This window comes from Lontra canadensis, unplaced genomic scaffold (assembly GCF_010015895.1).
Source record: "Lontra canadensis isolate GAN:19392208 unplaced genomic scaffold, GSC_riverotter_1.0 scaffold17, whole genome shotgun sequence".
Classification (NCBI taxonomy): Eukaryota; Metazoa; Chordata; class Mammalia; order Carnivora; family Mustelidae; genus Lontra; species Lontra canadensis.
This window is the reverse complement of record NW_022631011.1, coordinates 14,450,805-14,594,983: the sequence shown is the minus strand read 5'-3', so window position 1 is coordinate 14,594,983 and position 144,179 is coordinate 14,450,805. Positions and strand designations below refer to the sequence as shown.

Here is a 144,179-nt window from a genome sequence, read left to right as displayed (position 1 = left end):
GGTTGCACCAGCTTGCATTCCCACCAACAGTGTAGGAGGGTTCCCTTTTCTCCACATCCTCACCAGCATCTGTCATTTCCTGACTTGTTAATTTTAGCCATTCTGACTGGTGTGAGGTGATATCTCATTGTGGTTTTGATTTGTATTTCCCTGATGCCGAGTGATGTGGAGCACTTTTTCATGTTTCTGTTGGCCATCTGGATGTCATCTTTGCAGAAATGTCTGTTCATGCAGGAGCTCCTTTTTACCAAATTCCCTCAGTTGATATTCTAAGAGAAATCCCTGAGTAAGAGCATGCATACAGGTCCATTGAATACTATATGCCCCACTCAAACTTGCAGAGCATCGATGAGGCCCTTCCACTCCAAACAATGAACATCTGCTGTAGACTGGGTGTGTCCCCTCACAATTCACATCTTGAAAGCTAACCTTCAATGTGATAATGTTGGGAGGTGGGGGCCTTCGGGCGGTGATTAGGATAGGTGGGTGAAGCAGTGGCCCAAATGGACAAAGACAACGCATACACACACACTGATGAGAGAGAGGGATGCTTGGCCCAAGAATAGTCATCTATAGGGTGCCCAGAAGCCCGAGGGTTAGACAAGTTCAAAGATCTGCCCACAACAGAATGATGGTGAATACCTGGTCCAGTTCATTCCTTTCTCTGAGAATTGAAAGGTAAACACTAGAAAGGGGCTTTTAGTTAGAGGTGAATGCAGAAGAGAAAAGACATAAAAACAAAGCATTCTTCAGATTTCTTTGAGAGCTGCTAAATCAGAGATAGATGGGGATTCTTGCTTTTCCAAGGGATGAGCTTGTCCATGCAGGAGCTTCCTTTGCAAATGAAGAGAAATAAAATTCCTTTGCAAATGAAGAGAAATAAAATCCCCACACAACATGGACCATTCTCAGAAAAGGTAGTGTTATCCACTGTGTTGTTACTAGTACAGGATTTAGTCTTAAAAATTAGGAAGATGGTTTAGCGATCTATCTACCCAGTTCACAGTCAAAAGTAAGGAGGAAACAAAAATGAAGATAGGTAATGATTAAAAAGAATATTCTCTCTCTCTCTTTCTCCAATATTTGGCTATAAGTAAAAATTAGAAAGTTAAAATTAGTGTTCTGAACATAGAGGCAAACAAATTCTCCAGATCTTTCTCCCTACTCTCACATGGGCCTGGTAATGGGAGATGAAGAACATTTACTACCAGATGCATCCAATGATCATTCTAACAACCCATCAAAAGGTCATCAGATTCTGCAGCTCAGCTTCTAGATTTTACTTTAAAAGATAACCTTACAATATGATACGATGGATGTGTAAGGATGTTCATCACAGTGTTGTTTATCGGGTAAAAACTGTAAACAGTAGGTTACTGGCAGAGTTAATAAAAAATCAATTCTATGTAATTTTTTTAAAAAAAGATTCAAATAACTAAATAAATAAAGGGCAATTCTGTGCCGTGCCACATGTGGATTAAGGAGGCACTTAAAAGTGACAGCACAGAGATGCTCCTAAATTACTTTCAGTAATTCCAAGGAACTTGGGACAGGTCTTGACCACTACAAAGCCCTTCCTAACCACATGTATCAGCTACAGGAGGCTCAATGGCCCACTTTTGAGACAAGTCACGGAGGTGAGGCTCACAGAGGTGCAGCTCCCGGGCACACACGGCAAGGTAAAGCTTTCGGATAGGCAAGGCCTTTCATTCAGTGGTTCTCGCTCCAGCCAAAATTGCAACTCTAAGAGCAGAAAATAAATGTGCATTTCACTTTGGAATAATACTACTCTGGAGCCACACAGAGACACAGATATATGATAACATTGGTGGTAATAAGAATAGTTCGTGTTATGTACTGGCACTTTCAATCTGCAGGCATGAGGCTAACTGAACATTTCTCCTACTGTTGTCTGATTTTCTCCTCACAGCAATCTTAGAGAAACATCCTATTATTTTCTCCCATTTTATGGAGGAGTAGGCTGAGGTGAGAACAGGGATATAATAGGTCCCGCTGGGTGATCCCGTGCCTTCTCCGTCATCAGAAGTGTAGCCAAAGAAATGGTAACAAGCAGGAGAAAAACCAAGAGTGAGGGGTGCTCAGGAAGGCAGAATACCATTTATTGCTTCTTCCGGTCTTTGAGTCTATTGAGACAGAGAGGGGCTCTTTAAAAACGATTCAAAAGCCAAAGACTTAGAAGAGGGTTTTTTTTCCCCTCAAATACCCTAAACTATTTTTCATCACTGCAAACAAAAGCCCAGGGCAGAAATTTCCATTCACCTATGATCTATGATCGCTAATCTTCTTTAGCTATCACTTAGCAACGGGCAACAAATGGAGGTTGGCAAAGCCGAGCTGATTAGCATTCTTCTTTAGTCAAAAGATCAGAGTTTTTACAAGGTACAGCCAACTGCCCTCAGGCTTACAGGGGTTTTAAAGGTCAGGCAAAGTTGTTGTTGCTTTGGTTTGGTATTTTCCTTCAGTGCAAAACAAGTTATCTTTGTTTGGTTTCTAAAACTCATGTAGGTCTTTGAAAGAGACCAGATTCTGGACTGTTGGCAGGGTGGGTGGGTGGGTGGGGGGTCCCTACCTTGCTCAGTCTCTGAACCCCTGCAGACATCCACACCAGCCCATGATCATGAAGATCAGCTGTGAAATGCTCTGGAGACTACAAAAATATTGGCCAGACTAGCTTTCACCAGTGGAGAAAACAGCAATGGTTTGCAGCAAGTGAGAAAAACCACTAAAAAAGGAGCAGTCTCAAAGAGAGATGAATCAAGCTTAGAAGGTCAGCTAGTTCTACCCTCCCCTTCAGGGGCACCTACTGACCAATGAAAGGAGGGCGGCCACTATCGTTCTTTGTTACTAGCTCCCATTCACAGCTTCTGTGTCAGAAAATTCTACCTTGGGCGCCTGGGTGGCTCAGTGGGTTAAAGCCTCTGCCTTCGGCTCAGGTCATGATCCTGGGGTCCGCTCTCTGCTCAGCGGGGGAGCCTGTCTTCCCCGTCTCACTCTCTGCCTGCCTCTCTGCCTACTTGTGATCTCTGTCAAATAAATTAAAAAAAAAAAAAAAAGAAAGTTCTTCCTTGAGTCTCACTAGAATACCTCATGCTACCGTTCCAAGCTAATCTCTTCTTATACTCTTCATAACAGAAGCATCTACCCTTCTTCGGATTTTTCTTAATCTTTCATTAACTTGACATGCATCAGGAATTCATGTGGACCTTTCTCTTCTCCAGGTTCAACTTTTAAATCACTGACTAGGATGGTATTTACTGAGCCTGACGCTAGACAGACCAAGTCCTTGGCGCGCAAAGATCTTTATGACACATTCCTTGCTTGCAGGGAACTTACAGTCTCATGGGGTGAAGCAGATATTTAAAGAAACGATGGCAGCACAGTGTGACGTGTGAGGTTCAGGACTTCTCTATTTTTAAAACTTGGTGTTTTGAAGATTATCCATTCAAAACTACCGAAATTTTTCCATTTCAAAGTGTTAGCTATATTTTTTCATTAAGTGGCAGGGGGTAAGGGTAGCAATAGGAGAATGGACCCACCATCTAATGACAAAATGAGGTAAAACACAAAAAAACAAACTTGTATCTTGTATCCTTTGTACCTACATGGAATGGAAGCAAATAATATATTTCCTCAATTCAAGGTACTATAAATTATAAGATGCACCATTGTTTTGATAAAGGAACAAAAAGGCCAAAATGTAAGGTATATTATATCTTATATTTATATAGATATATTATATATCCTCTGGATTCTAGAACTCAACGGGAAGTGCAGGCATCTTGAGGAAATACAGTGATGTGTTTTTAACTATTTCACTTTCTAGCAACTGAGAGCTAATGACGAGTAAGAATGTGCCTAGTGCAGATTTACTGCACCAAGCACCAGCTGTATGCTGAGTATTTCACAAGCGTCCTGCAGAAGGGCTATCACTGTCCCCATTTAGCACCTGAGGAAAGCAAGGATTGAAGAAACAATCGACCTTTGACCCTAGATATCCAGGTTTAAACTCAGGAGGCTGGCTAACAAAATCCACGATTATTTTATTCTCCTAGGCCTCCTTCTGCTTTTCCCCAAACCCTAGGGCTTCCATGCTGCTCTCCTTGAACCCTTGCCAAAGCACACTCAACAAGATCAGATTGCACGAAGGAAGGTGACTTTCCTGGCACTTCATTTCTGGCCTGTCATGCTCCTGCTCCAGGGGAACACCCCTGAGCCTGGCAGCTCCTGGAACTGCTCCACCTCAGAAACCTTGACCTCCATGCTCTGCTTTCCCAGGGCACATCTCCGTCCCCATGACATCTTCCCTTCAACCTTCTGGAGACTTCTAGGAACCTTTTCCTTCCTGCTTGTGGATTCCCCCTTTCCATGTATAAACCTCCAGATTGGTTCTGGCATGGCACCCTGCTTTCCACACAGCCTTGTGACAGAATTCAGGAATGCAGGAGGCCCCAATGGAGGCATGTGGAGATGCTGGGAGGCCCAGTGAGCTGATGGAGATGTGGAGTCAGGAGATGAGGCCAGAGCAGGTGACCACCTGCTCAGTGAAGGCAAATGTCAGGGGCCTTGGAGTTCAGCACGTGGAAGTCGCCACATGTCAGGGGAGAGCCGAGCAGGGCATCTGGCTATCACCTTGCCACACCACAGCAGAGCTTAGTGAGCCAGGAGCACGTGGCCCCACTAGAAGGATGGGTGCCTTTCCCCTCACAGCCAGGAACATGGCCCCTAGAAAGAAGAGGAGGGAGGGAATTGCCAAACGGTGTGAATTAACCCAGAAATGATGACTTTGAACAGTAAGAGAGAATTTCCTTACTTTGGCAAGTGTAAATCATATCCTACCGCATCTTATCATTGGTAGAAATAGGGGTTTTAAACGTGGGTTAGAGAAAATAACTGAAGGCTAGCTTTACGTATGTTTGAGGGGCCGTATCTCTCAGTCAGGTTGGAAAGGAGAGCTGCTGTGAGTACTGTGGGATGAGATTTAGTGTGGGGTTAGACCTGACACAATGGTGGGAGGAGTCTGGGAAGGAAAAATCTGGAAGGGGAAGTGAGAGAATCAGAAAACTCATAGTCTAGTCCTCCTCCTGAAGCACTGGCCATGCGAACCAGTCAGAGCTGGCTGGGAAACAGGAAAGCCGGGTGCTGTTCCATCACTGAGGCCAGTAACAATGGGGTGGCTTTTTGGTGGCAGGGGAGGGGAGGGAACAGGGTGTTAGCCACTGCAGATCCACAACCATGTAGCTGGTGGAGGACTGTCCCTTACCTAGGGCAACAATCCGAAAGAAGAGCTGGACAGGGGCACCTGGGTGGCTTAGTATGTTAAGTGGCCACTCTTGATTTCAGCTCAGGTCATGATCTCAGGGTCCTGAGATCAGGTCCAGTGTCAGACTCTGGGCTCAGCAGGGAGTCTGCTTGAGATTCTCTCTCTCTCTCTTGCTTCCCTCTGCCCACCATCCCCCATCATGCTTTCTCTCCCATGAAGGAAGGAAAGAAGGAAGGAAGGAGGGAAGGGCAGGCCAGAGCTGGACAGTGGAGGAGCAGCAAGGAGAGTCTGGAACCTGCCAGGCGCCACCCATCTTGCTACCACCAATTCAGCCTGCAAAGAGCTTCAGAGAAAAATGGCTACTCCTTTCCTCTGCCTCTCAAACCTCACGCCGGTGTCTGTGTTGGCCACCTCTAAATCCGAACCACAGAGGGATCGGGGATGCTGGAACACACAATTCTTCAAGTAACTAAGCCAGATATAGAACAATCCAGCCCCTTGCATATAAACTGTGATCCTGCTACAGGATTATTATTAGACACGTGCCCACAAAGCAGTGCCAAATAAAGTCAGCTGAATTCAGAGAAAGCCATGGGAAAAGTCGACTCTGAGAGTGGGACCAGATCTTAAAATTCATTTCATAGCTTGTATATTTGTCATATGCTAGCTTGTGTGTGACAGATTCTTTGAGGAGCGACACGGTTTATGACCTACACATTCCATTCCTGATACCAGCATTTCCCCCAAACCTTCTTTCTTCCTCAGCACAAGAGTTCTCGATCACAACCTGCCATCTCCAGTTACGTCACCAACAGCGACAGGATATGGGCAACAACAGGCTAGGAAACACCAGCTTCCTGTTGTCTCACATTTAGGGTTTTCAGGAATAGTTGTGGGTCATCCGTGACTGTTCTTTCCACCGGGACCAGGAACAATCCAAAATGGGGGCTGAGATGTGAAACAGCAAAAAAGTTGAAGTTTATATTTTCTGAACAAGACCTTAAAGACCCCAGGGCATGAAAACATGAAAAATATCAGACCCTGGCTTTATAGTTCCCTCCCTTACATCCAGGACCTGGGTTTGTGGCCCAGTCCTGGCTAACAGGCTCACATGGGAAAAGGTTGAGCAAAGATTTTTCTCCCTGAGAAGCAGAGATGCCCTTGGACCTCAGGCTGCTCCTGTAGAAAGACACGATGGGGACAGCTGTTTGGGCTGTCGTGAAAGCCTATGGGGAAAGCCAAGAGAATCACAGAGAAGCTGGACTTATAGCTGTGACACCCACTAAGCACCTGTTACTCAAGCCACTCTTGCCTCGGTTCTGTATTACACGCAGACTTACTCTCAAGCTCGGTACAGTGCTCATATTCCAGTTTTGCAAGGAATTCACGGACTCGTCACAGCTCCCTAACTGAGCCAGCTCACCCAGCGGCCACACACAGGAACCCGGATGGTCTGCTCGGGACCTCCCTGATTTCCTCAGAATCCCCTCTCGCTCTCCCTGTCTGCCCGCTCCTGGCTGGCTGCTTGACCTTGCCGGAGAGTTGGCTTGGGCTAGCCACCGAGCCTTTTATTTTACGTGGATCATCAAACCTTGGATGTATTGACATCACTTTGACCTTTGTTCTCCTTCAGAATGACTTCCGTTTCCGGTTCCGCTCAGCCTACCGCTAAATAAGCTCATGTTCCACTCTTGATGCCGCCAGGCCGGGCCCATCCCATACAGTCAAAACCTGGCCCACTCACACTTCCTCTGGGCAGAAAGAAAGGATAAAATGGATACACATGGGGTTTTGTCCAGATTATATATAGTAAAGTCTCATGGGAAATTTTCTTACTTAAATATACTTTCCCCTATGTGATTCCTTAGAGTTGAACGAATATACACCATAAAAGGGGAAACTTTGAAAATCAGATATTCTAAGAAGAAATCAATGCCCAGAGAAGTAATAATACCAAATTCTTCAGAGTCCTACACATTCTTCTAGCAATTCTAGTTACATATGTGTTTGTGTGGAGGTGTTTTGCAATAATTATTACAGCAATACTCAGTATAGCAATACTTACTGTGGGCTGCACCCCACGCACTTACACACAGACACACACACGCACACACCGTAGCCTCACGTTCTTTGTTTGCTCCCCGTTGTGCTCTGGAGAGCCACAGCTGTTGAGAAATCGTTCTTTCCCGGGCCAACTTTAGGAGAAGGAGCAATGGGATTGAAAATTACTAAGAATCCTGCCCGTGCCCAAAGCACCCTGAATGGCCAGCAGTGTGTCAGAATCTTCCATGTGAGATTTTTCTGTAGGCTAAGACTCCACAGTTGCTGACTGTTTCTGAGTCTAAGTTCCCCTAAATCTAATCAAGCCTGAGGGTCCAAGAGGATGTTGTGAACTTCAACCCTGAGAGGTTCCCAAGCCCCAGAGTTCTGCCAGTTCTATGATACAGGTTGTTCCTCTTTCAATAAAGGAGCATGAGCTAGGAGAAATGAGGAATCCTTGTGTGTGACGAGGGAAGCAAACCCGATTGGAATAAATAAATGTAATTGGAGAAGTTGGGATTATTCTTAAAGCTAGGCCTGTCATTCCAGTGGCCAAATCGAAGACCATTTCTATTACAGAAAAATCTGCAACAACTCAGAAGCAACCAAGGTGTCCTTCAGTAGGTGAATGGATAAACACATCCAGGCAATGGAATATCATTTAGCCATAAAGGGAAATGAGCAATCAAGTCACAAAAAGACCCGGAGGAACTTTAAATGCCTATTGCTAAGGGAAAGAAGGCGATCCAAAAAGGCTAATACAGTGTCATTCTGACTGTATGCCATTCTAGAAAAGACAAAACTATGGAGAGAGTAAGAGATCACTGTTGCTATGGATTAGGGGGAGAGATGGGTGAATAGGAGGAAAGCGGAGGATTTCAGGGCAGTGAATTCATTCTGTGTGACACTACAATGACGGATACATGTCACTACACCTCTGTCAAAACCACAGAATGTACAACACGAAGAACAAACCCTAATGTAAACTGTGGGTTTTAGTTAATAATAACATATCCGTGTTGGCTCATGAATTATAATAAATGTACCCACTCATGAGTTGTGGGGTGGGGCAATTGAAGGGGTGCATGGAAATTCTCTATACTCTCCACTCATTTTTCTATCAACCTGAAACTGCTCTAAAAAAAATAAAGTCTATTTTTTTTTTTTTTGACAGAGATCACAAGTAGGCAGAGAGGCAGGCAGAGAGAGAAGGGGAAGCAGGCTTCCTGCTGAGCAGAGAGCCCAACTTGGGGCTCGATCCCAGGACCCTGAGATCATGACTTGAGCTGAAGGCAGAAGCTTAACCCACTGAGCCACCCAGGCAACCCAAGTCTAGTCATTTAAAAAAAATTTTTTTTTAATTTCTAGATTTTTCTCTGTGGATGATCCTCTCATAGATTTCATTAAGGACTTTTTCTGACCTCACAGAACACATAAAAACCTTGATGTAGATAGACCATCCCATTCAGATGTTGGAAAGGCACTCTTGAGTAGAAGAAGGTGGAACCCAGACCTATTTGAGTCACAGCTCTGGTTTCCTTGCTGAAGGTTTGTGTGGCCTTGACTTGGTAGAGTGCAGGTTAATTGCCCAAGTCTTTCTCCATTTGTCATCTGTAAAATGTAGATTAAAGAAAGCATCTCACAAGACTATTGTAAGGATAAAAGGTACAATGCCTAGCACATAGCAAGCCCTCCACTGATGCCTGCTGGGTACTACCCTATGCCAGCGGCTGCACTCTCTGGACCTCAGTTTTTGAATCTGTAAAGTGGGAAGTTGTACTGGGGATTACTGAGGTTTCTTTAATGGAGCAGCTAAAGAACAAGTCCCGGCTGAATGAAAACAACACACTGAAAATAGGTATTATGAGCAACCACTCAAGTGGAAAAAAAGGGAGGTGGGGAGGGATAGACATTTACACCAAGAGCTGGTTCTTTGTTAAACCAGTACTTTCCACAACTTGTCCCTCCAATCCTTACCAATCCCCTTGATGTAAGCACTATTAACTCTTTCACTGAAGAGGAACTGGAAACGTCTCCACTCACACAGCAGGTAGTAAGGGCAGGGTTTGAACACAGGGCTGTCTGACCCAAAGCTCATGTTCTTTCCTCTACACCATGCTACCCTTATCTACTTCTGGGAGACCCCAGCTTGGCTTCCACTTGGGGCAGGAGGAGGCATAGAGATACTGGGAACAACTTCCCAATAACCTGTGACTGCCTACCGAGATGCTCTCTGTAAGAATGGAGCCTAATGAATCCTGTTCACAAATAAGAGAAATCCCTAAGGTAATAGAGATACAAATATCCGAAGCCACAATGATGCCCCAGTAATAGAGCACGGAATGAGTGTCTGCTCTGTTTTTCCTGAGGAGTGTTTTCCCAGCACCTCTCTCTCCCCATTCCCTGCTGATCCAGCAGCTCCAGCCCTAGAGTCAGGAGGAAGCTGGGATGAGAAGCTCAATTTTCCTGAATTCGAATGGCGAGACATGCCTACTTTTGTGCATACACCATTTTCCTTGCAGCCCCCAGCTTTCACTCACCTAGCTGGCCCCCTGAGGACTTGAAATTGCAAACCTTACACATTCATGTCCAGATTATCCTTCTCAAAGGAAATCAACCATCGTCAAAATCCCCAGATAAACCTTATTTTTTAATACCGCTTTCCCAGAAACTTCAAGCTGTAAATTAAAAGAGCATGCAAAGTAAAGTTGGTGGCTTTGAATATCAAATCTCAGCCAAGAATCCCACCAAATGTGGTACGAGGGCTCCAAGGATGTCCTCTGTTCCCCAGTTCCCAGCTGCTCCCAACTGCCAAGCCCATTCCTCTTCAGAAAGTCACGGGAGTGTGCAGACAAGCTCCAGAAGAAGCAAGGAGGCCACTCTGGGGCAAGAACAGTCCCCTCCCCTGAGCCCAGGTCGGAGCAGACTGGCCACCTCAGAGGTTTGGGTCTTAATCTCAGATGTGGCTTAAAAGGTGCATGGGGGGAAGCATCTAGCATGACTGCAGGGCAAAACCAGGAAGTAAGCAGCAAGAGGAAGCCAGAGTGGGTTCAGAGCCACTGTGCCTGCAGGTCCTAAATCCTGCGCAGTGAGCCTGGGGACTTTGGATCCTGGTTGCTCCACAAGACCCTTCTTCCCAGGATGCCATCTTAATCAGCCTCCCAGCTAAGGATAGGGCATCCTGGGGCTGACTCAGTATACCCTTTTGGGAAAGAGTGACCCTTCTCATTCTCTGCCAGATGTACTAGCAAGCCACAAAACAGAGACACCAAACTTGCAGGATGGACAAAATGGGGGCGTAAGGGAAGAGGGGAGAGCTAAGAAGGGAACGTTGAGAAGGTGAAGGTGTGGTCCAGAGAGGCAAGGATTCGTGGAAATTCCCCTCTCAATCCTCTGTCTCTTCTGGATTTTCAGATCTTCTCTTTTATTCCAGCACTCCCCGCCCCAAAGCTTCCCTTCACGGAGTCTCCTTCAACCCCTCAACCTAGCATCGGCACCTCTCCTTTTCCCAAGCATGTTGGGCATTTTTAGTGTGAACTTCCTGCCGAGTTCTTTATACCTACTTCGGGTTTCCAGTGTGTGGACCTGATTCCTAACACTCTGCCGGCAAGAGGTTTTAGATGCTTGAGAGCAAGGTGACACTTGAAACTTCGTCTGCAGCTTTGCCATAAGTAAGATCTGCATCATTCACTGAACTCCCTCAGCCCTCAGGCTGTCTTAGACGGGTGGGGTGGGGGCGTTAGCAGAAGAAACCTCCAGAATCCCCCCTTTAGGACCACCCACTGTGGGCCTTGTAGATCAGGCAAAGGACCTGTCAATCCTTGGCACAAACTACTAAACGTGATTGAAATGGTTATGTTGTCCAGAAATGGGTTACCATTGTCAAAAAAACACATGCACATTTGATTTATAAAATATAAAGTCCTTCTGAGGCAATGCTGCATTTTTAAAATTATTACCATACAATGTATTATTTGTTTCAGGGGTACAGGTCTGTGAGTCATCAGTCTTACACAATTCACAGCACTCACCATAGCACATACCCTCCCCAATGTCCATCACCCCGTCACCCATCCCTCCCATTTCCCTCCCCTCCAGCAACCCTGTTTGTTTCTTGAAATTAAGAGTTTCTTCTGGTTTGTCTCCCTCTCTGGTTTCATCCTGTTTCATTTTTCCCACCCTTCCCCTAAGATCCTCTGTCTTGTTTCTCAAGTTCCTCAAATCAGTGAGATCATATGATAATTGGCCACCTTTTAATTAACCTTTGTCATAGACTTTTTTTTTTTTTCTAAATAGAGGTTCAGGTGCAAGAAATTTTTTTATGTGAAAAGAAAAAAAGAATTTCTATGTCCTACTAGAAAAGGTTCTAATGACTGAACCACACGCCAAATGCTGCATTCCTCCCCAGTCGGGCAACATTCAGCTAACCGGAGCCCAGGGTCCAGATTCTCCATTTCTGAGCTCAGCCTGCTGCAGAGTCAGTTCCTTTGAATTGATATTTTTTGAGCCTGCCAAACAGAAGCTTCTGAAATCACAGAAACTCAAAGCCTAGGACAAAGTTTAAATGCTACTGATGCAACTGTCACCCTTGACCTATTTGCTGGGAGCCGCGATCTTAAGCAATATGATTTAACAGTTCTATTTTAGCTGACAATAAACACTGTCCCTCCACAATACTAATTATTCAGAGTCCCATTCTTGCATGGCTGGGAGGAGGAGACACCATCAAGCTTCATCATGTTTCCGGCATCAACAGAAACAATAAAGCTCCTCTCCTTCCTTGCTTCACTCTCTTTATTTCCACAGACTATCTGGAGCGATAACCATGTAGCACAGTGAGCCCCACTAAAATGATCAGACACCACTTGAATGCCCTCATAACTACTTAACATTTCTACACATGTCGGAACCCAAGAGGCAACCACCAAGTTAACTAATATTCCAAGTTCTGACAGGACTTCCACACTTGATGATAACAGGGATGGCACTCGGGGCAAACATGAAATGTTTCTGAGTTGCGATACCATGATACCTACCCAAAAAGCTGGGATCTGGAAACAGACAGCCATGGGCTTCCAACATCTCTGTAGAGTATCCACAAAAAACAGAGCCAAAGATTAAATTGCTTAAATAGAAGATAAGGCAAACATGCTGGTCTCCCCATCGACCTCTACCAACTAGACCAACATTGTGAATTACCGTGTGCCCATAACTGTGCTGTGCCTCTTACCCACCAGTGCCTTCAATGCACCCTACTGGACAGCGGCCAGTCACATCACTTCTCAACAGGGAAGGATATTAAGCCTCTCGGGTTGTGTCAACAAACCCGGATAAAAGGTGTAGCAAAGTTGATGCAAACCAAGATTCCCTGACCCCAAGGCCCATGAATTTTTCACTCTACCCTGCTGCCTCTCAAGAGAAATACTTCTTTGCCCAGCAGCCCTCACAGCCATGGTGGGTGTGGACAGATCTGAGAAGGGCCCTAGTGCAGGAGAGTGGGGAGATACCTGGAAGGCTTTAAAAAAGTGGTGGCACCAAAAATTCAAACTGCCTCCTTCACATGAGAGTCATCAGTATTTCCTCAGCTGGCATGACCACCAAAGAGATTTCAAAAATGAACTATGAGTAGGCATGTCCCATTTACTCATATTTGTAACCATCTCTAGAAATGAGTGATGAGTCGACAGACGCCATGTCGACAGGTCCTGAGGTCTCCAAGTGGAAGCTACGTGAGTGAGGGACTCTGGGGTATGGGTGTGGTGCCAGATGGGGCAGCGTACCTATCTCAGGAGCCGGCTTCGGCCCCACAGCACCCTCAGGAATGGGGACAAGAGATTGCAAATGCCGGGGGGCGGCTGCAACTGTCCTGTTGGGAAAACTGCTACTACAACTCCAGCAGCTACAGCCGACGTATCTTCACTGGGACTCTGGAGCAGGTCTCAGGGCTAAATAGTGGGAAGAAGGCCAACTGGGGTTATATGTGACTCCAATAAAGCTAGGGATATATTCATTTTGTTTCTTTATGCAGACATTTGTCCCAACTGAAGAATTATAGTGTTGGCATGAATATGCATTAAAAGAATAGAAGCTGAGTTGTGTTCCAAGGGAATTGTATTGACTATAGAGGCGGCTAATGACATGGTTTACTTCTCTAGAAGAATCAGCACTCATTCTCAGAGTGACCTTGTAGTTTAAACTCTTTAAATTGAGAACACATTGAACAAGCTCCTCTGCTGAATTCATAAGTAACTAAAACACAGCAGCAAGCAGCCCTAAACCACTATCTGGGTAATTCCTTTGCCTGTTGATCATTGTTCATGCAGCTGTCTCCCTAAGCAACTGATATCTGCAAATAGTTCCTTCTATACTGGTGTAGGAGACCCTGGCTCAATAGAACCCATATGTCATAGATTATTTGCTTAACCTCTCTCAACATAGAACTTTGGCAAAGAGGTTCTTATTTGCCTCATGGACACCTGGCCAAATGGATTTGTTTCTGAACAAGGTTGGAGGTCAAAGACAGCAGGCACCTGGTCACTGGCCAGCCTATCCCTTTTAATGTAACTAGCCAGCCCTGAAGCTCTACCCTGTTAACTGACACCATGAGAATTTGTGTTGTTGTCTTTGTGGTGTTCAAACATTCATAGAGCACTATGACTCCAATCTGTGATCAACTGACTCAAAAATTTTATCTTATAAAGAAAAACAAAACCTGAGGTCTGGAAAGGTTAAGGAACTTGGCCAAGGTTACCCACCTAGGGGATGGCTGAGCTGTTAAAGAAACCAGACTCTGGACTCCAAGGCCCAACCTCACTCCTGAACATGAGTTGTACCAAACTTCAGAGCACATCCTAACCACCTGGAGATCTTGTTAAAACAGATGGTTGGGCCCCACTCCCAGAGTTCCCAATTCACTATGCTGGGGGTGACTCTCTAAAATTTACATTTTAACAAGCTCCCGGGGAATGCTGACACACTTGGTCTGAGACCAAACACTTTAGGAAACACTGATCCAGGATGTATGGTAGGGATTCTTCCTCCCCTGACCCCAAAAACACAAAAGATTTCTTTAACAACTCAGAATAAAGCAGTTTGCTCCCATTTCCCAACCTGTGAGCTAAGTAAAAAGTGAGGTGAAATTGTTTTCTAGAGTGCGTGTTCTAGAAGCAATCCAACGTCAGGGGAGCTGCCTGTTGTGCTGAACCATAGTAAAGACGTTTTGCATTTGAGTCCATCAACAAAGATGAAGAAATGAATCCTCAGGCAAGTACAGAAGCTGGTTAGAGGCCCATGGAAAATCCCCTGGGTGAAGATGGGCCCAGGCGACCAGGCAGGGAAACAAAGGTAGGGGTCAGGGGGTGCAACCAGGAGCGCGAGAGCTCAGACTCAGCCTGGCTCCATCTGGTCAGAGCAGCCCAGAACATAGGCAAACGGCAGTTACACTGTTCAACCAAGATCACAAATGGCAAAAATCAGTCAGAGAAGACAATGCAAGTGTTGACTCACTGAGAGAAAAAGCAAAACCAAGCTGCAGCTGGAATTGGCCTCGTCTGTTTATGGAATCATTCGAGAAGCATTTATTAGACATTTCCTGTGTGACATGTCCCACACGAAGGACTGCGGATGCAGAGTAAAAAGGTATTGCCTCTTCTTTCAAGGCACTGTCGTTTCTAGACAGGGCAACAGAATACCAACAAGTCTGATGAGTGTCATAAATGTTCAAAAGAGGTAGAAAGCACTTCCCAGGACAGAAGTAACTGGGAAAAACCTGTTTCAGGCTTTTCTTGCTTTTATCACCAACTAACTGTTTGACTCCAGAGTTCCGTTCTCAAACATCCATTGTTAATGGCTGTCAGTGACCTCCAAATGCTGGAATCCAACCTGAACACTCATGACTCTGAGTCTCCAGCATCAACCTGAGTCCCACCCTCATCTCCCAGACTCTTCCCAACCACAATCTGGACATGGATGCCTGGTTCCCAACCCCTGAAACTCAACATGCCCCAAACTAGATTCACTTTCTTTCGTATTTTTAGCTGTAATTGTAAATAATTTGATCACCTAAATAACTTCTCAAGCTAAAGTACTCCAGTCATCCTTGACTCTTCCTTCTCGTTCACTTTCCATTCTTAATGGCACCAAATCTCTTAATTCTACCTTCATAAGCTTTCATCTGGTTTTTCATCTGTTTTTTTTTCTCTCCGTGACCATGGCCTTCACCAGCACTTTGCTAGGTTCCCAAAACTCCCTCTTCTCTGAAAACTCCTGTATCAAGCCCCATCCTCCATACAGGGTGGACTTTTGCACACTAAAAAGCCTCTGGGAGCTTTGTTTGCCCCCTCAGGCAATTAGCAGTCTGCAGGAAAATGGACAAGGTGGGGGTAGAAGGGCACAGGGTGGCAGGTCCCAGGTGGCAGGACTAGTGATCAGCTGGTGTTTGAGGAACCACAGCAATAAATGACGATGGAGAAGAGCTAAGTCTTGCCCATCTCGGAATGCCACACAAAGGACATTGGACTTTATTTAGCTGACCATGGAGAGTGAGAGAAAGCTTTTGAAGAGACATGTGATGTAATCAGAGGTATGCATTAAGAAAATTAGTTTGGCAGGAGCTTATAGAAAAGATTCCATGGAAAATGGATGAGCAGTGATGTTGCTACAGAGCCATAGGAGTAGGGTTAAACTTGAACTGTCTCTTTGCCCTCTGCCTTTAAATATGCAAATGCTCTCCTTCCATAAATAAGATCTTAGGTTTACTACACTGTTATTTTTATTCACTGCCTTATGTCTTTTCTGTCAGAGAGACACTCTCTAATCTTCTGAAATTTTAAAATGGAAAATCATTTTTACCCCTCCATCTTCCTCAACACCCTATCCCTCTGGTAGCCTCCTGCTTAACTCTGTCTGTTGAACAGTGTCCCTTCCTTCTAAACCAGTGACACCACACCAGCCTGATTACTACTGTAACATTGTAGGATGTCAGTTTTCCACGTGAAGCCCAGCAGGCCTTCTCCCTCAGGGGTATTACCTGGGTGAATTTGCCAATTCACGTGGGCCAATCAACATCCAAAATCAACTGTGGAAGCTTGGAACCACTGTTTCATCTAAAATCTCAGAGACTGGACTTTTGGTGACCAAGCTCACAAATGCTGAGGTGTAAACAAACATTTCAGTGTAGTGATTTCCACAACAAACCCAATGGTCACACAGGTTAGGATGAATAACATGTCTTCTATCTCCATGGGGAGTCTCCAGAGCACTCTTCTTTACCCCAGGGGAAATCCTGTCCATAAAATTACAAATCTTCCTTCTAAACAGCCAACATTACAATTTCCATCCACGACTAACCAGTCCCAGGATGACCGCCAATCTCTTTCTCCATGTATGCCAGTGGACTCCATTAGATTACAGCCACACGGTGCTGGACTGGGACTCATTCTGTCTCTTTGCCTGGGTTCTTAACCTCATTGTGCATAAAATTAAATATAGAGGATTACAAAGGAAGTCGATGACATTGAATGGATACTTGTGACTAATGGCCAGTGAGCTTTCCCATGGACCTCTTAGTGGCAATGAACTCACTGACCTCATGAGGCAGAGTGTCCCAGGCTCATTATAATCAAACGTCTGAAGGTGAGCCAAGAGGTCCCAACATAGTGGGACCTTCAAGTTGCTTATAATTTAGTTATTAAGAAAATATATTTGCCCATTTGATGGGAAACAACATCATTATAAAGATTTTCAAAAATTATCGGGAGAGTTTATGTTCTTGCGTCTAAGTAAAACTCAGACTTCTCAGGAAAGCACTGAAGAGATTGCACAATCGAACTCTGAACTGTGTTTCTGGCTCATCTGCTTAGGCTTACACAGTCCATCATCCGTACAGTAGACATGACTCTACTCTTCGTCCTCAGGCTGTACCTGATATTTTTCCACTTCTGCTCTTGGGCTCACTCTGGTTTCCATGGCCCTCTGTCCCACCAACTCAGTGCTCAGACCAGCTCCCTTATCCTTCACAAAGCAGGCTCGAAGGGCCCAGTAAAATCTGTACTAGCAACAACAAATATAACCAAACACCTATAACTAGGTCTCAATATGTCATGACTGAAATTTCCGATCCATGCATAACAAACTCAGTGTACACGTTGTACAGGGATGGTCCCCTCTCCCTTGGGGTCTGGGATCACTAGGCTCATAACCTCCAAATGGAACAGACTTTTGCACTTCCCCTAAGTACTGTTACAGATCTTATCATTCTTACAGGAGTGGAAAATTTGGAGAAGCACAAGCATCCAGAATCTTCTTCAGTCAGGACTCCATCAGACTTCAGGCTCTGGACTTCTTCCTACCTCTCCTGACCTGCTTGCTCTGTTTTCTCCGTCACTGTTCCATTGTCTCATTCCTGGTCTTAACCTGTCTAGCCCTTTAAAACAGATGCTTCCATCAGATGCTCAGTTCCTAATCCTGGATTTCAAATTTTCCTCTATTCCTTGTACCCTAGTATGCATGCCATTAACTTCTCCTTCTGCCCTGTCCAGCATCTGCCCCTCAAAGGCTTCCTTACTTATATGGGATAGAAATCTCACACACTGCTCCTTTTTTCCTACTGAGCTTATATTTATCTTTGATGATAAGCTTAAATCTCACTTCTTACAGAAGCATTCCATGAGCCTAAAAGTGACTTCCTCCTTCTCTGAATAATTACCTACCTCTTCAACTGTTTCCCATTGAATGGCAAATGTATTTTCTTAATAATTAAATTATAAGCAACTTGGAGGGAGCGCCTGGGGTGGTTCAGCAGTTAAGCATCCAACTTCAGCTCAGGTCGCGATCTCAGGATCCTGGGATCCAGCCCCATATACGTCCAGTTCCTCATTCAGCAGGGATTCTGTCTCTCTGCCCCCCCACCAATTAGCACTGTCTCTTTCTCTCTCAAATAAATAAGTAAAGTCTTTAAAAAAATAAAAAATAAAAATAATTCAATTATAAGCAACTTTGAAACTTATGCTTCTTGATATTTCTCATGGTGATGGCCAGCGCATGGCACACATTCAGAAGATACCCAAAAGTTGCTTGTTTTTTATTCAGTTGATGAACAGAAAATATCCTTATATTAGTCATATTTCCAAAATTGAAAGATACATAAAAGTCACCAAAATATGGATCCTGAGCCACGGATCCTGGATGATGGCTCTAAGCTGATTCTAAAGGTGATGTGAGCTAAGAAATAAAAATCAGTAACAAAATCTTTTTAAATTCTAGCTGGAACAATGGACCTAAGCCCCAGAGCAATCTCTTGGTGAACTGAGCTAAGCTATCAGGCAATCACGAAGACATGTATGGAGAAGAAAGTAGTCTGTTCCATCCTATCTTTCCATCAGGACATACCCTAATTCTTGCTTATCACAAGATATGGTCACACAGGTCCATCCAAGGGACATGCGATCTCAGGCTTGTTTTGCCATACCAGGGACATGAGAGCTGCAGAAAAAAACAGAAACACAAAGAAAACCTGTAGCTAGATGAGAATGGAAATCCCTAGTTGGATTCCCCTCTCCTGTCTATACCTCTCTCCATCATAAGAAGGGCTGGGTGAACTTTGAGTGGCTCCAGAAATCAAAACTCTAACTTCATCTAATAACTACCTATGGATAAAATCCTTAACAAATGTGTAATTGCTAGGACAGATATGAACTTGGCCCTAGGCATGGGTGTCTTGACTTTGAATCATCTGAGCTACTGATGTAAGGTAAATTGAAGTCCTCCAGATAGAGACAGGGTCAGTTTTCTAACTTGGTGTGGGGCCATGGTTGCTGCTTTCCATGATACAGTCCCCAAATATGGCAGCATGCAGGATAAGAGCTGTGGAAAATTCTTATACTGGGAAGTTCCCAGCTTTTCTTCCCAACAAGGTTGGGCCCTGAGATTCAACCGTGAAACTAAAATTACAATTAATAAAAAATAAAATGAGGTCTAATTAACGTGTCCTAGGTAATGTTTGCCTTTACCTGCACGATTGTCCATATGGACAGTGAAAGAAGGGAAGACAAAGGAAAAGCCCTTTTTAGTGTTTATTCAGCAGTCCCTGAGGAAAGACATGCCACATAAGGTGGACACAAGCATTTTGAGCGCCAGAAAAGCATACTCTATGGTGAAGTAAAGAAACATTTCTAGTCTCAACAGTAGTCTGGATAAAATGTTTTCAAAAAATCAGTCAAGTTCCTTTGCTGTAATTCCTTGCTTACTCAGCAACCATCTGACTATTAATTAAATTGGTATTATGGTTTAAAATGAATCTTTTATGATTTGCTTACCTTTAATCAAACCCACAGGGCTTATTCACTTTGAGAGGAACTAACAGAATTGAATTCTCTACCCCCGCAAAGATCTAGGGTCCAGCCCCACCCCCACTGCTTCCACGGAGACCCATTCCAAGCACTTGGCCAGCCAACTCTCCACTCTGGCTAATCAGCTTACTTGCAATAATATTAATAAGCATTTCAGGGTCAAGAGACCCACCTCCCCGGCTAGCATTTCATAGGCACCCTCAGAAACTAAATGAAGAAAAAAAGAGTTAATCTGTTGTACTTTAAAAATATTGGTAAGTTTGTTCGTTACAAGGGAGAGAGCAGAAGGACCTTAAATTAAGAGCAGGCCCTTCCATTAACCACCCCGTCTTCTGTAGTAGGAAGAGGAATGTTGTCAACATATTAGTCTATTTTACCTCAGTTAAACATTTAGCCATAGTCCCATGGTCGGAATGGGAGGAAAAACAGGACATGGTTAAGAAAAGACACAATTGTAGCATAAATATCTCAATAACGTACCTTTTGTTTTGGGCAATGGATCTTTATTGCTGCTAATATTTGCCCTAGAGCACAGTTTCTACAGCAACCACTTAGGACTCCAGGAATGTGGTGACCTTTGACCTTAACTCATCCCTCTTGGTGATCCCATGTAACCATCTTTCTCAAAGAGCTTTCACAAACTCAAAGGAACAGGGGAAAGGCAGGCCCTCTTATCTTAGAGTGCCTGTGTTTACCCAAGTGACTCTCAGTCATCCTCACAGATTGCCTCTCAGGCAGGAAACACTGGATATTTCTTGTACTAGTCATTGCCACTTGTTCCAACAAGCGTTCCTTTGACCGAGAATGCATTTCCACTCCTTTTCTCTTTTTCCTTCCTCCTTGCTCTCCCCTCACCTAAAAGGCACTGAAAGCTCCTTCTCCTGAGCTCTCTTACGTTTACTTTAGACCATCTCCCTTTGATCTTTAGATCTCTGCCAACATTTTTCTCTTTATGTTAAAAATAACCTCTATCTCTGAAAATTTATGGTTGATTCAACAATCAAATGCAGCTGCTCCTTGTACTCTGCATGACTCCACTTTCCCTCCACCTCCTTGTCTTGTTCAAATTCAAATTTTATTAATGATTTCCAGATCAATGACAGTTCAGAAGGGAAGCAACTCCAAGCGGCCAAGGACAAGGCTTAGAGGGCACACTAACGCAGGGAATAACGGAATCAACTATTAAATGGTGTCAATAAGATGGCTTGGGGGAATAGAACTAACAGGAAGACATAAATATAGGTTCCCATATTTAGGTTAAAATTTATAAATGATAACCACAATGAGTTAGCACCTCATACCTGCCAGAATGATAATCATCAAAAAGAAAAGACACAACATGAGCCAGAATGCGGAGAAAAGAGAACCCTTGTATACTGTTACTGGAAATGTAAATTGGTTCGGCTACTAGAGGAAATAGTACGAGGGTTTCTCAAAAAATTAAAAATAGAATTACCATATGATCCAGCAATTCCATTTTTGGATACATATCTGAAGGAAATGAAAATCGAATATCAAAGAGACATCTGCATTCCCATGTTCACTGCAGCATTATTCACAATAGCCAACATAAAGACACAACATAAGTACCAGAAGACAAATGAATGGATAAATAAGATTGGTATATAAATACACTGGATTATTATTCAGCCACGAGAAAGAAGGAAATCCTGACATTTATGACAGCATGAATGGACCTATAAAGCATGATGCTAAGAGAAATAAGCCAGACAGAGAAAGACAAACACTACATTGTATTACTTATATGTAGAATCTAAATTAAAAAGAAAAGAAAAAAAAAAGTCAAACTCAGAAACAGAATGTAGAAAAGTGGTTGCCAGGGCTGGGAGGTGGGGGAAATAAGAGGCTGATAAAAGTACAAATTTCAGCTATAAGATGAATAAAGTCTAAGGACTAATGTAAACCATGGGAACTTTAGTTGATAATAGTACACTATATAACTGAAATTTGCTGAGACAGTAGAACTTACATGTTCTCACACATAAATAAGATAAAGGGCGCCTGGGTGTTTCAGTGAGTTAGGTATCTGACTTCAGCTCAGTCATGATCTCTGGGTTCTGGGGTCGAGCCCCTCGTTGAGCCCCATGTTCTGCTCCATGCCCAGCAGGGAGTCTGGTTCTCCCTCTCCTTCTGCCCCTCCCCCCACTGTGTTCTCTCACTCTCTCTTTCTCAAATAAATAAATAAAATCTTTTTTTTTTAAAGGTAAAAATATGTGGGGTGATGGATGTATTAATTAACTACACGGTGGGAAATCCTTCCACAATGTATGCATATATCAAGTCACCACAATGTACACTTTAAATATCTTATAATTTGTCAAGAATATCTCCATAAAGCTGAAGAACAGATAAGATAAAATTTATACATGATAAAAGCATAGAACAATGGATAATATATGGTGATTTGAGATCATTGTGCCTATCAGGTCACAATGGGTAGTGTTATGATGGGGCGTTCATAGCTGCTCTGGTACAAATGCTCTTAGGGTGCCCCCTTGGCAGTGGAGTGCCTTTGCCAAGGGAAATAATGGTCTCAGTCCTGTTTGTTGGCCTGATCCTATCTGGCTCCCATGTCCCCATCAGAGCATCACATTTGAAGAGAAACAGTGGTCAGTGGAAGTATGTCAGAGGAGGAAGTTCTCGGTGATAAGGGTTCCAGAAACTGTCTGAAAAGGAATCATGCAAAGAAGTGAGAATGTCTGTTTGGCAAAGCAAAAGACAAAAACAAAAACAAAAATCCGAGCTGTCATTCACTACCTAAATGGCTGTTGGAAGACCAGCAATGGTTAACCCAAGTTGCCAAGAGGCCAGATAAGAACATAGATGAGACAAACAAGGGCATGTGTAAGGAAAGAACCAAACTTGAGCCTGATAGTGCTGCTTAGAAATGTTACCTAGCCTGAGAGCTGGAGGGAGGCCTAATGCACTGTGATGTCTGAGAGGGAGAGCCCACTGTAATGTGTGAATGTGGGCTGAGACCTGCCATCTTTTCTGATTTTTCAAGAGAAGCCAGAAACAGAAATTTTTATGCAATGTGTCTCAACTTTTAATTTTAGCAACTATTTCAGAATATTTAAAGAAATATCCCATAACCCATACATACCATGTCTACAAACCAGTGGCAGCCCGGGATGGCCAGTTCACAGTGTCGGCAGGAGAGTTTTCGATTTCAACAGAACGTAGTGTTGAGATGGGATATAAGAGAATTTTCCAGTATTTTCACAGTCGGAAAACAGGCCCTCCATCTAACTTCTGAGCCACGGGAATAAGTCAAGAGAAAATTGGATGACAATATATAAAAAACGTTAGAGAAAGGGTCTTCTCCTTAGCAGAGATGTTGAGCCAAATTGTTATAACTATCCTTGACACCAGAGCAGTGGTTTACAGTTTACAAAAAGCTTTTATATCCTCTCATATTAAAAGCTACTAGAAAGGCCCTTTAAAGTAAAATATTAGATATTTCCATTTTACTAATGCACGAGCTTGAGTATCTGAGGTTATTCAGTAACTGAGAGAAGGTCATCCTGGAAATGGGGCAGTAGAAGTAGGAATTGGATGATTCAGGTTATCTATCAGCCAACTCAAAACTCTTTCCTGTATCACTTCAGAGCCAGGCTCTAAGGCTCTAAGACTCCATTTGGAGCTATGCTTAGAAATGGATTTGCTCTGGTTACTCTCCTATGATCACCCCACCCTCCCCAAGTGTCCTGTTCATTTCCATATTCCTGAAATGCTTCCCTGTCCTTCCACTCTTCCCTGAAACCTGTTCTCCTCCATGATTACTTGCCAACTTCCTTTCAGCCTGATTCTGTCAGCTGTGAGAATGCTCTCCCAACCCTCGCTGCTCTAGATGTGACCTATCCTTGACATGTATTTGTCCAAAATTGTTGTCTATATTCTGCATGTCCCTGTAAGGACAAACCTGTCTTAAAGAATCCAGGAACAAAGTCACATACACATATGTGCGCATTCATGGACCCGAGTTGAAACTTGATCAATGAATCGTCGAATAGTGATAATTTCTGGGTGTGTAAGTTGGGAGGAGGAAGACAATATGCTGTCAACTGTAACTTCCGGGTCTTACAGTCCTTTCTACTTCCTTCAAAGAATTTGGATTGTGATTATTTTTTTTAAATAAACTCTAAGCCCAACATGGGCCCCAAACTCACAACCCCAAGATCAAGAGACGCATGTTCTACCAAGTCAGTCAGGTGGCCCAGATTATGATTCTTGAGATTTAAAACCCAGCTGGGTAGCCGTGTTTCTGCACATCCATGCAGGAGAAACAGTAAGAATATCTGGTTTTCCGGGCCCATGGGTGACACAGTTGGTAAAGCAACTGACTCTTGGTTTCAGCTCAGGTTATGATCTCAGTGTTGTGGGATTGAGTCTGGTGTTGGGCTCCCTGCTCAGTGCGGAGCCTACTTGAGATTCTCTCCCCCTCTCCTTTGCCCCTTCCACTCATGCTATCGCTCTCTCCAAAATAAATAATAATAAAAAAAAAAAGATCTGGTTCTTTTGTATTTCAGGCTCTTTAATGTCAGTTTGAAACATATCATTATTTCTTGGGTTGAGATGAACCTTGCCTGGGAAGAAGACAAAAACCAGTGGAGAAATTGCTGAGTAAGCAAAGCTTCCAGATGACTTAGTTTGGCTGAAACTTAGGCTTTTTAAAATATAAGCACCATCAAGAGTTTTTCTTTTTAATTATTGGACATGCATACCAAGTGCACTGATGTTTTCTAATGCACTGTATTTAACCCTGTGAGGCCAAACGTCATTCCATGTGAAATAAATTATTACAACTTGCATCTCACATCTAAAACAAAAGACAAGATGTCTAGAAAACGAAAAAATAAAAAATAAAAATGCAGAAAAATCTGTAAGGGAGAAAAAAAAAAGAAAATTCCCAAGAATGCTGCTGCTTCCAGCCAAGTGGAGAGAAGAACATGACTGTTTGGTTTTGTGTGTTTTGTTTTGGTGATCTAGCTGGCCATTGACCCGTCAGGCATAAGAATATTTCATAGAGCTAATGTTCCTATGCTCTAATCTCTCTAGGCAAGGTTCATATTTGTGTGAGTTACTTATTCTCCCTTTGTTGACTAAGTCAATAATCAGAATCAGCAGGTTTGGAGTCAGTTGGCAGGGATCAGCGGCGTGGCTTGGGAGAAGGGAGCATAAAAGGCCCAGGCTGGGGGCGGCCGCCTCACAGGCCCGCGACAGGATGGCTTCTCGTCGTCTGCTCCTCCTTTGCCTCGCCGGACTGGTACTTGTGTCAGAGGCTGGCCTTGCGGTGAGTGCTGGATTCTGTGAAGTCTTTTTATACAGACCCTGAGGTCCGCTAGATGAAGTAGAAGTGAATTCTTTCAGCTCTGCCAGCAGCCTTTTGTTACTAGGACGAGGATAGCCCGTGTCGACTTTTAAATATCATTGAGTCAAACTTCAAAATGAGCCAAGTTCTGCAGAGCTCACTGAACGGGGGCTGGAACCCTGGGTGTGTCCCGCTGTTGCTCTGGTGCCCTGGGATTACGGGGCCTGGCTCCTCCGCTCTGTTTCCTCAGATGGTAGAAATAAAGATGTGATCTTCACGAAGCTACCAATATCATGTTTTCAGAAATGCATCCTTTTATAAAGTTTATTTCCCTTCAGCTAATCAAAATGTCTTTATTGATTAATTTTTTGAAAGGCTTGGCAGAAAACCTTCTAGTCAAATACCGAATTCTTAAGTCCTCTGGAAGAATTAACTAATACTATTAAATGGGTCATGAAATAGTCTGACAGGATTGTACAACTAATAAGAGTGAATGACAACAGCAACAGAGAACTGAAGGGTTCTCAGGGAGAAACTCACTCTTTGGGCCTATGGTACATTACATCTTTTCAGTAATTCCACTCATATAGCGAGGCTTCACAAAGCAGTTGTTCTCAGAGGGCCTCTTTTCTCCCTTAAAATTCATTAGGCACGTCCCCGGCTGATCATAGGGGACAGAAGCAAAAACCAGCTTTGCTTTGGGAACAATCATGTCTGTGTGACATGGAGAAGGGGAGCTCATTACCTAGCAACACTTATATTGCTGGAAATGGAACTGGCATGTACATCTTGCCTTGTTCCAGATTTCGAACCCTATAAAGGATAGGTCCTTTCAGGGGTGCCTGAGTGGCTCAGTTGGTTAAGGTTCTGCCTTTGACTCCAGTCATGATCCCAGGGTCCTGAGATCAAGCCCCACATTAGGGTCCCTACTCAGCGGGGAGCCTACTGCTCCCTCTGCCCTTCCCCCTGCTTGTGCTCTCTCGCTCTCTCTCTCTCTCTCTCTCTCTCTCTTAAATAAATAAATAAAATCTTAAAATAAAAAACAAGAAAAAGAATAGACACTTTCATTCTGACCGGTTTTGCTGATCTCTCCCTGGCCTTCCCTATCCCCAGGGCTCTGGTGGATCCAAGTGTCCTCTGATGGTCAAAGTCCTAGACGCCGTCCGAGGCAGTCCTGCTGTCAACGTGGGCGTGAAAGTGTTCAAAAAGGCTGCTGATGAGAGCTGGGAGCTCTTCGCCTCTGGGTAAGCTGCCCAACCAGCCCAGACCTGGGACCTCGTTCTAGTTGCTTATTCTCCGGCCCTTTCTTAGAGAGAGTGCCTCACACCATTCGCCATTCACCGAAGAATGCAGGCAGGGGTCAAGTAGGGGAGGATGCCATGTTCTTGCTTTGCTTCCCTGGAATGCCCTGAAGGGAGAGACCAAAAGGAAAAGAAGGAGCCAGCACCTCCTCTTTCTCTAGTAGTGGTCCACGGCCTTCTTGAGTCACAGACCACTTTAAGAAGGTAATCTCCTATGATCTCCAAACCCAGAAAAATGTCACACACACACACACACACACACACACACACACACAATTTCAAGAGTGTCACGGATTTCTCAGTGCCCTTGCCAAACACTCAAGCTGAGTGTCCTTGGCTTGGAATTACAGGCAAAAAGTGCAATTTGCACTACTTTATTAACGAAAGGAAAGGAACTGAGGGACAGCCCTGACAAGGCGTGCGTCTGTAGTTTAACTGGACCCTCCAGACCTCAGCGCTTGTGTCTAACCAGAACACGTGGAGCTCCGAGTCCATGCCAGGCTGGAGGCCGTGCACTCAGTAAGGAAAGGACACAGACAAGAAAGGCACATAAGCCAAGCCCAGCCCCAGACCAATGACCCAACATCGGGTGCGACAGTGACTTCTTACCTTCTGTGGCCACTGCCCAATTTTCATGGTGGTTTCCCACCTCCTTTAGCAAGAATCTCAAAGAAAATTCACATTAGTAAACCTAAACCAACTCACTGTATGAATGAGCAGCCAAGAAACCCTCAGCACCAGACGATACTGCTAAGTGCTTATGTTTCCAGGAAGGAAAACTTCTGTGGGTTTTAATTGAATCCCAAGGACCGCATTATGATTCCTCACCCATCCCTGGGAACACCTTTTCTGTTGGTGTGGTTTCAACTGAGTGTTTATTTGTGAATTCATTTATGTTTATCTAAAATGCCAAGCACAATGTGGAAAGTACTTAAGAGAATATTCTAAGCAAGAGAGCGAATAAACACCAAACATTCAGATGCTCATGTGGATGTTTTTTCCTTCTGACAAGACCAGAAAAAAAAAAAGAAAGAAATTAAATCTTTTCTTCCTAGAAAAGAAGAAAGGTGGAAAGGCAGTGATCAGAGTTAGTAAAGACAACTTCCATTTTTATCTGTCAGTTTTTGAGGTCTAATGGAGGACAATTTCTAACATCAGTAATGAAGCTGGTATGTATGTAGAAATAGAAGTGGCTTAGTTATTTTTTTAAAAGGAGTTGCCTTGTATTTATTGTTAGCAGAGTTTTACCAAAGAGATTAAACATGCAACTAATTTCACATACGGGTGCCTTATCATACTTTGGGGTTCCCATGTGTGTTGAAGTGATACCACCTCTGAAAGCCAACCTCACGCTGGGAGGGAAAGGAGTAAGACCTTGGTGTCATGGGGCCTGCAGAGTCCTAGAGACTCATGGCCACTTCCGAGGGTAGTTATGAACTTTCACCCAAACACCAACCCTGAATTGCAACGACTGTTTTTGAGGTGAAACATTATACCTATACCTTCTGTTCTCCTTAGAAAAATCTAGAATAAAGTTTTGAAATCTTTCTGACAAATTTCTTCTCAGTAAAATTCAGTTACTAGGATTTTGCCTTTCCTTCTCTCTCCCTTTGCTGAATATGTATATTTATATATATGTATTTCCCCCCACATACACACACTGCACATATATGTTGTGTGTGTGTGTGTGTGTGTGTGTGTGTGTGTGCACGTGCATGTGGTGTCACCTTGCCCTGGCATTCATTCCCCTAATTCCTAACTTAACCTATAATTTTTACCTTCTAGGAAAACCAAGGAACTTGGAGAGCTCCACGGGCTCACAACTGCTGAGAAATTTGTAGAAGGGGTGTACAAAGTAGAATTAGACACCAAGTCGTACTGGAAGTCACTCGGCATTTCCCCATTCCATGAATATGCAGAGGTGAGAGCATAGAGACACTCGGGTTGCTTTTTAGTATTTTATTTGTGTTCTTGTTGTTGTTGTTGTTAATCCCAGGCAATGCCCAGTCTGCACATCACAGGCCATGGAAATGTTGTAAGGAGAGCACGGAACTAGCTTAGATCCCCTTTCCTGTTTCTACAGCCAGAAATGTATAAAACTCTGAAGAGCAAAGTTTATTTCTAAGTTTGGTGGAAACTCACTTAGTAACATGACCTGAATTTACATGACGCTCCTTAGTATCTTCCTTAATTCCACTGACTAGGAATTTTCACTTGCCAAAGAACTGCTAATGTGTTGGATGACTAGCAGCTCTCCAGACCCTACCCAGGGTGTTATGTAATGAAATATAGATGTGCCAGTTTACTTCTCTAAAATTTGAAACAAACAAACAAACAAACAAAAAAACAAAACCCACTTCATTCCAAAACACCTCTGGCTCCCAGAGGTCTGGATAAGCGATTTGGGGTAATGCCTATACAGATGACAAATTCAAGATAGTGATGGCAGCACAATAAATAACAGGGGTTGAGCATACATCACGTGCCAGACTGCTGTCTTTTCTATATTTAACCTACTCAGTCCTCCTCCACAACCCATCATGGTTGTTATTATTAGCCTCATTTTACAGAGGAAGAATTTGAGTCAGCGGACAGTGAAATAACTTGTCCAAAATCCCAGGCTAGTAAAGGAGGAAGTAGAAATAATGACCACCAGGGCCCAGGCTAGGCTTAGCCTCAGGTGTGCCTCAGCTTTCTTACTATAAGATATCAGGCTAAAAAAAAACAATAAAGCCACGTTTGTAACCCTTGGTTCACACTCTATGTTTTGCTTATGAGGTAGTGGGAACCTCTGAGTTATTCATGGGCCCAGTCTTGGCACCTCCTCCTTGCCTGTAACTCCTTAAGTCATTTAAACGAGATGGCTGTCATGGAAAGAGAATCCAGACATGCTGGTTGGGGTCAAAGATCAAATAATTGCGAGAAAAACAGCTCAGCATGAAAGAGAACCATCATTTCTGGCTTGGTCATGGATGAGACTTTCAATTGACATCAAATGGTTCTTTTGGTAGATGGTGTTACCAGAAAAATCGTAGGAGCCTATTTGATTTCTGGGGCTCACAAGTCATCCAGGGAGCTGGGGCTCCCCATCTACCAAGAGGCTTGCCTTTGGCTGCTCCTCCTCAGTCTTGGAGGCAAGACAAGGAGCCTAGTTTACATTGTGCAGGGCTTAGAGGAGCCTACCACAAAAACGTTTGCTCGCAGAGTCTCAGCCTCTACCCTGGAACACAGGATCAGGCTCCTTGGAACCCTTGTCTGCCGTGGGCTCCTGCTAATGAGAGGAGTCATGGCCATAGCGCCCACCATGGGTTGCTCCTAGTCATTAGGTGTTAGCTTCCTTGTCTGTTACTTACTCTCAGTATTCATTCAACTTACCTTTGGAAAATGAAAGCCTTCTATGTGTCTACACTCTGCTAAATGTTAGAAATTCGTAAATGAAAACACACTCCTGCTCTGAGGGTGGAAGGAGAGGGACTGATGTCAGACATATTAGGTAGGACCATCAGCCCCATGGATATGGGGGTTAAGAAAGGGCAGGCAGGGAAGTTCGAGTCCTGGGGCCTCCCCTCAGTGGCTGGTGCTGATGGGTCCAGCCATGAGTTCCTCCCCTGCCAGCTTCTCCTGATCAAGACCTCCCAGACAAATGCTGTTTTTCTGCATCATCCCCTCCTCCCTTGCCAGGGACCCAGGTCGCCTTGTTACTCTTGCCAAGAAAGTAGAAAATTTCCTATGGAACTAATAGTCCTCTTCACTTCATGGGATTTTGAGCACAGATTATGCCATTTACAGTTTTAAGGAAGAATCAAGTTGAGCTGGAGACCAATGTCCGTGTTAGAGGGAAGAAGCTTTCACTAGGTGATTCTAGACACTTGGCCTTTAAGGAATGTTTTTTTCTCCTTCAGAGATTCTTAGGTGATTCTCACCACCTCTTGCCCTCATGCTATTTTTATTTTCAGTATGGTTCAATCAGATTTTTTTCCTCCTGTCTTCAAACAACCAAGGCTTCTTTTTTCCATATTAGGAAAAAAGCCATGTTTATCCATGATGGGTCCAAAGCTCAACCCAAGACCTGTATACAAAACAAATAAAATTAAAGACCTCCTCACTGTCCCCCATCTCTCTCCTGAACCAAATTCCTCTCTATTTGTCTCACTCTGGCATCTAGACTATCCCAGTCCCTGAGTCTCAGAAGCTCTACTAAACCTGACCGAAGTACATGACCCACCGGAAAAACACTTTGGTCAACAATTTGTCCAATTAGGAAGCTCAAATGAGCTCCAACCCCCATGTGTCTATTTCAAAATTCTCACATGAGCCTCCACACTCTGCTTTTGTAACTAGAACCCTATACCACTTTTACTCTATATTGCATTGTTATACACATAAACACATACTTGTTCTTTGTGTTAAAAAATTCAAAGGAATAGAGGGAGAAAAATCTCTGGGTTTGGAGACAGAAGCCTTAACTTCTAACCTGGCCCTGTCCTGTATAAATTTGGGCCAAACACTAACTCAGAGGTCTGGTTTACTTATCTCTTGTTATCTCTGGTTTACTTATCTCTTATCTCTCTATTTACTTATCTCTAAAATGGGAAGAATATTCCCTTCCAGCTCTACAGTTCTGGGTCCCTGGTCGGTGGTGAGAATGGCAGTCACCTCTCTTCGGTTGTCTGGCCACCAAATGACAATTACTACCTCTTCTCCTCTTTTTTCTAAAACCAAGAAAATGAACAAGAGCATTTAGGCTCTCTGTGATTTCCCTCAGTCAAGCTAGGGCCACCCTGATTTTTACTGTGAATTTGCAAAAACAAGCAAACAAAAATGAGAGAGAGAGAGAGAGAGACATAGACCTGATGACACAGGCCTGGGAAAGAAATCTTGTTCCAAGGGCTGCGCCAGTCTCCCGTAGAGTCTTACCTGCATATTTGGATTTTTGCCTTTTGTTCAATCTGTTCCAGAAAAAGAAACCATCAAATAAAATGAATTAGCTTGGCACTGGACTTCCAGTAGTCTCCGTCTTGGTGACTCACATTCTAGGCTCTGATAGAAACGGACCCTATCTGTGCTCTCTCTTAGGTGGTGTTCACAGCAAACGACTCTGGCTTCCGCCACTACACCATTGCAGCCCTGCTCAGCCCCTACTCCTACTCCACCACAGCCCTTGTCAGCAACCCGGAAGAGTGAGGGACCCCTCCTTGGGTGGATTTGAAGGAGAAAGGACAGGGTTTTGTGTAACCAGTAGTATTCCATTTTTATTAAAGCAGTGTTTTCACTTTATAAGCTATGCTAGAAACTTGGGCAGAGAAAATAAAACATTCCTATTAAAGCACTTCTCATTTCATTTGAACTCACTTTTTTATCCCCTTGTCCTCTCAAAAAAAAAAAAAATCGAATTTTAGAGAGAAGCAAAGGAACTCAAAAAAAATCTCTGGCTGAATTCTGGAGGGAAGTTCCAATTCCCAATGTCTTTCAAGCTAAACAGGTACTCGACATGGTCTGTAGTCATTAAACACACACATTCTAAAAAAGAGAGCTTTCATGTCCTCTAACCTTTGGTGAATAGCAAAAGACAAATTCTGAGGACCCACTTCTTTATTCTGTGCATTCCCTTTAAGGGCTTTTCTGATTTTGAGAGCAGCGTCCAGCTGTACAGGGACAGTTCTGCAGTGATTCAAGCTCTCCTATCTGGTTCTGACCAATGGCAGCCCATAGTCAGCTGACTAGAAGATGTCATCTGAGAACCCTCACACCCCCAGTTCACTTAGACTCATCCAAAATTCATGTACTGAGAAACCCTCCATGCCAAGTGCTATTTTAGGTGCCCTGAACATAAAGAGCGAGATCTAGTGCCCGCATTTCAAGAGCTCACAGACTTTGCAGAAGATGACGATGTCAACGTGATCTCACCGAGGCTAGGCTACAAGGCGCAGAGATGGGAGGAAAGAGGGCGTAGCAAACAGCCGGGAGAAGTCAGGCAAGGACACTGAATAAATTTCCCTTCTGAATCTTGGCGGTTTACCAGCTAGAAAAGGGAGGAGTTATTCCAGGTCAAGAGAGCAGAGATTGCAAGGCCCAGACAAAGTGAAACAACGCGGTGAGTTGGGGGAACAGATGGAGCCTGAGTGTGTTGACAGGTAAGAGGTCATAAGGTGGGCTTGTTGCGCTGCCATAATAATAATCCCAAACTCCGTGGCTTCACAAAACCACAGGTTATTTCTCACTCACACCAAGTCCGATGAAGGAGCTCTTCGTCTAGTGATCCCCAGGGTGGCTTTCCTCCAAACGATGATTCTGGGTCCAGGTTTGTTTATTTTGTGGCTCCAAGGGCACCCAGTCCGCAGACCAGAGGAAGAGAGAAAGTATGGTCTTCTCCCCACTGTGTTGCAGTGACACACAAGAACTTGTGTGCCAGACAAATTCTGGCCAGAATTTGTCGCATGGTCTCACTTAGACACACCAAGCAATACGGTTCCTGGCTGGGAGTCATTTCCCAGAATGACGGCATTCTGGAGAAAAGTACTAATTTGTGTCGGTCAAGAACCGTCTCTGTCACAGTGAGGTTAGGGCCAGAGGGAAAGAGGGCTGGAGTGGAAGCAGGCTTTAGATGCCTCCTGCTAGAGCCGCAAATTCATCTTCCAGACAATATGGATCCAAGCTGGGAAACTTGTGACCCGGTGTTCCCCCCGCCACTGCCCCATGTGACTGGAGCAGAGATGGTTACTTCTGGGGCACAATCTCCAAATAGGGTTCCCCAGGACAACTTGGATCTGACCCAAGGTTTAGGTCTAAACATACGTAAGCAGCCATTCTATTTTCTTTTTTTTAAAGATTTTATTTATTTATTTGACAGACAGAGATCACAAGTAGGCAGAGAATCAGGCAGAGAGAGAGGAGGAAGCAGTCTCCCTGCTGAGCAGAGAGCCCGATGCGGGGCTCGATCCTAGGACCCTGGGATCATGACCTGAGCCGAAGGCAGAGGCTTTAACCCACTGAGCCACCCAGGCGCCCCGCCATTCTATTTTCTACCAAATTCAAATCTAAATGCTCTAGCTAGCTGTGCTCTAGCTGGCTGTGTGGAAAGAGGAAGAAATTTGAAGAAAGTGGGGTGTTTTAGGCTTGGACTTTTTAACATGTATTCATTATGCTTTTCCCCAAATCCATGTGGTAAAATCAATGCCTCTAATTCTGCTGACAAAGTTAGCAAGTCCTTTTTTCATGTGTATTGGGCTAATCCACATCAAATCGCCATTTTTATAGATTAAACAGTCAAATATTGGTAATTTTGTAAGATTCAATCTAACACTTACAATGATTGTATTGGTCACTGGCCTGCTTATTAATAAAATACGACATTTCGAATTGGCCACTGTTAAATAGCTATGGATTTTTATAGCCCAAGCATATTGAAAAATTGAAAATACGAACCTGCCATATAATATACATATTAAATATATAAATATATAAATATAATTATCTTATATTTATTATTTATTATTATATAATTATAATTATATAAATATACAGATATATATATATTTGTTTATTTATATCTGAATTTAATTTAACCTTTTAATGTTCCTGCCTCGTTTCTTCTTGGCATCAACAAATTGAATCATGTCCATTGAAATCAACTCAATTTGACTTGCTGTTTAACGTTCAGCCTTCTCCTTCCTTTCTGAATGTCATCTTCTGGAAGCTATGTACTATCTTGGCATAAAGTAGAATGTGTTGTCTGGTCCCTGAGAGTCCTCTGTCCCTCCTGCCTCCACTGAAATGATACCTTCTTTCTTTGTTTTTATTATGTGTTAATATCTTAGCTTGTGCCTTTCACAGCCACAGTTACAGTTTGAGTTGTTCCCCCTAGAAAGATACGTTGAAGTCCCAACACCCAGTACCTGTGAATGTGACATTTTTGGGAATTGGGTCTGCAGACGTAATTAGTAGAGATGACGTCATTAGGGTGGGCCTAAGCCAAGACGACTGGTGTCCTTATAAGAGGAAAATTCAGACACAGACACACAGGGAGGAGGCCATGTGGTAACAGAGGGAGAGAATGGAGTGACAACGAGCTATAAGCCAAGGACACCAAGGATTGATAGCCATCAACAGAAGTCTTCTCCCCTACAAGTTTTGGAAAGAGTATCGTCCAGCTGACACCTTGACTTTAGACTTCTACCCTCCAGAACTGTGAGACAACAAATTTATGTTATTTTAATCCACCCACTTTACAACTCTGGGAAACTAATAAAGCCTCCTATGGTAGTCTTCCAAATTTTATCCTAGGTTTATATTCACTGAATTATGTCATTTTGAAAGTCAAGATTTGTCCCTAGTATTTCTTTTGATTTCTTTTTTCCTTAGTGATGCTGAACATATTGTCTTGTGTTTATTGGCCATTTGAACCTTTTGTGAACTGCATGTCGACATCATTTACCATATTAGGCAGGGGGTCTGTTTATTCAATATTGATTTATAAAAGCATTGTCTATTTTAAAGATATTGCAAGTTGTATTTGAAAAGTAAATGTGACAGACAGAGGAATAGTTATCTAAGTTGTAGAAAACCCACAACAACTGAGATATCTTGATGGAAGCTAGTGTGATAATTGCAAAGAGGAGGGTGGGAACTGGGTCGTCACAAGCAGAGAGATGAAAAATCATTGGGGATAACTGGATGGGTAAGTTCAGGTTATAGAATCACTGAATGCTAGGTTTTAGAAGTCTTTTTGGGACAGGAAGACTGAGCTACAGAAGGTTAAGTAATTTGCCCAAAGCCATGCAAAGAGCTTTGGAAAGCCCTGAAACTCAGAGAGAGAGATTTGCCACAGTAGTCCATGGGTTCCTCATTAACTCAGACAGCGATGAACTACTTACCCAAACACTTGAAATAACAACAAATGCTAATAAGATAATCCTGCCAAAAATCCACAAAAACAACAATATATGCTTCTAACATATCAACATTGGTGACCACCCATCAGCCCTCTCTTTTTCCCATAAAAAATAGCCAAGAGATTAGGGTATCTTAATTAATTCCATCCATGGCCTTTTCCACTAATCAGAAACACACACGTCTCTTACTTCCCTAAAACAAAAAGGATCTTCATCACGTTGTATCAATTTCCCAATAACCTCAGGAATAAGGATGTGGCCAAAGATTTCACCCTAGGATAGATAAATTAGAGGAGGAGCACCATGATAATTAACTTTATGCATCAACCAGGTTAGGCTATGGTACCCAGTTTTTGGTCAAACACCGTTCTAGATGTTGCTGTGATATACTTTTTGACATGATTAACATTTTTTTCCTCCATCTTTATTAGGATATAATTGACATATAACACTCTGTAAGTTCAAATGTAAAACATGATGATTTGATAAACATATATCCTGTGAAAAGATTACCACAATAAGGTTAGTTAACACATTCATCACTTCACATGGTTGCCTCTTGTGTGCATGTGCGTGGTGAGAACTTTTAAGATTTACACTGTTAACGACTTTCAAGTATATGATAGAATATTAACTAGAGTTACCAAGCTGTACATCACATTCCCCTAACTTACTCATCTCATAATAAGAAATTTGTACCCTTTAACTAGTTAAACATGATTAACATTTAAATTAGTGGACTTTGAGTAAACCAAATTGTCCTCCATAATGTGGATGGGCTTCATCCAATCAGATGATGGTCTTATGAAAAAGACTGAGGCCCCCAGAGAAAGAAGGAATTCTGCCTGCAGACTGCCTTTGGACTTAAGACAGCAACATCAACACTTCCCTGGATCTCTAGCCTGGGGGCCTGCCCTGCAAATTTCAGAATTCCCAGCTCCCACAATCACATGAGCCAATTCCTTAAAGTGAATCAATCATTTTCTCTCTAAATATATATGTATATATGAATATAAATTAAATTAAATTTTTATTTTAGATATAAATTTATTTTTTATTTATATTTATATTTCTCTGGAGAACCCTGAGTAATACAGGGACTATACTACCATCCATCCTTTGAAAAGCCTGTATATAGAATAAAGAGGCCTTGTAGGGTCTGAACCAGGGGAATGACATGATAGAAGTTGAGTTTAAGGAAACAAAGCCTGTGGGGCGCCTAGGTGGCCCAGTTGGTTAAACGTCCAATTCTTGATCTCAGCTCACGTCATGTTCTCAGGGTCATGAGATTGAACCCTGTGCTGGGCCCCACACTCAGTGGGGAGTCTTTTGGAGATTCTCTCTCTCCCTCTGCCCCTCTCCAATGTATAGGCATGCACTCTCGCTCTCTCACTCTCTCTCGCATATCAATAAATAAATCTTTATTTAAAAAAAAAAAGCAGGGTCCCTGGGTGGCTCAGTTGGTTCGTGTCTGCCTTCAGCTCAGGTCATGATCCCAGGGTCCTGGGATTGAGTCTGTTGGCTCTCCACTCAGCAGGGGTCCGCTTTCCCTCTCCACCTCTGGCCCCCTCCTTGAATGCTTGTGATCTCTCTCTCTGGTTCATGGGATTGATTGAAAGCAGAATCAGGGAAACCAGCCCAATTCATCTGCAGAAATGAAGGTTTGAGGTATGGATTAGTGTGATTTGGATTAGTGTTGGTACACATGGACATTCAGAAAAAGGAATGAATATTAGATTATAAAATGTATACAAAATGAATGAGTTTCATTTGCCTTGTCCAGGAAAAACTATGAGGTAGGTTAAAAAGAACCCAGTGCCTTAAGAGAGAGCTAGATGAAAATATCCCTCCGGCCCATGTAGACTTCCTATTATTTGAATCAATCATTTATCTCCATATACAAAAACATAAAATCAATAAAGCAAGCATGTGTGTATGTGTGTTTGACGGTAAATGTTTAACAACAGGCTCTTCAGAGGAAAAAAGCCCAGATTCGTAGTGTTTGCTAATTTCTCTCATGTAAATAATCTGACCATGGCCAATTTCAAGCCGCCAGCATGGTGTCCCTGAATGCAGAACTGTGAGGAGAATCCCCGGGGTGTGGTATAGTATCTCCAGCATGCAGAAGCAGCAGACATAAGTAACATAAAGAGCTCAGATAAAATGATTAGAAAGGAAGGAGATTGAAGTATTTATTACCTTTATCTTAATATAATTTAACACAGTGTTTGATAATCAGCTATAAAATTCCTGGAAGTTTAACAGAAGGCATTACATGCTGGTTCTGGGACACCAGTGAGTAAATCCTGAGTTACAACCCTTTCAAATGTGACCTGACTGTGAGTCTCGGTGTGTGTGAATGGCTGGAGGGTAAGTATTAACAGCAGTGTCATTTAAAGGCAAGGTATTCATTCTCATAAAATGGCCCCGCCCTTCCTAAAAATAAGAAAAAAAAAATACGGCTATGTTTGCCACTTAAAGCATATCCAAATGAACGTAATTTGAATGAGACATTTATATGCAACAATCTATTTCAAGATTACCTCTGTTTAAAGACAGACTTTTCCTGGACCGTGTGTTACATCTTTAGGGATCCAGAGACCACCACTAAAATCAATGGAACGTCCTGAGCCTTTGAAGCCAGACTTCACAGGTAAAAATTATTAATCTGATCACATAGAGATGAATTGATTAGTACATTTCCACGCCCCATTTAACCTTTCTGATGTTTCAGGACACTACACTGCTGAAGCCAGGAGACTCATACCTGGGGTAAGACCCTGGGGTAAGACTCATCCCTGTGGTTAAGACTCTGAGGGGCATAGGAGAAAAGGAATATTTTTCTCGTGGTTTCTGATATAAACAGAAAAGAAACAGAATATTCAGTGCACGCGGTTGGGGACTGATGCAGCCAGAGGGCAAGAAGGGAAGGATCAGAGAGGAGACAATGAATGAATGGAGTCATGTCAATTCCCACAGTGGGAAGGCGAGAGCCATGGAGATGAGCCTAGTGAGGTCAGTGTCGCTGGAGAGCAAAGACCAAAGCAGGGAAGGGCAGCCTGATGGACAGAGGCCGGCTGTGAAATGCCTTCTGTGCCTCCCCCACCACGTCATCTTTGGTGCAAACAAGCAGGGCGGACTTGTTCCTCTCATCCCAACACAGGGTTTTAAGCAGAGAAGTGGCAGGATTAAATTAGAATGCCAGATTATTCTTTCTTTCTTTTTTCTTTTTTTTAAGATTTTATTTATTTATTTGAGAGACAGAGATCACAAGTAGGCAGAGAGGCAGGCAGAGAGAGAGAGTAGGAAACAGGCTCCCTGCTGAGCAGAGAGCCTGAAGCGGGGCTCCCTCCCAGGACCCTGGGATCATGACCTGAGCTGAAGGCAGAGGCTTTAACCCACTGAGCCACCCAGGCACCCCCAGATTATTGTTTCTTATTTAAAAAATAAGTCTGTTCCCTGGTGTGTGTGTGTGTGTGTGTGTGTTTTAATTCCAGTATAGTTAACAAAAGTGTTACATGAGTTTCAGGTGTACAACACAGTGATTCAACACTTCCGTAGCTGAGCTCAGTGCTCCTCACAGTAAGTGCACTTTCAATCCCCGTCACCCATCTTATCCATCTCCCACCCACCTCCCCTCTGGTAACCATCTGCTTGTTCTCTATAGTTAAGAGTCTGTTTGGGATTTTTTTTAAAGATTTTATTTATTTATGAGAGAGAGAGAGCAGAAGCGTGGGGGAGAGGGGCAGAGGGAATTGGAGAAACAGCTTCCCTGCTGAGCAGGGAGCCTGATGTTGGCGCTCAATTCCCGGACCCCAGGATCGTGACCTGAACTGAAGGCAGACGCTTAACCAACTGAGCCACCCAGGTGCCCAAGAGTCTGTTTTTGTTTTTTTTTTTTTAATTTGTCTCTTTTTTTGTTTGTTTTTGTTTCTTAAAATCCACATATGATTAAAATTGTATGGCATTTGTCTCTCACTCACTTATTTCACTTAGCATTATAGTCTCTAGGTTCATCTATGTTGTTGCAAATGGCAAGACTTGATTCTTCTTTATGGCTGAGTACTATTCCATATGTGGTGTGTGTGTGTGTGCGCGCACACATACTACTACTTCTTTATCTATTCATCTATCAGTGGACACTTGGGCTGCTTCCATAATTTGACTACTGTAAATAATGTTGCAATAAACATAGGCATGTATATATCTTTTCAAATTTGTGCTTTCATATTCTTTGGGTAAATACCCAGTAAAGGAATTACTGAACCATGTGGTAGTTCTATTTATAATTTTTTGAAGAACCTCCATATTGTTTTCCACAGTGGCTGCACCAATTTGCATTCCCATCTACAGTGTGGGAAGGTTCCTTTTTCTCTACATCCTTACAAACACTTGTTTCTTGTGCTTTTGATTTCAGCCAGTGTGACAAGTGTATGGTGATATCTCATTGTGATTTTCATTTGTATTTTCGTGAGGATGAGTGATGTTGAGCATCTTATCATGGGTCTCTTGGCCATCTGGATGTCTTCTTTGGAGAATATCTGTTGATGTCTTCTGTCCTTTTTAAAATTACATTATTTGTTTTTTGAGTTGTGTAAATTCTTTATATATTTTAGATAATAACCATTTATGGGATATGTCATTTGTAAATATCTTCTCCCATTCTGTGGGTTGTCTTTTAGTTTTGTTGATTGTTTCCTCTGCTGTGCAGAAGCTTTTTATTTTGATGTAGTCCCAATAGTTTGTTTTTGCTTTTGTTCCCCTTGCCTCAGGAGACATACCTAGAAAAACATTGCTACATATGCCCTATTGTTTTAACTTCTCATTTTGAATTAGTTTTCGCCTCAGAGAAAGAAAAGTTGGAAAAATAGTACATAGAGCTCCTTACCCAAATTCTAATGCTAACGTCTTAGGAACGTACACTTATCAAAACTGGGAAAACAACAATGATATAAGGCTTGTTAGTGGCATCCAACCCATAACAGTTTCTCGGTCTTTTCTTGCTGTATTAGATTCCGGGGGCTGCTGTAAAAAACGTACCATAAACCAGGTGGCTTAAAACAACAGAAATGTATTGTCTCACAGTTCTGCGGGTGAGAATGTCCAGAATCGAGACATTGACGGGGCCCCATCCTTTCTGAAATCTGAGAGACAGGATCCTTCCTTGCCTCCCCCAGCTTCTGGTGACTTGCTGGTAACCTTTGGGGTCTTTGGCTTGCAGCTGTGTGTCCAGTCTCTGCCTCCTATCCAAATCCACCAGGAGCACTTTGATGTAGCTGAACCGCTTGGGTTTATTACTCTTGCCAGTCAGAGAGAACATGCACCATATACACGCGAACTATAGAGTGTCTCACTGAGTGTTGGAAAGAAACTATTATAGGATTTGGGCTTTAATTGGACGAGTTGAGAAAGAGTCTAAGGACGTGGGACTTCCTCAAGAATGGATGCTGCCTGAAAGTGGGGGCCATTCTATGGGTGTCGCAGAGGTTTATCTGCAGGGAGGACAGACCAGAGAAGAGAGAACTATAATTGGTAACAAAGCAGGGGATTTATTTCTTTCAGTAGAGGGGAGGTTTGGTGATTGGTGGGTTTCACGGTGATTTTGGTTTCTGTCTTTGTCATGGTCTCAGAACAAGCTTGATGATGTTGATGCTCCGTGGTATTGTCATGTCCAATGGACCAAACTAGCTTATGGTAACACTGAGGCCAGGTCCTCCATGTGTGAGCTACTTGCCCACCCTCCCCCCTTGGCCTCCATGTCTATAGAGGGCTCTAGAATAGAAAATCAGCAGATAGCCATGCTGGCTTCATTGTGGGGATGGGGAGAATTAGAGGAGGCCGTGAAGTCTCAAGCACCCATCATGGCTAGCAGATTGAGTGGATGAGCCAGCAACTGAGCTCAGGAATACGGGCAGAAGAGTAGATTCATAGGCAGAGATGGTGAGTTCAATTTCGACTATGCTGAACTTGAAGTCATCAAGCCACTTTTTAATCTCATACCTTGGGAGTTGGCATCGTGGGCACCCAGATAGCCAGGAAACAAAAATCCCCAATATCACTGTAGCTCCTGAAAGACCTGGATAGCACCTGTCTGACAGGGATGTTTAGAGAATTATGCCTTAAGCTACATTTTGTCCACAGAAACAGTGTTTCCTAGGAATTCTGTACCTCACCCAACCCTCAGCTTTACAGCCATTCCTCTCTTCTACTGCCCAGTCCACAGAACACACCCCTCCCTTAGCCCCGTTCCTTCTTAACTGCCTCTCAACATGGAAATAAGCTCCCAATCAATTCCATTTTCCAGCTCCTCATTCACTGCGGGTTAGAACAGCCCCAGTTAATTTAAAGCCAAGGCAGATGGCAATTCATCTTTGGTGGTCAATGCAAATGCTGAAGGTTGGTTCTACAACCTTGGCCATGGCCGCTGCTAGCAGGGAGGGAGGGGCTCCACGCAGCCCACTTCCATAAACGCCAAGGGGTGGCGCTTCCCTCCAGGCAGGGCAGGCACCCACCTGCTCACCCTGCCACTAAGGTCATCTAGATGACCCACGCTGAGCTGAATGAACACTGTTCCACCGCCTTCCCCAGGAGAGTGTTTTTGGAAAAGACACCGGAGTGTCTCCAGCTCCTGAAAGGGCAGAAAACAAGCCTTGGTGACATTTTGGCCCAGGTGAAGCATTTAATATTTCTTGAATTTTCACTGGAATTAACTAATAGTTTATTTTTTAAGTGGGTTTGATTCAAGGGGTTTTTTAAATCAATTTTTCTTTATTATAAAAATGGCTTTTAAAAAATTATATATACTTTTTAAAAAGATTTTTAAAATAAACTTTGAATTTTAGAACAATTTTGGATTTACGGATTTATTTATTTTGCTACTGATGACCAAGAATGTCTCAAGACGTGCCTGGGTGGCTCAGTCTGTTAAGTGTCTGCTTTTGGCTCAGGTCATGATCTCAGGGTCCTGGGATCGAGCCCCATTTCTGCTCAGTGGGGAGTCTGCTTCTCCCTCTCCCTCTGTCCCTTCTCCCTTCCCCCCATGTTCTCTCTTTCTCTTTCAAAAAAAATTTTTTTTTTAAAGAATGTCTCTCCCTCTCTGGTTTCATCTTGTTTCATCTCAGGAAACAAACTGAGGGTTGCTGGAGGGGAGGGGGGTGAGAGGGATGGGGTGGTAGGATTATGGACGGTGGGGGGTGTATGTGCTATGGTGAGTGCAATGAAGTGTGTAAGACTGATGAATCACATACCCGTACCCCTGAAACAAATAACACATTATATGTTAATTTTAAAAATTAAAAAAAAAAGAATGTCTCAAATGATATAGCTGTAGAAATACCCATTGGTCTTGGTAAGAGAAAAGCATGTACCAAAAAAAAAAAAAAAAATCAGTTATGGTTCCAAATAGGCTTTCTTTTTGAAACACTCAATCCCATGATTTATTGAGAAAAAAAGTTAGCAGAGTTTTTTCAAGGATAATTATTTTATTATACTTTTCTTGAAAGGAATTTCATAATGTCCAAAAAATGAAAATTATAACAACACATACTTGTACCGCAACAGAATGTTCTTATTGATAGAATGCTACAAACATATTTATACAAAGTTGCCATAATGTAAAATTATTTTCATGCTTTAATTATGTTATCATGAACAATTTCTCATATTGCCATATAATCTTTATAATTTTTATTTTTTGAAAAATTTATACCACTTTCATAATGTGATATACTTAGTCTCAATTTTGGGGACTTACAGTTAGTGCTACAATGAATATCTTCATGAAGCATACAGCTTTTTGCTTCTGTTGAATTAAGTGAATGACCTAACATTTTCTAGAAGTATCTAATTCTTATGTTAGATAACGTGGAGCCTTGGGCATCAAATTGCCTGGGAAGTAGTCTTGGCGTCTCCGTTATAAGCTGTTTGATCTTAAACAGATTACATCAGCTTTCTACACCTTGGTTTTTTTTCATTTGTAAAATGGGAATAATCATAGCACCATTTCCAAAGCATTCTTTTAAAGACCAATTGTCATGTAGTGATCCAAAGGGGCACGTGCACCCTAATGTTTAATAGCAGCAATGTCCACAATAGCCAAACTATGGAAAGAACCTAGATGTCCATCACCAGATGAATGGATAAAGAAGATGTGGTATGTATACACAAGGGAATACTATGCAGCCATCAAAAGAAATGAAATCTTGCCATTTGCAACAAAATGGATGAAACTAGAGGGTATTATGCTTAGCGAAATAAGTCAATCAGAGAAAGACAACTCTCATATGATCTCCCTGATATGAGGAAGTGGAGATGCAATGTGGGGGGTTTAGGGGGTAGGAAAAGAATAAATGAAACAAATGGGATCGGGAGGGAGACAAACCGTAAGAGACTCTTACTGTCACAAAACAAACTGAGGGTTGCCAGGGGAGGGGGGACGGGAGAGGGTGGTGGGGTTATGGACATTGGGGAGGGTATGTGATATGATGAGTGCTGTGAAGTGTGTAAACCTGGCGATTCACAGACCTGTACCCCTGGGGCTAATAATACATTATATGTTTATAAAAAAATAAAAAAATTTTTTAAAAAGCTAAAAAAAATTTAAAAAAAAAGACCAATTGTCATAAAACATGTAAAAAAGTTTAAAACAATCCACAAAACATATTAAGTTCTCAAGAACTATGATATATTATTTGGAGTAATATTGGAGTATGAACATTAATGTGAAAATTTCTGTAGCACTGAAGCTTTACCAGTTCTGCTTTTTAGAAATGTTTTACTACTTTAACAGACATATCATTATACCTCATGATTGCTTGAATTTTTACTCTTTGACTACAAAGGATGAACATTTCTCCTGTATTTATTTTTTAAATATTTGGTTATTTATTATATTGTGGATATATTATATATATCCACTATATATATATCTATTATATTGGGATATTATATATCCCACAAGCAGGAGGGGCAGAGGGAGAAGGAGACAGAATCTCAAGTAGACGCCACGCTGAGCGCCAAGCCCGACATAAGGTTTGATCTCATGACCCTGAGATCGTGACCTGAGCAGAAATCAAGAGTCAGATGCTTAACTGACTGCACCACCCAGGTGCCCTGTACTTATTTTATTTTTAATGTGTATTATCTATTCTCTCTAATAAGCCATTTTTAAAAATATGTCTAATAGCCTGAATGTTCTGACTCATTGATTCATTTAGACATGTGTATTAGTGTATTAATGTACTGTCACTGGAACAAATTACCACAAATTCAGTGGCTTAAAACAACCCACATTTATTCTCTTATACTTTCAGAAGCTAGAAGTCTAAAATCAAGGTGTTGGCAGGGCTGTGTTTTTTTCTGGATGCTTGGCCTCAAAGCTTGGTTCTCCTTATCTTTTTAAGCTTCTAGAGGCCACCTGCATTTTTGGCTCATGGCCCTGTCTTACAAGGACCCTTGTGATTATATTGGGTCACTCAAATAATCCAGGATAATCTCTCTGTCTCAAGATCCTTCATTTAATCACATCTGCGAAGTTCCTCGCACAGTTCTGGGAATTAGCATGTGGATATCTTTGGCGGGGTGGGGGGGTTGGTGCACTATTCAGTCTATGACAGCACACACGTATTAGTTCTTCCGCACACACGTGTTGAGTGCTGGAGCCAGAGGGGTGATTAAGACACTAAGTCTGTTTTCAGGGAACTCATGTCATTACCAGTGGAGATGGGCATGAAAGAAGAATAGAGAGAAAGAGAGAAGGTGGGAAGAAAGGAAGGGTTGAAAAGAGGGAGGGAGGAAGGAAAGTAGAGAGAAGGAAAGAGAGAGGGAAAGAAAGTCAGCAGTCCATAAAAAAGATTCAAATGCTACGGCAACGTAACAGGAAAACTTGCCCCCATTGCTGGGGCCTGGAGGTGTCCCAGAAGAAAGGACATCTGAGCTCGTACTTGGAAGCTAAGTAGGAGGCACCAGGCAAATAAGTAGGAGAAGCCATTCCTGGGCAGAAGACTGAACTGTGGAGGGACAGAGATGTGCAAGAACATTAAACGTTTGGGGAAAAGCAAGCAACTTGGTTTAGTTCGAGGCAAACTATTTCGTATCGAGTAGCAGAGGACAGAAGGTCTATGCTAAGAAGTTAAAAAACAACTTACGGGTAAAGGGGAAGCTGGCGTCAAGGTAAAAACAGGCAATGAACTGATCTGATCAGTGCTTTAAACCCCGTCTCGTGGCTGGGAGAGACCAAATGAGGGGAACTTTACAATTAGCCGCTGGAGGAGTGGGAAATTCCATTTATATTTCTTTTTGTTTTAATGGCGACCTAATACAATAAATAGAAAGGAACAGAAGTGAACTGGATGATTTTAAATTTCCGTCCTGATCTAAAGCTCTGTGGTTTCACGGTCTCTACTCAAGTTGTTCTCCCCATGGGACTGGTCGTTACAGCACTTTAGCTACTAGGCCTAGAGTAAAAAATTATATTTACTCCCAGGAAATGACTTACAAAAGAAGTTTTTACATAACTAGCTACTAAAAAGTGTTATTAAAAAATTATTCAATTATTTCCCCTAATGTATACTCTGAAGCCTTTGGATAGACTTTATTTCCTTACAAAAGCACACTATAAAAGCAATGCCATAGTCCTTACTGAAAGCAGCAAAACCCTTCACACTGCAGACTCAGAAAAACAATGTCTGTTGTTCTTTTTTTTTCCCCCTTAATTTTAATAAGTTGTTGGACTTTAAGGCTGAAGTCTAGGGTCACAAATTAATTTCTAGAAAGGCCTTCCTAACACCTGTAAGTTTCTGGGGTTTATAAAATCCCTCATCCACTGCTTCTTATTCTACTTCCTTGGACCCACCAATATCCTTTAACCACTTCCACATTCTGATTTATCTTGAAGGGGCAGCATTTAACTTTTGTCCTTTTCCCATTGAATTTCTTTCCTGTGGCTTCTCAACAGATCCCTACTTTTATTGCTTCAGGGTGGTTGTGAGGACCAGTAAAGTGTGGTCCATATACACTGTGGAGTATTATGCCTCCATCAGAAAGGATGAATACCCAACTTTGGTAGCAACATGGACGGGACTGGAAGAGATTATGCTGAGTGAAATAAGTCAAGCAGAGAGAGTCAATTATCATATGGTTTCACTTATTTGTGGAGCATAACAAATAGCATGGAGGACAAGGGGAGATGGAGAGGAGAAGGGAGTTGAGGGAAATGGGAAGGGAAGGTGAACCATGAGAGACTATGGACTCTGAAAAACAATCTGAGGGTTTTGAAGGGGCGGGGGCTGGGAGGTTGGGGGAACCAGGTGGTGGGTACCAGAGAGGGCACGGATTGCATGGAGCACTGGGTGTGGTGCAAAAACAATGAATACTGTTACGCTGAAAAGAAATTAAAAAAAAAAAAAAAAGAGGTAGGACCTGAAACGGGGTTCAGGGTGGTTGTGAGGACCAGTAAAGAGGTAGGACCTGAAACAGGCTTAGAAAGTACCTGGTCCAGGGGCACCCGGGGTGGCTCAGTCAGTCAAGCATCTGCCTTTGGCTCAGGTCATGATCCCAAGGTCCTGGGACTGAGCCCTGCATTGGGCTCCTTGCTCATTGGGGAGCCTGCTTCTCCCTCTTCCCCTGCCTGCTGCTCCTCCTGCTTGTGCTCTTTCTTTCCGTGTGTCAAATAAATAAATAAAATCTTAAAAAAAAAAGAAAGTTAAGTAAGTACCCGGCCCATCGTAAACATGTGTGTGAAGTATTATCTATGTGAACTTCGTGGAAACTGAGCATATTATCCTATGAAATAGTCAAGAACTTTTCAAGATAATGGTCTTATTAAATAGTCTGTCATAATGAGCACCTGGGTGGGTCAGCTGGTTGAGCGTATGACTCTTGGTTTTGGCTCAGGTCAGGATCCCAGGGTCGTGGGGTTGAGCCCTGCTTCGTCGGGCTCCACGCTCAGTCTGCTCGGGATTCTCACTCTCCCTCTCCTTTGCCCCTCCTCCCACCCTTGCGCACATACTTTCCCTCTCTCTCTCTCTCTCTCTCGCTCTCTAAAATAAATAAATAAAAATCTTCAAAATAAATAAATAGTCTGTCTTAAGTCTCCAGCATCTTTCTCTGGAAATAACAATAACTTACGACTAAAAGGAGAGGGGGAGGGGCATGGACCAAGACAAACGCCACAGGTTCGACCCGCACCTGTTTTGGCATCAAGCCATGGTTCCCAAACTTCAGCGCCCATCAGCCTGGACCGAGGTCTCCATCTGTGTGGAAGGTCCCATGAGTACCTCAACTGCAAGGCCACAGTAATGACTTAGGGTTTACTGCCATGGTTTTCCATCCCAGCTGCATTTTTGAGTCACGTGGGAATATCTTGAAGAATTCCCATACCCAGGCCCCAAACGAGACCAGTGAAATCAATTCTCTGGAGGTGGTCCCCAAAAAAGTCCCCAATTGATTCTAATGTCAGTCAGCTTTGAGACCCACCAGCCAAGAATGTCGTCCATGTAAACAGTCCCCAAACCACGGGAAACCCCTGCCTCAGCTTTCCAGGACTTCCTAGACAAGGACTGAGGCAGGCCAGAGACCTGGGAGATTGTTCCAGAATCTCTATAGCTCCTGAAATGCAACTCAAACTGAAGCGGTACTTGAGAGATTCTCATTCTGTTGTCTCAGGAAACGTTGTTTGGGAAAAAACAAACCAACTGAATCCATGCTCTAAGGGCCATCACTGAACAAAGTGTCACTCAGCACGTATTTATTGAACTCTCGTTAGGAGTGCCAGGTAAAGATGAAAAAGGAATGGTTCTTGTCTTCAAAGACATCTCACTCCAGTGGGGCTATTTATAAGTAGCTTTGAATACCCTTGATTATGAATAGCTTGTCACTCTGATCAAGGTAATCAAACTTGATTTTAATGAGGTCAAAATCCTTTCTAAAAGAGAAATGAAGTATCTCAACAAGGGGTTCGTTTAAGAAACCCAAACTCAGCCCAGCTGACTTGAATGACGAGGGATTTATTTAAGGATTCACGTGTATCGTACAGAACGCAAAAGGAATGGACACAGCTGGGCCTCCCCAGGGACTGGATCTGGAAAGCCATCAGGAACTAAGGTAACTACTACCTTTTTATTTCTCTATTTCTGGGTTGCATGATTCCCAATATAAGTCTTCCTTCTCACTGCAGACCAGCCTCTCTGCTCACCTAACCACATGGAAGGAAATTTGGACTTAGTCCCCTCCCCCAAATTAACTGCCTCACTCCCTCTGTCCCTTCAAATTTCTGAGAACCTGGTTGGTCTGGTTTGTGTATTGTTGTGCTTTTTCTGGGCAAGTCTCCACCTACCCTTCGTCCAGTGAGCAGTGACCAGGAAAGCTAGGGGGCTGTGCAACTCACCCGCAGGTGATTAAGACGGGTTTTCTGGGCAAGGACCAGGAGCGGGGCTGTTAAACCCACTGATAACAACAATGGTCGCATTAACAATACAAAGTAAACTGTCTACAAGAAAGAAAAATGCACGGTAAAGATGATAAGAATAAAAGGCCTATAAAACATGCAGACACAGTATTAGCGACACTTACCTAATGCAGCCATGATCAAACAAGAATTGTTTTCATTATACTTGCTGAGGTTAATCATTAGCTGATGAAGATCAGCCTCACTAGACAACATTTGTTCTGCTTTGTCCCAACACATTTTTAAACTTGTTTCTGTTGAAAATCAATTTTAGGGTTTGCTGTAAGTTCAATTTTTTTTTTTAATTTTGTAAAAACGACACAGTGCTAGTTCCTAACTATATACATCGGCAGAATCCATCTCACTGCCAACCCAACACAGACCGCCATTTTTATTATCCTGCCAGTGACTCCTTTGTAAAAGAGAAGTAAGCACACACACGTAATTTTAGCTCCCCTTCTTTCATTCACAAAAGGCAGCATTTTATACAGTTTGTGAACCTTATTTTTTTTTCCCCCACAGGACACTATTGGCCTGGAAACCAGTACAATCAGAGCGTAGAATTTAGGCCCCCTCTTTTATGGCTGCAAAGCGCTTCAGTGTGTGGGTGACCATTCACCCAGTTCCCTCTGCTAAGCGTCCATCTTTGCTATTCTAAATAGCACCTCCATGAATCAAATTGTACACGTTATTTCTTATCTGTAGAGATGTATCTTTAGAATCGATGCCTAAAAAAAGCTTTCTGGGGCAAAGGGTAAATGCTTTAGCGATTTTGTTGGATCTTGCTGAATTCCCCTCCACAGGAGTTGGGACATTTTGCATTCCATGTATGAGAGCACTTCACTTGCCACAGCCTCACCAATTGTGTCGGTGAAACTTCTGGATTTTTGCTAGTTGGGATAGGTCAGAATTGGTACTTCCATGCAATTTTCATTTGTGTCTCTCTTACTGTGAGTGGAGGCAATCATCTTTCCATATAGGGCACTTTACCGCTGTGGTAATAAAAAATTCTCAACTTTGAGGTCCTTGGAGACTCATATGCAGTGGTAAGAAATGGCGCAGAGAGATCCCTATACCCTCTCCCTAGTCCTGCAAGCAGTTAAAGGCCATGTCTCAACTACTGTACTGACCCACAGTCAAGATACAGAGTAGTTCCTGATCTTTCTTTGTCAGGGAATTTCTGGGAATTGAACAAGATGGGGTAAATGCATTCCATTAGCTTCTCCCACTAATCACCAAACAATGAACCCCCACCAGAAGACTGAAAGGTTAAGTAAAGAAGGCAAACTCCCAGGGGACATGGGGACTTGATGAGAAACAACCCAGGCGTGAGTACTGGGAGGTTTTATTCTTGTGCCCTTTGTATCAGCTAGAGATACCTGCAGCCCAGAAATGCTGATGGCAGACCCCAGCCCTCTCCACGCAAACAAAGCCTGGTCTCTGCAGCTCAAGAGCCTAGAAGAGCACAGGTCATCACCTTTCCAACATACCTGTCTATTCTCCAGAAGGCACTCCAGAAAAGCCAGGGCCTTCTCCACCCGCGACTGGCAACCTTGTCCCCTCCACTCCCCACCCCCACCTTCTGCATGGTAGAGGTGATGCTCTCCCTCACAGAGCCTGTGGATGCAACTCTTTGTGAACTCCTTGCTTCTATATGACCTGTCCAAGACTTTGTCCATTTTTCTATTGAGTTTCTGAGTACGTTATAAAACATTTAGAGGCAAAGGGGTGGCCCCTGTGAGAAACTCTTCGCAAGCATTTCCCTTGCTTGGCTGTGGCCTGCTTGAGGGAAGTAACTGCCTTATTCACTCTCACGTCCTCCGCACAGCACAGTGCCTGACACAGCAGGTGCTTAATAAATGTGCGGATATATTGGGGTTGGAGAGACCACAAACAAGGCTGCCAGAAGTTGCCAGACAGGTTAAAAGACTGGTTAATTACCCTATGCCAAATGACGTTTATACAAGGTCAGGGATAAGAGAATAATGAAGGGGAAATTTGGTTACCATGGTGACCCTGTTCTGCCCGAACAAAAGCACTCACAGGATTTCATAGACTCCAGGAAAACAAATTGCCACCATGATTTTCTCCTGATTCTAACAACAGTGGTGGTGGAAGAGAAGAAGGAAAAACAGGTGAAGAAAGGGAGGAGGGGGAGAGATAATCGTGTAAAATAAAGTCCTTGGAAATCAACTAAATACATTTTAAAAAGTGCCTCAGGTGGAAATTATGTTCCACAGGTAAATTGACACCTTCTCTCTGGTATTAAGTCAAACAGGTGTTTCCAGCATCTGCTCTCGTTCTTTCTTCAACACAGTAATGTCTTGTGACATTTATTTTACAGGAAGGATGACTTCCACTTTCCAGGGTTTTTTTTAAATTTAACAAAAATTTTAGCAGTGAATTTTCACTATTCCATTTCTTTTTACACTAATACATAAATAATTTTTAAAAGTATTTATTCTCTACCTCTGAAACTAATAATATACTATGTTTGTTAACAAGTAAAATTTGAAAAATAAATATTATTTGAGAGGGAAAGAGTGGGGGAAGGGGCAGAATCTCAAGCAGACTCCCCACTGAGCGTGGAGTCCAACGATGTGGGCTCGATCTTATGACCACGAGATCATGACCTGAGCCAAAATCAAGAGTCGGATGCTTATCCAACTGAGCTACCCAGATGCCCCGATGTTAATTTTCTAAGCTTAGTAAATGCTTTAAAATTATAAAAATATGTTGAGTAAAAAGATGGGCCTGGCTCCCTATTCAGATAGATTTATAGGTGGGTTGAAACACATCTTGACGATGGCACTTGGCAGTCCTAATTAAAGCACTGATCCTGCTGGACGTAGCTCTGAGTAGGTATGACACATGGAGTCATAGCACAGTAATGTAGAATGCTATGGAGTGTTCTGCCCTAACAGATGGCAAATAGTGTTGCCCTGACAGGATGGTTCATTCACTGAGTGGTCTGCAGGAGGCCTGGTATACAAAACCAAATGGCACCAACCACTGCCCTCAAAGAGCTAACAGTCTGTGAGAGAAGAAGAAAACATATAAACAAATTTAATAGCCTAAGACATGCTTTAATGGTGTAGTACTGAAGGGACAAGAGCACAAGGGAGTGAGTGGCCAATTTTACTTGGGTTGGCCAGAGACGGCTTCCAGAAGAGCTTGAGTTTTTCTTTTCTCTCTCTCTCTTTTAAAGCAGGCTCCAAACCTAGCATGGAGCCCAACTCGGGTCTTGGACTCACAGCCCCGAGATCAAGACCAAGCCAAAATCATGAGTGGGACAACCAACCGAGCCACTCACCCGAGAGATTGAGTCTTAAGAGATAGGTTGGAGACCTTCTGGTGGATGAGGGTAGAAAAAACAGAGGCAAGCAGAAGCCAGATCATTAAAGCCCTGGTCTGAGAAGCAGAAATATTTGGAACTTTCTTTGTGGGCAATGGAGAGCCACTGAAAGATTTAAAGCAAGGTAGTATTTCAAAAGACACAATTTTGTATGTCAACATGGAAGACAGATTCAAGGTACCTACTTTTTTTTTTTTTTTTAAGATTTTACTTATTTGACATGAGAGAGGGAACACAAGCAGGGGGAGTGGACGGAGAAGCAGGCTTCCCATTGAGCAGGGAGCCCAATGTAGGGTTCAATCTCAGGACCCTGGGATAATGACCTGAGCTGAAGGCAGATGCTTAAGGAGTGAGCCATCCAGGCACCCCTGGAAGATAGATTCAAAACAGAAGGCATACCTTTGTATTAAGACAAGACTGGGAGTATCCAACAGTTGTTGAAGAAACAAAAGACCCTACAGACTGAAGAGGGACTTCAGAGGTTGAGCTAATGCTGATTGTACGGAGGAGATAAAGGGAGAGCGACTCGCAGATTTGGCTTTGAGTTACTAAGTGGATGGTAAAACAAGAGGAAGACTACATTTTGAAGGTGAATATGATAAATTCAGTCTAGGACGTGCTGAGTGTTAAGTTTCTGTGAACAAGCAGGTTGACATGACCCGTAAGTTGATAATGTGGGTCAGGAGCTAAGAATTCTAAGCTGGACATTTGGCTTGAGAGCCTTTTGCATGTACTTGGGGACACCATGAGGTTAAAGTTCTGCAAGTGTAAGGGATCATCTGCTGTATGTGGCTATTTACATTTACCTAAGATTTGACAAAATTAAATATCTAGTTCCTGGCTCACACCAACCACATTGAAAGTGCCCAACACCCACATATGGCTACAGGCTACCATACAGGACAGCCCAGTCCCAGAACATTTCCAGCACTGGACAGTGTTAGCCAGTGGTCCCAGAAATTGAGTTACTGATCAGAGGAGAACGGAGAAAGAATGGCAAGCAGAGGAAGAAGGGTCTTCCGTGGAAACTGGGAAAAAAGCCGGTGAAAAAGCCAAGCCCAAAAGCCAAGGTAGGAGAGAAAAAGCAGTAGAAGCCCACATGGCATTTAATTTTTTCAGTCACAATACTGAGAGAAGCTACAAGTTACTGGACACCTTCCATAAGCAAAGTATTGTAACAGGTGCTTCCCACGCTGTCTACCTAAAATCACACAAGCCTCTGAGCAAATGGAGCCGGATTGCCACTTGCTGCATTTCTCCTCACGACTATTACTAAAATTTAGTTTTGCATCTTTGCCAGTTTTACTAATTATTTACATGCATTATCAGGTATAGATAATCACTAACTTCATTTCCAAAAAGAATCAAAGAATGCAGTATAATTTTAAAAATATGACCTAAGATAATTTGCATGAAAGAAAAGCTTATCACCCTCAAGTTGAAAACTGACTTAATTATAAGCCAAGTTTTTGCTCAGCGTGTCAGGTGCTGTGTTCATTTCTCTGTTAGGATCCGCTTATATAAGTTCTTCAGCAATCCTTGGGTAGTTCCTATCATCCTCAAACATAAGATCAGGAAACTAAAAACCACAGGGGTTTAAAATGTTGCTAAAATGTCACAGTCAACAACGGGGAGGACCTCTAAATTCAAACTCAGGTCAGTCTGATTCCGGAGTCGTTGCTTATAACCACTGCCTTCCACACAGTCCTATTAAAAGTTCACTCTAAATCCTCAAGATTTATTGTAGACAAACAATGACCTCCATCCTTCTGATGCATAGGGTTTAAAGAAACATTCTGTGCCTTGGGAAAATCTTCTCCCACAAAGATGCTCAAGTGGCCTAATACTGCTTTAGTAAAATACAAAACCAACGTGTGCAGAAGACACAATTGAGCACTTCATTTCATAGTGTGTAGGTTTCTAGGTTGTTTCCATGTCTGTTTTATCCACAAAAGACAGTAAATTCCATGAGTATAGGTAATGTCTGATAGTTCTTAGAGATCAAAGAACTCACTGAAGGAGTTAGGAGGATGAAATTAGCAACAAAATTCAGGTCCACCAAAATATGTTATAGAAATGTGTTGAGAAAGATAAAAGTTTTATTTTTACAACCTATATATTTTTCTTTTAATTATAGTATAATTTTCAGTGATATAGCACTATGTTCTCTGAAGTCATTTAAATTAAGAGCAATAGAGTAATATGCTCCTCAAGAAGAACCTTCTCTAAATAAAACAATCTGGGTCCAGAATATCTCCACAACCTTAAATCCATGTGTTTAATATAGGACAAAAAATACAGATATAAGATCATTCAACTGAGTTGGCATGTTTCATCAGAGGACACATTAGTACCATAGGTAGGAACCTGGTCCAGACTAAGCCAACTCAATTTTATGGCTCTGTATGATTTAAATGACTAAATGATTATGATTTCACGATTGGATTTGTGACGTACAGTGTCAGTATCTCTATAGCTCATTCTATGCATAAAAATTAATAGTAATTCACTACATAAATAATTTAAGTTGACAAAAGTCATGATTTCACATTGCAGGCTCAGATACAAATCTAGTCCCTAGATATTATCTGCTTTAAAGATCTTCAACACTACCTGATACCTAGAAAACAAGAACGGCACTAAGGACAACACACCAGCTTAGTTTACTCAAGTTGTGTAGGCAGAAGAAATGTTAAAAATGACTCCTTAAATATTCTTCTTGGTAAAGTAGTATACTAATTGTACTGATGAAAAATATTTAAATTTTGAGATCACTAAATGTATTTAAACTGCTGCAAAGGCAAACACAATGGCGGCTTTATGCTTCTACTGCCATCTTGTGCAACCAAGGTATTCATGAGCAGTTCTCCTCAAAATTAGGAAAACAAACACAGTAAAAAAAACAGGTAAGCCCCCAAAAGTTCCTGAGCGAAAATAATTAACAGTGTCACATGGAGTCTTTAGAACATTATATTTCATAAAAGACAATGATAAAAAAGTACAAACGTTTCCATGAGAAGCAAAAAAAAAAAAAAAAAAAAAGAGAGAGTACAAGAAATTACTAGCATTTATTTCAGTGCATTTATGTAGAAGCCTTTCAGATCTAATAAATAAAATAATCTTAAGTACACTTCCTCCTTCTGATAAACAATACTATGGTCATTTTAGATCTCTCAATTGGCATACTTGCAAATACAAGGCAACAAATCTAGAGTACTAATATTCATCTGAAAAGTACACAGAGAAATATAGCAGATACAAGCAGAGGCCAAACAAAATAACACAAAACCTGCTTTCATTTGTAGGAAGCCTCCAAAAGAAGGACAGTATTGTATTGGTTATTTTCCCATTTTGTTTTAAAATGGATATCAATAGTTTGGCTGGAAAAGAAGTCTAGGCAAGTTTTTAACACGTAATTATATATTTGGATAATACTGTAAATAAGTTTTCTGGTTGAACATCTTTTCACAAAATACAAACAAATTTAAGTGTAGATTTTAAAAAATACTCATGTCTACACTTTTCCCCTCTCTTTTCTACAAACAGGCCATTAATCGTTACTTCTCTCTCGAGCTGACAGGCACTACATAACTTTCCCAGTAAGTGCCATAGGGACCTCATGATAGCCCCATGTCTACATATGTGTTTCTTGACTTTGAACCTAAGAAATACAACAGGTAAGTTATCAGAGGATGTCTTCATAATTTTAGAAAGGTTTCAACTTGCTTGATTTGATTTGTTCAGAAATACAATACTTTTTCTGTTGGCATACCTCACATTGCACTTCATACAGAGTCGGCAATCAATACACGTTCCCAAAGAAATCCACCAAACATGACAATAAAAGAAATTTCCATTTGCAATGCATTTGTTAAATTTTATGCAATAGATTTATTTTCATAAAAGGAAGATAACTGAGCAAAACTCTCTATCACCCTTCCAGAAACATATAAAAGTCATTCTTTATAGGCAAAAATCAATTTTACATGTGCACACAAAACCAAAACAAAACAAAGAGGGTAAAAGCGAAAAACAAACTAATGAGATGATTTTCACAGGATGACATACCGTATTCAAAACCGAAGAGAGCAAAATAACATGGCTCACTCATAACACAAAAGTGGCTATTAGACTTAATCCAAGAAAATAAGGCAGATACTAGTAGAACTGAGTTCTCCTAAAACTGTAAAATGTGTATCAAAATGAGAATTCCAAAATGTGGGCCACTCCACATTAAAAAGCAAAAAATATGTTTTACGAGTAAGACTCAGAAACAGCCCTAATTTTCCCCACAGTTAAAATATGTAAGTATTAAAAAAATATTTAAGTATTATTAGGTCAATTATGCTCCTATGCCCCTACTATCTTGTTAGTGATCACAAATGTTAACATTCCCAACCAACTTTCATTTCACCAAATTAAAAAAACTGCATTGGCTATGAGACCAAAATGAACAGATACACAAATTCAGAACAAATTTTTTTTTTTAACTTTTCAGAGTTCGATTTTTTGTGATTTTGAGGACCACTAAAAAAATGGAAAATAAATATTTTGGACATACTGCTAGAGAAATAAATACAGAAAATTCTGTTTGTATCATAAGGGAGAGTGATCAGTTTTTTCAAAGTATAAGAATTTCAATTATGTTATGATTTGGTTTGTGGTCATTTGTATTACTAATACTGCCATAAAAGATGGTATTTCAAAATTAAACTCAAACCTGAGATAAATAACCATATTTCTGTTTTAGGTGAACAATCTATGAGGCAAATATTATCCCAACCTCCCTCATAGATAGATTTCTATTGTTCTTCATTGTTTTTGAAGATTCACTTTATGGATACATAATTTTTTTGTTTTAAATTTGTGAAAATATCAAGATATTTTCTAGAATCTTTGGTTACCTATAGTTGATAATTTTCAAAATAAGGATATTGTTTGGTTTTGTCATGAAAACTTCATCCAAATTTAAGATCAAGTAATATACTGGATGTCAGGTAGTGTTCTCAGAGAAGTGTCCTAGAACATCAATCCATTTAAATAACTGATTATATATTTTAATATAATTCTATTAAATCATTTCAGTGAGGCAATTTTAAGAATACCAGGAATGTAATTTCTTAAAAGTGAAAAAAATATATAGTTCTAATAAAACTGGTTGACATTAGAGGTTCCCTTCAAAAACTTGAAATTCTATGAGTCTGAGAATTAAACTTAAAACTTGTTTTTATCTACTAAGCATTTATCTTCATAAAAATAGAACATTTAATTTCTTATCTAATATTATAATTCATTTGTGTAAGTACTACTGGGTTTTCCATAGCTCATTCTTTTAAAAACATTTTGATTTTTTTTAAATGAAAATTGTTTTTTGGCTCTTCTGAACTAGAAATAATAAAAGTGCTGTTCACTATGAATTAAAAAAAAAAATACAGTGTACAAACACACGCTACCTCAGGAAGATTTTTTGAGGCACAAAATCCCTGACAATTACACCAAAGATACATGAAAGACAGTTAACATAAAGAGGTCCTTTATATCATGTTAACATCACAACGTTTAAGATTTTCTTGGTAATACTCATGCAATGTGCATAAACAATATGGTTGTGATTTAGTAAAATCTGATGGGATTGCAAGCAAGGAAAAAAACAGGTAATTCTGGTAGGAAGAAAAGTGGTCTAAGTACTTTCTTCTTACCCTTTAAAACCCTAGGGAAGCTGTGACTTCTTCCACACAAAAGGCTGAAGGTCTAAAGCTCAAAACTAGTGTAACAGTTTACTGTGGTAGTTGACTGTCAATTATTGACAGTTCCTTCATTTCACACAAGGGTTAACCTTTGTTTAGTGACATATATTTGCATTGTTTTCTTCCATGCAAATAAAAAATGTCTATAAAAGTCCGATAAAGGCATAACCAATTACATGCAAAACTGCAACACATCTTTTTTTCAACAATTTGAACACGTTAATTTACATCACATATATACAAAACATGTTTAAACAGAAATAAAGCATTCTCTTGAATTAAATTATATATTTTAGTATAAAAATTTTCTCTTTGTAGGGAGCTCTCTTAACTTCCAGATTTCAGCAAGGGCCTTGGGTATCTGCAGCGCTCGCTGTGGGGGTGTGTCTCAGAGAAGAGGGTGGGTGATGGTCTCTAATCTCACACTGTAAACACTGGGGGCTGCTGGCTCTCGTTCTCACCACAGCAGCGCACCAGGACACACCCACTCACTGACCTCCAGTAAGAGTAGGCTCCTAGTTGATGATCCAGCATTGCAGTCTGTCTTGCCATGAGAGCTGTTTCCTTTAATAGTCCTCAATGGGAGCTAACTCTGGCATGAGGTTTACAGATATATTTGTATACAACCTGTCAACCAGTATTTTTGGCGTATATATTAAATTGTTCAACCCATCGATGTACTGACGCTCTTTTGAATATCTTAGCAATTTATACCTATGGTGTTAGAGAAAAAAATGAAAAACAACAGGAACATGTTCAAAAAGAAAAACTGACGACAAATATGGTCAGGATCATTCTTATAATTAAAGCTTTTAAAGCTTTTTCAATTTTTACTTTTCATGTGTAATTAAAGATCTTTTAAACCATTATCTAAATTAGCATTTTTACTAGTTTTAAAAAGCCTCTTGAAAAAATTATTTTGCACACTTACAACTCAGACATCCTTAAGAAATAAAATGTTTTATGAAATAATACATCTTATGTTAAGGGAACACTTTTTATGTAAATAGTTAACCGGACTCTTTAATATAAATATATACATATCTCTCCTCGAAACAATCACAAAAATATTTTACTTCTATAAGAGAAAATAAGATCAACAGAAAATTCCCTGCCGAAGATTTTTTTGAGGCTGCAATGTTTTTTAACAAATTTTTCATACATCAAAAAATTCTGAAACCTTTTTATCTGAAGGTGATATTAAACTTACCGTCCTAAAAATTGGACTTCACCTCGATGGTGATGAGGAATAGACTTGTATTTTCCCAAGTCTCCCTCTGGCCTTGTTACATTGTATCCAGCATAGTGAACTCTACAAAACATGGAAATAAAAATATAAAGGAATAAACTGTGACATAAAAATTGACTACCTGAATTTAACTTGAAATGCAGAAGAATGCTCTCATGAGAGTGGTCAATAATTTCAGAAGGCACTCTTAATGAAGAAAGGCAGAAACACAAAGCAGGATTTAAAAACCTCAAAAATTTTCCATCCCCAAAAATCTTTTCTTGGAATAGCAAAGTGCAATGTAACTAACAGAAAGGAAATTTATACAAATTCTATTATTAAGCAGTTTGTACCTCAACATACCTATTCCAAAGGTCATCATCTTCTCCTCCCCATCCCCAGAAGGCATTAGGAAAACCATTGATCTTTCTAAATTGTTCCACTGTCAGTCCACTTACACCACCAAAAAACTCTTTATATGGAAGACTAAAAAGAAAGCAGAATACAGCATTCTAAAAATGAAATCAAAACAATTTGCCAACTGAAATCAAGTTTTCAGTCTTATATGTGCCTTGCAAAATATATTCTTATTTTCCATATAAACAATTGTGCAGATTAAATCATATTCTGGGAAATATAAAGTACACCAAGAAAGAAAACATTTCACAGTCTAGCAAAATATCTAACTATGTTAGGTAAAACACTTGTTATAAATGAAATTTAATACTCAATATTTTTATTTTGTAAGACTCACAACCCAGTGTTCAAAAATTGGTAAGACTTCCACAGCAAAGCAAACTTGATTAAATACATCAATAGTTGTCAATGCAATGTTAGATGCTGTTAGGCTAATAAAGTATTCTAAATCAATTGAACTTAATTATAAATGTGTCATTTATTGTGTAGATAGACCAGGATAAAAATAAATTAGTAATTACAACTCTAGCATTTAATTTTGAAATGACTAGCTGCCTGTTCCAATAATAATCATACCTGTTTGGTATAATACCATAATATGCACAATATTTACAAATATATTATTTTTAATGTACTAATATTTAGATAAATGACTTTTTGATTGAGATATAATAGACATATAATACTGTATTCATTTTAGGTATACAACATAATGATTTCACATACATATATACTATAAAATGATTATCACAATAAATCTAGTTAATATCCATCACCATACGCAGTTACAGAATTCTTTGTTTTCTTGTGATGAGAGCTTTTAAGACCTATTCTCTTAGCAACTTTCAAATATATAGTAGAGTATCAGTAACTCTAATCCCCATGCTGGACATTACATCTCCATGACAAATATAACTTACAACTGAACTTTGTACCTTTTAACCCCCTTCAGCCACACCCCCCCCCACCAGCCCACCACTTCTGGCAACCACCAATCTGTCCTCTGTATCTATAAGTTTGTCTATTTGTTTTGGTTTCCACATATAAGTAAAGTCATATAGTATTTGTCTCTCTTGGAGAAATGACTACTACATTTTCAAATTTGGATTTAGTTTCCTTACCTTTCCCTAACTCATACACCAAGGAATTCGGCAAACCAAGTTGTTTGTTTAGATATAGATTGGTTTTCTGATCTACATCTAGATATAGAGCACCCCTAGACTTAGTTCTGAGTAAATTCCTGTGGCCCCAACCGTACTAATGGGAAGTGGTACAGCAGGGCCCCTGCAGAGGTCAGGTCAATGTGGGGGGCCAGCAGGGAAAATCCGACCATGCACAGCAACTAGAAACCGAGCTGAGGGAAATCCGGCTGGGACTATAGCAAAGCTGCCTCAGAGAAGGGGAGAGAGCAGATCTCATTGTTTTTGTGGGAGGACTGTCATCTCGTCTCATTCCCTGTGGGAAGAAGTGCTGGGTGCCCACGGAGATCCGGTGTGGAAGAAGCAGCTCCTGCATGGACTCAGTGGGTGAGGAAGAAAGCAGTCTTGGCCCCAATGGCTAGAGGCGCCCAAGGACAACCACTGTGTCCCAGGAGACAGCACGAGGTTTAGATCTGGGAAGTAATAGTCCTGCTTATATCACGAGCTGGGGGTCAGCAGGGCTGACAAGTATTGGTGGCACTCGTCATGGCATGGTTTCCCACGCCAGTTAGATTCTTCTTCCCCAGGCTGCTGGTTTGGGAGAAACTCCAGATCAATAGGTAGGTAGATATGGATAAGTGCATGTGTGTTTTCATTAACATGTACAAATTGGTAAGCACATTAATTCCATTTATTGTTCTGTTTTAAGTGCAAACAATCAATTGTACTATATCCAAAATGAAGAAAAATTAGGTAAAAGGAAGACATAATAAATAAACTAAAGAAGAAAGAGAGAGGAAAAAAAAGTATTCTTTTCCTGTTCTAGTGATGATTCACCTGGTCATGTCCGTAACACTTTTTGCCTCCCCCTACCCTGTAGGTCAGGCAGCAGGCATAACTGTGAAGTAGGGAACATCTCCTTTGCTCCAGGCTTACAACTGAACTCTCTGTTCTGCTCTGTCCTCTCTCCACTTCCATCAACCAATGAAAACTGTGATTACTTGCATGCTTCAGTGTCAACTTAAGTTACTGTCACAGCTCCACTGACTGTTTACATTTCAAGGAATGTGCAGTCAGAGAGCAAGAAAGGTCTGCCTCTTACTAATAAAGGCAAGACAAGAACCTATAACTTAGAAAGAAGACACTACAGAGAAAGGGCCTTCTCCGCACCATAACAAGTCACTGGAGAAGGGGAAGCAGAAAGGAGCCACCATGAGGGTTGCGTGAGTGGCTCAGTCAGTTAACCGTCTGCCTTCGGCTCAGGTCATGATCCCAGGGTCCTGGGATCAAGGCGCTCACTGTGCTCCTTGCTCGGCCGGGAACCCGCTCCTCCATTTCCTCCCCACTCGTGTTCCCTGTTTGCGCTCTCTGTCACTATCTCTGTCTCTCCCAAAGGAATAAATAAAATCTGGAAAAAAAAAAAAAAAAAAAAAAGAAAGAAAGAAAGAAAAAAAAAAGGGAGCCACCGTGTGCTCCATGCACCTACTCAGGGCAGGCCCAGGGTGTGTGGTCTCCTACAGTCCTAGGGTCAGACTCTACGACTCCAACGATCAAGAAAACCAACATGCAGGGATAGAAGGAACAAACCAAGTCCTATCACTGGTACGTGGGGAACCCGAAGTTAAACCTACTTTTGCCTGACATAGAGCCCAGATTCTCTTTCCCATCTACCCAAATGCACACCTCTGTGTGAGGAAGCACCTAGATGGCAGGCGAGTGACTACCCCAGCTCCCTGTGAAGACCGAGTGGAGTGCAAGATCTCTCAGGCTTTTGATCCCTCAGATCCAGGCACATTGAGAGAGCTACCCCTTCAATGACACGATTTTTAAGTATACGGTCTGCTCTCAAGAGGAAGGCTTATTACTCACATATACATGTATTTATCCAGCTTTGCTGCAAAATGACGTGGCATTTCTCCACAGCCGTAATAGTTTCGGTCATTCTCGGGTAGATGATCCACATCATGGAAGATGACGCAGTCCCAGACACTGTCTTTCATGGCCTCTTTGAAGCCCACATTGAAGAGCATCGCACGGTTAAAAGGCTGTGTGCCAGTCTTCACAAAGGAAAACAGAAACGTAGTCAGGCTTTGTCATCTGACTTTGCTCTATGGTTTTCTAACTTGTTGAATCATGGTCAAATAATAAGAGTTAATACATCCAAGTCAACTAGATAAAACAAGAAAACATGTCAGGTTCTCCAAATATGTGGTTTAGATTTACTTACTACATTCTTTTGTACTTTGGTCACATATAAGAAAACGCTGTCATCTAGTGCATTTATGGGATGTTTCTGTTTTACTTCAAATACATCAGAATACAGATCACTTATGACCAGGAGAAAAAAATAAAACCATTTAAAATAATATAGGTTGTGGGGCGCCTGGGTGCCTCATCTGTTAAGCGTCTGCCTTCGGCTCAGGTCATGATCCCGGGGTCCTGGGATCGAGCCCCATATCAGGCTCCCTGCTCATCGGGGAGCCTGCTTCTCCCTCTCCCACTCCCCCTGCTTCTGTTCCCTTTCTTGCTGTGTCTCTCTCTGTCAAATAAATAAATAAAATCTTTAAAAAATAATAATATAGGTTGTATTTTTTATTAAGAATTTTTTTTTAAAGATTTTATTTAAAAATAAATAGAGATCACAGGTAGACAGAGAGGCAGGCAGAGAGAGAGAGAGGGAAGCAGGCTCCCTGCTGAGCAGAGAGGGACTCGATGCGGACCTCGATCCCAGGACCCTGAGATCATGACCTGAGCCGAAGGCAGCAGCTTAACCCACTGAGCCACCCAGGCACCCCTAGGCTGTATTTTTTAGTGAAGCTTTCCATATGTGTCAAGGCTAAGAGAAGCATGAATTTAACTGGGACAGGACAAACAGTAGGTCTCTGCTTACAGAACCAGGCCAGTGAGAGCTAATTCTGTACTGTTAATTCTTACAATAAAGACACCAACATTTTGAGAGACATAAAGAAGTGAAACTTACTACACAAAACGCAACTTCCTTTATTACAACCATTTACCTTTATTATTAAGAAAAGTCTATTAAAGTGCATGAGCAACAAACACTTCCTATTTTTATTATTCTTGCTTATGATACAGACCAAGAACACTTTAAGGGACAATAAGATGGGAACTTATTACACAGAACCCAACTTCCTACACAATATTCACTTCCCTTTATTTATGAGGGAAATTATATAAAGGTGCACCGACAATGAAATTGCTTCATTCTGTATCTGAAGGAAATTAAACAGCAATTATCCACGCCTTTGTAATATTTCTCAAAATCATTTCCAAACTAGAAAATAAAATAAGATGATGACAGAAGCAAATGAGATACACAGCACAGTCATCACCAGAGGGCTGCCGCCGGAGGGAGAAACTAATTTCCAGTCCCGAGCCCTGCACGAACTTTACTTTACTTTTACTTTTCCCTTTACTTTTTACAGCTTCTTTCTTCACCATTGAAAAGGAGAATAAAAAGGAAAGGGAGTTAAGTTAAATTACAGTGTCACTACTGGCACATCAACATCAGTGTGAACAAATTCCTTTAAGGTTTAAAAAATTGGTTTTATTAAGTGTGGACATAATACTTTATGGCTTATAATCAAAATAAGAAGTCTATGTCTAACCCATCCTCACCTTCCAAAAGTAGAGCATTTCACCTCCTGTAGTGGTTTATCCGGCACTTCTCTCCATATTGCAAGGTGATGAGAGTTCTGACATTTCCTGGCTTCATTAATGTTAGACATTGTCTACTGACTTCCTACCATGGCCACTAAGGATTCACACCACCATACTCACTGCCCCTCCATCCATTTTCCCAATACAGTTATATCATAATTTACATCATTAGGACTGCATAAATATTTCTTGAGTGCAGAAGCACCCGAGTGGCTTGATTGGTTGGGCATCTGACTTTGGCTCAGGTCATGATCTCAGGGTCCTGGGACTGAACCCCACATTGGGCTCTCCACTCAACGAGGAATCTGCTTCTCCTCCCTCTCCCTTTGTGTTCTCGCTCTATCTCAAATAAATTATATACACACACACACACACACATACATTCTTGAGTGCCAAGTGAATTATGATGCTGTTTTTTAAACTGGGATTAGTAACCAGCTTCTGTTTTCTTAGTTTTCTATTATTATTCTGTACAAAAGCCCCAACAGATAAACATTTTACTTATTAATAATTGATGTAATTCGAGCACATCAAGTCATCTGTCAACTCCTTTTCCACCTCCTCAAGCCCAAAGCCAATTCCCACTGCCCTGGATTCTTGCTCCAGTCTGGAGAGGTCTAACCATGGGTACCTCTCATCCTAGGACTTCTTCATTCCCTGGCATCACCCCTGTCCCTGACATGGCTTTCTCCATTTGTTAAGGCACATCCCTCAAGAGCTTCCTAAGTAAGGGTCCATGAAAAAAAAAAAAAAAATCTATCTATCTATCTATCATCAGTCTACCTCACAACTGATTGACATTTTGGCTGGGTAAAAATTTCTAGGTTAAAAATCACATTCTCTAGAATTTTATTTTATTTTATTTATTTATTTGTCAGAGAGAGAGAGAGAGAGAGGGTACAAAGCAGGGGGAGCGGCAGGCACAGGCCGAGAGAGAAGCAGGCTCCCTGCTGAGCAAGGAACCAGAGCTGGGACTCGACCCCAGGACCCCAGGATCATAACTTGAGCTGAAGGCAGGCACTTAACCCAAACTGAGCCACCCAGGTGCTCCTCCGCTAGAATTATAAAGGCCTGGATCCACAATCTTCTAGCTATCAGCATTACTGAGAAGTTTCCTATGATCCTGATATATAATCACTGGAAATTCTACAGAATTTCTTCTTGATATATTCTCTTTTTAATTTGTATTCTAAAATTTCAAAATAACACGCTTCACAGTGGATCTAGATTTTATTCATGTGTACCTGTGAGTTCCTTCAATCTGAAGACATGCCTTTCCTTCTGGGAAACTTTCTTATATTATTTCTTTGGACTTTTTCCCCCTACTCCCTCCCCAGTTTCTTTGTGCTGTGCTTTTCCAGAACTTGGATTAGTGAGTCTACTGCTCATTTTGAGCAGGGAACTGGGACACAACCCCACAGATGCCTTCTCTCTGCTCCATGACATCTCGGCCTGGCCTGCCGCTTCCGGGGTCGGGGGTGAGGGGGTGGGAGCTCGCTCACACAGCCAGCAAGGTGATGCTGCCAAGTTGGTTTCCCCTCCCCAGGGCTGCCCGAGTGAGCTCGTGACCTGGCAGCTGGCTTCCCTGACGGTGAGGGATCCAAGAGACCAAGGCAGAAGCAGCCAGGTCTTTCTGACCCACCCTCAGAAGTCACACACTGCCATTCCTGCAGTCTGGCTGCCCAGGCAAGTCAGCCCATATTCGTTGTGGGAACAGATGACACGAGACCTGGCTGCACAGAGGCAAAAATCCTTGCGGGCCATCTGGGAGGTGGTTACCCTGTGACATACTGGTACTGACTGATCGTCTTAATTTCTTACATCTTGTTCTACTTCAGGAGTTATTTTCTTAAGTTTATCTTCCAGCCATTGTACTCAGTTTTGTTTTAGTTTGGGCACTTTCTTTTACAATAACATCCTTATTCCAACTACTCTTCCTTTATGACGCCCTATTTTTGCAGATTCATGATCTTTTCTCTCTGTGGATATTGATTATGAGCTTTTGCTGTTCTTTTAAGATTTTCTCTGTTTCCTTCATTGTCTCTATTCTCTACACTCCTTCTCTTGGATTGGTTTTATCCCCTCTCGTGCAAGCTTTCTTCAAGATCTGAGTAGCCTTGGCATTCATTCTTGAGAGTGAGGCTCTAAAAAGCTGGGGAGAGCCTCCACGAAGCTATGAGAGCTCTGTGGCATCCCGCTCTTGACTCAAACACATGCACCACACATGCACATACACAACACCGGTGCATAAGCAAATCCTTAAACCAAACTAAAATATAAAACCAAAAGCCCCATTCCTCTCCCATGCCCTAAATGTTGACAGCCCAGAAAATGGCAACACCCTTGTTCAAGACACACATGCCAGCACTTCAAACAGTTCTCCATCACTCACAACACACATCTGATTCGTCAGCAGTAATATTACTTTTCAACCCGACGTAGTCCGCCAAACCCCACCACAGCTCACCTCCCCCTCGGCGACTGCGGCAGCGCAAGCCCATGTCTCCTCCTGCCGGACTTCTGCAAAGCGCCACAGCTGCCCTCATCTCCGCTCCTGCCCCACTCTGCTCTCACCACAGTCATCTTTTCAAAGCCTCAGTTAGATTATGTCACTGCTTTACTGAAAACCCTCCAGTGTCTTCCAGCCTCACTGGTGATAATCCATGCCCCCACCCTGGCTTTCCGCCCTCCATTTTTGCTTCTCACGCCCTCTTGGACTTCCTCCCTGACACCATCCCTCACCCAGTACTCCAGCACTGGACAGACACACTGGCCTGGAATCCACATCCCATCACATGACTCAAGGCTGCCCCGACATCACCTCCCCCAAGAGGCCTTCCCAGAACAGTCTATATAAAAGAGCACATCTCCCTACCTTTACTGCTCTCTCTGCCCTTTTACCCCCAAACCCCTCCTGACATATCACAGGTTATGTACTGTCCATCTCTCCTCATCAGAACAAGGGCCTTGCCTTGCTGAGCTCACTGCTGTAACCCCGGTGTTGCATGAAGGAAAGGGCTTCATGGAGCTGATAAGGCGATGAGCTGGATCTTCCTTTGGAAATTTCTAAATATTAGATGAGGCATCTTTTACCTGGGGCTAATCAGTTTCTCTAACAAAGATACTAGTCATGCCGTGCCTCAGTTGGAGGGGCTGGGGGGATTCGTACCGACAGAGAAAAGGCCTGAGGGGTCCCTAGAGCTGGCATGCAAACTTACTTAGCCCCTCTGTTCCAAAGCCCCCCAAGCTGAGCTGGGCCAGCAGAGTCAGGACTTTCTGTGGTGTGGTTTCTCCAGAGGACAAACTTAAACACTGATTTTTAACAAGACACAATGGAGTAATCCCTTGGCAGCATAAGCAAAGATGGGGAAGTGGGAATCTGATTGTTTTGCAATCAAACTTTCAAACAACCCTGTTACTTTAGCCCTGTAATTCAGTCTACCTGTGACATCTTTCAACTGCTGGGATCCGCGGGACTTTGTCCAGCAAACTGACTCAACACTTGTCACCATCACCCTCCACGAGCATGTGGGTTTGAACATCCTCTGCTCTATTACAGGAGCTGTGAGTGCCCCATCTGCTTCCTGACGTCCAGAAATGTGTTGCAATCTCTCAACGACCGACTCTTTTGTCCTTCTGGTTTAAAACTTTTTTTTTAAGTTTTTTTCTTTCACTCTCGTTTTAGGAGTTTGAAAAAGAGAAGTGGTAAATGTGTGTTCACTGTTCCCTATTTCACTGGGACTTCTAAGCTGTTCTTCAATTGCTTGGCTCTTCTGGGCACCAGTCCAGCAGAAGAATCAATCTTCTTTTTCACATGTGGTAAAAATGTTACTACCTCAAAACCACCCACCATCAGATACATGGGCTGAATTAATACTGATCAAGGCTGAGGTTTAGACTTAAGTCGTTTATAAAATATGGATCTTAGCTGGTTTGTAAAGGTTGCTTCATCACCTATACAAAATAATTCAGCGGTGCTGGACTCTCAGAAGAATATGCCTTTAAAAGCACAAACACAGTGCCCTCTTCCATAGCTCAGCCGGTAGAGCGGAGGACTGTAAAAACACAGAGGCACACATCTCACCTCCCTACACATTAGAAGACTGAAGTTTCAAAAAAGGAAACTAGCAGTTGGTAAAACTGACCTAGAGGTTTTTTAACTATGGCTATCATGAAAGAAGTTTAAAGTTTTGATTTGTTATCAGATAATAAAAAAATCCATTTTCATAGTATAGGTTGTCACATTAAAAAGTACACATACACTATATGCATCACTGCATGGGAACAAATCACCTTAAAAAGGTGATTTATATACAGAGAAGTGTAAGTTATAATAAACACCAAGCATTTCCAGGGGGGGAAATACAGGCAAAAAGCTAAAAGGAGATCTAGAATAAGCCACAAAGGAGCTGGGAAAACATACTATATATAATAATCTTAGGAACGTAATTTGAATATGTTTCACACACACAAAAAAAACACAACAAAGGAGCATTTAATAATGTAAGCTAGGTCACTTTCTGTCTATTGATAAGGAAATCCATTTTTAGTCAGGTTTAGTGTGAGTAAAAAGAAGGAATATCAGGATAAAATGAGGTTATCAAGGTCAAAAACAAAAGTACCCAAATTACAATATATTTGAAACACAAATGGAGTGCACCTTTTTAGAAATGCTACCTAGAAATCACTGATAAAATTCAGCAAGTGCCTCGTGCTTGGGAGGTGGGGATGGGGAAAGATGAGGGAAGAAATCGAAGACAATACTTTAAGTATAAAACTAGGTAATGATAGAGGTGGAAAAAACTAAAAGTATGGTAAATATCTTCAAAGGGTGCAAATAAGACTGAAAGAAATTGTAATGTATGGAATACTGAGGTATGAAAAATATTTATAGAAAAAAAATTAGCTGATAATATGAAGACTAATTAAAAAAATGTTTCTGGTGAGTGCTGTGAAGTGTGTAAACCTGGCAATTCACAGACCTGTACCCCTGGGGCTAAAAATACATTATATGTTTATAAAAAAATTTTAAAAATTTTTCAAAAGTTTCATTTTAATAGGTAAGACATGATGATTAAAAACAACAGGAGCACATCAGCTGATAAATGGATTAACAAATGTGGCATATGTAACATACTCAATCCCAAATAAGAATTTACCCAAATATGAAACTAAAGAGTCACTCTAAGCTAAACATTTTTAAATCCCACCATATCTAAGAATTTATTAAGTTCCAGTACACTTAGGTACCATTTTGAAAAATAGTCTCACCTGGGACACTGTGTGGCTCAGTCGGTTAAGTGTCCAATTCTTGATTTCAGCTCAGGTCATGATCTCAGGGTTGTGAGATCAAGCCCCACATCGGGCTCTGCACTGAGCATGGAGCCCACTTCAGAGTCTTTCTCTCCCTCTCTTTCTCCCCCTCCCCCACCACTTACACAGACGCTCTCTCTAAAAAAAAAAAAATAAAATTTTTTAAAAATTTTTAAAAAGTGAAAGAAAAAGAATAACATTCTCACCTGTTCAATGACATAAAAGGCAAATTCCAGCCTCTGCTTCTGGAGCATTGGAATCAGATGCAAGAAAAAAATCGGAAGATGTTCATGGCGATTACGGAAAGGAATGAGAACTGCCACCTTTAAAAACAAAATAGTCACATATATAAATAAATAGAACAGCAAGCCCTAGAGGTAAAGATAAAAACTGATCCTTAAAAATTTCTGAAGGTTTTAAAGTCCTACCTTTATGGATTTTCTCACCAGAGATCCAACAGTGAGAAAACATAGACATGGCCCTTGCCTTTGTGCCACTTAGGGTCTTGTGAACCTGGGGAGGTATAAGTGGGCTCTGAGGGCCACTCCTTAGATTGCGTCTTTATTCTAACAACACCATGGGAAATCTTGGAAAGATTCATTAAAAGTGATAAAATCCCATTTGGGGATGGCAAACACTACCATGGAGAGTAGACTGGAAAAAGCCCAAAATAGATTCAGGTTGCTGGTTAGGACATTAACACAATTAGTCAATACAAGAGGCAATGGTAGCTAGAACTGAGGAGAGAGTGGAGGAGAGGAGAGGTACATGAATTTTGAAACATTTAAGAAGTAAATTAACAGGACTGGTGTATGGATGGGATAGGAGTTAGGGGAAGGGATGTGTCAAGAGTAACTTCTAGGTTTTAAAGCAAATCATAAATAATAAATTCATGGTTTTTAAACTGAAATTAAAAGAGATCCCAATTGAATATCTACTCTCCTACACGTGACTTACCTGGCCTAGAGTTATTTTGAGAAATATAAGGGATATATCATAGAAGTATCATAATTATATTAATATCTTTCATTTAATCAAAATGCACAACTGAATTTTTGATACATGTTATATTTATTTCAGTGATAGGATAATACTGGGTTTAAAGTGAAGCTTAACAAAAAAAGTAATGTAAACAGCAGAAAAGAGAGAAATTTATCTTTTTTAAACAGCCAAAAAAATGTGTTTCTTACATAATCTAAAGGACAAAAGAAAAAAATATATATATGGAAATTAAATGGTTTCTCCATAAATCAATGTTTCTTCTAATAGGAAAAAAATATGTATTGGGACTCTGAAAATCAAGACTAAAAAACAACATCTACATAAAATGTGTTCATATAAAATAAGAATAAATGAATATTATCAATCATCACTTATTCAAATCCCCTATTTCCTGGATCCAAACTTTGTCATACAAGCTAGGTTGCCCTACAATTTAGATTTTGCTCTTGAAAAACCAAATGTTTTCTAAACATTAGTTTTCTTTTTAAAAAGCCCAAAAAGATAGTTTAGCAAAACTAAGAACGTCTAAACTAGAAACACCACCATTAATTTTCCCTTAATGCAGGGAGGCACGACGGCCGCTACAATGCTGCAGTCTTCATGTTCACACTGTCTTATATTCGGTATGTGGTAGGAGGTCAGGAGGCTCTCGTGCCTCTGCCAGCCCCACTTTGGATCCCATTCCCACGTGGCTTTCTGATAAGGCACCTCTTGAACTGAAGACCACAAGGCTGCTGGAGCAAATCTACCCCACATCTAAGTGTCCCCTTGATCCCCCCCCCCATGACTGGGGACCTGCTGGTGGGAGTCACTGTCCATTGCTGGTGCAGCCACACTATTCCCAAATTGGTACAACTCCCAAAGCTAGTAAGGACCCCTAGGTTCACTCTTAGGAGAGTGAACTGCTACGCAAAGTCAAAGGAGAGGAAGGCGTCAGATGGCAAGAAAGACCCGGACCACTAGCCTTATCTGAAGTGAACAGTGTGATAACTTCTGCCCATCCCTCATTCTGAATCTGGCCACAGGTTAGCCGCCTAGGACATAATATAAATGGGCTATAAAAGCAGTTAAGGAGGATTATGGATATTTAAGGAAAGAAGCTATTAAATGGCTGCTGAGTCCATGTTAATTAAATGCAATTACACTGAGTGATGAGTTGAACATCTAAGAATAAACAAAGTCATAGTCCCTAATACAGTCGTTTGTTCAATGAAGGATTTAAAATATCAAGAGCTATTCTTCTTTCTTAATCTTATAAAGAAACGGAGAATATGGGAAATGAAATTACCAATGTCTTGACAAATTCAAAATAAGCCAACTGTTCTCTTAATAGCAAATAAATGTCCATTTTTTAATGTGACAGCTATCAAATATTTTGAATATTTTGCCTAAAGTAAAGTTTTTATTAAAACAAAGCTAAATGGTATCTTAGAAATTCATTTGGCATATCCCTTCTTGTGGCTGTGGAATGACATTCTCAAAAAGTTTACAATTTATTGCCTAGAAAATGAAAATCTCAGTGTTCTGCAATAATCTATTTCAAGATTTAATAATCTCTGTTTCAGGGCATTTTTGGCAGGTACCCTAAGTTGCTGTTTGAGCTACTCTCCTGTTGATGCATTTCCAGTGGAGACACACAACATCTGGTCATTACCTTCTGCAAAATAATACTTCATCTTCATGAATCTCTCCGCACCACCTCTTATTCAAGCAAAATTATCCCATTCAGTTTGCACTCACTTTAAACTACTAATCTTACTGAATTTATGCACCTATTTTTCTCGCTTATTTTCTCTTATTCTGACCATGAGAAGATCAGAAAGAAAAGTGTTTACTACATGCTATTTCCCATCAAGTATGTGTCCTACTTCCAAACTTCGAGCACACCAGCAGCTACGGTGTCCCTGGGTGACCCAGCTCCACGCTTGCCTCCAGCGAGGGCTCACTATTCTCCCACTGCCTAGGATGGAACATAGCAGAAGCCGCTGAGCTCTCATTCTCCGCAGTGTTCTGGCTCCCTCTTTCTCAGCCTTCCCACTTCCAGTGTCTACAGGAGCTTCTCAAACAGGAGGCACTTGATAAAAAAGGTTCTTGTCTCTTCCCACCAAGAGCATCAGAATGTCTGAGCACTATGTTCAAGAATCATCATTTTTACCTTCTTCTGCACAGGTGGCTAAGACTCATCTCTGAGCCATCGGAGATGAGAAACAGAACCCCATGCCTCTGAACAGACACATGTAGCGGGCACTGCCTGGTCCTTTCAGACTTTAGGTTTTAGACAGAAGTGGCTCAGACCTCCCACTGACTCCCAAATGGAAAGGCAAAGCCACAGGTGAACACTTTACTTTGAATGTTCGGAAAAGCATCGCCATCTTCACCTTCTATCCACCCCCCTTCAAAATAAGCTTGCCTTCCTCCATAAGGCCTCCAACATGTGCTGAATTTTCCACTTGAACCTCCAGTGTTCAACAACACCTGAGAATTGCTGAAATCATTAGATTTGGAAGATCTCAGTTCCAATTAATAGGCCATCAATGAACTTAGTTGTTTTTTTTTTTTTAAAGAAAAAAAACCTCAAATATTAAGAATCATGTTGGTAGCCCATGTGTAACATAAATCTAGTAATTCTTTTTCTCCCTCTCAGCTCTGTTCTAAGATTGGAATGGGACGTTAGGAAAGTGTAAACAAGTTGGGGGCAGAGAGAGGACAAGGAGAGTCCTTACTTAATTAGTTAAATATGGCAAATTCAAGTCACCTCTGAATGATGTCCAAATTTTGTCTCCTACCTTTAGCTGCATAGCTCAGAACTAGAAACTTTTCTGAGAAGGGTTTGTGTCAAGTTGAAATAAGAACAGCCATTACCGCACAGTTCCTTAATAAAATAAGCTTATTTTTAGATCCTTGAGTTAGCTTACTCCTAGGAACTCCACTTCCAATATTGTTACTTAGTCACTCACATGGAGTTTACCGTCTACTAAAATCTTTAAAACAGGAACTACTTCTGTGTGTGATATACCTTTCTCCCAGAAAATGAGAAGAAAACAAACCATAAAATTTAAAATCCAGTGTCTGATACAGACCAATGAAGAAAGAACAATACTTAATTTTTCAATTCCAAATTATTTTACCATATCACACCATGCACACCTGTGCAGCATGCTGTACCCTACACTGATACGTCTGAGGACCAACTCCACACTACTGCACAACCGTTGTGATTAATTGTGCTTTCTTCTCTCATTTGCATTCAATATACACACTCATCACCCAAGTAAGAAAAATAATTTATTTGCCTGGGACATTTTTTAAAAGTAGAATTGTGTAAATTAGACCCTATTTTACCTACAAGTGTGAAAAAAATCAGTCGTGAAATACGAAGATTCATTTATTAATGGAATCTGACCAGACAACTATAAAATAAATGATCTGCCAAAATTTGTACTGGAATCCATTTAAGCAGCTTTACAACTTGTTTGAGGCAAAACAAACAAATAAACAAACAAAACAACAACAACAAAAAAAACAACCAAAGCTGTATTTAATAATTTGTCTCAAGACATTTATTTATCTCATAACCTCAATTCAACAAAACCAGGTTTAGGGCTTACCTTAGACAAGATAACATACTCTGCGTTAGGGATGCAGGTATAAATAACACACTTCCCCAAACATAAAGAATTCAAGGCCAATTAAGTCAAAGGGCTTTTAACTAAATTCTCCTTCTCAGTAGTGATTTTGTGTACAAAAAGACATATATTTTAGCAAAATACTAATGCCGAAAAGAGGAATTGAAACTCTTTCCAAATTAAGGCTATATTACAATCCTTGAGGATAGGACGTATGATTTAATCATATGTAGTTTTAACTTGAATTATGTGAACGCTACTTCCTACTCAAACATAACCGCCTTACCAGAATATGCACCCAACTAGCCAATTTCACAGTACTGTGAGCAACTCTGATTTAAATCACGGTTTTCAATTTATTTTAAGCAGCAGAGGCAGACCTACTCCCTTATAGTTTTTGAAACAAAACATTAATTAGAACTCTGACATGTCAAAAAGATAAAAAGCTTGTGCTCTGCCTTCTGAAATACCAAAGTTTTCCTTATCACGTCCCACGGGAACCTCTGAGCCGCCCCGTCAAGGTTCTGGGACTTTGAGGAACCCCGACGTGAGACCCACCTGGAAATCACGGTTCAGGACTTGGTGGGGCTATGCCTGCAGGTGACAGTAATCATTAGGGATAGCAGCAGGAGGCAGAGAAGGAAACAGGAAAACAGGGGGAAAAAAGCTGTTTTCCAAGCCAATCTCAAGTGAGGCATTTATTAGCAGAATCTCCACGAGATGCACACGAGCACGTATTTTGTTAACACACAGGTCTGGTCAGAGTCTTCACAAGGAACACTACTAGATCGTACCTCAACTGTGAACACCTATACATTAAATGCAAAACTTCTGAGGTCTTAAATTTTCAAGAGACAAATGTATTTCACTGTATATCTTGAATCAAATGCACTTTTCCTCACTTAGACACATAGGAACAATGACATTACTTAGGAAAAAATTTACCTCACCTTCCATCTGGGTTTACAGTCTTTAGGCCTCCAGTGACCTCCTGGCTCAATATCTAAATCCTTGGAGAAGAGTTGATGAATTTCATCAAAACTGATTTCACTTACATTGACATTGAGGAATCCCCCTAGAAGGTCAAACACGTGAAGAACTGTTTTAATATGGAGCAAGACAGACAACAGTCAGTAGGGTGACGGCATGACTTGGCTGCCAGGACAGTCCAGTGCACTCCTGTTACCACCACGGAACTGTTAGTACCACCCCCTCTCGGTTCTCATCCGGATGATACCTGATACGAGCACTCCACCGTCTTTGGTAAATAAGCCGAAGATAAATCAAATTGTTAATTATTTTTTGCTCTGAGTACTACAGTGAATATTTTACTATTCTTTGGGAAATGTTTGCATGTCATTATAAATTATCTTATTATTGTAATGTTACAATGTGTTCAAGTCTCTTAAAAGGACTTTTAGTTTCAACATAACGAACATAGGCAGCATGAGAGCACAGTACATAAGGGGGTTAATGAAGAAGTTAGATTGGCAGGGAGCTGCCGTATCCTACCTTCTGTGCACTAGGGACACTATGGAACTTCTCTGTGCCTCAGCTGCCTTCTCTGTAAAAGTAGATGGTGGCGCCTGCCTCTCCATGTGGCTGCATCCACTAGACAAAATAGTGCACATGAAGGATGAAGCGGCATGTCAGCCACAAAGGCACGCACTCAATATACGCTAGCTGCTATTACTCTCCTCTACTTCACTCACACTTCTTGAGAGAATTTGCAAACACAACTCAACGAATTTATATTTCTAGTACCTATGCAGTATCCCCTTGATAGGCAAAAGTGGAAAACTACAGGCTTTTAAGATGTTCCTGGCCTACTAGGCATTCGCTCTCTGAATTAACAAACATATTCCCGGAGGTGTTTTTACTAGTAGCTTCTCCGCTGTATACCACTGAAATAGGAATGACTCTTGGATGGAAAGCCATTCCATCCATCCACCTGTTCCATCTACCTGTTAACTCAATCAAAAACAGGACTAAGAACTTACAGAACTAAGTTCTGACTCACTCTTCATCTCATGAAATACATACCAACAAATGAGGTTTCCCACTTCAAGTCCTCTGAGCCTGAGTGGCCCTGATTCCATGTATACAACCCTCAGCTCCTCTTGGAGAGAGCCCTTCCCTTCCCATCCCTCCCTCCTCCTAAGTAGGCAGGAAGACCAGCAGCTTCCACTAAGCACAGAGGCAGGCCAAAGCGAAGTATTCTAAAATATAAATGTCTACAGTTCAGAGGGTAAGCTGGGAAAAAATGTGCCATCTTTTCACGTCTGCCAGTTCTCCTGACAATGTTCGTGGTATTTTACAACCAATCACCCAGCCTTTCGTGTGTCAAGAGTCACCTAAAGGAAAGAGTAACCTATGAACTTGCAGAGAAAGAGCAGGTCATGACGTGAGACTGACGAGCCCAAGTACAGTCTCCGTGGACAAACAGGGGATCTACCACCATAATCAAATAAAACTCACACAGATAAATCAGATGCACTCAGTGGTGTGCGTGACGGCTAAAATGATAGTCATTAGGCTAAATTACAGACAGTTCACAGAAGTCTCCGAAGCTTGGGGGACTCTTGATGGGGGTGACACCGATTTCTTTGTTGGTGCTCCAGCTTGACAGGGCCTGACCCGGCGGCCATCATCAGCACAGTCAGCAGCTCTCTCCAGTCTCTTTCCGTGTAGTTCTCATCTCAAACACGCGTGTGCTGGCAAATTAGGAAGCTAGCTATCTATCTCTCTTCTCCATGGGCAGGGCCTGCGGGGGCCACTGTTTTCCTCTCTAATGCTCCAGGCACCCTGAGTTCACCTCCCCTCCGACTGCCCCACCATGCACATTCCTCAGAGTCCCTTGGCAGCCTTCCCGTGGTGCTTACTGCTCTTGGCTCTGAAATCCTGATCTCTTACTGGCTGATGGCCGAAGACGACCCAGTGGCATGATGCTGCATGCCAGCAGTCACAGTGTTACTATTTGTGGGGGAAGGGGGTGGCGGGTAGAGGACAGGCCTCCAAGACAGGACTGCCACCACGGGGAACTGCCACCACGGGAATCTTCAGTTTCCACGGGGAAACTGAAAATGGGACCAGAGAGAGAGGAGGAAGAAGAAACGCACACTTAGTGTGATGGGGTGACGTGTGATGAGACCAACAAACTCTGATTTGCGGAGTTGCTGCTAAGGCATTTCAAGGTATGATAACCCTACTCACACCCTCCCAGAGGCCCAACATTTAGATAAGGACGTGACTTTAGGATTTCTGCCATAAATTCCCCCTTTGCTTTTCCCACCGCACCTTTTTAAATAATCACGTAGAATGAAGCCCACTAAAAAAGTTAAGCAACCTCTGCCCCAAACACCCTGAAAGTGACAGGTGCTGGCTCCCTGCCCCGTCTCCTGTTCACTCCACCACAGAGGCCTGTCCTTCTCCCAGCTCACTGCACTCCCTGGCGTCTGGGATCTGTAAGCGATTAAATCTTGTGACTCTACTTCCTTTATGGGGCTATATGAAACTAAGTTCAGTCAAAAGGACCCCATGGGTTTGGGTTTCACTTCCCCCAAGTGGGAGCGTGGATGCTGAGGGAGCTACCTGCCAATCCCAGGTGGCAGCAAGTCACCCTCTGGGTGTCCTTAATTCAGCACACCAGTCCTGTTTCTCAGCACAACTGGCAATGAGGAGACGACTGTGCGTGCGGCCTGTAGCCGTGCACGACGCCCCGGAGCTGCCAACGGCTTCCTAACACCCTCTGCCAGGCTCAGTCTCCCAGGGAGGGAGCCCGGCCGGCTGGCAGTCTGTGGCATGGCTGGGCACCGCTGTCTACTGCGGCGGTCAGACATGGCCACAGATCCCCCCCCCCAAACTGTGGCTGCTGTCAAAGTTAGACTGCCTGCAAAGACGACTGCCAGCAGGCCCCAGCTGAGGTACGAGTGCCGGCGAGGTAGCAGGTCTGGAGGAAGCTGGCAATACTCGCCTGCCAAAGTCCCAGCACCCGGCCAAGGTGAGCTGATAACCACGAACACCAGGGCTCGGCCTCCTTACCCCGTGCAGGGAGACGGGATGCGAGTGAGGTTCCAGGAGCAAGGAGAGTGCCCTTAGAGGAGGGACCCAGGGGGAGGCTGGCTGCTGTACCTACCATGTTGCTGGTTGGGACTGGGGTGCCGAGCTTGGCAAGCCAGCCAGGACCCACGGCAGAGGTGGTTCTCCGGGGGCAGCATGGCGCTCCGGGTGGCCAAGGCTGCCACATTCCTTGCTGTTGTCACAAATGATTCCCCAGCTACACGGGATATCAGGAGCCCCGGCCCTGGCCTGGTATAGCAAAACGAATTCTCACTGAAAGCAGGGGCCCTGAAAACATGGTAGCAGCTCCTCCCGTTTGCCCAGAGGAGGCTGAAAAACCACGAGACGCTTGCAGGACCCCTGCTCACATGGCTTGGGCTGCATCGAGCAGTGCGGCATATCGACGTGCCTCCGTAAGGCTGCTACTACGCTCTTGAGGCCTGGGACACAACAGCTCATGTCATGCTGGTGGGAGTAAGCCCCGACCACCGAGGGGGTTGGCTGGGATAACCTAGAACGGGAGGTGGCAGCACATGGGTCAGGGAAGAGGCCGCCTCCATCCCAGGTGTTCCCTGTTACTGTCTGTCCAACCAGAACATCCAACCACCAGGGTGAAACGAAAGAGGCAAGTAACTAAACAAGATAGAAATGCTAAGGTTTTCTAGAAAAATCTGCACATGGGGAGGGGGAGAAGGGTGCCAGTTGGCTCTCACAGGTCTTTTGAACCAGCTCCGAGCTATTGGTTATAGCACTTAAGATGCCTGCCCTAGCCATTTGGCCAAAGACCCCAAAATTCACAAGTTATACAAAAAACAGCAAACAAAAAAACACCCAAGGTAGTGAAGCCTTTTTTTATTAGAGACATCCTAGGGGAGACTCCGGACTTGTCAGCACAGCGACAGCACTCCCAAAGGAACTGAACTACCGACGAAGGAGATGATGACAAACAAGGGAAGAGACTCCCAGGAAGAGACCACTGCCACTAGCCTCTGGGGTCCAACAGGGATAAGGGGAAAGCAGTTCCGCCTCTCCTCACTTGGGTTTCCTTGGCTTGGCTCCAGGCCCATCCACCCATCACAGTTACTACAGCTCAGGTTCACTGGGAGCGGACAAGCCCAGATGAAGCTCCCTCCTCCCGTGGAAAACTGGGATGGCTCACTGGGCATGACGTGCTGACCATCATGCTGCCACAGACAATCCCCCGCCCCCCACACCCCTCACCACTTCCAACCCCGAAGGTGCCCTCGGGGCCAGAATCTAAGGAGTTCTTTTTTTTTTTTTCTTTAAAGATCTATTTATTTCTTTTTGAGAGACAGAGAGAGTACAAGCAGAGGGAGGGGCAGAGGGAGAGAAAGAAGGGAAGCAGACGCCCTGCTGAGCAGGGAGCCCAACTCACTGGATCCCATGACCTTGAGATCATGATCTGAGCCAAAACCAAGAGTTGGAGGCTTAACCGACCGAGCCACCCAGGCGCCCCTAAGGAGTTCTTCTTAAAGCTCCCCCACCCCCCAGTTATAAGGACAAAATGTTACAACTCACTATAGTGTCAGACACAGCACAACAGGCATTAAACCACAACAGCGCTGTAGCTAAACATGATAATTTTCCTGAGGCCAAACCCTGTTTGCCAGTGTGATGAGGGCGAGCAGCCCCTCTGCCCCTTCACGCAGGAACCCAACAGAAGCTCCTAGGAGACATAAGGGCTCCCAGGCCCCTTATTAGTCTCCCTCGATTCAGCTCCCTCCCACATATGATGACCAACAGGCCCCTCTGTATGGGCAGCTCTGGAGATCAGGGGTCTCTACTCCGAGACGGCTCAAATACGAGTCAGAAGCCTTTGCTCAGACGCTGTGGGCTCTTTGAAAGACCGCCAGCCCACTGTGAGAGCCAACGCCATCACCACTTAGAATGTCCCAGCCCTGGCAGCAGGATCTGGGGTCCCATACTCTGACCTCCAAGAGTAGAAGCTGCTAAGGCCACTGCCCTAGGGACCCAGCAGTTCCCCAGAGTCTATCTCTCCCCCGGGGGACAATCACTGATAGAGTTCTCTAATTATCCACTAGGACACATATAACAGACAGTCCTCCCATTTAAGCTCTCCAACAGTCATCCTATTTTTATAAAATAAGCAGAAATCAGAGCTCATATGGGGGCCACTAGGTAACATGCTAGGCATGTTACCAGGCTCAGGAAAGGCTGCTTCCCCAGTTAGGGGCCTACCAAGCTGATTTACTGACCCCGTCCCCAATGGACCGGCAAAAAGGCCCCCATGCCTCCCTGTGGCTTGCCGGGCTTCTCTCTACACTGCTCAAATGCTCTCAGGCAGGACGCTTTGCAGCACACGACGTGATACTTGGCAGGAGTGCCCCAGTGCCCTGTATAATCTCCCACACCTGCCCAAGCACCAACAGCACACGGATGAGAATGATCTCTGCCTCATCCCCAGGAGAACAACCCCCAGGGCCCAGCCATCCTGCAGGAACCTCCAACTTATCTTGGCTTCCCTGATGAAGCAGCTCGTGTCCACTGCAGGGGCAGTGCATCAGGGCCATCACACACATGTGGCTCTCTGTACGTGCACTTCTTCACTCGACCTCCAATGCATCTGCCTCCGTGCCAGCCCCCAGGAGTCCTGTCTAGTCATGGCATTGTACTTTCGTCTCCCTGGAGCTCCCCTTACAAATCACTGAACCCAACAACCCGCCCCCATCTCTCTGCCCCCTCACGTCAAAACCAGGCAGAATCTAGCCGCATTATATGGAGCCGAGGTCTGCTGCCCTCCCTCGCTGGAACTGGGCTTGGGACCACCGCATGGGGCACACAACGATTTATGAAAACAAATACCAACCTGTCAACCGCCCTGCCGAACACATGAGGCTGTGACACCGAAGACCAGCCCTCACACAACAACAGGATTCTCTAACACAGACAGTTCTGGATAACCATTCCGTTTTAGATGACCTACTGGCCAGGGAAGGGGCTGTGTGTGCTGGCAAGGCCCCACCTGCTGCGTGTATATTAAATAATTCTGGAAAGCTTCAGACAAATTTACAAATGATGGCCCAACAGGTACAAAGTATTCCATAATCTCACCCAAGTGTTTCATCAAATACTTATTTTAACCTTATCCAGGGGTGTTGGTTTATTTTCTTGGCTAGACCCCAACAAATGGGGAGGGTGGTTATGGACAGCATTTCAAATTGTTTGTCTACTGGGACTGTTGACTGGCGTATTTGCTTTGCTCAAGTGTTTTATGAACTGAGTGACCAAAACCCTGACAGTGGTTAATCTCTACTGTCCAGATAGTGCCTATGATTTTCCCTAAAGATTAATGCCTGGGCATCACTGGGTCAACTCTGATGAAAAAAACAACTATTGTTCTTCTGAAAAGCAGCTCTGTTTTTCTGAATTGTTGCCTACGCATTTCAAAGAATGATAACCCTAGTCATACCCAGAAACTGGACACTTAGATAAGGACTTGAGTTTAGGATTTCCACTAAAAATTTCTGCTTTGCTTTTGCCAGGGCACCTTTTAAAATTACCACTTAGAATGATGCCCACAAAAAATTTAAGTGACCTCTGCCCCAAGCACCCTGAAAGTGATAGGTGCTGGCTCCCCGCTCTCCTTCTCACTCTACCTGAAACAGAGGACTGCCCTTCCCCCAGCTCACTGCGCCCCCTTGCTTCTGGGATCTGTTAAGTAATTGAATCTTGTGACTGCTTCCTTTGTGGGGTTATACTGAAACTGTAAGTTCAGTCAAAAGGACCCCATGGGTTTGGGTTTCACTCCCAAAGTGGGAGCGTGGATGCTGAGGGAGCTTCCTGCCAATCCCAGGTAGGTGGCTTGTGCCCTTCACTCAGCAGGTCATAATCTGTATATTCTTAATACACCAGCTCCAGCATCTCAACACATGATATTGAGGAAAAGACCCCAATGCACAGAAAGTGAAGGGAAAGGGGGCATATTATAGAGAATGGCCAGGAAGAGGCACTGTGCAGACGAACTACTCGTAATGTGGTTTCCAAGCAAACCTCAGGAGAAAAAAACCTCTCAAAATGAGCCTGTGGTCAGGAAGGACCACAAGTCCTCCCTGACCACTACACCCACTGAAGCTACTTTCACCTCCTTTACATACTGGATGTCCCCTTCAGGTGCCACTCAAAGAAGCACTCCAGTGCACTGATACCAAGAGAGGCACATCTCTCTTTACTTGTGGAGAAGTAAGCAATCAGCCAGGCTTTATTTCATTTGTTGAGATTTCAAGGGCAACTGGAGAGGAAGGACCCACTGAGCTCCACAGAGAACCCCCAATCTTCATGTCGCACCTGTGCTAATCTGAGCTCTTCCAATGAGAATGTGTGCTCATTCCCCAATTAGAAATTAAAAGGTCAAAAAATAAATATATTTGCTGAAATCAATGTATCTAGTAGTTTCATCAGCACATAAATAACATAATTTATCAAATCTTGATTTTCACCATTCTGAAGGTAGAACTAGGGTTAGAAAGGAAAGATCTGGGCCTCAGCTGGGATCAAGTGGAAGAATGAAATCGAGTGTAAGCTACCCATTAGTCCTGCCAAATAAGCCTGCACACCAAACTATTTATTTTATGTGTGAGAAAAACATGGTTGCATCATTGGTTATATATGACATTTATTATAACTTCTTAATGCTGAATTAGCAAGACATGCAATAATGCCACACAGTTTGGAAACCTAAATGGGTCTGGGGTCCATTACGTATGTGCAGGCCCAAACCACAGGCTCACGGTAGTGTGCACCGTATGGTACTGCATTACATGACTTAGGATACTACTTCTTCTATTAAAATGTAATCCTTGGATGCCTGGGTGGCTCAGTTGATTAAGTGACTGCCTTCAGCTCAGGTCATGACCCTGGAGTCCCAGGACCAAGTCCTGCATCGGGCTCCTTGCTCTGAGGGGAGTCTGCTTCTCCCTCTGACCCTCCCTGATCTCATGCTCTCTCTCTCAAAAAAATAAATAAATAAATAAATAAAATAAAATAAAATAAAATAAAATTCTTAAAAGAATAGTCAATACATATGAATTACCTACATTTACATTTTTTTTAACATTTCAAGTAAAATTTAAGGCATATATTATCTGTAGCCAGGGAGTTGTTTTCCCTATAAATCAACATCTTTCCATGACTCCTTCACTCGGCTTAGGGCCTATTATCTATTTCTTGGTATCTAAAGCCTAATTCTGGATACTCTGGCTTTTTATCACCACTTCAAATGCACACAGCCCAATGATCTGATGACAGTGTTGAGAAAGACCTGAATTTCCTGAAGAAATATCCCATCAGGTTAATTCCACCCCAAAGTCAAAATATGATTTTTATGGTAAGAGAGCCCATTGTCTCCTCTACCCTCTGGACGGCTGCCTGAACACAGCTCAAGGCCATTTGGTTACATCAGTCATCTTGTCCCCAGTCACCCACTGCCCCCTTTGGAAACAACACCAGAAACTGCCAATTCCCAATGGGGAATTACTTGGGCTTCTCAACTTCTGGAATTTTTAAAAAAAGATTTTATTTATTTACTTGAGAGAGAGAGAGAGAGAACAAGCAATGGAGAGGGGCGGGGGGCGCGGGGAGAGAAGCAGACTACCCACCAAGCAGGAAGGCCAATGTAGGGCTTGAACCTGGGACCCATAGATCATGACCTGAACTGAAGGCAGATGCTTAACCAACTGAGCCACCCAGGCACCCAAAACTCTGGAATTTTATGTCTGTTTACACAAGTAATTTCTTACTCAACTACTCCTAAAGTAACCAAATTTAAGAATTCTTTTTTTAAAAAAGATTTTATTTATTTATTTATTTGGAAAGCATGCAAGCAGGGAGAGGTTCAGAGAGGAAGGAAGAGAGAGAATCTCAAGCAGACCCCTCACTGAACATGGAGTCCAATGCAGGGCTCGATCTCACGACCCTGAGATCATGACCTGAAACCAAGTGTCGGACACTTAACACCACTCATGGACCCCCCCAAATCTAAGTATTCTAAACACAGAGTGGTTTTTAGCCCCACATGACCAATGCCTGGACACTAGATGGATGAATGAGCAAACGAATGAATGAATGGGTAAGAAGGGTAAAGGGACCATTTCCAAATTCTGTCTCATCTCTCTTTCTTCGGCTTCCTTTCAACCTGTGCTTCCACCCACTGGCTCCATCAAGTGCTAAAATATGCCTATAAGACATTTGTGCAAAAGATGCCCCCAAGTAGATGACCCAAAATAACAGTTTCCAGCCAGCCCAAGTTCTCATCCCCTGATCCTGCCCACACCGTTCTTAACACCTGACTTCCTCCCTTGTTTATGGTTTTCTCCTGCTTTACTCTGAATGACTAACTAAAACCTGATTTTTGTCCCCACCCAGGCCTTCTAACCACCCAATAGGCCCTTGTTTCAGCCCAGAAGTTCTCACAGCCTTTATCACATTCTTCCAAATGATTTTCCTAGTCTTTGACTGTTAAGAAGATGCCAACCTCCTCTACTGTCACAGTCCACAACTATTACTTATTTCCTCAACTCTGACCACGCACTCATTTATGTTTTAGCATCCTGATATAAGGATATACCCTATAATGTGTGCATTTAATGCATTGCTTCTTCCTTGTTCCCAAAAAGCCATTATAAAATTAATGGTGTGCCTTGTCAGGAAAATGTGATATATCAAAAAAAAAAAAAAAAAAAAAAAGAAAGAAAGAAAGAAAAGAAAATACAGTATGTCATATATTCCTCCTGTGATTTCAAATGTATTTTCTGGAACCATTTCACTACCAAGAAATTTCCATGTGTAGCACCTCAGTGTTTTTTCTAGAATATCTCCCCACTCTTCATCTTAAATGAACAATTATTCTTCCTTTCAAACTGTGCTAAGTGCTCACTTTTCTAGGTCTACCATCTTGGGAGTCAGGGATAAAAGAACATATTCCACAGACTTATAGCTACAATTTACAAAAAAAAAAAAAAAGTTTACTTTGTTCTTTCATAAATTCACCTCCTTTCACGTTTATGATTGTTAATCATACCACCTTTTAATATCCAGCCTTGTTTACAGAGAGGGAGGTACTCTCCCTTCCCTGTCCATCAACCCAGATCTGTATTCACCCCCTAAGCATCACGGTCACCTAGAATGACGGGCAGCATCAGAGCTGAAAGCCAGTCAGCTCTGGCTTCAAATTCTCTCTGCTACATCCTCATTTTCCCCATCTAGCTGGCTTCTAATAAGCTCACTAAATTTGGTGGTATGGCTAAGAATCAGCAGGCATGGCTGTTTAGAATGAGGGTTACTGGCCCCGTTCTCAAAGCTCCTGTGTCAGTAGACACCCCTGTGAACACATTTCAAGTGTCTGAACAGCCCACCACCGAGTCCTGCCTTCCAGAGGAAGAAGCTAGAACCCACTCGCCCATCCTCTCTAGCAGGCAGGAGCAGTCATGTGACCAACCGCACCAGCAGGAGCATTTAAAGCAGAAGACAACACCATGAGGACATGGGCACTTTACAAAACTACCTACTGGTAAAAGCAGTGCCAGAAGCTTCCAGTTTGGGGTGGGGGGCACTCTGGTCTCCAGACCTGAGCACCCTGGGGGAAACTGCGGCCTCTGCCGAGTGAAAGCGAGAGATGCTTCAGCAGGAGTCTAGGTCTCATCACAGCTATTCAGCCTCTAACCCTAACTCTTTGCCACCCAGGCTTTCTGAGGACTGCCTGGGATGTCTCCACAGATTCCCTTTCTCCTTAAACCAAGCCAAACTATATTCTGGGGTGTGCAGCCAAAAAACCTGACCTTCCCTAGGGATCGGGGTTTGACTTAAAGGCTTACATTTTTAACCAGTATCCCAAGCTGATTCTAGTGCAGATGATCCCTGGACCACACTCAGAGAAACTCTGAGCTCTACCCCATCACAGCCATTTGTAAGGAGCTGAATATGTGTGCCTCTAAAATTCGTATGTCAAAATCCTAACCCTCAACATGTTGGTATTAGGAAGGCGATTAGGTCATGAAGACAAAGTCTTCATAAATAGAGTCAGGAGTCTTATAAAAAAGATCCCAAAGACATCCCTCGCCCTTTCCACCACATGGGGACACAGTAAGAAGATGGCCATCTGTGAACCAAGAATCAGGTCCTCACCAGACACTGAACCTGCTATAGCACTTTAATTTTAACACTTCTGGGCTCCAAGGCTGTGAAATAAATACTTATTGTTTAAGCCATCCAGTCTATGGTATTTTTGTTTTAGCAGCCCAAATAGACTAAGCCACTCCTATTCACTCACAAATACTCTTACTTGCCCCCACTTCCTGACCTGACACACCTGATCAATAACTGTCCATGCTTGAATCCTCTACCCAATAAATACCACTAAAGAAAATCACATAAGCATACAAATCTCATCCTTAGTAATAGTACTTAATACACTGCCTTGAACATAGTAAGCTTTCAACAAAAACAAGCGTCACAATATTTGTGCATTTTGACCCCCCAGGGAAGGTGAGGGGCTCTTTTGGCTAGCCTGTTAGTCACCTTTAACTTGTGGTTAGCTGGCTCCACTTTTCATTCCCTACAACAACTTTTTAAATATTTACTTCTACCTTTCACACTGCTCAGTCCTAGATCAACCTCTTAGATATATGTGGCCTCCCACTTTATTAGGAACACAGAAGCAACTGGCATGAACCCCCTTAGCTTTCTCCACCTCATCTCCAAATGAACTGTCTTCTTGCCTCAGGGGAGAAGTGGTCCTACTTTCCAAGGCTAATTTCTGGACCTGAGCATATTTCTGTTTCCTATACATTTCTCCAGAATCTAGCTCTGTGGATACCTCCCTTCTGCTCCCTTCTACTTCCCATCTCCTGTCTTTCTGTAATGCCTAAAACTCGTTCACGTCCACATCTTCCCCAAGAGTTCTTCCCTTGCCCCCACCTTCTCCTGATACCTTACCTTCCTCTCTTTCCCTTTCTCTCTTTTTTTTTTTTAAACTGACTGGTTTTTACACACCTCTGCATCACTTCTCCAGACAGTATATGTTGCCTCTTACCCGACCCCTCTACTGACACTATGCTGGCAGTGGTCCCCACTTTCTTCTTGCTCAATTCGATGGCTCCTCACAGGTCCTCCTCCCACCTGCTCTGAGGTATGTCACAAGACAGAACACTTTCTCCTTGAAACTCTCTTCTCGTTAGCTTCTGGGACACTGCTTTGTGACCAACTGTTTCCCTTCATCTGAAGATGCCCCCTTACTCCCACAAGTGCTGGTGTTCTCCAGAGACCCACTCTTAGCATCGGTCTCACTTCCTCTATTTCCAGCCTGGATCTCTCTGATGAAATTCAGACCCCAGATCAACTCTTCCGAACTTTAAACAGAACGGGCCCAACACTAACTTCCTCATTAACGTCAAATGTTTTGTTTATCCTGTATTACTTGTTTCCGTGAATAGTCGCCAGGTCAGAAAATGCTCATGAACCCTGATCCCCTAGTTGGTCACTACATCCGGCCAGTGGTGCCCCGGAGTTCTCTCTGGTGCCCCATCCTCTCTCCGATGCCACGGTTTCAGCACATGCTCTTGTCATTCCTCTTGGCCCCCTCAGAAAGCTTTCAGATTCTAGTGTTTCCCCGTTCTCATCCATTTTTCAATTTCTCATCAGAATAATCTTTCTGAATACCATCTTAGTCATATTATTCATCTGCTGAAAGCAATGGTTTTTGTTTGTTTGTGTTTTATCCTTTTTTGCCCCAATCCTTTGAAAACTGCACGCTCACCCTCCAGATATGCACAGAGGCCATAACTCAAACCTTGGCATATAGGCTCAGGGGCTCTGCTCCATCTGAGGCCTATCTCATGGATGCCCAGGGATTCATGGAACCCACACGGCCCTCAGGCCCCTCACATCCCTGTCCAGCCTCAATTCCCACACGCCCCACCACACACCTACCCTGGTCACAGCAGACCACCCTCTGTTCTTGAAACACAGAACCCTTGGTGTTCTGACCCTGTTACCTCAGCTGCCTACTGAACAATCTTGCAAGACCCAATTATAACATCCCCTCTCACTGACGTCTCCCTCCTTCTAGAATGAACCACTGAATCCTTCCATCACACAATAAACCATTCATAGCAATGAGCACACTGCCTTCCTCTGAGCATGTTACCTGCTCTAGCTGGTTGGACACGGGATCATATCCAGCTTTGTTTCTCCTCTGCCTGTCCCTGTGAACAGCCCAGGAACACTACATGTGGTTTACTCTAAAACGGCTCCCATCTCCCTTTTTACAAAAACACATGCATGATGGTTTGTCACCCTAAGCAGTCTTTGAGCTTCTTTTAGGTGTGTTTGTTTACCTTCTCCTTCTTTGCTGATTTTCAATTGAATTATTTAAATTCATCTAAAAAATTATTGCATCTCAAAACTATTGCAATTATCAGGTTTAAACCCTAAAGGGAACTATTCCACAAACAGTGAGGACAAAATAGATGAAAGTTGCTACAAATGTATTCTATTTGAATTAAGGATTAAAAGACAAGAAAACTCCAGATAAGTCTACCTTCACACTGCAAAGTATACAAATGACATTTTCTAGCTCTCCTTTACTCAGAAAAATCAAAACATTCACATTAAGCACTTACTATTTTTAACCTCTAGATAAAGTGAAATTTCTACTTTACTTCGTTAGCATGGAAGTCTCACATAAATTTTAAAAAGCTAAAAGTGGACTAAGCCCTCTGGAGAATCTATAAATACTAACACTGACAAAGAAGTCATTCATATTGTATAAATAACACACATTAAAATAGATTTTAGAGTGTAACTGATTGAAGGTAAAATATTGCTGAAATCTGTGAAATCGATTTTATCTGAATTCCAATTGGAAAAGTTCCAACTTTATCTTTATGGCAATCCAGTGCTCTAGTCCCATTGTTACATTAGAGAAAAATTAAAAAAAAAAAAAAAGAAAGAAGTTATAGCCAGATAATCAAATACCAATTTTAAGCCCTCACTTCGCTTTTGGTGAATACAGGAAAATTAAGTATCATTCATACATGGACAGTTTTCATCAAAGGATATCTTCTTCCTACACAGACTTCCTTTAACTATTATTTAGAGAGGTATTGTATTCAATTATTTTGTACCACATTTTAATAAGATTTTACACGTGGGTATTTTAGTATGCTGTTCTCTATTATGGATGAGAAATAATCCTGTTAATTTAAAGTAAATTAGGGATGCACAGCTAAGTATAGAACACCTTAACTCTACCCATTTCTCCCAGGTTTCTCATTCCCTTGGTCATTACAAATTCTGGCTCCCTCAAAGCTGTGAGAAAGAAAGGAAATATCAAACTAATATCTATCAAGCTTCAAGCATTGCACCTCTTTGTATCCTTGCAACACTGTGAAATTGATATTATAGTCCCATATTTTCTAGACAGGTAAAGCGAGGCTCCACTTTGCAGAGGTCACATGACTAAGTGAAGGGGTTCCACTGCATGGCCCATGCAAGGCCCTCTTGGAAAAAGTCTCATTACATTGGCTGTACCCACAGCCCCTTTCTAAGTAGTTTCTGGTATGTGGCCTATTTTCTACTTGGACATGGGGCTGGTGCCGGACCCAAAGCCAGCAACCCACGAGGAGGCCTTCTGTGAAAAGGTGGCTAGCCAAAAGAGCGTGATCCTCTTCTGTGATGAACACAAGACTGACAGAAGCAGTGATGAACACAAGACTGAACAGTAGCACCAGCACTTTGGAAGAAAGGCAGTGCCTAGCAGCCTTGACACAATCTCTCAAGCACTAGGACAGGAGCAATTACGAGTTATGGGCCTGGAGGAGGACAGGGCTAGTAGGAAGGCCTGGCAGGCAGATGCTTTTAAACAGAGTTTAATTAGTACCCATAAAGCAGTAATTAAGAAAATGGCAACTACACCAAGAACAGAAAGATTTCCTAAAACTATAAATCCTTGAATATGCAAATTATGAAAATGAAATTATTGTAATCAATATTTCAACAGAACATTACTTAGTGGTTTCAGCACTGCACAGACAAAAACATTCATTTTTAGAAAACCAAGGCTACAATAACAAATGACAAATACACAGCCACAAAAATCACAGCTTCCTCTTCTACTATAAGACAGCAAAGAGAGAGCAAGATTAGAAGCCACTGAGAATTTTTTTTTTTTTAAATACCCATACTCCCTGTCAGGTTAATAAAATCACTTATGGGGTGGGGCCAAGAATGATAAAAGTTCCCCAGGCTCAGTAGAGCCAGGATCTAGTCTAGATTAGTGGGTCTCAAAGTATGGCCCAAGGATGACTAGCATCTAGGAACTTGTTAGAAATGAAAATTCTCAGACCCTCCTTGAGATCTACAAAGTCTGAAACTCTGACAGTGGAACACAACAATCTATATTTTAAAAGACTATCCAGCTGATTCTGATGTACCCCAAAATTTGAGAACCATGGCCTTAGATGATATTGAAAGGTGACTCTTTTTTATTACAGATATATAATATCAACAATTTACCAACAATAAACTGAAAAAAATCCTAAAACTATGATAGGCAAAGGTTAATTTCCTCAATAAAGAATACTCATGAGGGGGCGCCTGGGTGGCTCAGTGGGTTAAAGCCTCTGCCTTTGGCTCAGGTCATGGTCCTGGGGTCCTGGGATCAAACCCCGCATCGGGCTCTCTGCACGGCAGGGAGCCTGCTTCCCCCCGACTCTCTCTCTGCCTGCCTCTCTGCCTACTTGTGATCTCTGTCAAGTAAATAAATAAAATCTTTAAAAAAAAAAAAAAGAATACTCACATAAAGACATAAAAAACACATTCAGATACCATTTTAGAACCCAAGGGTAAACAAGCAATTCACAAAGATGTTCATTTAAATTTTAGTTATATAAAAATTAACGTACAGGCTTATATATAAAGAGTATGCTTAAAATTGGGGGCACCTCGGTGGCTCAGTCAGCTAAGCAGCTGCCTTCTGTCCAGGTCATGATCCCAGGGTCCTAGGATTGAGTCATGCATCGGGCTCCCTGCTCGGCATGGAGTCTGCTTTTCCCTTTCCCTGTATCCCCCACTTGTGCTCTCTCTCTCTCTAGTCTTTCTCTCTCAAATAAATAAAAAAAATCTTTAAAAGAAAGCTAAATACAAAATGGTAAAACTGTTAGAAGGAAATAAGAGTATTTGTATGGCCTTCAAGTAATAAGGAAAGCTTTCTTAAGACCAAAAAGCAACAACTTTAAAAAAATCACTGATACACTTAGAAACATTATAAATATAACTTCTATAAAAGTTCCCATAAACAAAATGGAAAGACAAGCCAGGGACTTTGAAAACCTGTTACGCCACATACAGCAGATAATAGGTCACTGTTGGAATATACGTAAAGAACTTACAACAATTAATATGAAAACCTAATTAATCAATATGGAATTGATAAAGCACAGGACTTAGTCACAGGAGAGAAAATGTAAAACCACTCATAAACACATCTAAAATTACTGAGGGGCGCCTGGGTGGCTCACTCTGTTAAGTGTCTGACTCTTGATTTCAGCTCAGGTTATGATCTCAAGGTCATGACACTGAACCCCTGTGCACCTCAGCCCCGTGCTCAGTGGGGAATCTGCTGGAGGTTCTCTTTCCCTCTGCCTTTGCCCCTCCCCCTGCTTGTGCTCTACTTACTCACTCTCTCGCTCAAATAAACAAATAAATCTTTTTTAAAAATGTTACTTGAACCTACTAATAATAAGAAAAGTGAAAATTCAAACAATGAGATACCAGTTCTTAACTACCATATGAGAAAAAATATTTTCCTCAGATTAGCAAAAATTTTAATGTCCATCCATATCAACATGGTACACTCGTGCTCTGCTGTTGGGGATATAAATTGGTCCAGCTGCTTTGGTGTAAATTCAAGCCAGCCTATAGAGCAACTGCAGTTCTAGGTCTGAACCCCCAAACACATGCACACCATGTGCAGAGAACTCTGTACTACGCTGCTCCCTATGCTACTACTTTGTGATAGCAAAAGAGCGGAAATAACATAAATTTCCATCAGCAGAGAAAAAGGTAACTGAAATGTGGTACATTTATTCAAAGATGTACTATACAGTAGCTACGGAAAATAAATAGATCTGTATGTATCAACATGGACAGTTCTTTAAAAAGCAAGCAAATTACAGACTTTACATAACTTTAAGACCACTTATACAAATTTTTAAAACCTTTGCAACATTACAACTTTCTATCTAACCATCTATTTATGTAAAAAAAATTTTTTAAATAACCTGTAAGAATACAAATCAAACTCACGATAGAGGTTACTTGTGGGTAAAGGATGAGCTTTTTCTACAGTTTTTCAATCCCCCTCCCCTTCCAAAAAAAAAACTTCATAAAAAAAAAAAAAATCGCGTAATATGCTATGTAACATGAACATTAGCACCCACAGTGATGATCTGAGCATGGAGTGCTCAAACTACGTGGTTTTTATTATTTTACTATAACACAAGCAAACAGTTAAGTCAAAATTAGATGACACTTACGCATATAAGGCAGTTTTTCTGGGCAGGGTAGATATGGTGAATATGTGAAGTTTTCCGGTAGGTATGTTGTTGTTTGAACAAGATAATCACTTGAATTATTGCCTTCAGGATAATCTTGGAGAGAGAGGAAAAAAGTTACAACCGAAAAACTGCCATTTTCTTTGCTCCTAGCATGAAATATGTCACTATCGCTGCAAGAAGACTTGCAACATGCAACCTACAGAAATACTTAAAAGCAGTTATCTATAAAGAACAAAGGAAAAGCAAGCGCGGCTGCCATGGCTACTCTCCCAATCACCCGTCACTGCTACTAGAAAGGACCTCTCGGCGTGATTTCCCAGGGGAGCTCGGGGACAAGGTTAGAGAGCAGCCTGGCCTCATCTGTACACACATACAGAGCAGGCTCATCTGTGGCCATATGAACACACCTGCTCCCATCCTTCCCCCAGCTGAGCAAGATCAAAAGAGACTGGAAAAGTACACCAGGGGATCCCCTCCAGCATCGATGGCCAAAGGCATCCTGGAGACCACAGAGCCACAGCACAATGCTTCTAGTAAGCACCAAGCTGAGGAGTGGGAGTCATGTTTTCTCACCACCCGACACTTAAGAAACTTAGACTGACCCACTCAACTTACTTCCGTAACGCAGTCCATTTTAAATCTTTAAGTTCCCAACTCGTAGGCTGCCATCCCTAGGGAGCCCTGGGCTGTGCGTTACATTAGGTCCATTATCACTCGCTACTACAAGTTTGACAGCATGGAGGGCACTGGTTAGAGCTCCACAGTCAAATGTGGAGTTCAAATCCTTGCTCCGACATGCACGAGCTTTGTGGTACAGGGCCAGACAATGTAGTTTCTCTTCTCTACCTACCGCATGTAGCCGTTTCCAGATTTCAATAAGAGAAATGCACAAACTGCTTACAATAATCCCACAGCTGGAGCTGTGAGTGACTGGTTCAGAGCCGTGCATAGGACTTAACCCAGGACATTCAGAATCTTAGAAATTGAACTTGAAGCCAAAGAGATCGTGTTTCAGCCCTTTCTGGAACAAGGTTCTGAAATGCAAGTCTGAGAACCATGAACTGACAGTTTCCTCTATGTCAGAGGAAGCCAGTCTAAGAGGACAAGACAACACATGGTGGTAAGAGACAACACATGGAAACAGCTGATTCAACAAGTGTCTGTCTCCTGGATCATAAATTATGTACCCACAGGAAATGAAGCTCTAGCAGATACTTGAGGAAAATGCGAAGAGGTCCTCTCAATCTCCAGGAATCTGCTCTGATGACAGAGTTATTCCTATCTGAACTGGTCTGCAGGCAGAGAGGTAAGAAAGAGGAGAACAGGCATACGACTTGAAAGAGAGGCCTGTCTGCCAGTGACCAGCAAGCAAAAGGCGAAAGGTAAAAATCACACACCAACTAACCTATAAAAGCTAAACCCTCTCCCTAGGGAAAAATGGTAGAATCCTGGCAATTGAATATGAAGTATATGAGAAGAGTCAAAGAACACTAAACACCACCCTGAATACCTTTTGCCTACCACAGTTATCCATCCATCATCAAAATGGACTTGACAGGGGTACAGCCTGGGCTCCAGGATGGCACTTCCAAGCACAGGCATGCCTGCTGGAAGGAACCCTGTAGAGCCTCCTAAGTGGAGGGTAAGGGTTTCCGGTACGAACGAGGGGACAGAAGCTGGAGGAGAAGGTCCAATTCCAAAGCACCACATGGAAATCCCAGTTGTGATTTGGCAGGGCATGGGGGAGGTTTTAAGATAAGTGTACTTATTGACAGGAAACACCAAGATGATAAGGAGTGCTGAACGATGTACAACCGCTAATGCCGATTCCAGGAAGCGGGAAAGTGTGAAAGCCCCAGTGACAGAATCCCCCCAGGAGCTCTCTCCAGAGCAGCCCTAGAAAGCACTTCACAGGAAAATGCTCCAAGCCAAAAGGGAGGGGCGTTCAGTGCACAGCAATTGTTTTGTAAGCCCAGGGATGCACCAAGAGCAGAGACCCCTCTAGTAATCCATACTCCTCCATGTGTCCCCCATATACATCTGAAACATTTTAAAGATACTGAACATAAAATAAGTTTAAGTCCATTGAAGTTCTGATTCTTTAAGATGCTTTTAAAAAATATATCTAGATACAGGTCAAATTTTAAGTTATATTCAAAAAATTTTTCTGCATTTATGGGGACTCCTACTATACTAGGCAGCCACTATAGTCTATGCATTTGTGGGAGCTAAAAACAGAAGATAATTAAGGTTGTCCCTGACCTTTACGTGTTCCAAAGATTGATTTTCTTATAATCCTGAGGATAAATATTAACATTCTCAAAATTCTTAAGTATTTCTTAATGTTATGTAGTTAACTTTAGATGAGAGTATTTTCTTCTTTTGCATAACTTATTCTTTCTCGTGATTAATGTTTGGGCCCCTTCTCTTAGCTACATGCTATGATTCTATAAATCTGCATCCAATTCACAGAAATCGTAAGCTCTCTAGACATTTCTGCAAAACAAACTGTTAACGGAAGCTCCCCCTGGGGAGTCTGGTGGCAGCAGAAGGCCTAGAGGACTGTTTCACTTTTTATTTTAGTGCTAGAATGACTGAGTCTTTCACAAAAAAAACCCATGTATCACTTTGATCAGTTTTTAAAGGACTAGATTAAAAATAAAAAACTCAAAGACACACGGAATAGCAGTATATTCACTTCCTTTAAATACAAAGTTTTGGAGCTAAATGTGTTATTCTTGGCTAAATCATTACAAATGATCATAACGACCAACTCACTGCCAGACTTACAGAAAAGTCTCTGCACTCCTTGGGTACTACGTCCAGTGGTGCTTATGTCATCCCAATGTATTATGTATAAGTCTACCCACACACTCCCCGCCACTAGTCTGAATACTTTTTTTTTTTTAATCAAACTGCCTTTGATTTCCAGTATCAAACAAAGTATCTACAACATGGTAAAAACTTACTGTAAGTGAACTCTTCACAACTGATCATTCAGCCAACAATAATTTAAGCTTTTGGAGACTATACTGTAATAAACCCACAAAATCATTATTCCCACAAAAGTGCTTGGGTCCATCAAGTATAACCACTGCTTTCAAAATCAGGAGCATTACGCATGATAGATGCATTTGAGGCGGATCTACCACAACTGCTTTAAAATGTAGACATTATTTCATCTAATGAATGGATGGGTGAAAACACAATGAGTTCTGGGCCCGAGCCTTCTTTCTCTTTTCTAGAGCCACACCTAAAGAGAAGAGAGACACAGAATGAAAACTGCTGGACAGGTCCCCTCCTCAGCTCTCACTGGAACTTACCACTTACAGGAAAAGGAGAAGAGCACCAAACTGGATTCGCAAGGGCTTTGTTCTTCCTGCAAAGGGCAGCTTAAAGCGGGGACAGAAACTCAGTGAGAATTCTAGTCTGTTTACCCCTGGCTTGCTCTGTTAGCCTGGCAGTGTCTGAGGGTTTGGACCACACAGCCATCAAACAGGAGGTGCGCTCGGCTATTTCTAACAAATCTACCAGTTCTAACATTGCATGACCCTTATCATCTGCTTCAGTAATTATTCACTGATTACATCTTGTTTCCTTAATTTGACTAACTCCATAGCTACAAGGCAAAGCATCATTTGATGATGAGAGTATGTGATGTCTTTGCAAAAATATTATATGTAGTACTTCTTTACATTTGGTGTTTCAGAAAGTCAAGTACAAGGTTAAAAACCCCTTTTTGAAATCAAATGTTCTTAGAAATATCGCAACCTATTTGCGATCAAGTGTTAAATTTTAAATGCGCTAGCACATGTTAATCAATTCTCCCCCAGTCTTCAGTTAGCTCTCAATACACCTTACTGGCCATTATCTCCTTACTAGCAGATTATATCTATATAAGTTTGTGCAGAAATAAACAACTTCATTATAAGTAACTATGTATGCTTCCATCTCTCTCAAAAGAGATCCTCATACAAAGGGAGGATGTTCTTCTTAGTGCTGTGTCTCTAAGTATCGAGGTAAGAATACTGACAACATGAACTGTTCAATGTACATGAACACAGCAGAGTCTCATGGTTGCCTCCTCAAACTCTATTTTCCCTTTCTCATCAAGTAGCAGAACCCCAATTTCATTCAAAGCACCAGTATGCCCAGTTCATAATTTACAGTCCCTACAACAAAGTTCTGGCCAATGCGATGGAAGCAGAAATACCACGTGAAACTTCTGGAAAGTCTCCTTAAAAGGGTCCCTCTGTTCTTCTTCCTTCTTCCTTTCCTTCTTCCTACTAACCCAAGTACAAATAGAAAGACTGGAGCACCACAACAACCTTCGAAGACTATAAAACTCCATGAGAGAGCAGAAGATGGAAGGTGTGTGGAGACTTTCTCCACCACAGCCCCAGACATCCAACTTCCAGGTCTCTTTTACATAAGAAGGTGGAGTCTCATGGGCTTAAGCCACTGCAGCCAGGTCCCTCTTAAAGCCAAACCCAATTCCTAGCTGATACAATGACAGAAGAGTTTACCACCAGTAAATGAACCATGAGAAAAATTTTCAAAGGTTCATCAAAGTAAACCAAATCTAATCCAAGTAGGCAGTGGTTGTTTGGTCAGTATTGAAACTGAGTTGGTAAGGGGAAAAGAGGATTTCCCTTCTTCTTGTCTTCCACTTGTGGGGTGGGGGGTTGGGGGGCGGGGAGAGTTTGTCTTAACCCAGTAATCAATTCTCCTAATCAAGCTCAACTGAGTTCCCACATGAAACTTATTCATGCCCCAGGAAAGGAACTCGATTATGCACCGATGTCCAGCACTACCTGATAGAAACACAGTAGTCTGAGGATGCTGAGTACTTCTGTCCAGTTGAGTAAAGTTTTAATGAACACTTCACAATCAGCTTATTCAACCAGAACAAGTCCTAAAGAATCTTTTATAATGTTTAAAATGCTCCTAACATTGACCTACTATTCGGAAGACCAATTAAAGCAGAAGACCAGTTAAGGAGATTTTTACGATACTATTAAAATATCAGGTACAATGACAGTCTTTCTAAAAGAAACGTCCTTCGACTTAAAAGGGAGAAACAAGAGTGTTTTGACTTGCGGCATCATAAAACAAATCAGACAAATGACTAAACTGAATTTTGCAAATGCACGTGTGAAATTAAGAATCAATCTGATACAGTCTTGAATTTTTAGAAGGGTAAAACTATTACCCACCGTAACATACATTTTAAGAAAGAACATCTGTGGTTGGCAGATAGTGTGTGCATGTGTGTGTGCGTATCTGTCATTTACGGTGGCACAATGGAGAACTGTCGACAGGAATGAAATCTTAAATTTTAACTGTTTAAAATGAGAATATAGGGGCGCCTGGGTGGCTCAGTGGGTTAAAGCCTCTGCCTTCGGCTCAGGTCATGATCCCAGTGTCCTGGGATCGAGCCCCACATCGGGCTCTCTGCTCCGCGGGAGCCTGCTTCCTCCTCTCTCTCTCTGCCTGCCTCTCTCTGCCTACTTGTGATCTCCGTCTGTCAAATGAATAAATAAAATCTTTAAAAAAATAAATAAATAAAAATAAAATGAGAATATAAAGGATGCAACAAGTGATAACCAGTTATTGAAACCTTTAAGTAACGTCCAATAACACTTCAGAAGTCACTGCAGAAACACTGCCCCGTGGGAGGCTGAGCATTCTTCCATGATAGTTCAATGTATTTGCCTCAATTCTGCCTTCATTCAGTCCCTAATATTGGCCCAATACTTGGTTTTAACCTCATGTGATTGTGACGGACATTCTACTTCCAGATAATATTTTTAAAGGAAAACAGCAGCTACGGATTTCCGCTTTTATATAATTTCTCCTTAAGCCCCCTAAAAAAGCCATAAAATTATTAAGAATCTTCTACAATTAAAAACATAAGTATTTACTAAACAGAGTTAGAAAACCATTTTAGGAGTTAGAATAGGCATAAAGAGAGATGGCGGAATGACTAATACGGATAAATTGTTCTTTCTGCAGTTGATTTTAACTACGATAGGTGAACTGAAAAAGCACACGCTGCTTTTTGTACTTTATGTTTGCAAGAATTAAGTTTAATAAAAAAGAATTAAGTCCCATATCTTCGTACAAAACCCCCATCGCCTCTGTGAGAACACCTTTATAGATCCTAAAACATGGACAGTCTGGCCCAAGCAGCGAATTAATCTCCCAGTACACGTGGTAGGAGATACCTTCATCTTTAACAGGAGTCTCAGAGCTTGAGGGATCTGGTTTACTTCTTGCAACTACAAAGGTAAGAAGCAGAAACAAAGCATGATGAAGAAGCAAGGAATCTTACCTGTACCATTGAGGGTAGTGTTTTTATTTGTGTACAGCCTGATCATATGTCCTATTGTTTTCACATTTTCTCTCAACATTATTCCTCGAGCTTGTACCATAAAGAGATATGTGTTGGCTATAAAAAGGAAAGAGAGGAAACATCATGACTCAGTAAGCTTTTTTTTCCTAATTTAATAAAATAATATTTGGACTGGGGAACAGCCCAGTAAACCCAAACTGACTCAGTTAGCATGTCCAAAGGGAACACAGAAATACAAAATGACTATTTCCTATTATCAAAAACTTAAAAAAACAGGGGTGCCTGGTGAGCCCAATCAGAAGAGCATGCAATTCTTGATCTTGGGGTTGTAAGTTTGAACCCCACATTAGGTATTAGAGATTTCCTAAAAAAAAAAAAAAAAAGAAAGAAAGAAAGAAAAGAAACAAACTTATAAAAACAGTTTTTAAAACAATAAAAATGAAAAATTCAAGTAGTGATATCCCATCAAATAGAATGAGACTAAATGAATATCATAATGAATTCCTTTATCCATAAATGATTTTCTACCATAAAATATACTTATACATTTCAAAAAGGCATTTTATTACAAACATACAATCATAGTATACTTTCTCTAATTCTACATTAACTTCCTCAAACCCAAAACTCCACAAGAGCAAGTATTCCTGGGGCGCCTGGGTGGCTCAGTGGGTTAAAGCCTCTGCCTTCAGCTCGGGTCATGATCCCAGGATCCTGGGATCGAGCCCCGCATCGGGCTCTTTGCTCAGCGGGGAGCCTGCTTTCCTTCCTCTCTCTCTGCCTGCCTCTCTGCCTACTTGTGATCTCTGTCTGTCAAATAAATAAATAATATCTTTAAAAAAAAAAAAAAGAGCAAGTATTCCTTACCTAATAGTAAATATATCATAAATCACCATAACAGCTAGTATGAATATGACTCTTGCAATGGGTCTCCTAAATTCTCCTAAATTCTCACTGTGTTTGGGGAAGGAGAGTTAGGGGGCAGAATGACCTAGAATCAATACCTATTTTGGTAATTTCTCTCCACTGAGTTAATTACTTAAGAACTTTTATACTCCCTTTCAATCACAAATTTATCTACCAGAATGGTAAAAGCAGACAAACTCAAAATCAATGTACATTTTCAAGTTGGTACATTTAATTCTTTGTGTTAAGTGCTTCAAAACTAGGCCCTTAATTTCTTGCTTTGGGAGAAACTGGTCAATTGACAAAGATGACAAAAATCTCTGCCTTCTGAGATGCCAGGACTCCTCAGAGAAGCACAGGGGTAATCAAAAGATCCTTTCTTTCTCGGTCCTGATTCCGCAAGCACAATGCACAACTCTAGACAACTCACTGAATCTCAGTTTCCTCACCTAAAACAGTCGGTGTATTGCCTTAGATGTTCTCTAAAGCCCTTTCTACTCTCCATTCTCCAAGCACACAGCCAAAAAAATCATACATTCCATTCATTCAAGAGGAAGAGGATCATTTTCAAGGCAAAACCAAAAAAATGCAAGTCTCAGTTAATGACTCTTCCAATTTTAAAATAAGTCAGCCCTGAACACTGTAATGATGCTCTCAAAAAATGAATGCCAAAATAAAAAATGTTAAATGCAACTCATTTTCTGGGCCCTGCTCTACTTCCCTGAGTTGCTACAGAGAAATGAGCAAAATGTGATGTTTACTACCACCTTTAAAGATTTTATTGCCTTATTTGAGAGAGAGTATATGAGAGAGAAAGCACACATGTGCGTGAGTTGGGAGAGGGGCAGCGGGAGAGGGAGGAGGAGACTCCTTGCTGGGCAGGAAGCCTTATGAGGGGATCCATCCCTAGGACCCCAAGATCATAACCTGAGCTGAAGGCAGAAGCTTAACTGCTTAACCCCTTAACTGACTGAGCCTCTCAGGCACCCCCTCCTTTCCCATTTTTTAAAGATTTTATTTATTTATTTGACAGAGAGAGACACCAGGAGAGAAGGAACATAAGCAGGGGGAGAGAGAGAGAGAAGCAGGCTTCCTGCTGAGGAAAGAGCCTGATGTGGGGGCTTGATCCCAGGAGCCTGGGATCATGACCTGAACTGAGGGCAGATGGTTAATAATGACTGAGCCACCCAGATGTCCCTCCTTTCCCATTTTTTATGTAAATTTTAACATGCTCAAAGTACAAAAGACAATAAATAAACTAGAGAAGCAGAGTACAATAATACTTCTCCTTTTACCTTCAATCCGTAACAGAGAAAACAACAGAAACTCAACTTCACATAAGTTTACCTCAATCATTTTTAAGAGCGTGTCTACATCCTCTCTAGAAAGCAGTCCTATAATTAGATATAACTTGTTTAGACTTGAATTTATTACACCCCTCAGGTTACAAATACAAGTTTTTATTGAAGTTTTACTCTTCAGTAGACTCTAAAAGAAAGAAGAGATAAAGTGAAAAATGAAAACAAAAAGAAGAGCTAACCAAAAATGCAGAAAAACATTCAATAAAAGACAACTAACACTAGCAAAAGCCAAGACCTAAAATTCAAGCGAAATGATGCAGAGGAAAACCATCAAATAGAAAACTAATTCTAACTTACAACACCTTGGATCACTGAATCCTAAAGTTACACATGAAATTTGTTATCAGTGATCTAATATCTTGTAACATCTGTTCTGCACCAAACCATAGAGAGGACCTGTCAAGGGGCAGTGGAACTGAGTGGCTCAAAACAATACTGGCCCAAGCCAGGATGCGATAGGTGAGACCATCAGTGCACTTCCATGTGCCCTGGAAACTGAATCTTTAACACACCTATTCACATAAAGAATATTGTCTGACATCGGGAAGCCAAGTCAGACTTGAGCAGCAAAGAAAAGATCTGGTATAGAAAAGAAGAATCCTCAAAGTAAATTATCCTAAAAACTTCCAAAACATCAGGTAACAAACTTATATAGGGAAGAAAAAACACAAAACAAGACTGATGACAACTGTGACAAAAGAATACATTTACTATTCATTAGATGGATGGAGAAAAACTTAAGGAAGGCAAGACACCAAGCTCTCCAAATGGAGAATCTATTAGTTTATTTTAAATCATTTACAGCTAATTGAGTTACAGTCCTTAGGTTAATAGTCCTCGTGGGTTTAATCCCTAAAGATCAAAACCCATTAGGGAACGAAGGTGTTTTGTTTAAATAGTCGTTGTCAACAGGAAGAATGCGGTGTGTCAAAGTTTTGCAAGGCACACTAACCGAGAATGAGAGTGGTTCCAACTGTCGGATTTCCAGACATCTTAAGCTGTTAATCCACACTCAAATAACTATATGACCACCAATTACTATTAAGTACATCTTCTTGGTAAACCAGCAAGTTAGAGGAAATCTTTGTCAAAAATTTCTATTCCAAGTAAGAGAAATTGCATTTCAGAAAACAAGGAAATCTTTATTAGCTTTGCCCTTTAGTATTTAGAGAACTCAGAAATACACTAAAAAAAAAGCTACCACTGCTTAATTAAAATCATGTCCTGTTCTCTACTCTAGTTAATTTGCTATTTGCCTCTTCTTTGTCAGACATACATTTAACTTATTTACCTAGGTCTGCTTTGCGGGGCGGTGGGGGCAGGGGGAGCGGAATACCTACAACTTAAAAAAAAAAAAAAACCACTCAAAAATCAAGTTTACAACAGCTAGACATTCTACCTTCGGTTTGTGAAGCAAGAGATTTAATTCTCGGCTTAAGGAAACTAAGGAATGCACTTGATAGTAATGTGTCTCCCCAACCCTTTCCACATCCAGCTCTGTTCACTGAGAACAGTATTCCGGACAAAGAGAATGTGCCAGTCTGCACTGATCTGGAAAGCTTTCCAGAGCTTCAGAGGTTTCAGACACAGCATCCCCCTGGTCCCATACTATGATACACTGCCACAGGTCTGTTAACAAAAAGTAATCCAGCCAGGAGCTGATTTTAAGAGGGAGATTATGTTGGTTAGGTACATTGTAAGTGCAGGACTGGAGCTAAGAAAGGGCAAAAAATACAATTTGGGGTGACATTCCTATAAGGGTAGGAACTATAGTGGTCAATCACCATAAGGAAAAATTATCCAGAAAAGGGATAAGAAAGCACAGTTCAGACACATGGAAAGAGACCACAAAGAGGGTCACAAAGATAAAAGGCCCCAGATGAATTAGTCTGAGCTTGAACACAGTGAAGAGGAAATGGTCAACCATATCAAATACCACAGAGGCTAAAAAGAAAGACTAAAAAATAATAGTTAAAAAAAAATAAAACACTAATGGTTGGTACATACCCTTTGTCAAGCATCCTTAGAAGAGCTTTACATATACTAACCTAATTAATCCTTACAAGCAACCCTATAATGGTACGTACTAATATTATTCCCATTTTGCAGATCAAGAAATTGAACAATGGAGTTATATAACTTGCTCAAGGTTGTACAGTTATTAGCCGGTGGTGGAGCCAGAATTCAAACCCCAGCAGGCTGGCTCCAGTCTTGCTCCTTACCACCATACAGTGCAGCCTCTTAAAAATGCTGTAGGAGATCACTGTCAATCTTTAAAAGAAGAGTTTCTGGAAAGCAATGGAAACAAAAGGCAAGTAGCAAAGAATAAAGAGGATAGTGACAAAGTAAAAGCAATTTTAAGAAAAGAGAAGTGAGAGCAAAGTCAAGGAAGTTTTTTTTAGACGGGAGAAAACTGAGCATGACTGTGGCCTAAGCAGAGGGAAGAAAGAGTAAATTTAACTCTAAGGTACTGAACGAAATAGGAGGAAGGATGGAAAGGAACAGTTCCACTGAGGGGACCACATAAGCAGAGGCTCTGGGGTGCACGGGCACACAGCACATCCAGGAGTCAACAATCCAACTTGAGTAGAGTTTGGCAACAATGAAAAATAATTTGTCAAGGTCTAAGTGGATGGACAGTGAGAAAAAAAATAGGAGGAAAGAGGGGAGGGACTCGAGGTCATTGTGAAGATAAGAAGGGACTCCTGGGTGGCTCAGTAGGTTAAAGCCTCTGCCTTCGGCCTGGGTCGTGATCTCAGGGTCCTGGGATCGAGCCCCGCATCAGGCTCTCTGCTCAGCAGGGAGCCTGTTTCCCTTCCTCTCCCTCTGCCTGCCTCTCTGCCTGCTTGTGATCTGTCTCTCAAATAAATAAATAAAATCTTAAAAAAAAAAAAGAAGTCATGTTAACAATAAGTGAGAAAGTCCCAGAAGTGTAAGGGTTAGGAAGACTGTGGTCTGGGGAGGTGCAAGGGAGAGCAGGTCACAACTACGAGGACCTGATGTGGCCAGACAAGGGAGGATGGAAGACAAGCCCCAGACTGCCTGATGGCTACCAATGGGGCATCAGTGGGGGATGAAGCGGAGAGGGAATGTTCTGAGGTGAGCGCAGGCATACCTCAGAGACATGGCAGTTCTGCCGCAGACCACCACAATAAAGCAAATACTGCAATTAATTGAGTCAAATAAATGTTTTCATTTCCCAGTGCATATAAAAGTTTATACTATAGTATAGCATTATGTCTTAAAAATCAATGCACATACCTTAATTTAAAAATACTTTATTGCCAAAAAAAATCTTAATCATCACCTGAGCTTTCAGCAAGTAATACCCTTTTCGCTGATGGAGAGTTGCTTCAGTGTTGATAGCTGCTGATCAATCAGGGTGGTGATTGCTGAAGGTTGGCGTGGCTGTGGTAACTTCTTCAAATAAGATAATAATGAAGTTTGCCACATCAAATGATTCTTCCTTTCATCAGTGATTTCTCAGTAGCACACTAACACTGTTTGATAGCATTTTACCCACACTAGAACTTCTTTCAAAACTAGAGTCAATCCTCTCCAACCCTGCCACTGCTTTCTCAACTAAATTTATATCATATTCTAATCTCTTATTGTCATTTCAACAATCTTCACAGCATCTTTAGCAGGAGTAGAAGCATCTCAAGAAACCACTTTCCTTGCTAATCCGTAGGAAGCAACTCTTCATCCGTTCAAGTTTCCTCATGAGACTGCAGGAGTTCAGTCCCATCTTCAGGCTCCACTTCTGATTCTAGTTCTTTTGCTCTTTCCACCACATCTCCAGTGACTGCCTCCACGAAGTCTTGAATCCCTCAAAGTCCTCCATCAGGGAGGAAAACAACTTTTTCCAAACTCTTGGTAATGCTGATATTTGAACCCCTTCCCATCATAAATGTTCTTATTGGGATCTAAAAAGGGGAATCTTTTCCAGAAGGTTTTCAATTTACCTTGCCCAGATCCATCAGAAGAATCACTGTGTATGGCAGGTAAAGCTTTATGAAATTTATTTCTTAAATAAGACTTGAGAGTCAAAATGATTCCTTGACCCATGAGCTCCAGAACTGATGTTATGTTAGCAGGAAAGACAATACTTACCTCATCGCACACTTCCATCAGAGCTCTTGAGTGACAAGGTACATTGTCAACGAGCAGCAATATTTTATAAGAAACCTTTTTTTCTAAGCAGGATGTCTCAACAGTAGGCTTAAAATATTCAGTAAACCATGTTGTAAGAAAATTTGCTCTCATCAAGGCTTTGTTTTCCCATTTCTAGAGCACAGGCAGAGTAGATTTAGCATAATTCTTCAGGATCCTAGGACTTAGAGAATGGAAAATGAGCAATGGCTTCAACTTGAAGTCACCAGCTCCATTAGCCCCCACCTAACAAGAAAGTCCACTTGTTCTCTGAAGCTTTGAAACCAGGCACTAAGTCCCCTTCTCTACCTATAAAGGTCGTAAGGCATTGTCTTCCAATAGAAAACTGTTTTGTCTACACTGGAAATCTGTTGTTTAGTGTAGCCACCTTCATTAATTAACTAGACCTTCTGGATCACCTGTTACAGTTTCTACATCAGCACTTGCTGCTTCCACCTTACTCTGTCGGTTTCTTCCTTTAAACCTCATGAACCACTCTCTGCCGGCTTCAGACTTTTCTCTCGCAGCTTCCGCACCTCTCTCCACCTTCATGGAATTGAAGAGAGGCAGGCTCTGGCTCTGAACTAGGCTCTGGTTTCAGGGACTGTTGTCGCTGGTTGGATCTTCTAACCAAACCACTAAAACTTTTTCCACTTCAGCAACAAGATTGTTTCATTTTTATCACTCATGTGCTCACTGGAGTAACACTTTTCATTTCCTTCCAGAACCATTTCTCTAGGCGGCCTGGTGGCTCAGTGGGTTAAGCACCTGCCTTTGGCTCGGGTCATGATCTCAAGGTCCTGGGATTAAGCCCTGTATGAAGCCCTGTGTCAGGTGGGGGGGGGGGGGCAGCTCAGTGGGGAGTCTGCTTGTCCCTCTCCCTTTGCCCTGCTCATGCCCTCTCTCTCAAATAAGTAAAATCTTAAAGAAAGGAAGGAAGGAAGGAAGGGAAGAAAAGAAAAGGAAGGAAAAGAAAAGAAAGAAAAGAACAGAACACTTGGGTGGCTCAGTTGGTTAAGCCTCTGCCTTCAGCTCAGGTCATGAGCCCAGGGTCCCAGAATCGAGTCCCACATCCGGTTCCTTGCTCAGCAAGGAGCTTGCTTCTCTCTCTGCCTCTGCCTGCCACTCTGCTTGCTTGTGCTCTCTCTCTCTCTGTGATAAATAAAGAAATAAATAAAATCTTTTAAAAAAAGAAAAGGAAAGGAAAGGAAAGGAAAGAAAAAAGAAAAGAAAAGAAAAGAAGAAAAAAAAAGAATCATTCCTCTGCATTCATATCTGAGCTATTTGGTGCAAGGGGTCCATCCTGCCTACTGGCTTTCGACATTCCTTTCTCATTAAGCATATCATGTCTAGCTTTTTTTTTTTTTTTTAAGATCTTATTTATTTATTTGACAGAGAGAAAGAGTGATCACAAATAGGCAGAGAAGCAGGCAGAGAGAGAGGGGGAAGCAGGCCCCCTGCTGAGCAGAGAGCCTGATGCGGGGCTCCATCCCAGGACCCTGAGATCATGACCTGAGCCGAAGGCAGACGCTTAACCCACTGAGCCACCCAGGCACCCCTCATTTCTAGCTTTTAATTCCAAGTGAGAGACATGGGACTTCCTTTGAGGTGAACACTTAGAGGCCACTGTAGGATTATTAATTAGCCTATTTTCAATACTGTTGTGTTTCAGGGAATACAGGGAGGATCAAGGAGAGGGAGACTGATGGGGAATGGCCCATCAGTGAAGCAGTCAGAACACATGCTTTTATCAATTAAGTGTGCTTGCTGTCTTATACGGACAAAGTTCATGATACCCAAAACAATTACAACAGTATTATCAAAGAACACAGATGACCATAACAAATATCATAATAATGAAAAGGTTTGAAATATTACAGTTATCAAATGTGACACAGAGACATGAAGTAAGCAGAGATTGTTGGAAAAATGGCAGTAACAGGCTTGCTTAATATAAGATTGCCACAAACCTTCAATTTATAAAAACCCATTATCTACAAAGCACAATAAAGTGAAGCATAATAAAATGAGATATGTCTGTACTAACTGCCAAAATCATGCCGGCATGGAGAATGCTGGTGGGCAGAGGCTTCTAAAGAGAAGGGAAGGGCGCCTGGATGGCTTAGGCAGTTAAGCATCTGACTCTTGGTTTCAGCTCAGGTCATGATCTCAGGGTCATGAGAGAGAGCCCCTGTATCAGGCAGGTGCCTGCTGGCATTTCTTGCCTTCCTGGGCTCATGGTCACATCACTCCAGTCTCTGCCTCTATCTGTACATTTCTCTGTGCACAGCACACACGGTCCCCGTGAAATTCTTTCCCTTTCGTTCCCCGTCTGCCCTTCCCTGAGTGTGTGCACACGTGTGCGTGTATGTAGCAGGTTGTATGGGGTACCCCCAAAAATATGTGCATTCTAATTCCCAGAAGCCGTGAAAATATTATCTTATTTGGAAAAGGAGTCTTTGCAGATATAATTAAGGATCTTGAGATGAGGAGATCATCCTGGATTATCTGGGTGGGCTCTAAATCCGATGACAAATGCTCAGATAAGAAAAAGGAAAGGGATATTTTACACACACACACACACACACACACACACACACACACACACAGAGGCACAGAAGAGAACAAGGAAAAGATGGAGGCAGAGACTGGAGTGATGCGACCACAAGCCCAGGAAGGCAAGAAATGCCACAGGCACCTGAAGCTGGAAATAGCAAGGAAGGATCCCCCTCGAGAGACTCCAGAGGGAGCATAGTCCTGACAACAACGGATTTCAGACTCCTGGCCTCCAGAACTAGGAGATAATAAATTCCTGTTGTTTTAAGCCACTCAGTGTATGGTAATTCATATGGCAGTCCTAGGAAACTAATACACCACCATGTGGTGTAGGTATAACTTTTCCCCATTTGAAATATCAAAAAACAAATTCAGAGGCAAGTTGCATAGACAGGATTTAAGAACTGGGATTCAAGGACAAGTCAGAATGGCAGCAATATGGAAGAAGCCATGGCTGAAAGTCACAGAGGAGAGGGAGGGGCCAAAAAAAAAAAAAAGCGAAAGAGAGAGAGAGAGAGAGAAATCCTTAATGTAAAAAGTAATGAGCAAGTGAGAAAGGTGGGATAAGCCAAATCTCAACTAGTGAAAGGAAAAGGAGGAAATCAGAAGGGGCACTAAAGGCTACAGGAGAGAAAACAGTTTCCCATATTAGCTACAGAACATATACTGAAATAATGTGGAAAAAAAGCAAAATACCATTTATATATGCCCGTGGATATTACTACAGACATCTGAATCTGGTATCTCTGAATCTATCAGATCTCACAATAATCTTCTAAGAAAACCCAAAGGTTTTCTTCTAGCCACATCTAGCCCTGTTCAACTAATTCTCAGAAATGACTCACCCAAGATGGTAAAGCTAAACATATTATCTCTGGTAATAATATTGTAAACCCCAGGATCAGGCCAGACTATATATGAAATATTGCTCATATTTTGCCTAGGACCAAAGTACTGCTTGGGCTGAAAACAAAACAAACGGTTCACTTTATGTCAAAGTACTATTTAAGCAGAGTATCTTACCACAGTGACAGTAATTCAAAGCCAGGTATGGGCTCAAGGAAATCTGTAGTGCAAATAATTACCAGCCTAGAATAACAACCTCCCCATCTTTCAAGTGAGTCATGGGCTGACTAATGAATTAAGAGAATGAAAGAACTCTGCATTCAGAATCCCATTTTATCAAGGAATAATGAATTCCGTGACTATATACAGTATAGCTCTATTTCAGATCTCAGCCAACAGCTACAGCTTTGCTGACGTAGACACTAAAAATTAACAAGAAATTCTTTACAATTGGTGCCTTCACCATTTCCACTCTGCAGTTAAGCAGTTTTAAGTTATTTTGGGAGATTATTTGTGCTTGAATACTGATCAAAATTAAATATTTTTAAATAAAACTGGACTTCCAACAGTCTTATTAAAGATGTTCAGGGTGGAGACATGTGTTTGTTGGACAGATATTTACTGAATGCCTACAGTCTGCCAAACAGTAGCAGAAACTAAGGTCTCCAGGGGGTTCCTCTGTAAAAATCAAAATCCTGAAAAAGCATAAACTGCCTAAAACGACAGAAGGACTTTCAAAACAATCAGCTCCATCAGTTCAGGCTAGTTTACACTTAGCTAATAATTCTAAAAATAGACTCCGAACCTGAAAATATGAAAACACTATCTAACACAAGATATCGATCTGCACTGTCATGTATTAGTTCACTGTTATTCACTTAAACACATGCTTCTTTAAAGCAGGACAGAGGCTTCAAGAGGTAAGCATTACACCCCACACTGTAGAAAAGCAAAATTTGGAGGAAATGAGGGAATTGAGGAAGAAGAATGCAGGCAATTAAATAGATTTTTTTAAGCCAATCAGTAAGGAAATTTACTTAATGAAATTACATACTAAAAGATCAAACCATAAATAATCACACCCAGAAAACATTACAGAATTGTTGAAATTTAATGATTTCAGAGTACGTACAGTGAATGTGAAATGAATCTCTATCCTCTTAAGAATTCTATCATGAGGAAAAAAAAAGTGGAAGTGGTATTTGAACTACATGTTTTACAATCATTCCCAATTTCCTGGTGTTTTCACAATTAAAATACCTTTTGAAATTTCAAATTTATTTTATGAAAGGAAAATGACTCTAAAACAAGCAAGAGAAGAGTGCACTGTGGGAAATGAGTGTCAAAGATTTCTAAAGCTAGGGGAGCCTGGGTGGCCCAGTCAGTTGAGCCTCAGACTCTTGGTTTTGGGTCCAGTCATGATCTCAGGATCATGAGATCCATGGGCTGGTGCAGAGCGTCCTTGAGACTTTCTTTCCCTTTCTTTCCCTCTGCCCCTCCCCCACTGTGCACAAATGCACGCACATGCACATGCGTGTGCGCGCTCTAACAAACAAAATTTTTAAAAAAGATTTCCAAAGCCAGAGCACATTTTTAAATCAATATACAAGGCACCTTCTAATTCTCTGCCTTAAGTCCCTTGATCCAAATAAAAATAAAGTCCAATTTCTCTTCCTCTAAGTCAAACTGGAAACTGCATAAGTCATAATCATAATTTCTGAGCTATTAACTTAATTATTAGGAAGGTAATATATGCAAAATGGTTTCGGTAAAGTCACATTAACACTAGCAAGCCTCAAAATCTAAAAACGAAACAAGACATAATATTTCAATCAAGATGACAGGTTACAGTAACAAATCTCATATACCTACTCACCTGTAACAATATTACAAAGGGACTTTCCTAGCCAGATGCTATATGAATTTTTTTAAAGCTTATTTTTTTTTAAGATTTCATTTATTTATTTGTTAGAGAATAAGCACAAGCAGGGGAAGCTACAGGCAGAGGGAGAAGCAGACTCCCCACTTAGCAGGGAGCCTAGTGTGGGACTCTATCCCAGGACCCTGAGAGCCTGACCTGAGCCAAAGGCAGATGCTAAACCAACTGAGCCACCCAGGTGTCCCATGAAATGTCTTTTTGTTTTTTTTTTTTAAGATTTTATTTATTTATTTATTTGACAGAGATCACAAGTAGGCAGAGAGGCAGGCGGGGTGGGGGGGAGAAGCAAACTCCCCGCTGAGCAGAGAGCCCGATGCGGGTCTCGATCCCAGGACCCTGGAATCATGACCTGAGCTGAAGGCAGAGGCTTTAACCCACTGAGCCACCCAGGCGCCCCCATGAAATATTTTTAAATCATTGGCTAACATGCAGGGCTATATGCTTTAATCACTTTTTAACCTTATCAAGTAAATCACAATGTAACTTTCTAATAATTAGAAACAGTAACAAATTTCTGATCAACCTATAACTCAATCATACAGTCACTGCAGACCCACAAAGAAACACAGGATCTTGGTTATCTTAAAGGATGTGTTTGTCCATTCTGTCCATTTCTGTTCTGGAGAAAAATAATTTTTCACCATGATTGCCATCTCTAGCTCCAGTAAAACATGATGCTACAAACACGTTAATCTGGTTTTTAAAAAAGTAAGTTTACTTCTATGAAAGAGCAAATGATATAGGATGATTAATTTCAAAAAATAAACCTATCTACCACTTGTTTTTTTTAACCTATCAGTTGGAGTATTTGTCAGAAATAAAGTTCCCAGGGTCCAGAATTACCTAGGATGTGTATTAAAAATGAACCAGAATCAGAATTAGCATATCTGGTAATAAAAACCTAAGAAATAAACTTATGTATGCAAACCACCTTAAGTTAGGCTTAAGCACATTCATGTTTGAAAAACACTGCTTGTAGTAATTCTTTAAACATAACATTTATAACAAGCAAAAAAGTAGAATCTTCTTTTTATATTAGTTTAACTTATATTAAATAAATCCTCTATACAGCTTTCTAACTTATGCACAGTTTATTCAGACATAGCAGTATCTATGTTTACCTCCTATTATAATGGTATCACACAATGATTTGGTGGAGCCAAAGACTTTTACTAACTCGAGTAATTAATCCTGAAAACAAAGATGAAAGCAAAAAGCCATATTTATTATGCCTCTGGAGAAAAAAAAAGTTAATTATAAATTTCAGATTTAAAATTACTAAGTATGTTTTCCTAAACATTTTGCTGTGCCACGTAGCCAAAAATATAACTGCTGACGAACATCCTTTAAGCTAGCTTTCCTATTTTAACTGAGGAGGGTTCTTGCTATAGCTTTAAACCAAACTTTGCCAAGTTGTGGTATGACCAAAAACAAGTACACCCACGAAATAAAACAAATCAGTTTGGCCCAATGCAGGATTCACATACTAGAGAAAAATAAAATTGAGGTGTTACCTGAAATTCTCCAGTGAATCCAAGACACGAAGTAAAAATATCTAGTACTAACTGGAGTAAACTCTTAATTTTGCAAAGGAACATTAATGGCATTGTAGGTGCCTACTTTCGACCTTGAATCGGCCTGATCTTCAACTCAAATCACATTACCTATATGATAGTATTCTCTTTGCTATTCTGACAAAAGGCAGAAATGGAAAAAAAAACAGTCTTTAAAATACTAAATTACCATGTCCTCCAGAAATTAAAAAGAAGGAAAACAGATTCAGAGGGAAAAGGGATGACAGAGATTACAGGGGCAGGCAGCTCTGATTCAACGGGAACAACGTAGTCTGAGGCAGTGGTAACAACAGCCAGTTTGGTCTCAGGCAGCCAGGAAAGTTGATCAGAAGGGGAACGCTGCAAATGCAGACATCAATGCTCTTCGGAACTCCCAAACGCAAACCCGCGCCATGCGCCTCTTTCCACTGTCACACTGCAGCCTCCCCCCACCACCTTCACACTTACTGAGGTGAGGACAAACATGAAACGCAGGCTTGAAAGGGAAAGGGAGTCACAAAAGGCAGTGTGGGTGGGGGTGTGGGAGACAGGTGGAGGAGCAGGTCTGCCCTGAGGCTGGGTGAGTGAGGCTGCTGCAGAGTTTAACACAGCAGCACTGCGTTTAAGAGGCTATTAGGAGCCTGCTTCCTCCTCCCTCTCTGCCTGCCTCTCTGTCTACTTGTGATCTCTCTCTGTGTCAAATAAATAAATAAAATCTTAAAAAAAAAAAAAGAGGCTATTAGAAGTCTATCCAGTCTCCCAATTATAGCACCTTCTCCAGCTTTAACAGGTGGTCATCTACCCCTGGCTGGATGAGGCATCTAGGAAGCCTTATTTCATTGTTTATAGCTCAGTCAGAATGATTTGATTTCTTAAAATCTGACTCTTTGTAACTACCCTCACTGTTACCTGATGCTATTCGGAAAAAAAAAAAAAAAAGGTTCATCTCTCTTCGATATGGTGTTCCTTTAACCTAAAGAACAGAGCTCATATTTCCCCCAAATCATTTCCCAGGCAACAATGACCAGACCCTTCACCTCCTGCACAGTGGAAGAGTCAGCTATCCCAAGGTGTACATTTCACAGCTGTTCCAAAAAACTATATGCCTCAGCTCTTCCAACAAGGACATGTAAGACTTTGGGCACATGACAATCTTTGAGAGGCTGTCTTGCCTTCTCTTTCTTTAAAACAAGGCTTTTATTCCATGAGCATGGGGTTTGGGGTGTGGCAGGGACAGCTCCGTGAAGCTCCATCTTGAATCTTTCTCCTGGGACTTCTTTGCACAAAGCCTTGGCTCCAGACACCATGGCCTGTGTCCAAGGTTCCCATGGCGCTGGGCCCTTGAACACAGGCTCAAACCTAGAGCACCGGTGAGGAGACTGGCAGCCACTGCTCTGACTACCAGAGCCTAAGGCCTACAAACTCAAGTGCTCTGATAAGCTCTGCAGTACACTCTTTGATAAAAAGCCTGACAGCATGGTGGGTTAGGAAATTATCCACCTTGTAGAACACTGCCTCAAGAGAAAAACCCATTCCATTCCCAATTAAATTCCAACTGGTATTTGGAATACCTACCACACCTACCATATGGAGACTACAAACCTAGATTAGGAGTTTCTCCTTTAGAAGTATCCACAGACATGGCTATTTTTACTTCTCACAAACATTAAAAGGAAGTCCGATAAGCACTGCTGCAGAATATATGTGTCACTTATCTCATTCCACCATATTGTTCAATAGACCTCAAATTTATTCACGAAAGAAAAACACGAAGAATAGTATTTAGCATTGTCAGATTTCAGTGAATCAATTTTCCATCCAAAAATATTGCATTTCCCACAAGTCCAAAGGATTTAGATTCATTTATACTGAAACAATATAGCTTAAGTTACAAATGCTGCTCAAGAATAGCAATCCGACTGGGGTGGGAAGTCTCTAAGAACACTTCCCATTCCCTCGAACGTAGACTGAGTGACTCTCTTCTAAGAAAATATGGCAGGGGCACCTGGCACCTGACACAGTAGGTAACGCGTCTGCCTTCAGCTCAGGTCATGATCTCAGGTTCCTGGGATCAAGTCCCACATTGGGCTCCCTGCTCAGCATAGTCTGTGGCTCCCTCTCCCTCTGCCCCTCACCCCTGCTCATGCTCTCTCTCTCGCTCTCTCGCTCTACTACTTTCTCTCTAAAATAAATAAATATAATCTTAAAAAAAAAAAAAAGAAAGAAAGAAAGAAAAGAAAATATGGTGAAAGTGGTGGGGTCATGAGCTGCCCTATGGAGAGGCCCATGTGGCAAGAAGTGAGGAAGGCCTCCAACTAACAACCTGCAAAGAACTGAGGTCCTTGGTCCAACAGCCCTCAGGAACTGAGTCCTGCCCAAATCCACATGGATGAACCACAAGGCTGATCAACACTCAACACTCGGTAGCCTCATGAGAGACCTTGAACCACAGGCATGCAACCAAACCAGGTCCAGATTCCCAGCCCACTGCACCTATGAGATAATAATACATTTGTTCTTTTAAAGCCCTACATTTGGGGGTAATTCACAAAGTTATAGATAATTAACATACAGACCAATCCAATTTTCTCTACGGTTCCTAATTCCCAGCCTGTCCCTCCATATTCTCCCAAGGTATCTAACATGTAACAACCCAATGGTACTGATGAGTAAGCCAGTAAGAGGACAAAGGAGCTGCCATACCAAGAGAAGTGATTTAATCAGAAACATTCAGCCACTCAACAATTCTTCACTAAGCCTCTAGTGTGGTCCGAGGCAGAAACCAAATCTCTTAACTTGGGTTAGAAAACAGTTCACTCTATACTAAGATTTGGTCAAATAAACTGAGTGCCTCACTCTCAACAAATAACTCAGATACCTACCCAACCAAGAATGAACCTTATTCTCCATATTCATCTCATTTTTGCTAATACAAACATCTTTATGTCCTCTTCTTCCATCTCCAAAATTAATGTAACTATACACTTGATCCTACTCTCTACCTGCTCTCCATGATTGCAATCTTGTTCCCTTTAATCCATTCATACCAGTAATGCCTAAATATTTCTGAAATGAAAATCTGATCGTGTCACTGTCCTACTCAAAATTTAAGTTCAATGGTTTGAAACTGTCCTCGGGCTAACCTCAAGTTCTCACACCCAGTTTACAAGGATCATGATTAGACCCATATTTATCTCTCTAGCTTCAGCCCACACTCTCCTCTGCACTCTATGCTTTAGCCCCTACGTTTCTTTGTTGTTGTTGTTTTAACTTTCCACTTCTTCACCTCTTAGCCTTCGAATCTTCCATTCCTGCATGAAATATTTTTCTCCTAAGCCCATCTTTAAATACCTAACTTAAGCTTCTGGCCTCAGCTGCACCTTCATCTTCTCCATAATGCCTAAACCAGCTCAGGGCCATCCCACAACCCGCGCCTCCCTAGCAAACGGTATTTCACTTTACTCTAGAATAGTTATTCTTCAGTTGTGAGGAATTCTCACTTCATAGATCTTCAAGATCTATGAAGACAGGGACCACGTAGATCCTGTTCAACGCTGAACCATAGCACTTTCTGCAAATATTCGCTGTATGAAAAATTGAAGGAATGAGTCTTCCTAGATCACATGTCATAATCTGTTCCCTTTCTCAAATCTTCAAACACTGTCCTCAGTCCTTAAACCTTTCTATAAAGTTCTTATAGAACCTCAGGTCTTCCCATCTTGTAAGACTCCTTAGATCCTGCTTCCCCCTACTTTACCCTAACTAAGACACTTTTCTGTGACCTCTGATTTACTACCCAACTCAAGGCTATCTGACCAATCAAAACAAAAATTGTTCCTGAAGCAGCTGTCATGGACCTCCTACTTATCAAATTGGTAATTCTTCTTACAAGCATTAACCCATTTCTTTTCTTGTTTTTTTTTAAAGATTTTATTTCTTTATTTGTTTGACACAGAGAGACAGCAAGAGAGGGAACAGAAGCTGGGAAGAAAGAGGGAGAAGGAGAAGCAAGGTTTCCCACTGAGCAGGGAACCTGATGTGGGGCTCAATCCCAGGACCCTGGGATCATGACCTGAGCAGAAGGCAGTCTTTCAACCAACTGAGCCACCCAGTCACCCTGCATTAACCCATTTCAACAGCTGTCTTGCTAATCATCATTTTTCATTCATTCATTAATTCATTAACAAAACCTCACTTTGCTCATATGATCTCTCTTTCCCTTCATTTTCCTGTTCCTATTTCTCCACTTACCCTAAGCTGTTAGACTGCATCCACGGCTGCCTTCTTTTCAGCTTCCACAAGTTCTCCTTGAGTGGCCACCCAAAACTTTCCATATATCAACCACAATGACTGCCTATTTGGGACTGGGGAATGAAAAGGGGAACAGAGTCTCACGGGAAACTTTTCAAAGTACACTTGGGCCTCCTCTATATTTTGATTTAGCCTCTATCATCCCACATTTAAGAGTAACTGACTCAGTGAGTCACTTCTGCTTGTAGGAGTGGAAAATAGATAAAAAATAAAACTCAGATATGTTGGGAGAGAAATAAGTACCATTCACCTACCTGCTGAAGATAGCCAAATCTCTCTCCTGTCAAACATTTCTCCTGGGCTCCAAGTCCTTTATGTCCATCTTCCTACTACTGAGAAGTTCCTCCTGGGCGTCCCACTGGTGTCCTAACTCAGTTTCTCTAAAACCAAAACAGCTCCCTCCAAGCACATGCCTTTCTCTATTCCCTATGACCAGCTACCAGGTTGTCGAAGCTAGAATACAAACAATGTCTTAAAGCTTCTCCCTTTCATTCAATGTTACTACTCCCATCCTCTCAACTCTGCCCAGACCAACTATGACCTTGATCATGTTCTAATCTTCTGAGCTACCAAAAAAAATTCCTACCTGGTCTCCCTGACACTAGTTGTGCCCTCTATCACTGTGCTCCATGCTAAGAGAAATGCTATAGAACAAAGGATTGCATCATTCCCCTTTTCAAAACTTCTGATCTTTCCTGCTACTCCCAGGGCAAAAATTTGAGCATTGGATAAGTGGACCAGCAAAGGAAGGCCTAGAGGAAAGAAACAGCTGACACCAGAGCCCAAATCAAAAGAACCCTTGAAAAGAGCCATGTAGGTCAGAGAACTTGGATGAGGAAAAAACCAAGGGACCTTTGAAACACAAAGCAAACTGTAACAGCTCACAACACAACCAGGCTTACCCAGCCAGGGCCAGGAGGCCAAAGGGCTATGATAAGAAAGCTGCAGGGCAACTTGCCACCTTCTGAGCTAGCCAAGAGATACCCAGGGAAAATGTGAGGGGGCTCTCAGCAAGGACCTAACGAAGTTACCCTCTCCCCTAACACCTACTCGTACACACACATCCACACGTCCTGACTGCCCATGAACTACACTAGTACCAGCAGAGCGCAATCTGCCTAGAAGCCCAAATTGCCAGGTAATTCCTTAAAGGGCCCACAGGAATCCAGACCAAAGTGCCCCAACCAGATTCCACCTCTCTTCAAAGAATAAAACGGCCTGTCAGCACATCTAGGAAAGGTCAAAACCTCTGGTGAGTCACATAGACAGTGAAACCCCACTCCCAATGAGTCGTGCGATCTTCTCCACAATACTACCCCATTGATTATAGGCACATCAACTTTTTTCTTTATCACAGACAGCTTTGATAAACCTATATGAGTCAAAACCAGCTTCTCTCTGCCAGAATTTTAGGGACCTCAATACCAAAACACTAGGCGGGGCAGGGGAGTCCCAAGAATTTTTCTCAATGTGGCTGATCTGCCAGCCCATACCCTAAGTGGTAGCCAGATGGAAATACTCCTATTTTCTGTAAGTATCTTTGGCCATGCTGCCCCATTACTCAGTCAAGTTAAATCTTATCCATCCTCAGTAGCTTGTTCCAACCACCAGCTCCCTCTGGAAATCCTTAACCAGCCCTCACTCCACAATGCAGGCTTTCCAATGACTGGCAGCTCTTTCCTGGTGCTCGTCCCATTGTAGCATGAAGGAAGTAACTGTGTCTTAGTCATCTATCTTCTGTGCCTCAAACAATGTCTAGCCTATCTGAGATACTCCACTTGTGTTGGATGAATGAACTCCGAAGTCATAAGTTCATCTCCTACGATGCTACAGCGGGAAAATACAAGTATGTTGTGTTGGAAGCTGCACTGGAAACTAAACACTAAATGAGATTCTACTCTCAATCCAGCCAGGTCAAGAACTTGGGGGGGAAATGCACTCATCCTTTTGCAATCATGTACAAAGGCGAAAGAGAACAAGAAACAACTAATGGCTCCCGACTCTACCAGATGGGCTAGGGAAAAAATCTGTGTTCCTGTGGGGGATGGTGTCTACAGACCAGTTTCCCTTGTTACTAAAGTTCATAATATAAAGATTATCCATGTGTTTCCTGCATGAATCAGAAATTTCAAGGAAAATGTTTCAAATTATTCTTAAAATAATGAGCTTGGAGTCTGATGGGACTCTTAGAGTAACACCTAAATAGCCAATGAATTGTTCAACATGAGAAAACATTGGAAACTAAACAGACTATGCTTTCTACAACTGTGTGGTACTATCTGCTCAGATGGAAGAGAGAGAGGGAGGGAGAAACACAGGTGAAGAAGGTTAAGAAAAAGGAACTAAAAATGAGAAAAGGACTGCCTGGGGAAGGTGCAAGACAAAAACAGGTCTCTGGACAGAAAATGTAGGAAAATAAAATTAATGTCTACACAACATGTTGATGTGGACAGGAATAATACGGACTTTTTAACAGAAAACATTTGAAACATTTACTTAGAATCAATAAAAAGTGCTCTCTTACACCACATATATTGTCATCACAAGAAAGTTTTGCCCTACGATGTAATTCAGACTGAAATATGAATTATTGCAAGAAGCTTCTCTGTTCATCTAACATAAATTAGTTATAAGAACCTAGTTTGGGGATATATCTCATTAAGAAGAAATCTGGAATGAAACAGGAAGTGTACATGAAACATTTCTGTAGCACACCAAAGTACTATGGTTATCCTGAAAATCAACTTGTGCACTGATTTTGCATTGTGAGCTAAACTAGCCACATTTTTCATGAACTATCACTTTTACTTTAAAGAACTGAAAAGCTTGGTTATTTAAACTCCTGTATTTGACCTACATTTTCCCAAAAATGAACAAAGTGAGCCTGGCACTTCCAAAGGAAAAAAAAACAAAAAAAAACAAAAAAAAAACAACCCTGACAGTATTTGTTGCGAATGATAAAATTTGAGCTTTCAGGCAAACGTGATTTTTGGAAAACTGCTTCCCGATAAAAAAGAAATAAGGAGACTTTTTTTTCTGCTAAGTAATACTGGATTTGGGAAATAGATACAGCTTAACAAATTGATAGCACTTTATAAGTATTGGGCTTCATTCTCCTTACTGGCTTTAGTCAATTTTTTTAAGTTCTAAATTTAAGACCCACAAAAACAGTAGCTTAAACTGTGTCAACCTAATCGTCTATAAGAAAACTGCCAATTTTTATGATCTATAAGTGATTAGTCTGTGGCAAACGTTAAACTCACACATAACTGAGAAAAAAGTATTAGTATTACGTATCAATTGAATTTTAAGAATCTACAGATAATATATCAATGCGCCAAGAAAAAAAAAAAAAAAGGATGACTACCAAGTAACAGAATTCTGATCTCCTTTGGTTAACATTTTGAGTATCATAACTTCAACAAGTTATTCAAAATACCAAGAAAGTAAAAACATTGTTGCCTAAGTGCAAAAAACCTTTTTCTGCAAAACCTTTCAAAGTTAATGTCTGAGTAACCAACATCACTCAAAGATTTCCAGCCTTTAAAGAGCTACATTACAAAGTAAAAATGGCTATAGAAGGAAGAGTTAATTTCTAAGACTGTCAAAATGGCAGAGGACTTTAAGAAAAGCCAGCCAAATAATTTGGCTAACTATTCTCAAGTCCACTGAACACCACTGTCATTTCTACTACAGGCTTCCAGGGGTTTTTATTTAGCCTAAAGAAAAAACTGCTTTAAAAGAAAATAACGTCTTAAAATATTCACACTTGTTAAAACTTTAACCTCAAATTTCTATTTTGGAATACATCAAGGTTTCAACAATTTATGTCTTCTCAAGCATCATTATCTTAATTTACACATCTTACTTGAATTCAAAAATTTAATCAAGAAAAAGTCACAGTAATTCTGTTCTGGGAAATGGAACAGTCTTCATGAGGTTTGCATCTTCCTTCTCCCCTGCAATTCATCACAATACTCTATTAATCACACAAGACAATGCTCTGATACTAATGCCATCTCAAAATTCTGCAGGTTTTTTCCCTGTATAAGAGGCCATACATTTTTGACTTACCCAGGGAGAAAAGGCCCTGGCTCAAAAGACTACTAGTGTCTAAAAAGAAATAATAGGAGATATGCACTATTACTGAGTGAACAATAAACTTATATTTTACACTAGATACATTAACATTAAATACATACCATAAATATTTAACATTAAACACATAATGGCCAGGAAAAATTCAGAAAAAGTTCTGGAGATACAATATGTTTTAATATCCATACGAAGTTCTTATTTTTTACTCATTAGAATGCCACACCGGCACCTTTCAACCAAAGGGGACTGAGTACTTAGAATATTAAATGACCCAATCCAAATAGATTCTTTAAAAAGGTATTTGACCCAAAATATTATAAATAGGTTAAAATGTTAAACTACAAACAATCCTGTATAACTGTCACTTTAATCACTGTATTATCTCAGAAATCATCCTAACAGGTAGCAGAATCTACCTACCCTTGAAAAGCAGACTAAAGAATGGAGCATTGTTTTCACAAGGAAACTCATCGCCTAAAAATTCCTGAAGTGTGGCACAAATGTTCACTGACCCCATTCTAAAAAAGTGACCTAGAACACTAGAATACATACATTCTTGAACTCAATCACATCCCCTGGTATTGGTTGCTCCTTCATATTTTTAAACCAGTTATTATATCCGAGGGTGTTTGAATAAAACTAGGATTAAGCACCGAGTTTAAGCTTCAAGAGCTGGTATCACATGAATAAAGCTGTCACGAATACTCGAGAAAGCGACCAGGGCATCCGGCAAAATTACACCTAATTTTGCTACGTCCATTTAATGCAGTCTTTTAAGTTAGTTAAACCGGCACAAACGAAACTCATCCCAAGCGATTTATCTGACACGTCTGAAATAACATTTCAAATAAAATGCTTTCTGCCAGTCCCCTGTCTATACACCTTCCAAATCCCATAAGCAACATCCTGCATTTCCTTCGGTGTGACTGTGGGGAGGGTGTGTCTCGGTGCTTACCGATGCCCGGAGCCACATAGACGAAGTAGAGGCAAGAGGAGGAGAGGGAGAAGAAGAAGATGAAGGCGAGGAGGGAGCGATTGGAGACCCGCATCATCCTCTTGAGCACAGACATCTTCCTCTTCCCGGCCAGCAGCTCAGGCTGCGCTCTCACGCCGGACTTGGGGGCACCATCCAGGCCCTAAACTTCCATGAATGTACCAAGAATCCCGAGACTGCAACGGGGTCCGCGCGGGGAGGACCAAGGGGAGAGGGCCGGAGCGGGAAGGAGGGAAGGGGAGGGAGCGGACGGAATGAATGGGAGGCCGGAGAGTCGGGGGAGGGGAGGCGCGGGAGGAGAGGAGGAAGGGGTGGAGGAGGGAAAAAGGAGGCAAGGCGTGGGGCGGGGGGTCCGGGGGCCGCTGGACCTGCGGAGGCCCAGGAAGCGCAAGGACGCGCCTTTTATCCGCCCCGCGGCGGCGGGAGGAGGGGCTGCAGGTGGGAAGAGGCGCGGGCTGCGCGCCGCGGCGCTCCTGCGGAGAGGGCCAGCGAACTGCAGCACGCCCGGGCTCCCCGCGTCCGCTGGGGTCCGGGGCGCTTAGCCCCCGCGCTCGGGAAGCGGCCCGCGCGCGCTCGGCAGGCCTGCGCCGCCGCCTAGTCCCGGCCGCGGCGTCTCGTGCCTGCGCGGGGCTAGCGTGGGCGCCGGGGCCGCAGTCGGCGCGCGCGACGCGCAGGGGCCCGCGGGGGCCCTGGGGGCCGAGGAGCTGAGCGCTCGCGGGCGCGCAGCCTCCTCCTCATGCCGCGCCGGGCCCCGGCGCCCCGCGGCGGCCGCGGGAGCGGTGCGCAGACGAGGGCGGCGTCCCGGCTAGCGGCGAGCGCGCTCCGACTCTGGCTCCTGCCACCGCCAGCTGCCCGCCCGGCCGCAAGGGCGGCAACCGCAGCAACATTACCGCCGCCGGCCTGGGGTGAGGCGACCCCGCCGGCGCCGCCCCCACTCCGGCCCCGGACACCAGGCGTAGAGCGGCCGGGCGACTCGCGCTGTAGGCAGACCCGGGGAGCCCGAAGAGGAGGCCGGCCGCCGTCGGAGCCGCGTCTGGGTCGCTGAAGGGGGATGGGCCTGAAAGGGCGGGGGAGCCGCGGAAAACCGAAGACCGGCGCGTGCGCCCGGAGACCCCGCGGGGCTCCGCGCCTGTGCTCGAAACTGCAGGCGGCGCCGCCCGGGCACCCGAGAAAACCTGGAGGCCCCCACCCACCCGCTCCCCTCCCTTCGCCCCAAACACCGCGCCTCCTGATTGGCCGGCGCCGCACCGCGCCGAGCAACCTGCCCCCTCCCCTCGCACGGCGACCTGGGCCGCTGCCGCCTCCTGCGTCACCGCCGCCCCCGCCAGCCCCGGGACCCCAGCGCCAGCCGCCCTGCTCGGAGCTGAGGGATAGGTCTTGAGCCTCAGTACGCACCGCCCCCCTCCCAGGGATCGTTAAAGAAGGATGGTGTACCTTGAGGGAAGTGGGTATCTCGAGGAGGGTACTTAAATGGTGTAATTTCCTCCCCAAATACACGCTCCGGGAGCAAGAATTTTTTTTTCCGGTCCCGGATTAATGAAACCTTCCATCCCGCACTTCTTACAGAGACATACTGCTAGGATGTGTTATGGATCTATGTATATCCCTTATAATGGGACTTGCCTTCTCATCTGGAGGTGAGCGCCGATGGTCTCTACAGTAGCTCTATCCATTCAGGCGGGGCGGAAAAGACTTCTGTGCAGCCAATTGGCGGTTCAGTACTGCAGCACCAACCCGCTTCAATTGGCAAATTGTTTTAATTCCCCTCCTAGGCCGTGGTGTCCCCTTTGTTCAAAAAGGAGAGACCTTTGGTAAGTAAATAAATTAGCCTGGAGCCTTAGTTCAGCTATCTCAGTTTGCCAACCTGTGTGTGAGGGTGTTTCAACTAATCACGTAAGAAGTGGCTGGTTGCGCCGCCCCCCTCCCCGCCATTATTTGCTCAGCATTTCCGGAGGCAGTGTGTTGACCCATCACTTGATTGCCAGCAAATCTGGTACATTCTTAGCAAGCCTTGGATCGTCTCTTAAATAACACTGTGTTACATGGAGCCTGAAACACCCGGATTTATACTTCACTAAGGCCTTTTATTAACTGTGAAATTCATGGCAAGCTAGGCAAGCTACTACCCTCTGCAAGCCTCTCTCCGTGGCCCTCAAATGATGAGTGTGAGACCACCTTGCAAGGCTCTGGGGTTGAACGGGGTAACTGTAAAATGCCAAGTGCTATGGCGGGGACCTGAAGAGATTCCCTCATATCCCATTTGACAGTTGATTGAATGGAATCGCCAAGTTCAAATTCATTTTTTAATATTTTGGTTTTTTTGGAATTCTCTGGCTGATGGGATATTTAATGTGGAAGGAAATGACACTATTCTGTAACATTTGTAGATGCTTAAGGGGAATGTGAAATACAAACAGGGCAATATTAAATGAAACTCACTTAAAAAAATACCTATGCAAAAGAAAGAAATCTATGAATGGTACAGAAGCAAAGACGTTCCCCTCTCAGACCCTATGGACTTTTCATCTCTCTGTTCCCACAATTCAACCACCATGCTGGCTTAGCAATGGCCAGGTCTCAGGCAAGGTTGACTTTTTATAAGGAAAGTTTATTATGTAACCAAGAGGGAAGTATTAACCTTGTAGAAATTGATTATTAATCTTACTGTAGGAAATCCAACTACTAGGTATAGATGTGCCTTGCTGGCGTAGACGACTGCCACGGCTGTTCTCTCAAGTTCACCACAGTACTTGTTAAAACTAATTGGCTGCTAAGAGAGTAAATCTTAAAAAGTCACATCGCAAGAAAAAAAAATTATAACTATGCACGGTGACAGATGGTAACCAGACTTATTGTGGTCATCATTTTGGAGAGTATACAAATATTGAAACATGCTGTGTACCTGAAACTAATGTAAGATTATATGTCAACTCTACCTCAATTAAAAAAAAATTATAGAAAAAAAATTTTCAAATTAAAAAAAAAGCCTGGTTTGTTCTAAAATGAAAAAGACTGGTTTTCTGGTACTCTGCTTTACTCTTCCCTGGAGTAAAGCAGAGTACCAGAAAACCAGCTCGGTTGGTACTTTTATCACCAGTCACAAAAAGAGGCAGCCAAGCTTCTGGAGCCAGGGAACCTGGGGTCGAATCTCAATCACTCTCTGATCAAGTGACCTCAAAGATATTCATACTATCTATTAATGTCGTTGTAAGGATTAAATTAAATGAGTTAATGCCTCTAAAGAACTTGGGGGAGCCTGTTACCTAGTAAGCACAACTCAAATATTGTTAATTTTTTAAATCTCTCTTTTAGATCACACTCTGCCAACAGTAAGGGTGATGCTGGTCTCTTTCTATTTAAAAACCAAATTTTCTACTGAGTCACCTACGAAGTCTCTGTCTGAAGGATGCCGCAGGGTCTCAGCTCATTTGTAAAGCCAAAGTTCATGAAATACTCAGAGCTCAAGGAACGCTAACCAAACCTTTCCAAGCCTAGATTACCAACTGATACTTCCTCAGGAGCCAGGTAAAGTCCACAGCAGAAAGTTTCATTTTATAACATCAAAGTTTAGTTTTATAATATCCATAAGACTTTAAGCTTATACTAATAAGATGAAACATACACTATTAAGATACAAGTGAATTTCATTGAACTGCTTTGTTCTATATTTATTACCACCAAGTATTCTTTTTATTATTTTCTATGAAAGCCCCCATGCTCTTAAATATTTGGGTATCAAACTGAGTAAGTTTTAACTAATGGTTTTCTATATATATTAATCAGAAATATATTACTGAGATTGTGCTTACAACAAAAAAAATACTTATTGGATGAGGTGGATGACATTTTCCTTGGTCCACGCTGAGTGAGGATAAACAATGTTTATGAAGTGTTTTGGATTTGCTCACAACCTTGGTAGTATAAAAATCAGAAAGGTTTTTTTTTTCCCCTATAAATTGGGGGAAAAGGAATGAAACAAAGCACACCGATTAAATATTACAATCACTGATTAAATATAGTAATTTTATATATTTAAACACAGGGCCTGAGCACCTGATATTCAGGTAAAGAAAATTGTTTGGTTGATGAATTATGCTTAGACAGTTGAATTTTTTTTGCATATGTAATTGGAATGTAGATTGTATAAGAGTTAGACACTGGCATGGTCTATAAAATGGAATATATATTCCAAAATATTGTTGTAGCCCAGAAATTTTTTTTACTTTGAGCCCAACATGGGGCTTAAACTCACCCCCTTGATATTAAGACCTGAGCTAATATCAAGAGTCAGATGCCTAAGTGACTGAGCTGCCCAGGTGCCCCCAGAAATTTCTTAAAGAAAGCCCATTTCCTACTGATTTCCATGATAAATATAGTCAGAATTTTTACTATAAGTCCTTATATCTTATTTAGGTTATAATAAACTTTAAAATAAATGTCTTACATTTGAGATCAAACATAATCACTTTAAGGCCAGACTGTTAATAATAATCATATATATATGAAATAATATAGACTTTATGATAATATGGTATTGTGGTTAAAATTTAAAAGGAAAACCACTGGAGTGATGAGAATCCCTACTGCAGCAGTTGACCCAAATTTCATACTCCTCTCAGATTGCTTAACGCTTGCATCTGAAATCCAAAATCATTCTTTCCCATCATAAGAATGCCTTCTAACATTTCCAAGTATTCAAACCACCTACTTCTCATTTTCACAAAATCCCTTTGGCATACATTTAGCAAGTATTATTATGTCACTCACGATGAGGAAACTACAGCTCCATCAGGTACAATGTGTGGCCTGAGTTCACATGATAATGAGGTAGCAGCAGAACTGGGGAAAGACCTAATGTGTTAGCAGCCTTCCTGTGTCCCTTCCACAAACCACACCAGCTCCCGTCTTCACAGGGATTACTTTGTCTATGAGGGCAAATGTTTTATTTAGTGTACTTTTCAAAGTTTTCTACAAATAAATAGGTGCTCTCCGTCTTTCAGGCTATCTTTACTGATTTTGTCTCTGACATCTGTGTCATGGAATATATCGATTGAACTACATGGTACATAAAGTAAAGGCCCATCTTTCTGGCTCAAGCAATTGATAAGTCATAACAAAAAATTAATAGGTTGTGTTTGCTTTAAACCTTCTTTTTCTTAGCATCATATTAATTTATTCAACAGATGGCTAGTTTTGCCTTAAAGAGACTCTGAACTGCCAAAGCCATGTCCCTGACTTAGCCCCCAGGCTGGCTGGGAAAGAGAAGTCTGCCCATGGCAGATGGAATTAGACTTTGTTGGGGAAACCAGACATTGGAGTTTGGGGAAACAGACAATGAAAAGCCAAAACAGGAGATTAAAAGAGCAGCTGAGTCCTATACAAGATAGCGCCTGGTCCCTTCCGTGGAAAGGGATGTGATTTCAGCACCCACCGAGGTAGAGATAGGAGGCTTCCTCTTCCTACTTGAGGCTTCCATCTCCCACGTCCTGTGCAGCCTCCCGAAAGCTGAGGGAAATCCAAGTATCAGCACACATACAAACCAGATGCGTAGGACCTGTGGGTCTTGCACATACCAGCTGAGCAACCCAGCCCTCCAGAGAGCCCTTAAACCTGGCTGCTAAAGAGACAAAACAATAGCCACATCCCCAGATCTCCCTTGAATTCTAAACAGCAGTTAGTTCTGAATAACTCTGAAAGATACTTTTCTCACTGATACGCACATCCACGTTAAAAAGAAGGAAAAAAGAAAACCATTCCTATTACTTGACACAGTTCAAAAGATTCTGCTTATTATAGTCAAAATAGCCCAACCTCATTTAGTTTTTAAAAAATCATTTCTGGGGCACCTGGGTGGCTCAGTGTGTTAAGCCTCTGCCTTCGACTCAAGTCATGATCTCAGGGTCCTGGAATTGAGCCCCAAATCGGGCTCTCTGCTCAGCGGGGAGCCTGCTTCCCCCTCCCTCTCTGCCTCTCTGCCTACTTGTGATCTCTCTCTCTGTGTCAAATAAATAAATAAAATCTTTAAAAAATAAAAAATAAATAAAAAATCATTTCCTGAACATGATTCTATTTTGATGATATACAGTAGTAGTCCAGAACCTCATATAAAAACAAGGTAATAAATAATTATTGAATGAATAAGCCAACACACTCTTAACCTTTTACATAATTACGTATATTCCTCTGGGTAGTGTAACAAGGAATGCAAGTTAGTTCACCTTAACTTACCCAGAGCATTTTATCAAAAGAGCCATCTTCATAGGTGAATGAATCATAAAAGTAGAAGATAAAATGCATAGATAAAAGCTAGTATACTATTAAAGTGTTCTTCTATCGTATCAAGAATCTTATGCCTGTGGCAGCCAAAAGCAATAAAAAAAAATAGAATTTAAAATACAGAATAACCTTTAATGAAGGACATTAGAAGACAATTTTCTATCCATTTTTTTTATCCTGTTTAACATCATAAGGCTCAGAGGATATTCTCTATCTACACTTTTAGTGACTAAATCACCCTGGGGGCAGTGGGGGGAACTAGTTTTAGAGTTTAAATGGCTAAAAATTGAAGTGAGAAAGGAGATTCGGGTAAATTTGATAAAGGATTTTGGTGCTTCTGTGTATGAAAAGGGAATTTTGGAATATTGAGGTCCTGAATACTGAGGTTCTGACTTAAACTAAAATTCACAAGTTCATAGTCAACAGAAGGATTTAAGTCATTGTAATAAGGGACATAAAAACATAAGTTTAAATATGTCAGAGTTAACCAAAAGAAAGATGGAAGCTAGTCTTTTAAGCCTAAAAAATACAAATAATACCAATTCACCATGACCAATAAGGAATACCCCAGAAATGCAAGAACCTAGCAACATTAGGCAAATTATTAACATGATCCAACATATTAGGCCAAAGAAAAAAATTTAGTATCTTATTTTTAATTAGGTGACTGTACAAATATACTACAATTTAATTACCTATTCTGTTATTTGTTAATGAACATTGCTTTTCAGTTTGATCCAGTTACAAATAAAACTAGTATAATGTACACATTATAAACTATTATAATACACACAGATTTGTGCATTTCTGTTGGCTATATGCCTGCTAGTCAAAATTCTTGGCTTCATTATATGGACATGCTCAGATTTCAGAAATAATATAATGGCAACCAATTCCCCAAAATGTTTTTACCAACTTACACTCCTTCCAGTAGTGTTTGAAGGTTCAAGTTCCATATGTTTTCAGCAACACTTGGTGTAATCAACCCTATTAATATTAGCATTTTAGGTAAAATATAGTGGTATCTCATTTTGGTTTTTAATTTTCTCTTTCATAAGGACTACCAACAAGAATGAGCATTTTTTCAAAATGTATTGGCATACATTATCTCCTATAAAGGCTAGAAAAGCATTTGATATAATCAAGCAATTTCTGATGTTAAAAATTTTCATAAAATAGGGATGAGAGGATTTTTTTTAAGTAAGCACCATGCCAGTGTGGAGCCTAACGTGGGGATGGAACTCAGGACCCCAAGATTAAGACCTGAGCTGAGATCAAGAGTTGGACACTTAACCAACTGAGCCACCCAAGTGCCCCGTTATGTTGTAAAGAATAGGAGGCATTCTTATGATTAAGGCAGAATCATCCTCTTGCAAATCATGAAAAAGACATGGGCAGGCAAGAATCAGGCAATGCAGTTGGATGAAAATGTGAAGAGGTAAAAACAACGAATGAAAGTGAGAAAAATTATTGCTATTTATAGGTTTGTGACTACCAAACAAAGCGTTAACTGGAAACCTGTTAGATCTAATAGAAGAGATCAATAAAGAGCCAGTGAAAAGAGTATATGCACACTTACCCCAGTTCAGCATGGAGATACATTCCTAGGAACCAGAGCTCTCAATATGAGGTCCTACAGTTCCCATGGGGAAGTATTTTCAGTATCATACTGAAGCAATTTCTCAATCATCTCAGCTTTTAGCAATGTTTAAGATATCCTTCAAAATGTCAAAAAAGACTTCTATCAATCTTCTAATTTTCTTTATTCTCTGCTTCCTCAAGCATTTCCTTGAAAGCACCACAAGTGAACAGAAAATTTGTCTTCTAACTCAGCTTCTGTTCCTCCTTGTACCTTTGTAGTAGGTAAAGCACTGTGGCACCATAACTTTGGAAGGTGATTTTTTGCCAAAATTACTTACCAGAACCCAAAGTGCAGGGGAAACTAGAGCAGAGAAAACAATGCACATTGTAGAACCATTTATCTCAGGAAAACCAGGAAAACCAGGACATCTCTGGTTACGTTGGTAGCACAGTGTGGTCCCCTAGTACCTCATGGATTAAACATATTATGGCACTCAGAGCAGAGAGAAAAACCCTATTAACAGGGCACTATGATAGATTATTAAATATATAAATGTATTGTTACACATACAGCATATTCTATCTTTGAAAATATCATAAAGACAAATAGCAAGTGGGAAATGTACCTGATTATATTACAAAATTGAAAAATTCAATCAACTTATTCCATAAAAATATTAACCTGTGAGTTAACCACAGCGCAACTTGCTGGGGCATTCTCAGAGCCTAATTGACATAGGGGAAAGGAAATTCCGAACTCCGGTCAGCTCTAGCCTTCCATGTGGGGGAAGAGAAAGACTCAAATCCAGCCTAAGACATCGTTGATCTATCAAGTTCCTAACTTAATCTATAGATTCAGTGCAATCCCAGTCAAAATCCCAACATATTATTTTATGGATATTGACAAACTGATTCTAGACTTCATATGAAGAGGTAAAAGACCCAGAATAGCCAACATAACATTAAAGGAGAAGAAATGTGGAAAGCCCACACTACCCAACTTCAAGACTTACAATAGGTTATCAAGACAGTTTGATATTGACAAAAGGATAGACAACTGGGTCAGTAGAACAGAATAAAGAGCTCAGAAATAGACTCACATAGATATGGTCAACTAATATTTGACAAAGAAGAAAAGGCAACAAAATAGAGCAAAGATAGTCTTTAACAAATGGTGCTGGAACAAGTGGACATACACAGGCAAAAAAAAAAAAATTTAGACACAGACCTTCTACTCTTCACAAAAATTAACTCAAATGGATCAGAAACCTAAGTGTAAAATGCAAAACTATAAAACTCCTACAAAATAACATAGGAGAAAACATAGTTGTGCTGGGTATGGTGATGACTTTTTAGATAGAACACTAAGGGCATGAGCCATGAAAGAAATAATGGATAAGCTGTACTTCATTAAAATTTAAAAACTTCTTCACTGCAAAAGGCAATGTCAAGAGAGTGAAAAGATAAGCCACAGACTGGGAGAAAATATTTGCAAAAGATACATCTGATAAAGGACTATTATCCAAAATATACAAAGAAGTTCTAAAACTCAATAATATGGAAACAGAAAACTCAATTAAAAATTGTGCTGAAGACCTTAACAGACACTTCTCCACAGAAGATATACAGATAGCAAGTAAGGATGTCCAAAGATGCTCCACAGCACATGTTCTTAGGGAAATGCGAATTAAAACAAGATACCACACGCCTATCAGAATGGTCAAAATCCAGGGACACGTGGATGGCTCCGTTGGTTGACATCCAGCTTTTGATTTCAACTCATGATTTCTGGGTCATGAGCTCGAGCTCCATATCTGACTCTGCACTGGGAGTGGAGCCTGATTTAGATTCTCTTTTCTCCCTCTCCCTCCACCCCTCCCTCTCCCCCTCTCTCTCCCTCTCTAAAAAATAAAAACAAAAACTACAACTAAACATACTGTTATCATTCAATCCAGTAATCATGCTCCTTGGCATTTATCCAAGGGAGTTGAAAATTTAGGACCACACAGAAACCAACACACAAACAATGGAATATGTTATCCCAGACTGAAAAGAAATGAGCAGTCAAACCATGAAAAGACCTAGAGAAAACTTAATGCATTACCAAATGAATATTACTAAGTGAAAGAAGCCAATCTGGAAAGGCAACAGACTTTAAGATTCCAAATATATGACTTTCTGGAAAAGGCCAAACTATGGAGATAGTAAAAAGACCAGTAGGTGCCAGGAGTTGGGAAGGGGAGAAGGATGAATAGGAAGAGCACCGAGGATTTTCAGGGCAGTGAAAATACTCTATATGGTGCTATAATGATGGATCCATGTCATTATATATTTTCCCAAACTCACAGAATGTACAACATCAAGAGCAGACCCTAATGTAAAAACTATGGACTTTGGGTCATAATGATGTGTCAATTGTCATCAGTTGTTGATGCATCGGTTGTAACAAATGTACCACTGAGGTGGGGGATGTTGACTATGGGAGAGGTTATGCAGGTGGGGGCAGGAGAATATGGGGGAAATCTCTGTACCTTCCCTTCCATTTTTCCGTGAACCGGAAACTGTACGTCCACTTGTTCCAGCACCGTTTGTTACCCCTTTGCTTACCCAGAACACAGATGTGTCCAGGAAAGACTGGACACCTTTGAACACACCATCCTCCTCAGGACTATGGTATACTAGATAGGGAATGATGCCTCAGAGTCTGCAGGCTTGACAGCGGGTTGAGAAAGCCTAGGTACGAAGGAGAGGACATGAAATGACTTGAACTAGAGCCCTTGGCTATAGGATCCTCACCCTTGGTCAAATGAAAGGCATATATAGGATTTTTCTTCACACAGATCATTTGCAGCAACTGGCAACTATTACCAAGTTGGTTTTGCCTCTGGTGCTATTGTAAGTTTTCTTAGAATAACGTCAGTAAAAAATTTCCCTATCTTTGCCATACGATAAAAATAACTTAAAATCCCACTTTATCAAAGCAATATGATTCAATGTGAAACTGATAATACAAAATAACAAATTTTACCCCTCCCCATATGACATACTAGTCATCATCCCCAGACCCCATATGTCTTTAAACTGTTATCGGTAGCATAATTTTGCCAATACGAATTGCACTGTGATTAATAAAAATATTTAATTTTAAATATTCTTTTTCTAAACCTATTATTTTATTTTTTATATCTTTTTTTTAAAAGATTTTATTTATTTATTTGACAGACAGAGATCACAAGTAGGCAGAGAGGCAGGCAGAGAGAGGGGAAGCAGGCTCCTTGCCAAGCAGAGAGCCCGATGCAGAGCTCAATCCCAGGACCCTGGGATTATGACCTGAGCTGAAGGCAGAGGCTTTAATCCACTGAGCCACCCAGGTGCCCCAATTTTAAATATTCTTGATTGAGTTCTGGGTCTGCTTGTAAAATAACATTAAAATCTCTTGGGAGCCTTCCTCATCTCATGAGCCCTCTCAGTGGAGAGGGAATACTGATCTGATGAAATAGAAGTCTCATTAAAATAAGGTTGGAGTGACTTTTTTCCTATCTTGTGGAAAAATCTTTCTGGTAAACCCTTCCCCACTCCCACAGAGAAAGGGACTAAAACATTAAAAGTATACGTGTAGCAGGAAGAAACTTGTTATTAAAGGCGCGGCTGGCAAAAGGTGGTTTCCAGTTTAAAGCAATAAAGTAAAAATAGCTCTGCAACCTCTTCTCCCTGAAATCCACTGAAAATAACAAGGAGTACAAGAAAAAGCCTCAATGATGCAAGAAAATACTTAAAATTCTGAACAATGATATAAGAAGAAAGCCTGGGAATGTTGTCCTTCAGTCAAGGAGAATGCTGTAAGTGAATCCCTACTCAGTCCACTGGGACAGCTACCAGAGCAGCCAGTTTCCTTGGTGGTGGGGCCCCTGAGCAGCACAACAGTTACTGCCTCCTCTGGAAGGAGAGGTGGTGTCTAGGCTGCCTAAAGACCTTCTTTCACCGTTTTTGACAGTGGGGGCAGGGGAGATATTCAACCAGCAAAGCACAGGCACACCATTTCTCTAAGAAGCAGGCTATCAGTGAATCCCTGGAAGAAAACCCTGGGTGACCTGCAGCCCTGAGCTGCCAATCTGTATAAGCTGAAGGCTGTGAAAGCTAAGTCAAAGGTAAGCATCCTGGAAAATTGTATCACGTGGAGACTCATGAAAAACCAGTGCAACTTCTACTAACTTGCATTAGAATTATGCTACAGGGCAAAGTAAAACAGCTTTCACAGGCACTGTCTTGTAATGCAGCGGACCCTCAGGGGCACTCCCTGGCCCCTAGCCCCTACCAGACTGAGAGCAACTTCATTCCAAATAGAAATGGCCAAAAAGGGGCCACGGCAAAACATAAGAAAACCAAGAGGAAAAAGATCATGACGTAAGAAAGGCAGATAACGACCACATACCAGAAAGATTATACCACAAATGAGGTTAATATAGTTTTTTTTAATTCCAAAGAATTTTTATACACACACACTTATCTGGGATATATATATATAGAGAGAGAGAGAGGAGATACAAGAGCTCAAGAAACAGATGCAAAATAATCTCACAGAGCTCAGGAGAAAAATGGAAAAGAATAATGCCATCACAAAATCATATCCATATGGAGAGCAGAAATAAGAGAATAATAGATATTGCTGAAAACACAGACATGTGAGATAACAGCCTTGAAAAAACTGAACAAAGTGAAATAATAAAGGAAAAAGTAGATACAAAAGATGGGCAACAGAATTTATCACATGCACATTTGGTATTGCTGAAGAAGAAAACAGAATAAATGCAACAGAAAAAAATGGAAAACTATAACCGAACAAACTGAAAAGAAAGAATATCTCTCTTCATTATAGATTTTTTGGCTTTCTTTATTCCTATGAAGTCTTGCGTTTTGATTAATCAAGTTGTACTTCATTGCTTTTCCCCCTTTGTTATTTTCTGCATTCTATTTCTATAATTTTATTGACTACCCTCAAATTTTCAACACACATATTAAATTTTTTTATATTTTTAAGTTATTCTAAAATTATCAGTGTCTCTTTCTCAAAGATCTAGAAAAATTGAACTTCCCTCCAAAAACCCTACTTTCCGTATAACATGCCATGTCTACTATTTTGTTTTCATTGTTTTAAACATCAAATGTCTTTTTAAAGAAGTTATTGTTGCTGCCGTTTTTAGGATTAATACTTATATTTTTTTCTGAGCTATCTCACCCATTTCTCTTCTTTCCATGGCTTCTTGCCTCAGGTGTTTCATCTACGTCCCTGTTCCTTCTTGCCTAAGTATATTCTTTAGAACCCTTACAGTAAGATCTGTGGTATTAAACTGTTGATCATTTTGTGTACAAATGTGACTTTATTTTGCCCTCAGTACTAAATGGTTGCTAGCTTGGCACAGAATTATTGGTTGACAGTGATTCTTCCTTCAGCCTTTGAAGGTGTTGTGTTATTATCTTATGGTATCTGTAGTTGCTATTTGACTGATTATAATTCTTTAGTAGATAATTTTCCCTCCATCACTACTAGAACTTTCTTTCTTTGGGAATGTTCTGTGGTTTCATTATTATGTGTTTGAAATGTGTTCTTATTTATACTGTTAGGGATTCTGTATGTGATGTCCTTCTTAAGTTCTGGAAAATTTGCAGTTATTAGTTCCCTGAATGTTCTACTTCCCCGTTCTATGTGCTCCTTCAGGAAGTCTGTCTGGCATATGTTGGATCTTCCCATTCCCCCTGCCTATCTTTTGATTTGTCTTTCAGTTTTCCATCTCTTCATCTCTGAGTTTACTTTATTCCGAGTTAGAGCCTCAGCTGATATTCAATTCAGTCATTACATTGCCTTTTTATTCTCTTTTTTAAAAGATTTTATTTATTTGACAGAGATCACAAGTAGGCAGAGAGGCAGGCAGGGGGGCGGGGGGAGCAGGCTCCCCACTGAGCAGAGAGCCCAATGCTGGGGCTTGATCCCAGGACCCTGAGATCATGACCTGAGCTAAAGGCAGAGGCTTAATCCACTGAGCCACCCAGGCGCCCCTGCCTTTCTATTCTTGATCTTTTCAATGTGTTTACAATGCAAGGGATACCTCTGTCTTGTGAACTTAGTCTACCATCTTACAGAAGGCTGAAGACTTAAGTTAGCATGTCCCAGAAGAAAAATAATATGAGCTAATTAGCATTGATAAGTATACTCAGTAAACAGAAAAAAAGAGTCTTCTGAACATTTAAGCAAAAAAGATCAAATCATGACGACAAGGAAAAAATTAACTGGTTCCAGACTTCTCTACAGGTTTGTTGAATTCTACAATAATTTTCAGAAGTAGCCAGGGGGGAAAATGTCATGCAATAATTTTATACCCATAGAAATTGTTAAACCCATAACATAAAGGCAATAGATACTTTCAAATGTGAAAGAAGACAAAAAGTACACTTCCCATGAAACTCTTCTTAAAAAATCTGCTGTACAGAGAACTTCAGCTAGCAAAGAGCTGAATGAAGAAATGATGGTGGAGGAATGATGTGACCATTGAATCAATACAGACTACTACTACTCATAAACTCAGCTACCAAAACAATATAGCAGAGTAGAAATTCAGAATTAAACTCAAATGATTATGGAAATTCAATATATATATATAAGTGGCATTTTTGTGCCCGGTTGGCTCAGTCAGTAAAGGATGCAACTCTTGATCTTGGGATTGTGAATTCAATCCCTACAATGGGTGTGGAGATTACTTAAAAACAAAATCTTTTTTAAAAAGTGTCATTGGGGGGGCATTTTCAAAGTCATGAGAAGTGGTCAAGAGGAGTTATTAAATGGAGAAGGAACAATACCAACTTCTGGAAGAAATTAGATCTACTTAATTTTTTATGCTGAAAATGTCCAGAGTTCAGAGTTTTAAACATAAAAGTATAGAAAGTAAAAACTGTAAAAATACTAGAAGAAAACAAGGCAAGTCTTTCAATTGTCTCAGAATGGGGAAGGTCTTTCTAACAAAGACATTTAAAAATGATTGAGAAGTGTCACTAAACAAATAGAACTTTCTTCATTGAAAATGTTCCATAAGCAAAGTTAAAAATCAATGACAATCTAAAAACAAGTATTTGAAATGTGTGAAAGAGACAAAGAATGAATTTCCTTAATATATAATAAAAGCACTTCATATCAATAAGAGGTGGGAAGAGGAGCTTTCTGGAAAAAAATAATTTTTTTAAGATTTTATTTATTTATTAGACAGACAGAATCACAAGTAGTCACAGAGGCAGGCAGAGAGAGGAGGAAGCAGGCTCCCCGAGGAGCAGAGAGCCCGATGCGGGGCTCGATCCCAGGACACTGGGATCATGACCTGAGCCAAAGGCAGAGACTTTAACCCACTGAGCCACCCAGGTGCTCCTGGAAAAAAATAATTTTAAGTAAATATAAAGTTGTTAAACTTTTACTCAGAATTCTTAAGATGCAAATTAAAATGACAGTGAGATACCATCTTTCACTTATGGGTTTGATAAAGAATTAACTGTATTGGCAAGATACAATCAGAGGCAGTACAAACTAATAAAAATCTCTAAGGGGGCAATCGTTGGCATTTACTAATATTATAAGTGCCTATAGGCTTTGGTACAGCAGTTACTATTTTTTAAAAAAACTATTCCGCCGTTCTATTTGTACATATGTGCAAAGATGTTAACACAAGGATATATATTTGCATCAGTGTCATAAGCAGGAAGTAACCTAACTGCCAACATTAAGGGACAGGTAAATAAATTACAGCAGTGTGACTGAATATTATGTTTATAAAGACCTAAGGTAGATTTCATGTGAGTTGATACATCCTGACATCTAAGCTCCAGAAAACGCATAAATGGTGGTCCCATTTATATCTTTAGGATTCCAACAGGTCACATTCAAACTGGATAATCTGAGGAGTTCTCAAAGGAGACTGTTTATAAATTTGGGAGGGTGTGGTGGAGAAACCTCTAGAGATAATGCAAGGCATTATAACCACAAATAGACCTGAAGAGAAGGAAGAAAGTCACAGTTACTAGAACTGGAATGAGAGAGCCACCAAGGGACCCTGGGAAGCCAGGCCAAGGCCCCATCTTTCTTCCCCTTAGAGCTTCCATCATGAAGCCAGAGGTGAGCAAGTCTGAAGATTAATCCGTAATGGAGCTCTGAGCAGGGAAAGAAAGGGAGAGGGTTGCAGCATTCTATGTCTTTGAAAAGTGGGACTATACTTGCACTTATGTACTCAAGAATCTGGCATGAGGAGTCCTTGAGAAAGAGAACGATAGGAATGGGGGTCTCTGCAGTTTGAGGTGGAAAGAAATCGTATTTTCTCTGCATTCTTTATTTTACTGTTGACAGTTTTGTAACCTTATGCATGTATTATTCTTTCAATTTAAAAACTAGCTGGTGGCAGAATTTCTTTTAGGGAGAATACTCTTGTTTAGCAAGCATCTTGGTAGGTCATCCTGGCTGAAGAAAGAGAGGAGAGAAAGAAACTGTTAAGAATAATTTGAAGAGGGTAAGGGAACCAAGGAATGAGTAGAAAGTGAGAACCTTTTTTTAAGTAAGCTCGATCCCCATTGTAGGTCTCGAATTCACAACAGAGATCTAGAGTGCATGCTCTGGGGTGCCTGGGTGGCTCAGTGGGTTAAAGCCTCTGCCTTTGGCTCATGATCCCAGAGTTCTGGGATAGAGCCCCACATCGGGCTCTCTGCTCAGTGGGGAGCCTGCTTCCCCCCCGCCCACCTGCCTCTCTGCCTGCTTGTGATATCTGTCTCTGTTAAATAAATAAATAAAATCTTAAAAAAAAAAAAAAAAAGTGCATGCTCTACTGACTGAGTCAGCCAGGCACCCCAAAGAAGTGAAGTTGTTGAGGAGAGATACAAGGGACACGAAATGCTGGATGGCTAAGACCTAAGGAGAATAAAAGGACCAGAATGACACAGAAGTCTAAGAGCAAGCTCTCTAATACCCAGTTTTGTATTACCCCAATCCTACAGAAAAACCAGCTATATTCACAGCTTGTACTTATGGTATGTGGTTAGGACAGGTGGGAGAGATTAAAAGGATAGGACTCTGTTTCCTGTTTGGGCTATTTTAGGACTGAGAATAAAGAAGAATTACAGTTAGACACACACACACACACACACACACACACACACACACACACACACGCATTTCATCCTAAACCAGAAATTGGGACAGACTTTGACTTGGGAAGACATAAACCCCTAGAAAGTCTTCAGCAATGTAGGAGGGATGCTGATTTTCACCATGTTTGAGGTCAGAGACCCAGGCAGCTTTAAGAAACGAGTGAGCCTAAGCAGCTAGAGCTCTAAGGATGCCTGGGGAGCTGTGTGATATATATAGAATGTAGGAGAAGCAAATAAATGTATTCAAGGACAGGTCTGACTCAGGTATTCTGCAGATGTCGAAGAATTCACATAGAGAAATATGCAGAGCTCTGAGCTCAACTGCTTCTCATTGGCTCTTTTTCTTATCAGCAAGGTTAAGAGGTTTGAATATTATTCTGGGAATTGATAGCCAGTGTGTTATGATTCCAAAGAAGCTATTAGATTTTTTCTATCATAATAAATCATCTATCCAGGTCCAAAATTTTAATCCTTTTTTGTTATCTCTATTTCCAGCAAAAACAACATTAACAACAGCAACAAAAACTGAATATAGAAAACTGGTCATAGAAAAGTTTTGTGGTAAATGATATGTCAGACTGTCAGATACACATAATAATTCATAATAATTTTACAATTAATTACTAATCTGAAGAAACTAGACGGCTTCAAGATACATAAGAATAATAGAATTCATTAAGCAAAACCAAGATCTTTCATAAAAGAGCATAGGACATCTTTTTCATTTCAAAAAAGTCCTGTATCTATTCTTAGTATAGTTTTTGGTATGTCTTTCCCAACTATATAATAGGCACTTGGATTTGCTTTTCTTCCTTTTCTTTTTAAAAAATAAATTGCATTTATTGACATATATAGACCACAGAAATGCAAAAATTAACATATTTTCAAGTGGATTTAGGATATTTATAAAAACTGACAAAATGCATGAAAACACACTGGATTTGTTTTTCTGAGACTGATGATGTGCTCTCTCCTAACCAAAAATATATATTTGTGAATTAACCAATTGGTTTAGGGATGTAGGCCATGGCCACTCAAGAGTTTTTTTCATATTAAAGTTACACAACCTCTAATGACCTCATTTGTACAGTCACACAATAATCAACCAGCTGAGTGGCCCAGCATTTTGGGGACATGGAAAGAGTCATATGTTTAGTAATTAATTTATAATTTGAGAGAGATATAAGAGATGTATAGAGAAATGTATACAGGCATACAAAGTTAAATCTTTATAGCTATAACTGTCTTAATATTCTGTTCACTGACCTCAAGATTTGGCCATAGGCTGTCATTTAAAAATTGCAGATACAACACAATGCCAAATCAGTCAAATAAGATAAATAAGACAAAAGTCAAGTAATAAATATGGTGCTAATGAATATACCTATTCTCAATTTATAGATGGGAATATAGAATAGAGCTGACCTCAAGACCAGATCTTTTTATTGCCTTATAAAATATATGTGACTTAACATATTTGAACCTGATATTTTTTCTTGACTCTAACAAATTAACGAGAATAATAAAAGTTCTTACACAATAGAGTACATTAGAAGATGGTATCTAACACTTGGCCATAGACAGAGAGAATACAGAGCATATTTTCAATGTCATATTGGGGCACCGTTTAACCAACCTATTCACGGATTATTTCATTATCTGGGGTAACATTCCTTTGTTTGATTTTCATACAGAACTTTGTGTATGATTTGTACATAAATTAAGATCTCAGACTCTGTGTTAAGTTGAAGGTAAATACAGTGGAGCAGCAAGCAATTTCTGTCAGGTAGAAAAAATAGCCCCAGAGGTGATTTTTTTTTTTTTAAACTGCCCTCAAGATCAGTCTTATTCTAACATTCTTCTTAGGTGCCTCTAAGCACCTAGTTTCTCCAAAATACTTTTTGAACCACTTTATTATGTTGCTGGTTTACTCATTAATGAGTTAATAAATCCTTAGCATATGTTCATTCTATATTGGAATAAGAATCATGTTTTTAGTTTCTTGAAAATTATAATTTTTTTTAAGACCTATTTATTTGAGAGAGCGAGCGAGCAGAGCAGAGGGCCAGAGAGAGTGTTAAGCAGATGCTGGGCAGAGCACCGAGGCCAGCAGGGGGCTCTATCTCATGATCTTGAGATCACTACATGAGCTGAAACCAAGAGTCGGTCACTCAACCAACTGCTCCACCCAGGTACCCTGAAAATTATATTTAGACAGGTAGTTATGATGGTTAAATGAGACAAGTCTAGAACATAGTAAATGCTTTATAAATATCAGATTTCATTAAGTTTCATATCCTAATTCCTCCAACTTTATAAAAAAAAAACCACTGTTCACAGAGGAAATACACACGTATGAATGTATAAATGTATTAGATGTGTAAATGTACACATCCATGCATGTATTATATGTATAAAATTGATGTGTATATCTTATACACAATACATTTGCTATCAAGAACCTTATGTAACTTCAAAAGAATCTCTGTATATTTCCTTATTCCTATCAGTGACATTAATGTCTTCTAGAAATGTTAATATTAATAACCAATAACAATATACTTGGGGCACCTGGGTGGCTCAGTTGGTGAAGCGTCTGCCTTCGGTTCAGGTCATGATCCCAACGTCCTGGGATCAAGCCCCGCTTTGGGGTCCCTGCTCTGCGGGAGGCTGCTTCTCCCTCTCCAGCTTATGTTCCCTCTCTTGCTCGCTGTGTCAAATAAATAAAAATAAAATCTTAAAAAAGAAAAAAAAAACCAATATGCTCAGTCAAGCCTGTTTTGGGCCCAAGTATCCTAAGCTGGAAGTACGTAAACAGACCAAATGAGAAACAACAGCAGCATCATAAAGATAACTGAGAATATACTAATTTGGGAAGAGAAGGTTACAGAGTGCCTGTGAGAACTCTGGAACATTAGCCCTGTTGACACACCTTACTAACACACATCTGTCCTGAGTGGACGTTTCTTCATGCACCCTGGTATATACAGGGGAGGTGGCTACAGCAAAGAAGGACCCTGCAAAGAAACATAAACAGGCCCTGCTTCTCTATATTTTTTCTCTCTTCAGAAGAGTGGCTGCACAGTATAGTGTCTGGGAAACTTTTCCTTTGCAAATAAAAATATGAAAGTCAACTTTTTCTGAACTTTTTACTAAAGGACCCAAATCGATTAACCACATATCTGTGAGAAATAGTTAATTTATTTTTATATTTCTTTTTTTTATATTAAATGCCACCTAGTAAACCAGAACCTATTTTTCCCTCTTTAATAAAATATTTACTCATGTTCCAAGACACTACAGTATTAGATAATAGTAATACATTTCACTAGTGCCTACAACAGAAACAAGGTATCTGGCTTGAAAGATGATCATTTTCTTTCTTTTTCATTCATAGATGTTGATCAACTGACCTCACTAAGAGTTACATTTTTTACCCCAATGAAAAAGTTACAGCTTTTACTGCAAAGAATTTTGTATTCTTCCCTGTTCTAGATGAAGAGGTTAATTTACGAGCTAAGTTAAACATGTTCTGCCTGTAATTTAGAATGTTTGAAAAGAGTAAGCTCAGGAAAGAAATGAATAAAACATTTTCACAGCGATAAATTATTTAAATGGTATTAATTAAGTTAAGCGTCCTCAGAAGCTTCCCTGACATTGTCATTTAAGGACAGGAGCTCCTAGGCAGTTTCTTATTTGAATATTTCCTCCCAATTATGCATGGTTCATAATAGACTCATTATAAAAATTGGAAAACAGAAAGATATTGAGTGGAAATGGAAGTCTCTAACACAACTTAGAATTCTGGCTCACTATTCTTTCAGATACTATATTTATGTGCCTACATGTAACATAGTATGCTACATAGTACATATGCTATATTTTATATTGCATCATGATATATACTAAAAAATAAATGAGATCATCTTAAACCTGATCATGCTTTAACCTAACCTTTCACTCAACAGATTATGGCCATTTATCAATGTCAATATGTTGAGAAATATGTTGCTATATCTTACCTTTTTGATAGCTATATAGTATTTCTTCGCATGGGTTTATCATGAGGTAGTTTAGTGCACTAATTAGCCAATTTCAATTTACATTACTTACACGCCTGTGAAATTTAGTAATTATCCTGCTGTCAATGTCCAGCTTATATATATTTAGATTCAGAAGGTCCAGCATGGGCCATATTTTTAAGAGTATTCAGAAGAGATTCTGAGTCAGACCGAATTTTGAGAACCACTTAGTTAACAATTTTCTTATCGATGTACATTTAGTTCTATACTTTTGGGCATGTGCAAACCATTGTAAAAGTATTGACACGTGGAAATAAAAAGCATAGAAGGGCACTTGGGTGGCTCAGTCAGTTAAGTGCCTGCCTTTGGCTCAGACCATGATCCCAGAGTCCTGAGATGGAGCCTTGTGTTGGACTCCCTGCGCATCGGGGACTCTGCTTCTCCCTCTGCCCCTCCCCCCAGCCCATTATCTCTCTCTTCCTCTCTCTCTCTCTTTCAAATAAAATCTTTAAGAAAAAAATTTTTTAAATAAGTAAAAAATAATTAGGAAGAAAGAAATAATCTTTTTCTCTCTCTCCCTTTCTTCTTCTCATCCTTCCTTCTTCATTTCACCTCAGCCTCTGACTTTCCCACTTATTCCATGGAAGGAAAAATAGTAAAATATTGGAGTTTTGAAAAAAAATAAAGGAAACTATGACAAGAAAGGAGATCAGTAGAAGATATTGGGAAATACTGGCAGAAGGAAAAACAAAATAATGTCAGGAACAAAGAGTATATTTACTCAATTAATATATTTAATTAGAAAGATGAAAAATGGTGACAGTAATTTGGAAGAGAGGCCATCCTCTGGTTTAGGAAAAGCAACTGAAGAAAGATGAGCCTAGATTTGTCAGTTTCTCCTGAATCAGATTCCTAACCTATAAAATGTGTGTGCTAGATTAGATTAATCTACAGAAGCCTTCACCTCTAATATTCTTTAATTCCATGAGAGAGCAATTTATTTCATTTTGTAATTAACCCCATTTCAGAGAAAGAGCCTTTTCTTCATTCTAATTTAAAAACCCATGGGTACTGGGATACGTGACAATGAGCATTTACAGCCAGTAAATACACATCCCACTGGAACCTTTCTTACTGAAGGTGCATTACATACTCTATGTTATTCTGAAATAGAAGGGATTAAAGAGAATTCATTAATTATAGAAAGGTTTTAATACTTCAGTGTGGGGTGCCTGGGTGGCTCAGTGGGTTAAAGCCTCTG

At 41.4% G+C, this 144,179-nt stretch overlaps 2 protein-coding genes across 5 annotated transcripts; one reads left to right on the top strand and one right to left on the bottom strand.

Annotated features, from left to right (window-relative positions):
- Positions 1-24,908: 24,908 nt before the first annotated feature.
- On the top strand, positions 24,909-31,642 carry TTR (transthyretin). The gene is made up of 4 exons (XM_032859698.1): positions 24,909-24,982; positions 26,114-26,244; positions 28,087-28,222; positions 31,378-31,642. Exons 1-4 carry the CDS (start codon positions 24,914-24,916, stop codon positions 31,483-31,485), a joined length of 444 nt encoding a protein of 147 aa, XP_032715589.1. The 5' UTR covers positions 24,909-24,913; the 3' UTR covers positions 31,486-31,642.
- A 22,600-nt stretch (positions 31,643-54,242) lies between these two features.
- Positions 54,243-122,120, bottom strand: B4GALT6 (beta-1,4-galactosyltransferase 6). 4 transcript variants are annotated; one of them, XM_032859695.1, is made up of 10 exons: positions 121,827-121,901; positions 105,530-105,752; positions 99,129-99,245; positions 92,774-92,887; positions 75,095-75,219; positions 69,723-69,839; positions 62,392-62,579; positions 59,330-59,452; positions 58,949-59,050; positions 54,243-58,452 (listed from the first exon to the last, which is right to left on the bottom strand). In XM_032859695.1, exons 3-10 carry the CDS (start codon positions 99,226-99,228, stop codon positions 58,305-58,307), a joined length of 1,017 nt encoding a protein of 338 aa, XP_032715586.1. In that variant the 5' UTR covers positions 99,229-99,245; positions 105,530-105,752; positions 121,827-121,901; the 3' UTR covers positions 54,243-58,304. The 4 variants fall into 4 exon arrangements, with proteins under 4 accessions (XP_032715586.1, XP_032715585.1, XP_032715587.1 ...); XM_032859694.1 differs by lacking the exon at positions 105,530-105,752 and having other exon boundaries at positions 121,827-122,120; XM_032859696.1 differs by lacking the exons at positions 75,095-75,219; positions 105,530-105,752; positions 121,827-121,901 and having other exon boundaries at positions 99,129-99,240.
- Positions 122,121-144,179: the final 22,059 nt, after the last annotated feature.

Coding starts and splice junctions, on each gene's coding strand:
- B4GALT6 (XM_032859694.1), bottom strand. CDS start 121,941: ATGTCTGTGCTCAAGAGGATGATGCGGGTCTCCAATCGCTCCCTCCTC. Junction 99,246..121,826: donor CTATGTGGCTCCGGGCATCG/GTAAGCACCGAG, acceptor TCCTTTTTATAG/CCAACACATATCTCTTTATG. Junction 62,580..69,722: donor CCTTTTATGTCATTGAACAG/GTGAGAATGTTA, acceptor TCCTTTGTGAAG/ACTGGCACACAGCCTTTTAA.
- TTR (XM_032859698.1), top strand. CDS start 24,914: ATGGCTTCTCGTCGTCTGCTCCTCCTTTGCCTCGCCGGACTGGTACTT. Junction 24,983..26,113: donor TGTCAGAGGCTGGCCTTGCG/GTGAGTGCTGGA, acceptor CCCTATCCCCAG/GGCTCTGGTGGATCCAAGTG. Junction 28,223..31,377: donor CATTCCATGAATATGCAGAG/GTGAGAGCATAG, acceptor GCTCTCTCTTAG/GTGGTGTTCACAGCAAACGA.